General features: G+C 44.3%; 3 protein-coding genes across 4 annotated transcripts; 1 reads left to right on the top strand and 2 right to left on the bottom strand.

Annotated features, from left to right (window-relative positions):
* The first annotated feature begins 949 nt into the window (after positions 1 to 949).
* RIMS4 (regulating synaptic membrane exocytosis 4) lies at positions 950 to 62,221 on the top strand. Its single transcript, XM_020984112.2, has 6 exons — positions 950 to 1,415; positions 33,764 to 33,905; positions 47,017 to 47,129; positions 47,491 to 47,592; positions 48,527 to 48,666; positions 55,375 to 62,221. The coding sequence occupies exons 1-6, from the start codon at positions 1,319 to 1,321 to the stop codon at positions 55,591 to 55,593; spliced, it is 813 nt and encodes a 270-aa protein (XP_020839771.1). The 5' UTR covers positions 950 to 1,318; the 3' UTR covers positions 55,594 to 62,221.
* Positions 62,222 to 63,515: 1,294 nt separating this feature from the next.
* On the bottom strand, positions 63,516 to 74,704 carry KCNK15 (potassium two pore domain channel subfamily K member 15). The gene is made up of 2 exons (XM_020983742.2): positions 74,422 to 74,704; positions 63,516 to 72,106 (listed from the first exon to the last, which is right to left on the bottom strand). Exons 1-2 carry the CDS (start codon positions 74,702 to 74,704, stop codon positions 71,238 to 71,240), a joined length of 1,152 nt encoding a protein of 383 aa, XP_020839401.1. The 3' UTR covers positions 63,516 to 71,237.
* A 26,661-nt stretch (positions 74,705 to 101,365) lies between these two features.
* CCN5 (cellular communication network factor 5) lies at positions 101,366 to 117,646 on the bottom strand. Of its 2 annotated transcripts, none has more exons than XM_020984114.2 (4): positions 117,270 to 117,646; positions 110,330 to 110,546; positions 105,061 to 105,303; positions 101,366 to 103,224 (listed from the first exon to the last, which is right to left on the bottom strand). In XM_020984114.2, the coding sequence occupies exons 1-4, from the start codon at positions 117,327 to 117,329 to the stop codon at positions 103,001 to 103,003; spliced, it is 744 nt and encodes a 247-aa protein (XP_020839773.1). In that variant the 5' UTR covers positions 117,330 to 117,646; the 3' UTR covers positions 101,366 to 103,000. The 2 variants fall into 2 exon arrangements, with proteins under 2 accessions (XP_020839773.1, XP_078005972.1); XM_078149846.1 differs by having other exon boundaries at positions 101,366 to 101,608; positions 117,270 to 117,639.
* Positions 117,647 to 143,601: the final 25,955 nt, after the last annotated feature.

The following is a 143,601-nucleotide window of genomic DNA, read 5'->3' on the forward strand; positions in this document are numbered from 1 at the left end:
ACTTATTTCCTTGGGCTGTTGTAAGATGATTGTATAAAACCTCATACACAGGGAACTAGAAACTCCCAATATTTGAGTTTGAATCCAGCCTTTCTCACCCTCCGCCTGGCCCTCAAAGGAGCCAGAGCAACCCTCCTCTTCATCCACACTCCTTGATCCTCCCTCTTCATCAGGTTCCTCTTTTGGGAAAAGAGCGAAATCTATCCAGGACAATACTCCCTCAAAGGGGATAACATTTTAAAAGTGGGTTGCAAATACAAAAGAGGGGGGAGATTAAGAAGAGTGGAGATCATATGATCCAATATGACTGATTCCCTTCCCTATATACCCAGCCAGGGAATGAGTAAAGGTAGGCACACCAAGACAAAGGAGAAAGGAAAGAAAGGAATATCATAGAACTTTGGGAAGCATGATGTATGGGGAAAGAGAGTCAAAAGTCCTGAGCGTTTGGAATAAGAAGACCTGAGCTCAAACCCTGGCTCTTTTGCTTAACTACCTGTGTGACCTTGGGCAAGTTCCAATCCCTCTCCGGGCCTCAATTCCCACCCCCACCCCATGAAAATTCGAAGGTTGGATTTAAATTACAAGATCCTCAGATTCTAAATATTCTGCTCCTATAATTAGACCATGTTGAAGGCCCTTTCCAGTTGTAAGACCTCTGCTTCTCTAACCAGTACCGCCCCACTTGTCGCTCTCCATTCTCACCGTTGTCAGTGACACCTGCTCCTTGGCTTTGCGCTTCTGTCTGACTCGGAAGCTAGTCGAGCGCTGTCCAGCGTCCCTGGAGGATGGTGCCCCCAGTTTGGGACCCCGCCCGCCTCAAGCCCACTTCCCCTTTAACGTCGAGCCCCCCAATTCCCTAGCTCCTCGGGAGCCCCCTCCCTCCGCTGGCTGCTCTGATTGGCTGAGCCGATGACTTCACTCTAAAGCCCGCCCTGGGCTGGGGGAATGAAGCGCCAGTTAGGTCTGCGCCGCAGACTGGAAAACAGGCTGTCCCTCGGTTCCGCGCGCCTCACCTTGGCGCGGCCCGGCCCGGCCCGGCCCTGCCCCACTCCCTCCCATCCTATCCCATCCACTGCCAGCAGTCCAGGTGCAGCTGCCTAAGCCCAGAGTTCGGCGCAGCGCCCTGGGTGTGGGCCCTGCAGCCCAGTAGCCCGAGTCCAAGCCCGAGCCCCAGCGGCTCCTTCCCTTCTTCCTTCGGAGCCCCAGTCGAGCCGCCAAGACGCCGCGCGCGGTGCTCCGGGTCAAAAATGGGGCGGCTAAGCTGGCCAAGCCGCCGGCGGCCGAGGCGCCCGGGGCCGGTCCTCCTGGGCTCTACATGGAGCGCTCTCAGAGCCGCCTCAGCCTGTCCGCCTCCTTCGAGGCGCTCGCCATCTACTTCCCCTGCATGAACTCCTTCGACGAAGAGGACGCTGGTGAGAGCCGGGAAGAAGATAGGGAGATGGTGGGGGAGGGAGGCCCGCGGGCTGGCGGAGACTGGGTGGGGGGCTCGGGAGACAAGGGTGGAGGGGTGGGCACGGGGCGAGGCGGGAGTTGGAATTCTGGAGAGGCCTCGGTGGAGGTGAGCGAAGTGATTAAGGATGGTCCCCAGAGATGGGGCACGGAGGGCTGAGAAGATATGGACTAGAGAGAAATAAGGGGCAATAGAAACAGCATTGCTGGCCTTGACACCCGAAGTGGCCCTTGACTGAGGGCTCTGGGATACATGCCCTTCCCCACGAGATGGCCCCCGGGGCGTAGTCTGGTTTTTTAGGCAGTCCCTGAGGAGCTCTAGGAGCAGAATTCAGGGTTGAGACCTCCTGCTTGTACTCAACACGTATGTTCGGCGCCCTGCGCCAACACCGCCCCCCCCTCCAATTTCTAGGGAAGGAGCTTGCTCAAGGCCCCAAGGGCCACCCCCCCCCCCCCCCCCCCCCCGCCAATGCTTTCCTCATCAGAGCTCTTGGCCCAACAGACACTGGGGCAGAATGGGAAAGGAAGAACAGTGCAGATAGAGCTCCTTCCTTCCATCTCTCTATCAATTCCACCTGGGGAAGATCTGTGACTTAAACAGGGATCCTGACTTTGGGCTTTTTTGATCAAGGGTCGCTTCCCCAGGGGAGTGTCCCTAGGGACAAGCCTCTATATGGCTGTTTGGGGAATAGGTTGGAGTTGGCATCATCTAGCAGGCCAAAAAAAAAACACTTGAGGTGCTAGGGCCACATATTTGTTAACCCTTAACCAGAGAAAGAGTGAGAAGGGAGGGTACAGGGTCTTGGGGATATTAAGTAAGAAGAAACTCTGAGGCTTCCAGTTTGGGACCAAACAAAACAGGCAAGTCTGATGGGGTTGTGTGAGGAAGCGGATGGATTTTCTTTTGGTACTTTCTTTCATTTAAGTAAAAGATGGCTTCTAGGAAGCTATCCTCTGTGTGTGTGTGTGTGTGTGTGTGTGTGTGTGTGTGTGTGTGTGTGTGTGTGTGTGTGGTGAAAACTATCTAGTAATATTGGCTTTGGTTCCATTGCAACTATAGTTGCTAACTGGGCCAGAAAAGGGACCAAATGCAAGGACCATAGAATCCTGGATTTAGAGCTGAAAGGGACTTAAAAGACTTAAACCCTTTTCCATTTTACAGATAACCTCTCTGAAACACAGAGAGGTTAAGTAACTTGCCCAGACCCACACAGCAAGTATGGACAAATCCAGTGCTCTATGTGCTACACCATGCTGCCTCTCAAGGCTAGGAGGAGAGACAGAACCATTCTCTGAAAGTCTTCTGTGCTAAGACCAAAACCTGGTTAGCAATAGGCACTTGTGGGGAGGTAGTGGAATAATGGGTTGATCCCTATATGCTTTGGAACAGGGAAGAGGCTTATTTTGTCTGCCCTACTGGTGTAACTGGAGAGAGACAGAATAAGCAGAGAGGATTCAGAGCACCTGGATTTAAATCTCATGTCTGCTAAATACTGTCTGTGTGGTGTTGGACAAGTCATTTCTCCTTCCTGGGCCCTTCAGTTTCCTTATCTGTGAAATGAGGGGGTTGGGCTAGATGGCCTCTTAAGTTCCTTCCTGCTCTGGATCTATGATCTTATTTAAATCTGAAAGAATTTCAAGGATTCTGTGTGGAACTAGACTACCCATACTGACTGACTAGAAAAGCTGATTTGGAGGCTCGGGGGAATGGGGAATAATCCCCTGAATTGTCCCTGAAGCCAGGCTGAGGGACAAAGTCTCCCTCCTTCCCTCTCACCCTTCCCCATGTAGTTGTCTGCTCAGATGCTAACCGTTGCCATTTTGAATGATATCTCTCTCTCCCTGCCCGCCCCCATCCCCATCAGACAGGGAAGAGGGAAAGAATGCCTCCTAAGAAGATATAACAGAACTTCAGGACTAGAAGGGAATATTGACATTCATTGTTCTAAGAAGAAAGATAACTGAATGTCAGAATTGGACTTCACCCTAGGGACCATCTGTTAAGGACTGGAGAGGTGAAGTAAATCCCTTCCTTTCTCTCTCCACTCCCTACACCCATACCAATCCTTTCCCAATCTATAGCTTCACCTCAACATTCCCCTTCTTAAACAAAGAGGTCAACTCTTAGGAGACAAACCCAGCACCCTGGGGGAAGGACTTTGTGCCTCTTCTCCAACTAGGAATGGGAAGCCCCACAGTCTGATGTCATCAGGTGGGGGCAGGGTCAACAGCATGTTTCTCCAACTTGTTCCTTTTTAGGTCAGGAGTATGACAGCAAGAAATCTGACTGTGGAAAAATGACCTGGGATCTAGAAAAGTTTGGGTGGGGGGGAAGCAGCAGTTTACAAAAACCTTTGCTCAGGGCCTTACTGTTTAGTGCCTGGGCTGCAGTGGTGATGGGGGTGGGGCACAGCTTGGACCTTCCATGAGAGTGAGACCAGAGCTTCACCTGCAAAGATTTTCGATTGAAAATCGGAAGCAGAATGCTAGTTGTATGGTTCATTTCTCTTCTGGGTGAAATTTTTAAAAAACGTTTTTGGCTTTTCCTTCTCACTTCTGCTGACGATGATAACCAGTTGCATTTTGCTGGGCTAGTTTCTAAAAGAAGTTGCTTTATCTTAGGGTAAGGGCTAGACTCTACTCTCAGAATACCCTCAGTAGATCCGTAGTCTCATGGGTCTGTGACCCCTCCACCTATGCAGATCGCAGCTCCTCTCCTCTCCGATTACTCATACCTTCTTATATTATTCTCGTCCATGTCTTTTCACCATTCGTCCATAAATCCAGTGGGCTGGAGGCCTTTCTCTAGTTCTTTTAAATGTTTCCAGGGCGCAAATGTAACACTCGGGCCATCCATCTGTTTTCAGTTTAATACCTCACCTATGAATAGTACTTGTTTTCACCGTCTCTGCCTCAAATCCTCCCTGGTGGGGGAAGCAAAGCAGGGGTTATTATTATTTGATTCGAGGAAACTGAGGCCCGGAGAACGGAGGGTCACACGGTTAGGGAGCGGCGGAGCCGGGGTCGAGCCCAAACCTCCGGGCTCTCTGCCAGGGATCTTTCTCACGCTGCTTCGGAACCTTTCAGAAATGGCTTAGCGCTATCTCGCCTCTCCCTCCTCCTCTCAGAAATCCGCTACATCTCCTTCCTTCCCCCGCCGTTCCCCCTTCCTGAGAAAGAAGACTGTGTCCCTGACCGCGCTTCCGGTGAAGCGAGCCCCCTCCTCTGCCCTATGAGAGCCGCTTCTGAGTCATTGCGCAAGGAGCGGCTCCACGAAATGGATCAAACTGGAAATTGTTTCCAGGGTGAAAAAGCTTCCTTTCAGCCTGGCGGGGCTGGGCAGGGAGGCCGGGCCAGCCAGCTGGGTGTGTGTGTGCGCGCGCGCGCAAGATGCATGTGTGGCTGTGGACCCGGCGGCGGCCGTGCCGGGCGTAAGGGGCTAGGGGGAGGGGGGGCGGTCTCTTTCAATAGGTATTAGCTTTAGTTAGAACAAATGCTTGGAGTTTATTGTCACTGTCTTACCGCTAAGTTCAAACTTCATCTGTTAGTACCCGAAAAAGGTGAAGGGAACTCGGAGATGTCCTTGCGTTCTGGTCATTGCCTCAATTCTTCTTCAGCCTGGCTTCCCACTCCCATCACTAAGGAAGATCTTTTAAAGCCTCTTCAGTACCTTTGCATTAAGGGCAGCAAGGGCCCTTCTTAAGAAGCCAGCATCCGCCCTAGTATACTGAGAATCCATACGAATAGAAATGTTTCCCAGGAGACATGTCAGATGATCGGAGGCTCAAAACTGATGAAATTATAGAGTTATTAGCTTCGTTTTTTTTTTTAAATTGCTAAACTGTTGTTTGGGTGCATTGTTGTTAGGAGGTGGATATTGGAGACTTTATTGAAACATGAGTGAGGTGTAAAAAATTCATTAACAATTTTTTTTAGAAAAATCTGATGCTCCCTACACCGCCACCGCAAGGCTGCAGAAGGAAGAATACATTTTTGGTCCAGGAGTAACCCAAGAGCTAGTCTTTCATTGTGTGGAAGATGAAGCTAAATCCCAGAAAGGGGAAGTGACTTGTCCACGGTCACACAGCTGAGACATAGTTTTGCCAGGTCTAGGATAAAGAAAACTCAACAAGGTTAAGTGACTTGTCCAAGGTCACAAATAAGCCAAGACTCACACTCAGGTCCCCCAGGTTCTCATTTCCATGACTTTTCTATTTATACCTCGGCTCCTTTCAACAGTTTATAATTTGTACTGAGGTATAGCTCTTGACTGTCCTTTGAGTGACTCCTTTCCCTCTGCCGAAAGTTGTGGACTGCTTTTTGTGTTAAATTCAGTTATTCAGTATTATTTCATTCTCCTTACTGGAAGACTGTAGTGTAGGGATCCAAATCCCGCTTTAGTTGATTACAATTTTGTTGTGACCTTGGACAAGTCACTTCACTTTTTTGGGCCTCATTTCCCTCATCCATAAAATGACAAAGGGGATCTGTGTTTCTTCCGAGGTCCCTTTCATCTGTTAATCTGATAGTTTGCTGGGATTTCATGGCTGCAGCCGAGGGCACCTCTGGAAGCAGTGTATCCTGGCGATGGGGGAGGGGCGGGAAGATCCACGTGGTGATTATCCCAGCTTAAACCCTCTCCTACTGTTTCCTTCTCAATTTTCGCTGCATTTAGGGAGGTGGATCTAGGAACCCAGTTCCAGTTTGTCCAGCCCTTAAGCTTGGGTAGAAGATTGGCAGCCCATGGGGGGAATTCTGGAATGGGGTTGGCGGGAGAGAAAGATGGGAGGGGGGAGCAAAGAATGACCCCTCCCCGCCCCCTGCCCCCGAGCCAGACCTTCCGTCTTTCAGCAGGTACTTTTTCAATTTGGTCCTCCGGAGGCTACAGCCCTACCCTGGGCGGTGACGGAGGAGGCAGTGGTAGGAAACAGAGCCTAGCCTAGTAGCCATTCGGCTCTGGCCCCCGCAGCTGCAGGAGCGGCGCCAGGATGCTGTGAGCACCGAGAGGAAAGGGAAGAGGTTTCCATGGCAACAGCCCGTCAGCAACGGTCCTCTCCCAGAGGAGCCCAGGCAGTGTCTTCGGGATAGAAGTTTCCTCAGGCGCCCACAGACCAGACCAGCTCCCTTCTCTTCCTTCCCAACCCTTCCTTTTCTTCAGCCTAAAGGATGAGTTTGCGCCGGATCCGGGGTTTAGGCTACAGTTCCTGTAAAACACATGAGGTACCTCCCTCAGTCCTCACGTAGGTCACAATGCCTAGGAAGATACTGCCCAGGTCACCAACGCTCAGAGACTTGGGGAGTCAGCTTTTCAAAACCTGTCGGCAGATTTATTCTTATCACCATACTTCACATTTCTGTAGCACTTTAAGGCCACACACAATTTGCAGTATGTGTAAAATGTACATGGTGCTCTAGTTCTTCCATCTGTATCTATATGTCCTTGTACTATTTTCCTCACAGCGTTGTAGTGTAAAATTTTTGTGCTAAAAAAGAAAAAAACATATGAGGAGGGGAGAGAGAGACAGAGAGAGAGGCAGAGAGAGATAGACACAGAGATAGAGATAAAGACACTCACTCTGGAGGTAGAGGCATGTAGAGCCATGTTCCACATATCGTAAGTTCCATGAGGGCAGGGTCAAGACATCCCTTTACTCTCCCTTCCCTACCCACACTCCCAGTGGCTAGCATGGGGCACTATGACACAGACAAGCTGAGACAGAGATAGACCAATAAACTGCATGACTTCTGAGTCAGGAAAACCCGGGTTCAAATCCAGGTCTGATAAATTCTGATTATCTGACCCTAGGGCAGTCATTTCACCCCTCAGTGCCTTAGGGACAACTCCCTAAGACTATAAATTGCAGGAAAAGTGTTGATCTGTGCTGATAAAGGAAGTTCCTCAACCTGGAAGCACCTTTGTACCAATGACATCACAGGTTCGGTCTCTTAAAAAGCCTTAGTCCTAAAGAGATGTAGCACAGGAGTTATTATTCCGATTCTTACAGAGGCTGCTTCAGAGAGGTTAAGCATCTTTCCTAACGTTCCATTGCAGGTCTTCTGAATAGAAGGCCAGTGTTGCAGCTGCTGCTCTAGTCTCCTAGTTTGTGTGTAGGGTTGTGTATGATGAAGGGAAACTTAGTTATTACGAATAGTCACATTTACATTTCTATAAGCACTTTAGATATATTGTCTTCTTGGATCTTCATAACATCTGAGGAGAACCAGGAAGGGATTTTCTCCGTTTTGCAAAGGAGAGAGGTGCAGGCCAGAGAGATTGTCACTTGCCTGAGGTCATATAACTAGAAAGTAGCAGAAAAAGGATTCAAACCCAGATCTTCCACTCCCTGCCCAGTGATCTTTCTGATGCACCACACTCCCCAAATGGGTCCTCTGGGGCTCTAATCAAGGCAAGGGTAGGGATCAGAGTCAGAACGACACCACTATGGGTCCTCTTCTCTTTCACTGCCATGGTTCCAGAAGCCCCTGGGAATGCCTTCTATATCTCTCTGTTCCCCACCCCTGCCCCTCCTTCTTTGATCTTTTTCTTCCTGTCTTGGCAGAGTTTCTTTCCCAGGACTAGTGTTCCCTTCTGTCCTTGAAATATGACCTGAGACTTTTGATGGGAAACAAACTATCTTCAACCTCTGTGGAGGTGAAAAAGAGTGCAGTCCCTGCCCTTGCAAAACCCATGGTCTAAGTGTATGACTGCTCCTGGTTCCTGTTAATCCAGGGGAGGGGGTTTCTCCCATTTCATTTTCTCCCTAGGGTCAACTGAGCCCCTGCTGCCTCTCCTAAAGCCCTAGCTGTCTTCATGATAGCATAATATGGTAGGAAGGACATTGGACTTAGTGTCAGGAGATCCATTTTCCAGTCAGGGATCTAATAAGTCCATTTATTAATTGTGTGACCCTGTGACACTTTCTTTCTGTGTCCCAATTTCCTTATCTGTAAAATGAGGATAACAATAGTATAATGGAAAAAGGATCTGGAGTCAGAAGATTTGGGTTCCATTTTTTTGTTCCTCTACTTACTAAACCTGGGAAAGTCACAATTTTTCTAAACCTTTCTTTCCTTATCTGTAAAATGGGGTAAATCATGTTAATATTTAGAATACTTCACAGGGCTACTGTAAGGAAAATTTGTGAAGTATTTATGAAGTATTCCACAATATAACCCTTTTTTGGCTATTGCTTGGGAAAAACTGAGAACCCCTTTGGGACTTCTACAGCCAAAGTGAAGCAGGAAATTGGACCAATTATCCAGTTAATTCAATAAAGAATTTTAAAAAATATTTCACTTAAGTTATCCTGAAGGGATTTCCAAGTCTGATTATGTTACTGGGATAATATAGACAAAAGTACCCTTCCCCCACCCTTCCCCACCTATGCGTGCGCCCGTGCGCGCGCACACACACACACACACACACACACACACACACACACAACCAGACTCTGAGTGTTGCTTCTTTTTAAACTTTTTGATCTGAGCTCTCAGGCATTGGCTTGAACCTTGGTCTCTTTGGTAGCAATTATTAATATCTTTGATGTTCATTTTGGAGGTAGAGCCATGTTGCACAGATGGTAAGTTCTATGAAGGCAGGGGCAAACTTTCTATTGCACTCTTTACTCTCCCTTCCCTGTCCACACTCCCAGTGGGCACTATGAACACCAGGTACTTAATGAATGTTAGTTGAATAAATGTGGTTGAATTAAATGTATAGGGAAAAATTTTTTTGGGGGGAAAAGGAATAAGTCCTTGTCTAAGATAGGGAAGGCACCAGAGAATAGTATTCTGAGAGCTTCTTACAAAGGCACCTATATAGATAGAACCTTATGATATAGACTGAAGGAACCTTAGAGACCATCTAGTCCAACTTGTCTCATTTTACTGAGGCCAAGAAAGGGGAGATGAGTTACCTAAAGTCATATAGTGAATTAGTGACAGAGCCAAGGCCAGAAATCTTGGCTTCCTGACTCTCAGCCCAGAGCTCTTTCTAGGACTGCATGGCTACTCTATGTGTGACCATATTTGATCTCGCTCTTGCTGCAGCATCTACTCGACACCTGTCTAGGCAGTTTTCTTTCCTAAATCCTCTCATCTGAGTGTCTTAGATAGCTGTAGTCCTATCCAGCCACTGACTAAGCCTCTGCTGTCCCCTCTCATTTGTCTTTCCAGGGCATGTACCTCCATCTATCTATCTCCCTGGACCCATGCAGGCCAGGTTTGGGTTATATTTAAGGCTTTGCTTTTGACTTGACAACTAGGAACATTCTCTCCCCAGTCTCCCCTCCCTACCACCTCCCTCTTCCCCCCAAGCTGGGCTCTGATTCATTCGGAAACTGACAAGGCTGATGTCAGCTATATTCTTAGCCCCCAGGATTGTAACTGCATTTAGCAGCTCAGTTCATTAACAGTTTTGGAAACAGTACAGGAGTGAGATGTCCCTAAAGAGTCCTTGTGCTGGGTCCCTCATAGGGAAGGAAAGAGGTGAAGGGATGGAGGGGGTGGGGTAAAGACATGTTTAGATCCCTCATTTTATAGATAAGGAAATAAGCTTGTGTGACAAAGTCACACATTGATTAGTGGCAGTCAGGGCAAGAACTCAGGTCCTTAAATCCTGGTCTGGTCTGCTTACCAAGGTACTAAGTGCCTTCATAAAAGGGGCTCTTTGGGATGAAGAGATTCTTTTTGTGTCTGGGATGTGTTAGACAGTGATAGTCAGACCTACTCTGAAAATTGTCCTTGCTATCAGAAGCCTGAGTTTGGAAAGTCATTGAACCCTGCCTATATGATCCCAGAATCTCTAAATAATGACTATCATTACCACTTTCTTAGAAATAATTATGTTCCATTTCTATAGCACTTTGAAATAAGTGGGTTTTTTTGGGCAACAATGCAGAAAAGTGAGTAGTGCAAGTACTACCTCGCTTTACAGCTGAGAAAATTGAGGTACAGTGATGTCTGTGGTCACACTGTTAATAAGTGTCAGAGCTGATGCTTAGACTCACACTCTCAGGCTATTCAAATGATAGAATCACCTACCAGAGCTGAAAAAGACCTCAGAGGCCAACCCTATCGTTTGATACACAAGAACTCTGAGGCTCAAGGTGGTTAAATGACCTGTCCAGGGTCATACAGGTAGTAATTGTCAAAGGTGGGATTTGAACCCAGGTCTTGTAATTCCAGAGCCAGGGCTCTTTTCACTGAACTTTGAAATGGAGTCTTAGAGAACATGTAATCAAATGCTCTTATAATACAGATCAGAGAACTGGGGCTCAAAATTTGGGAGGAACTTGTCTGGTGTCATATAGCTAGTGAATAGCAGAGCCTGGTTCTTCCTACTCCAGAGCCCTCTCCAGGGAAAAGGGCTCAGCAACATCCCTTTGTGGAGAGAACGCTAACTCAATGATCTGAAGACTGAGGTTCTGGTCCCAGCTCTGCCATAAACTCCCTCTGTGACTTTCGGGCTGTCCCTTCCACTCTTGGTGCTCCAGCGTCCTCATCTATAACATGAGAAGATTCAACAAGATGGTTTCGAAGGGCTTCTCCCTACTCTAACAACACAGGAATCCATGATTCACCTAGCGTCCTAGCATTTCACACCTTGGCATAAACAATTCCCACAATTCTTTGCTTATCATTTGAGACATGTGGCCTCTAGTGGGCATTCCATAATTACTTGTTGACTGTTGACTTAATAAATGAAGCACATAAGGGATGCACAATTATAGAGATCCTTTCTCACTTTAGCATCCAAGGGTCATAGCCTTTGTCTCACATGTATTCTAGTGTCTCCTGCCTGAGAAGCACATTTTCAGAACCTTCCTTCCTCTACCATGTCTATAGAGTATTATAAGGAAGTTCCATTTCTACTTTTCCCCTTCCACAGTCATTAGCAGTTAGGGAATTTGTTTTGGAGCTAGCCAAAGGGAGGGATCTGTGATGTCCTAGCAAATTATAGGACATCCTTGCATTTCTTCCACCCTTTGTTCAGTCCATCCAGCAGGAGTCTGGTTCCTGATGTATCCTCTGTGACTAGAGGGGAAGAAGAGAGGCTTAGTATGTGAAATTCCTGGGGTAAGGATGCTGTCCATCATAGAAGTGAGAGATTTAGATAAAACTTCCTAAAGGAGATTTAGGTTGTCAGAGTTGAGAGGGTTCACAGAAAACGGAATATCAGAGCTAGATGGGACCTTAGAACAAAGAATCAATCAACAAGCATTTATTAAGCACCTACTATGTGCCAAGCTCTGGGGATACAAAGACAAAAAAGGAACAGTCCCTGTCCTCAAGGAGCTTATATTCTGTCAAAGGAGACAACTATATATTTATAGATATATTAAAAAATGTCAGAGCTGAAAGCGCCCTTAGGACATAGAATGTCATAACTAGCAGGAACCTTAAAATCATCTACTCCATCATTTTACACATGGGGAAACTGAGGCCCAGTAACTGAGGCCCTTTCCACATTACCAGAGACCCCAATCAATTACCAGTCATTTGGGGAATACCTACTGTGTGCCTCAACTCCACGGGGAACAAAAAAAACAAAGACAAGAACCTTGTCCTCAGCTGAATCTTTGAACATTCTCTCCGATCTCCACCCCTGAAGAAGCTCTTGCTCTCTTTGGAGTCTCCCAGAGATTGCTAGTTTCCGCCTGGCATTACCCTGGGAGCATGTGGGAGGATGTGTCACTAATTGGGGCCCATAATGGGAAATTAATTAGTTTGCAAAGCAAATGTCTCTGATGGAGCCTAGAGCACAGCTTGGGCTGGTTGCCTCCCAGGCCACCCTCCCCCAAACCATCTGGCCCTGGGAAGGGGATTCACTATTTGGGTCAAGGGTCCCCTCCAGACAGTCCCTAGGACTAGTCAGAAGGCTCCTGAAGGTGGAGAAGCTTCAGGGTACATATGAGTGTGTGTGTGTGTGTGTGTGTGTGTGTGTGTGTGCGCGCGCGCATGCCTGCATGTGTGTGTGTATGTGTGTGTGTGTATGAAGGATTAGAAGTTGTTGGGAGTTTGTGATTTCCCTCCTCTTGACCTGTTGAATTCCTATGAAGCTAATGCTACCTCCATTGGGAAGCCTTTCCTGATGCCCTGATTCCACTCCCCTGCCCCAAATGGTAGTGATCTGCTCCCATGGACATTGTTTTGTATATAGTACATTGTTTTGTACCATGCTAATGTATTTCTCCTCCACTGTTCTGAAGTACCTGTGTAGTTTCCTGGGTCTGTGTCTTGTCCTCCTCCTAGACACCTCCTAGTAAGGATCAGGATCCTATCTTAGCTAAAGTTTGTAATTTCCCAATGCCTAGTACAGTGATTTACAAACAGCAGACACTTAACAAATGCTTATGGATGAGTGGATGGGTAATGAACTAATTGATTAATTGCTAAGAATTTCTAAAGACACAAAATATTCTCTGAACTGTTCATAGTCCTTGGAATGAAAGAACCCCAGGGCTTAGCAACAAAAAATATCAATCAGCAAATATTTATCAAGTGCCTACTATGTGCCAGGCACTATGCTAGGTGTGCTGGGAATACAAGTACCAAGAATGAAATAATCTTTCCCCTCAAGGAGCTTATGTTCTAATGAGGGAGATAAGTGCATTTAAAAATACAGCATCAATGTAAAGTGAACAAATACAACTATATTGTTGTTATCGTTGTTGTTTCTCAGTCATTTCAGTCCTCTCTGAGTCTCTGTGACCCCATTTGAGGTTTTCTTGGTAAAGATATTGGCGTGGTCTGCCATTTCCTTCATTTTACAAATGAGGAAACTGAGGCACACAGGGTTAAGTGACTTGCCCAGGGTCATACAGCTAGTAAGTATCTGAGGCTTGATTTGAACTTAGGTCTTCTAGTAGTTAAATACCAAGAAAGCGAAAGCAGTTGAGGAAGACGAATCAACAAAGATTTCAAGCTTTTCTTCTGCTTTTGCTGTTTCCTCATTTGGAGGTACCACTACTAGCCTCGGGTACCCAGCATTTTAAGGGATCTCCCAAATGTTCAGGTTCTTCATGGAAGCCCCCTTCTATGAACTTTTTATACTGTGCCCTCTCCTTGAAAAGTCACTTGTCCTGTGGCCCATCCTTTTAACAGCTTGCCATCTGCTCTCCGAAGTGATGACAATGATTCATGTATCTGATTGCTTGCTAAGTTGTTTATAGCTGATGATAGATAGAACTTGTCTTAGAGTGCTAGGAGTTAGAGATGAAAGGAATCTTAGAAATCAAAGGATCTTGTAATTCTTTGATCACAGGTTAATAGTTAATTGAAAAGTGATAGATTTGGAGTCAGAGGACGTGGGTTCCAATCTCAGCTCTGCTATTTACTGCCTGAGTGATCTGGGGGCCAATCACAACTTGTTGAACCTCAGTTTCTTCATACATTAGATGAAAGGTTCAGAGGCATCACTATGCAACTGAAAAGGCACTGAACTTGGAGTCACAGGACCTGAGTTCGAATTTAGCCTCTTTAACTTACCTCTGTAGCCTTGGGCAAGTCATTTAATCTCTGTAGGCCTCTCTCCTCACCTATGAAAAGAAGGGTTTGAACCAGATGATGTCTAGGAAGCCTCCCAGTGCTAATCCTGTATCTAAATAACCTTTAGAGTCCCTGCCTATGATTTTATAATCTCTTTGAGTCTCAGTGCCCTCTTCTCTAAAATAGGCATACCCTATACTCTTCTAGGGATTGCACAGAATTGTGTGTGGATCAAAAGAGGCATGAATGTAAGACTTATTTAAATCAGTTACAGGTGACTGGGAAAAAGCATGAGCAAAGGTTCAGAGGAGAAAATGAAAATGTCCTGAGTATATTCAGGATTCAGGGAGGAGCTAAGAAAGGGGTAAACTTGTCTGGATAGGCTGTAGGGTGCACATTTGTGGGCAAAAACAGCCTAATCCATATATAGGGGACAAGGATAGGCTATGGTCCGGATGTCTGTGGCGGGGGGGGGGGGTGGGGTGGGGTGGTGAGAATGACACCTTTGTTTCAATATCATTCCTTTGTAACCTTGTGCATGTTACTTCATGCATTAAAAAAATCTTCACCAGACTGTCAAAGGGGGTTATGTCATGTAAGAGGTGAAGAATTCTTGTCCTAGACTTTCCTTACTGTTAGAACTGAAATGACTTGAGGAAATAGAACATGGAAGGTCAGGGCTAAATGGGGCTTTAGAACAGAGACTGTGAAAACTGAAAAAGGGGCTTAGAACAGAGACTATCAGAGGTGGAAGGAATTTTAGAACACAGACCTTAGAAGGTCAGAGCTGGGAGGCCTTAGAGATCATCTGGTCCCACCCTCTTATTTCAAAAAGGGGGGATCTGAGGCTCAGGTAACTTTCCTGTGGTGCCCCAGTGATTGATAAATCAGTTACTAGAACCCAGGCCCCTGACTCCTAGGCAATGCATTTGAATAAAGGAATGGATGGATGAATAAAGCATTTATTAAGGGCTTCCTTCATGCAACACACTTTGCAGAGAACACACCCTGCTGCCCCTTTGTCCTGAGTGCTTCCATTCAGGTCAGGTTTTACTTCCCAGTGTAGGGAGTAAGTCCATTTCTGCACCAAGAATGGCAGCTTGGGTCTGAGCTGCTGCAGGCAGAGAAAGCAGAGAATTTGTCATTAGACTTGACCGGTGGCAGTGGGGCTGGAGAGAATTGGTTTGGAGGCAGAAACAAATTATCCTCCTAGAGTCAAGGCTGGGCCAATTCCAGCTGTGTTACATTATTAAATTTGTAATCTTCATTCTAATGCTTTCCAGCACTGAATAAGAAGCAAATTTAAAATGGGAGCTTTACATTTATGGAATGGAGCTCTTTGTCAAGGTCTCTTGAAACCCTTAATTTCTCTCTAGAGGTGGATTTCTAAATCTCTCTTTTAAAAATAAAATAAAATAAAAAAGAGAAATCTTTCTTAGGTTAAAGTTGGCTTTGAAAGGGTAGAACCTATCTCTGGCCAAAATGGGGGTATTTTTCCCTTGCTTTTGGCCACATCTGGAATTGAGATGTCTTCTTCCTTCCCTAGCCCCAGACCAGATCCTAAAGGAGAGCTGAGGAATAGGAGGATGTCCCTGTAGGTTGCCACGGAAACCAAAAACCCCAAATCTGGGATCTGTTGGGAAAGAGAGGTTGGCAGCCTCTTCTCTATGACAGTGAGCCATAAGCCATCTGCCCTTCAGCAATTTGTAAATGGACATGTGCCTTCGTATCAGAACAACTAGCTCCTGGGACCCCAAGAAACAAGGCTTCAGGCTTAAATGAAAGCTATTCAAGTCAGCCTTTCTCTATCTTTTATTAGTGTGCTCCTGAATTGGTATATTTTGCTTGGGGCACACAATAATGATAAGGATGATGCTAATAATACTAATAACAATAATAAGTACTCATATTTTTGTAGATGCTACAAACATTTAGCATTTGTAAAATGCCTTCACAACCATTACCTCATTTAATCCTCACAGAAACTCTGTCAGGAAGGTAGAGCAAATGTTGCTACTCCCATTTTACAAGTGAGAAAACTGAGGCTTGGGGAGGGGAATTGACATGGAGAGCAGCGGCTGGAAGTTCGCTGAAGGAGCTCGAAGAGATAACATTAGGAGAATGCGAAGATTATGTGGACCGCGAGAGGATGGTGATGACGATCATAATGTTGGCTTATTCTTCCACACACATTGGTTTAGTAAGTCTTGAAAGGATGCCTATTATCATCTCCATTTTAGAGAGGAGGAAACTGAGTCCCATAGATGGAAAATGTCTCATCTAAGGTCTATGGTTTCTGGCAAAGTTAGGACTAGAACATGGCTCTTTGAACTTCTGGTCCAAGATCCCTCTTCCTTTACAGAGGTGCTTCTAGATCTTTCCCCCACCTTATCCCTACCAATGGGATTAATGTTTGTTTTTGAACCTCTCTAAGGTGTCTGTATGGCTCTGTCTCTCCTCTTGGCCTTGATATGTCCTTGAACCTCGAGTGTCCCAGGAAGAGCCTGTGGCCTCAGGTCCTAATCGGGTATCTCACATTTTCTCATGGTTTTGAACTGGGAGGGACCTTTGTGATGAACTAGGTCAACCCTCCCACCTTCCAGAGGAAGAGACTAAGGTGCAGAGGGGAGGCAGTGACTAGCCAACAGTCACCAAAAGTCTGGATTCACACCCAGGTCCAAATCCAATGCTCTTTTCCCTTGCTGCAGTCCTCTCAGCCTCAAATGGCTTGGCTGGATGCAGGTGTAAATCCAGAGACCATCATCTTATCCCAAGTTTGCCCAGCAACCTGACACAAGGAGATTCAGCACTATTAGAGTGCAATTCACGTTTTTCCCTGCTAGCCACAGCCTTCAAAGATTCAAAGCTCCCCAGGATTCATTCCCAGCCTGGCCCTTAATTTAAATACGAGAAGCAGAAGGCCTCCCATCACAAGGAGGGTGTCTATAGGAGCTATTTATATCCCAAGCAGCTTCTAAGGCAGCATCAGTGTGAATTTGCAAGTTGTCTCTTTTCCCAACCTGGTGACCTGGATTAATCCTTGCATCTGATGCCTTCTTCTTTCCTTTCTGTGGAATTAAACCCTCTTCAACCTTAAAGGCACAGCCTAGGTCCTTCTTTCTCTGGGAAGCCTTCCTTGACCACCCCAGCCCACAGAGATCTGCCCCCCAACCCCCACTTTCTGGAGCTCCTACAGCCCCGTTTGCAGCAATCATAGGACAGTGAATGTAACAGGCTGCCTGGTGGAGGTATGTGACCTTCAAATGAAATTCATCATGTCTTCCTGACTATACTGAGAGGAATAGTCATCTCCTAAGTCCTATGAATAGGGCTGAGCACATGATCTCCTCAGTACAGACTGATTGATTGAATGAATGAATGAAGTGAGGGAGGGAGGGAGGGAATGTGAAATTATATAACTCCAAACAACACCTCTGGGGTCCAGAACAAGAAGCATAGAGTAGGTCATTACTATCTCTATGGTCTGGTCTAATTTCCTCTGTGCTAACCTCTCTGAGAACAAGAACTAGGTCTTCATCTCTGAAGCCATCATCTTCCAGCTCAGTAACAGAAGTTACTTAGTAAAGATTTGTTGAACAGAATTGACAACATCCAAAGTCCTCAGGACTTGGGGACTGCACATAAGGCTTTCTCTGAGGGATTGGGGGGGGGATGGAGCAAATCATACTCTGAATCCCCTCTTTCCCATCCTCACTCCCCAAATCTACACATCCTTCAATTCAATTCAATAAACACTTTCTAAGCATATTCTATCTAGGGATTTGGAGTCAGAAAACCTGGATTCAAATTCTGACTCATACTTAGAATCTTACACTTACCCTTTCTGAGCAGCGTTATCCCAATTACAAAATGAGGGTGTTGGGCCAGATGATCTGAAAGATTTCTTGTAGCTCTAAATCTTATGATTCTATGGGCGGGGCACTGGGAAAATAAACTAAGACAGGATTCCGCTCCTGCCCTCATGGAGCTAATAGGCTCATACATAAGTCCCTACAATATTAGGTTGAAGAGAGGTACAAACTAAGTGTTACATGAGATCAATCAGATGACTTAGAGTCGGAAAGAACCTCAGAGGCCATCAGTACAATTCCTTCATTTTATAGATAAACTAAGGCACACAGAGGTTAAATGGCTTGCCCAAGGTCACACAGGTAGCAAATGTCTGAGGTAAGATTTGAAGACAGGCCCACTAATTCTGAAAACAGTACTCTTCCCGTGGTACCACTGACTAGTGGGGTCAAGGGAAGGATTCCTGGAGGAAGAGGCTTGTGAGATAGGCCTCAGAGGATACAGATGACTTCAGCAGGCTGGGGTGGATGGGAAAGGATTCTAGTTACAGGAGATGTCAGGAGCACAGGTGAAAAAAGAGAATGAGGGATCCATGGAATCATTAGCTTATCGAGCTGAAGGGGACCTTGGAGATGATTTAGTCCAATCTCCTCATTTGTGATTCCTTTAGGGATACTGAGTCATTCCTCTTGGATAGATCTTAGGGTGGGTGTTACTGAGCAGGGCTATATGATTTCAGAACTACGCGGGATTTTCAAGATTCTTTAAATCAACCTTTTCATTTTATTTTGTTTGGAAGGGAGCTGAGTCATTTTTTTTACCTAATTTTAGTTAGGTAATTAAGGAGAAAAGTAACAGAACAAAAAGCATAGAGTAGGTCATTACTATCTTTACTGTCTGGTTTATTTATCCCCACCCCCACCACTTGCAGCCCCAGTTTGTCCTTCTGCTTCCTTCTTCCTCCTGTCCTTCCATCCTGGTTGGGAGGGGTGGGAGAGGAGGAATATGGATTAGGAGCATGTCTAGGGGTCCCTCCTTTGAGGCATGGAAAATAATAGTTTGATTAGAATATGCAATAGCGTAAGCCTTTTTTCTAAATGGTACCAGTAGAATAAGACATACATTTTTAGACATGGCCAATGTGGAGATTTGTTTTGCTTAATTATGTTTATTTGTTGCAAGGATTTTGGTTTTTTTTCTTTTTTTCAGTGAAGGGTTGTGGGGTAGGAGATGGAAGAAAAAAATGCTTATTGAAAGAAATTAATTTTTAAAAACCTAATAAATAGTACCAATGTAGGAAAGAGCTAACCTGCAACAAACTAAAGACACAGGCCAGGAGGAAAACCAAAAGTCTTTTTTTGTTTTTACGTACATATTTTAACCTTTTATAGAGAGAGTGTGTCTAGGGACACTCCTCCAACCAAAGCCATCCCATCATTTTATAGTGGAGGAAACCGAGGTTTGGAGAAGCCAGTGACTTTCTCAACATCACACAGCTGAGACAGAGGTATGATCCAGACTCAAGAACTTTCACCCCAGCTGTGCTGCCTAGTGTGATCAGGTTAGAAAGGTGAATTCAAGTTTACCTGGAGTACCAAGCAGCCTTAGAGAGGAAGTAAAGGTCCAGAATAGCAGCATAAAATAATTCCCTGGGTGGGATGTGAAGAAGTGAGGAAGGGAATGAAAGGACAGGGACACAGTTCCACTGATATGATACAGTGTTTTGGTGATTTGGTGATTTTACAAATGGACATTAGGGGCTACTTAGAATCATGGACTAAACTCAAAGATCATCAAATCCAACCCTCTAATTTTATAAAAAAGGACATTGGTATTCAGAGAGGGGGAAATACCCAAAGTGCTTTTTTCCATTAAGCCACATAACCTTCAAGGCCTCCTTCAAGCAAAGATCCTTCTCTAACTAGCCTTCTCCCATATTGATCTTCCCCTTTTTACACTGACTATACCTAGGATAGACTGAAGTCAGACAGAAGAAAGAATTTCCTGAAAATGAGGTTTGGAAAATGCTGGAATGGATTGATGGAAAAGTGGGAGGGGTGCTACATGATCTTCCTTTCCAGGATTCTTGCAGGAGACAAGTGGGCTTCAGGGATCCTTTGTCATATAACTTTGCCTTAAGATGGCCTTGGCTCTTATCTCTGGACTTGGACCTCAGGAAGGACAACTTTGCTTATTCCCCAGCTTCCCCTTTGGTCTTCTGTATGTCTGTCAGAGTCACACCAGGCTCTCTCACCCAAAATTCAGTTCTGATGTTCTTACATTCCTCTTCTATACTCAGTAACATTATGACAAGTACAGGTTCTCCAAAACGGCTTTGAGTAACCCTAACCTTACCTTTTAGGGTAGGTTGACCCTGGAGAGAACAGTGCAGAGAGGCCCTGGACTCCAAGTAAGTCCTCTCCTGCATTAATTTCATCCTGGCTCCTAAAATTAGGCAAATGCTCTTCTTCCTGGTTCCCTGGTAGCTTGGTCTATTCACTGATTTTGTCATTTAACATTTGCTAAACACCAACCATGTATAAAGCTCTATTCTTTGCACTTGGTATACGAAGAAGAGAACACAGATCCTCCTCTCCAGGAAGTTACAGTCCAGTGTGGAGAAGGACAAGCATACAATGAAGTAAGGCACAAGGGAGAGGGAAGTATATGGAATGGAGAGGTAGATTTATGAAAAATTTGAGAGGTCTCTTTTACCTAGAGGGATAGGATATCATCAGGAAAGCCTTCATAGAGGAGGCAGCACTGGTATTGTGCCTTGAAGGAAGGGAGAAATTTCAACAGATGGAGAGGGGAACAAGTCCATTCCAAATGTGAAAGATGTTGTGAACAAAGCCCTGGGGCCAGGAGGCACAATGAGAAGGGGGGACAGAGATACAGAACATTGGTGAGTTTTAGCTTCATCTTGCTTTCCAAGACTGATTTTTTTCCCCTTCCTTTTCCTCCAAAGATAGCTGTCCCTGCTACAATCCCTCCCTTCATATTTGATTCATGTCCTTGGAGTTAAAAATAACCCAAGAGAAAAGGACAAGGACACATTGCCCTGCCCCTCTGTCATTGAGCTGGGGCTTCTCAGTGAGGGGGTGAGGGTGCTGGTGAGGGGGTAGGGATGAGGACAGGAAGGCTGAGAAGCTGATAGCTCAAAGAAATCTCCCTTCCTAACCCATGAGCAGGAGCACACCTTTCCCCAAACCCAACTCAGCTCACTTCCAAACACATCCCTTTCTCCAGAGCTAGTTCATGCGATCCACTAAGAAGAAACCAGTGAAAGGACTGGCTTGCACATCTGTTAAGGGTGAGCTCATAAAAGGCGTTATGGTGTCTAAGGCATTGAATGGCTGACCTGGATTCAAATACCACATTTATACTAGTTGCATAGCTTTTACCAAGTAATTTAAACTATCCAGGCCTCAGTTTCCCCACTTGCAAAATAGAGTACCTACCTCACGAGATTGTTGTGTCATATGAGATAAAATATACAATTTGTAAAAATGTCAGCCTTTGTTAGTGGACAAAGAAGAAGCTTTTCTTATTAGAGTTCCTAAAGTGTCATAGAATGGACCTGGAAGGGGGTTTGGAATACTGATTATTAAGGGAGAAATGGCTCTGAGAGATCACTGTTCTAACCTCCGTAATGATATAATAACATGGGCAGAATCTGAAGTTCAGAGGAAGCAAAATGACTTGCCCAAGGTCACTAGGGTGAGTTTGTGGCAGATCTGGAACCTCTGTCTCTGCTGACTTCCCCATCCCCATCCCCAAAGCACTTTCCACTCAATCATGCTGCCAAGAGAGGAGGTATTGAGGACGCTGACCAACTTGCTGTTTTCCCTCTCTGCTAAGTCAGACCAGAAGGAAGTATAAGTTTATATTTCATGAAGACAGAATCAGGTTAGATACATTAGATCTTTCAGTCAATGGACAGTGAGACTTTGGAAAGGGTCAGGAGAGAATGTTGCTGTGTGGATGTTTTTTTCCTGAAAAATCTTTATGAGGGGCAGCTAGGTGGTGCAGTGGATAGAGCACCAGCCCTGAAGTCAGGAGGACCTGAGTTCAAATCTGGCCTCAGACCAAACATTTGATACTTACTAGCTGTGTGACCCTGGGCAAGTCACTTAACCCCAATTGCCTTGGAAAAAAAAAAAGAAAAATATTTATGAGTTGCTTGGGGGTGGAAGGGAAGGTTATTGCCCTTTTGCCCAATGGATGGAAGAGGAAGATGATTTTGCCACATCCACGCTCATAATAATAACTAATACTAACTCATGTTTCTTGGGCATTTTATGGTTTAGAAAAAGCACATTCTTCTCAATAGCCCAGCGATATAGGTGGTACAAGAATTGTTCTCCTTCGTTTTTTGGCTGAAGACAGATGAAGTAACTAATCCATGGTCACATAGCTCAGACAAAAGCCAGAATATGAAACTTGGGTTTCTTACTCTAAGTCCAATGGTTCTGTCTAATATCAATCAACAAGCATTTATTAAACATCTACTAGTTGTCAGGGTTGTGCTAGGCACTGACAACATGCCACCTCTCATGCTAAAGTATCAGGAGACATACACAACATGGTGAGCAAGCCCCCCATCAAAGCTCAGCAAACAAAATGTCTGAGGGGCATGGGGTGGTCTTCCTTCTGTAGAGTGTGGAGCCTATTCAGAAAGCCCAATGGAAGGGGTGGGAAACTGCCGTTCCAAGGTGGCTTCTCTCCCAGCCTCCCCATCCAAGGGCAGCTCATCTGAGGCAATGTTGGCTCTCGATGAGCTCTGTGACTGTGAGGCCAGCTGGTTCCAGCTGGTTCTTCTTGGCTCCAGGCAGTCCTGGGAGGGAACTGACAAGAGCTTTCTTCTGTTCAGGCCAAGATGGTCACCAGGAGTAAAGCAAAGAATTGGAATCTTTCAGGGTGGGAAAGACTTGAGGCTGTGATGCAGGACCCCAGAACATGTGGACACCCAACATACACACGTGTAGCTCATTTCTCAAATGCTTCCAGTTTTACCGAGCACTTATCTCAAAACAATCCTATGGGGGAAGCAATCTAAGCTTTTGTTTTCCCCATTTTGTAGATGAGGAAATTGAGGCTCAGAAAGGCATACAGCCACTAAGTGGTGGAGCTAGGATTCAAACCCAGATCTTTCTTGATTCCAAGTCCAGTGCTTTTTCCAAGATGCCATGCTATTACTTTGTGCATGTTTATAATAGCTAGCTTTCACATAGAACTTTAAAGTTTGCAAAGCACTTAACAGTTTACCTCATTTGATTGTCCCCCAAACCTGCAAGGTAGGTGCTATTATCATCCCATTTTTTAGACGAGGAAACTGAGGATGAGAGGTGATAAGTGACTTGACCAGGGTCACATAGCTATTAAGTAGGTGAAGCAAGATTTGAACTTAGGTCTTCTTGACTCCAAGCCTAACATTCTGTCCACTATGCCTCCTAGCTACCTCAGTTTATACACACATTTGTACTCATGAACATACAATGCCCTCACAGAATTACAGAGCTGGAAGGACCCTTAAAGATTTATTTCCTTAATTTTACAAATGGGAAAGCTGAAGCCCAGAGAGCATATTGTTTAAGGCCTCAGTCTCCTTATCTGTAGAATGAGAGGACTTTGACTTCATGACTTCTAAATCGTTTTCCAATTCTCTATCTGTAAGCCTTTGAGCTAGGGTATAGAGTCCAAGTGTCCTGATACCCAGACCAGGGCTCTTTCTATTACTTATGTTCTTGTGAGCCTGGACAGCTTGTGCCTTGAGACCTTTCCAGGTCTGGGACTGAATCCACATGGTTTCTTTAGCCCAAACAGGTGATTCTTTTACAACATTCACTTCCAGTCTTTTTTCTTCTGGGCTTCAGGAAGATGTTTTGGCTGGCAGGAGTCTAGTCCTGTGCCAAAGTAGCCCCCTGCCAAACTCATTTCTATAGCACTTTACAATTTTTTCTACTCACAACAATCCTGTGAATAGAATATATATATATACACATACACACATATGTACCAAGGATTATTATTCCCATTTTACAGATAAGCAAACTGAGACTCAGAGATGTGAAATGATTTTCTGAAGGCTCCAAAGCCAGTAAAAGTCAGCACCCAGGAGGAATTACAGTCTCATTGTCCCTCTGGACATGGTCATCTGATTCATCAGGTTTTTCTCTCCAGCCTCTCTGAAATCACACTTCTACCAACCAAAAGGCTCATTTGGTCCTATGATATGCCCCTCTTCATCATCCCCATCCTCACAATAGGGTAAGATGAGGTTCCCTTTTGGTTCTATTCAGCACTGAGGACAGGGGTAAGCACCTCCCAATTGCTTGCAATAGATTCTGAACTCCTTAAAGGTCTGGAACTTGAAGGGACATTAGAAAGTAAAATGTCTGAGCTGGAAGGCAGCTTAGACATTATCTAGTCCTCCCCATCTCCCCTCCCTCCTCATTTTACAGATAAGGAAGCTGAAGCACAGAGAGAAGAAATCCCTTCTCTGCCTAAAATCACATATGAGTAAGTAATAGAGTCAGGATTCAAGTCTAGATCCTCTTACTGCAAATCCTATCTTCTTTCACCTGTACAAAGCTACTTTCCACAAGGTTAGAGACTAAACTTCCTACTGATCCATTATCCCTCCCATAGGACCCCATCTTCTGTCACTTAGGACTCTGCACACAGTGGGTGCTCATAAACAAGTAACAATTGCCTAGACTGATCCTTCCCTCATCTGTCCTATAGCATTTTGTATTATTCTTATGCACCATCCAATCCAATGTCCTAATTTTAGAAATAGGGAAACTCGGGGTCAAAGCAGCAAGGTGCTGCTTGCTTGACTTGCTCAGGATGACACAGGAGATAAGTAGAAGCTGCATAATGGAGTGGAAAGAGTCTTATCCTTAGAGGAAATAGATTTCAGTCACAATTCTGACATGTACTTGCTGCGTGATGCTCCCAAAAAAGGGATAAAGATGGATTCTGCAAACTAGAAGCCAGGGAGCTTCATTTTCATTTCTGGCAGAATATTAGAATATTTTATTAAAGGCTGGCTAATGCATGTCTAGAAAAGTGGGGATCACCAAGAGCCAATATGACTGTCAAGAATTGGTCGTTTCAGCTTAATCCTATTCACCCCCCTTTTTTTGGACAGGGTCACTAGATTGATAGATTAAGGGAATAGCGTGGACATAGTTCACCTCAAAGTATTTGAGGAAGTGTTCTTGTGGACAAGATGGAAATAAGTGGGCTAGATAATCATGTACTCAGGTAGACTTAGAACTTGTTGGATTGCTGGACACAAAGGATAGCCATTCCTGGTTTGATGTCAACTTGGAAGAAAGTCTCTAGTGAAGTGCCCCTGGCAGCTGTGGTTGGCCTTATCAGTGATGGGTAAAGGGATCTGTGGCATTTAAAAATTCCAATTTGCAGGTAGGAGCGTTAGCTAACAGACTGGATGGCAGAGGACGATCCAAAAGGATCTTGACAGACTAGAACACTGGAGTGAATTGAGTAAGTTAAATGCAAAGTTGAGTTTGACTGCTGAGGCAGCTGGGGGCACAGTGGATAGAGCACTGGGCCTGGAGTTAGCAAGACCCATCTTTGTGAGTTCAAATCTGGCCTCAGACACTTACTGCCTGTGTGACCCTGGGCAAGTCACTTAACCCTGTTTGCCTCAGTTTCCTCATCTGTAAAATGGGCTGGAGAAGGAAATGGCAAACCACTCCAATATCTTTGCCAAGAAAACCCCAAATGGGGCCATGAAGAGTCAGACACAACTGAGACAACTGAACAACAAAGAAGTTAAGTTAAAAATAAAGTCCTACACTTGGGCTCAAAATTCAGTTCCATAGAACAAGACTAGGAGGTGTGGATGTATAGGAGTTTGTCTGAAACAAAAAATCTGGAGAGTTCTGTGGACCACAAATTCAAGATGAGGCAAAAGTCTGATGTGACAGCCAACAAAAGCTTATGTGATCCTAGGGTATGTTAAAATAAGACTGGAAAGATGTTGTTGTCCTGTCCTCTACTCTGGGCAGACTAATCTCAAATATTATGCTCAGTTCTAGAGGCAGAATCATGAAGTAGATAGCCTTGAAGCCAGGAGGTTGAAGGTTGAAGTCCCATCTCCAACAGATAAAAGCTGTGAGACCCTGGTCAAGTCACTTAAGTCTCAGTTCTCTGGGCAGCTATTTAAGACTCTCTAAACAGATGCTTCAAAAAAAAAGGGGGGGGGGAGGAGTCATTCTGCAAGCTAGCAGCCAGGAGCTTCATTTTAATTTCTGGCAAAATGTTAAAATGTATTATTTTAATGGCTGGCTAGTGAATGTCTAGAAAAGTGATGATCGCGAAGAGACAATATGACTCCATCAGTGGTTGGTCATGCCAAGTTAATCCTATTCACTGTGTGTGTGTGTTCATGTGTGTCTTGGTACTCTAAATTGCAGAGAAGGTGCTGGTCAGCATTGACAGAAGGAGTTCCCTTACCCAGGAATTCCTTGTAACAATGAAATCCCAAATCTAGTCCATGTCCCTATCTAGATACCATATTTTAGGAAGGAAATTGGTACTGGACAACATCCGGAGGAGGCTAAGCAGGACGGTTGAGGGTCTCAAGCTCATGTTCTGTGAGCAAAAAATTGGGGAAAGGACTTCATCTGGAGACAATTGAGAGGTGGTGATAACTATCTTATCTTAAGTATTAGGAAGGCTGTCACTTGGAAGAAGAATTGCACTCATTTTGCCTGGCCCCAGAGGGCAGAGTTAGAATAAATGTTGTAAGTTGCAGAGATTTCTTTTTCTTGTAAGGAAAAAATTCTGAACAATTAGAGCGATCTAAAAATGGGAAGGGCGACCTCAGGAGGTAGAGGGCTCCCTGCTTCTGAAGCTCTTCAAACAAAGGCTGCATGATCATCTGTGAGACAGGATATACATTGTGGACAGTATTCTGTTTCAGGTATGGGCTGGTGGGCTCTGAAGTGTCTTCCAGCTCTGAGATACTGACCCTTAACAAGTCACTTCCTCTCTGAGTATCATTTTCATTCTCTGAAAAATGGGATGATAGCACTTGTACCAGCTACTTCATGAGGTTATTATGAAGAAAGTGCTTTTTAAACTATAAGTCACTTTGCAAATGGGAGTTGCTCACAGCTGGTGCAGTGGATGGAGTGCTGGACCTGAAGTCAGGACAGGTCAGAGTTCAAATCTGGCCTCAGATTTGACTCAGGCCCTGGGCAAGCCACTTAACCTTGGTCTGCCTTAGTTTCCTCATCTGTAAAATGAGGATAATAACAGTACCTGCCTCCCATGGTTGTTGTGAGGATCAAATGAAATATTTGTAAAGCACTCTGCAAATATTAAAGTACTTTATAAACATACTACCACCTTGTTTGACAGAGGAGGATACTGAGGCTGGAGGGTGAGGGTGGTACAGGCAGTGGTTTGCCCAAGATAACACAGGTAGAACTGGCATTTGAGCCTAAATCCTCTGACTCCAAAGCCAGGGTGCTTTCCACCACATTCTCTCCTTACAAAAATCTGCTTCACAGAAAAGTCTTCGTGGGGAAGGGAGGAATTCATAACCCATCTTCATGCATCTAATGGTTTATAGCTTGCAGAGCAGGGAGGAATCCGTACTGGAACAGCCCAAAGTAGCTATGCTCCCTTAAGTATTCAGGCCCCTGCCTACATTTCTTCTTCCAAGGCAGTCTGGGGGCGGGGAATGGTGAGGGCAGAGGTGGTTGTATACCTCAGCTGGGCAGATTGAATTGATCTGGACCCAGTGAGACCCCACGAGTACCTTGTGCTCCCTCCACCCCATTATTACATCAACTTCAATGCTTGGCCCTCTGCTCAGCCCTCAGTTAATCACCAGCCCCGATTTGGTCAATATCAATTAACTTCAGTGGAGTCAACAGCTGTGGCCAGACCCAGATTCAATTCTTGCCATTCTCAAGGGGAAAGGTCCGAAGCAACAAGGCTAAGAGGACCAGGGAGCAGGCTACATCTTACTCAGTATGCTAAAAGGCGGGTGCGGTGGAGACAACACTGATGGGACTCAGGATGTCAGGTTCTAGTCCTGAATCTGATGCAGATTGCTACGTGTGTGAGACTCTGGGCAGCTAACCTCTGTAGGCCTCAGTTTCCTCTTTTGCCAGTGAAGGAATTATCCTAGATAGGAGTTCTACTGGATAGGACCTGTCCCTCTCCAATATTCTGTGTCAACCCATGGAAATGTTAAGTTTTTGTGATTTTAAGACCATGAGGAATCTGAAATTGGGGAGTCAGGCAATGACTCTCACAAGGGGGAGGCCACTGGGATGGGGGAGAGCTGTTTCCACCCAGGCCAAAGCATACAGGGTTGGGTCAGAGCCAGTGCTGGCAGGAGCCTGGGGGAGGCGTGTGAGGGTGGGAGCAGCTGGAAATAGCAGGGACTGGGAGTGATGAGCTGGGTGGGGAGGAGAAGGGAGGCAGCAGCCTCTGAAGGTTTTGTCTCTGAGGTGCCAAGAGGCACATCGACCACAGAAAAGAGGCAGCAGGGGGCTGGTCATTTCCCTTCCTCTTCAGGCCTGAACCCAGCTCTAGTGACAGCCAGACAAAAAGGCTTAGCTTAACGTGGACAAAAGGCAGCATGATATATTGGAAAGAATTCTAGGTTTTGAGTTGGAAGGTGTATGTTGGGGTCCCAAATCTTTCCCTTCCTAACTATGTGGCCTTAGGGAAGCCACTTTGAGACTCAGTTTCCACAGCTATAAAATGGGGATAAAAATACTTCCACTGCCTACATCACAGGATTCTGCAAAATGCTAGCTATTATTATCTCATACGTTGGGATCTGGACTAGGGAGTAGGGGGATGGGCCATCTGTCTATCCAGAAGTCAATACTGTACCTAGGGACCCTGGATCTTGAGGTTCAGAGAAGTATAGCTGGGTGGGAAATGATGAAATGACCTTTCTAGATCTCAGTTTCCTTCTCTGTAAAATGAGAGGTTTAGATTAGGTAGGCTCTAAAGTTCTATGACTCTGATTTGAGCTTTGGGGGCTCCACTTTCCTTATCTATCTGGTAAAATCATGAAATTTTCCAGAACCACCCCCCACCCCAGGTCCCCTGGTACCATCTAGCTTTTGCATTCCTCTGCCTTATCAAAATCTTCTGTGCGAAAACCCCCTGATAAACTTACTCACACTCAAGTGTATGGGACTGATAAAGACTAGACACGTAACCCCTGTTTACGGGGATTTACATTGTAACAGAGAACAGAATCTTGTGCCAGAAGAATGAAGAATTAATAGGGGAATTTCAGCCATAGGTTAGAGAGGTGGGGATGGTTGTTTGGAGGCAAGGGCCTTCCCATTGGCCCCCAAATGGCCATCCATTCCACTTGTGCTCTCTTTGATGCAGAAGGCCCCATAAGCCAGTTCTACTCCACCCTCTAGGGGTCTTTAGCTGTGCCTGGTTCCTCACCCACTGTCCCTTTTGTTTGCCCCAGCATGATGCAGACATTGCAAAGGGAGAAGACAGAATGTTAGCTTCTAAGTCTCTGTAGCGTATGGTGGCCAGGCAGTAAGAGACAGTGAAAGCAAGCACTGGACTTGGGGTCAGAAGTGGCTCTTCCACCCTTGCCTGTTTATCTCAGTTTCCTCTTCTGTAGAATGATGAGGTTGTACTAGATGATTGAATCCTAAAGTCCCTTTCAATTCTAGCCATCTCTGAGGCTCCTCCTGGATCTAGGCTTCATGGGGAGCCAATTCCCTAGCTCACACTATCAAGCATAAGAGGCCGCCCCCCCCCAAGGGCAGCTATAGAAGTGCCCTCTCAGCTCCAGCTTCAAGAGTTATTTGTCATTATTCCAGTTTTCTTCTTTCTGGAAAAATGTGTCAGGCCCTGGCGGGAAGAAAGAGAGAAAGAAAGAAATCTTGCTTAGCTCTGCAAAATAGGAGGGTGCGAGGGAGTGGGGGGGGTGAGTTTTCAAAGCAAGTGTTTGACCCCTGATAAAGGCCAGCAGAGTGGGGAGGGGAGAGAGGTGGGGGGGAGGGTTGAGACTGTGTCTGAAATAGTCACTGTATTTGTCTCCATGTGTGTCTTCGTGTTTTCTTCTGGTTGTATGTATCTATAAGGCTCAGCTAGGTGATGCAGTGAATAGAGTACTGGGACTGGAATCAAGAGGATCTGAGTTCAAATCCAGTCTCAGACACTGACTAGTTGTGTGACCCTGAACAAGTCACTTAACCTCTGTTTGCCTCAGTTCTCTTATTGGCAAAATGTGGATAATAGTAGCACCTATTCCCCAGGGTTGTTGTGAGGATCAAATGAGATAATTGTAAAGTGCTTAGCAAAGTGTCTCACACATAGTAGGCACTACATTAATGTTAGTTGTTGTTGTTATCTCAATGGCTATGGAGGTATTTGTATTTCTCTGTGTATGCATGTATCTTTCTGTGTATATCTTCCGAGCTACACATCTCTACGTGGAGATATCTTTGTGTTACCGCATCTCTGCATTTGTGTCTGTTATATGGGTCTCTGGATCTATTTCTGTTCATCTTTCTGTGTCATTTCTATATGTGCTTATGTGGGTCTCTTTTTCTTTGTGTGGGGTTTCAGGTCTGTGTGATTCTATTCCTATGGACATCTGTCTCTGTCTGAGTCTGTGTATAGCTTTCTATCATGCCTGGTGGGGGGCAGAGAGGAGTTCTCTTCCTGTCTGTTTGTCTGTCTCTGGAATGGCTTCTGTCTATTTTTCTTTGTTTAGGTCAGTAGTTGTGTGTGCCTTTGTGTGCATTTTTCTCTGGGCACCTGCCCATCAGTATATATCTGTATATGTGGACATGACTGTCTCTGCGTCATTCTATCTGTATGTTTCGTTGTTCAGTCATTTTTCAGTTGTGTCTGACTCTTCGGTTTTCTTGGAAAAGATACTGGAATGGTTTGCCATTTCCTTGCCCAGCTCATTTTACAGTTCAGGAAATTGAGGCAAATGTGGTTAGATGACTTGACCAGATAATAAGTGTTTAAGGCCAGTTTTGAACTCAGGTCTTCCTGACTCCAGGCCTGGTACTCTATCCACTGTGCCACCTAGCTACCCCTGTATGTGTCTCTGTTTTATGTATGTTTGTATATGTCTATGTGTCTGTGTTTTCTGTCTGCTTGTGTGTAACTTTTTATCTGCATATAGGTACATCTGTCTCTGTGTGTATGTCTGTATGTATGTATCTTGCCATCTATGTATGTCTTTGTGTGCCTGTCAGCATGTGTGTAATTGTCTCTGCATATATCTGTGTACACTTGTACCTCAGTAACAATTGGTTTGGGGTCTGTGTGTTTATCTGTGTATCTTTGCCTGGGTTTGTCTTTTTTGCTTCTTGTCTATTTCTGGGTATATGTATCTTCATACATCTGTGAGTGAGTGTGTGTGTGTGTGTGTGTGTGTGTGTGTGTGTGTGTGTGTCTTTGTATGAGAGTGAGTCTATGAATGTGCCGGTCTGTGTTGAACTCCTCCTAGATACAGGGAGCTCACTCACTGTTTGCTGTTGTTGGACAGCTCCGATTGTTAGAAAATTCTCCTGTATTGGGGGCCAAAACTACCTTTTGGTAACTTTTCTCTTTTGTTCCTAATTTGCCCTGTGGGGACCAGTGAGAACAAGTCTGTCCCTTCTGTCCTCTGATAGCTCTTCCATTACCTGAAGACTGTGATATGTCTCCTGGACCAGCAGCAGAGACTAGTCTCTTCGATTAGTTAGTGCTTATCTAGTAGATACGGTTCTTAAGAGACAAGACAGTTACTTTTTTATTTGAAGGGCAGCTATCTGAAGCATGAGGTACTATAGGGACCTGGGGGAAGAAAGAATTGATAAAGGGTAGAGAGACACCAGAAAAAAAATTCTATGCATCTTTCCCCAGGATGTCAATGCAGAGTCTGCTTCAAATGGGGCAATAAACTGCTTATGTTTATATACTATTTTATAGTTTCAGTCAACAAGCATTTAGTAAGCACCTACTATGTGCCAGGAACTGACTGTGCTAAGAACTGGGGACACAAAGAAAGATTAAAAAAAAAAGACAGTCTCTGCATTCAAAGAACTCACAGTCTAATGAACAAGACAACATACAAACAATTATATACAAACAAGATGCTTACTAGATCAATTGGAGACAATCAACAGAAGGAAGGCCTAGAATGACTAGAATTAAAAGGGATCTGGAAAGGCTTCCTATAGAAGGTGGGATTGTAGCTGGGACTTGAAGGAAGCCAGGGAAGCCAAGCAGTGGAAACAAGGAGAGAAAGCATTCCAGGCATAGGAGACAGTCAGAGAAAATGTAGAATCTGGAAATGGAGTGTTCCCTATGGACTGGCCAGGAGGCACTGTCATTGAATTGCACACAGTATATGGGAGATGGGGTGGGGTGTAAGGAGTAAGAAAGATAGGAAAAAGGTAGGATGGGGCTAAGTTATGAGAGGCTTTACATTTAATATTTTAAAATTAGTATTTCCCCCCAATTACATGTAAAAACAATTTCTAACATTTGTTTTTTAAAATGTTGAGTTCCAAATTCTCTCCCTCCCTCTTCTTCCCCCCTCACTGAGAAGGCAAGCAATTTGACATAGCTTATATACATGGATAGTCATGCAAAATGTATTTCCATGTTAGTCATGTTGTAAAAGAAAACACAGACAAAAAAACAAGAAAAAAGGTAAAGAAAAATATGCTTCTGTCTGCATTTGGATTCCATCAGTTCTTTCTCTGGAAGTGGATATCATTTTCCATCATGAGTCCTTCAGAATTGTCTGGGATCTTTGTCTTGCTGAGAAGAGCTAGGTCTATAAAGGTCAGTCATCACACAATGTGGCTGTTACTGTGTACACTGTTCTCCTGATTCTGCTCGTTTCACCTTGCATCAGTTCATGTAAGTCTTTTATGGAAAGCTTTAAAGATCACACAGATGATTTTGTATCTGATCCTAGAGGCCAGGGGGAGCCAGTGGAATGGATGGAGTATCACCCCCATGAGGGTGACATGCTCTAACCTGCCTCATACAACCCTATGGGTTGGATAGTACAAGTATTATCATACCCATTTTATGCAGGAGGAAACTGAAGTCAAGGAGGACCAGTGATTTGGTCAATATCCCATGGCTAGTAAGTGATGGGTAGAAGACTGAATCCAACTGGATTCTTAAGGGCAGTAAAGTCTAGTAGAGTGAGTATGGGATCTAAGTCAGATGACTTGGGTTCAAATTCCACTTCTGCTGCTTATTACTTCTGTGACCTTAAGCATGTTTAACCTCTTTGGGCCTCGGGTTTTTCCTCCATGAAATAATAATAGCCAGCATTTATATAGCACTTTAAGGTTTGCAAAGTGCTTTACCTGTTTGTAAAATATGCACATATATATCTCACTTGATCCTCACAATCCTATAAGATGGGTACTATTATTATCCCCATTTTATAGATGGGGAAACTGATACTGAGAGAGGATAAGTGAAATAGCTAGTAAGTGCCTGAGGCAGGACTTGAACTTATGTCTTCCTCACTTTGAGTCTAGTACTCCATCTGAAACACACCTAGCTGCTCCTTAAGAGCTAGAATTTCTATAGCACTTTAAGTGCTCAAAGAGCCATAAATATGTTATTTTGACCCTCACAACAACCCTATGAGGTAAATGCTATTATTGTCCTCTTTTTGTAGATTTGAAAACTTGAGTCAGAGAGAGGTTAAGTGACTTGCTCAGGTCACACAGTAAGTGTCTGTGGCAGGATCTGAACTCAGGTCTTTCTAACTCCAGGTCTAGTGCTTTGTTCTCTGAGCCACCTAACTGACCCCATGAAGGAGTCTGACTAGCTGATCTCTAAAATCCCTTCTTGCTCAATATTCCATGAAACTATAATCTTAAGCTGTTCTTAGTACAATGTGCAGGTGAGAAACTAACGAGAACTTCCCAGAGTTTTCTTCTCTCCATGTGTATTTATGTCTCCCTCCCTTTTTTCTGTCTTTCACTTGCTTTCCTAGATGGAGATGGCCGGAGACTAAAAGGAGCCATCCAACGAAGCACAGAGACTGGCCTGGCCGTGGAGATGCCCAGTCGGACCTTGCGTCAAGCCAGCCATGAATCCATTGAGGACAGCATGAACAGCTATGGCTCCGAGGGCAAGTGAGTGGAAGGCTTGAAGACCAGAGACCTGGTCTTCAAAGCCCCAATCACCTTGACAAAGTTCTGTCCTAGGCGCTTTTCTTTTCTTTATATAGATTATCTCTCCTCTTCCTCCTCTTCTCCTCTCCTCTTCTCTCCTCTTCTTTTCTCTCCTCTCATTTTTCTTCTCCTCTCCTCTTTCTTTCTCTCCTCTCCTCACATTTTCTCCTCTTCTCTCCTCTCCACTCCTCTCATTCCCCCCTCTCCTCTTTCTCTCTTTTTCTGTCCCTTCTTTCCTTCTTTCTCCTCTCTCTTCCTTCTCTCCTCCTTTTCTCTTCTCCCTCTCTCCCTTCTATTTCCCATCCCCATTTCACCAGCTCATCATCTCTCTGCAGATGACTCCCAGATCTACATATATAGGTCTCATCTTTATCCTGAACTCTAGTCTCACATCACTAATTACCTGTTGGACCCTCCACTTGGAGTTTCCATAGGCATCTCAGTCAGTCAATCCAGTCAGAACTCATTCTCCTTCCCCAAACTCACCCTTCTTCTGAACTTCCTTGTTTTTCCTCAACACCTCTCACATCCATCCACTTCTTGCTAGTTGTTTGATGACTAGCATAATTCAGACCCTCATCGCTTCTCATCTAGACTGCTGCAGGAGTCTTCCGATTGGCTCTCTCTGCCTCCAGTCTCTTTTCTCTCCAGTTCATTTTCCACACAGCTGCCAAATTGATAGTCCCAAAGCCCAAGTCTGACCGTGTCGATTCAGTGTTTCCCTCTTCCCTCTTCAATAAAATGCAAATACTCCTTTTTTCAATTAAAGCCCTTCACACTCTGCCTCCAATCTATCTTTCCACACTGTTTTCACATCATACCCCCTCATGCATTATGCACTTCAACCAAATTGGCCTATCTGCCTTATACACATCTCCCACCTTTGTACCATTGCACAGGCTGTCCCTGACTCCTGGAATGCTTCCCCTCCCTCCTCTTCCTCTTGGAATCCCAACCTCCCTTTCAGGTTCAGTTCAAGTGCCACCCCCTAGGAGAGCCTTTACCTGAACCCCCATTTGTTTGGGTGTCCCCTCTTAAAATTACTTTGCATATGTTTTGCATTTATGTATTGCACATATTGTTTCATCTCAGTAGATTGTAAGTTCACTGAGAGCAAGAATTGCTTGATTTTTGTCTTTTTCTTCCTAGCACTTGCCTCAGTATCTATAGAAAGTGCTTAATAAAGCTGGCCTTATGGTGCTAGGAATGATTTTGGAGTGAGAGAAACTGGATTGGGAGTCAGAGAACCTGGGTTCAAATCCCAGCTCTACCATTTACTTAAGACATGATCCTGGCTCTGCTACCCCCTACTTCTGTGGCCTTGGGCAAGTCCTTTAACTTCTCTGGAGACTCAGTTTCTTTACCTACAAAGGGAGGGACTTACATTTGATGACCTCTAATACTCCAGGATTGAAACCAAACACTGTCTCCAAATCCAACATTTTTTCTACTTCACCGGACTCCAAGCAATTTTCAAAATGAATGTACCTTCTTCCCGAGGATTCCTGGCATGTTATTTGACCCTTTGGAGACATTTTTTTTTCCCGTTTTCTATTAACAAGTATTTATTTTTTCTCCTTTCCTCCTACCCACCCCCAATTTAAAAGGAAAATAGAAAAACAAAACTCTCAAGCAAAGACAAATTCCCACATTTTTGATGTCCCAAAATGTATGCATCCTTTTGCTTCTTGAATCTATTGCCTCTCTGCCAGGAAGTGGGCAATGCATTTCCTCTAACATCCTGTCTGGTCATCACATTGACTAGCATTCTTGAGTTTTTCCAAGTTATTTGTCTTTACAATGTTATTGTTGTTGGATAAATTGTTCTCCTGATTCTTCTGGCTTTACTTGGCTTGAGTTTCTATGGGTCTCCCCAGGTTTCTCAAAATCCATCCCTTTTATCATTTCTTATAGCACAAATGTATTTCATCATATCTATTGTTGTTCAATCATATCCAACTCTTCATGACCGCATTTAGGGTTTTCCTGGCAAAGATACTGGAGCAGTTTGCTATTTCCTTCTACAGCTAATTTTACAGATGGGAAACTGAGACAACAGGGTTAAGTGACTTGCCTAGGGTCACACAGTGTGTGAGGCTGGATTTGAACTAAGGAAGATGACTCCAGACCCGACACTCCATCCTCTGTGCCACCTAGGTGTCCCTCATTATATCCATTACATAATCATAATTCACTCAGCCATTCTCTAGTGTTTGAGGGCATTCTTAAGAGCATTATTTTGACTCTGATACCATCTTTGCAGCAGAGCAAAATCCTGGTGGTGCTTCTTCTACCCAGTACTGCAGAGGGGCTTAACCTTTTTGGTGCCATGGACCCCTTTGGCAGTCTGATAAGGTCTTTGGGCTGCTTCTCAGAATAATATTTTTAAGTAATTGAAGGAAACACTAAATTTAGGTTAGAGGTTAGGGGAAATAAAGATGTGGGTTCCCCCCCCCATCCAAATTTATGGACTCCCTGAGATCTACCCCTGGTTCCTTTGGGGGTCTAGGAGCACCAGATTAGTGAGATAGTGAGCAGAGCAGTGTTTCACAGTGGAAAGAATATTGAGTCTGGAATTAGAAGACCCAGGTTTCAATCTCACTTCTGTGACTTCCTACTTGTGTGGCCTTGAACAAGTCATTGTCCCTCTTTGGCCTCAGCTTCCTCATCTGTAAAGTAGAGGATTAGAAACTCACTTTTCCTCAGGATCATAGACTTGGAGTAGAAAGGAACCTTCAAGGTCACAAGGTAAAGATGAGGTTGTTGGAGTGGGAAACACCTACATCCCCTCCAGATCTGTATCTAGGAGCCCATGATCAGTGTGGATCAAAGACACAGACTTACCCCCCAGGACTGGGGGAGGTAGATGCAGGTGGACTATGAGGAGGTGTTAACAGGCTGCTGCTTTTACTAGTCACCTCCTCCTTGTTATTAGCAGGTGTTCTGACCTCCTGCAGATCCCAGACTGATGTCAGAGCTCCTGAACAGGAAGGAGCGCTCCGCCCTTCTCTCCCACCTCCTCTCCAAGCTCTAGGAGTGATGGCACCAGGCTGAAAATTGCTCAGCTTTGGCTTAAAAATAGACCCACAGAGGCCCATGTGGTTCTGTGGGATGGAAAGGACGGAAATGAAACATCCAGGCCCCTCCCCTGGGCTGAGGACCAGAACTTCCCAGGGCACCCAACAGCCCCAGAAGACAGCTGTGCCTGCCCAGCCCATTAGACTGCCCAGCTGTCTCAGTGGTACCCCTCTACTCACATATCAGAGGGGCACCTGACCAATGATTTCTAGTGAGTGCATGTGTGTGAACTCATTTACATGTATGTATCAGTGTACATGTTACCTGGGTGAGTACGCAGGTGAATGTTTATGTGCTTCTGTGTGTGCACATATATGTGTTTACCTGTGTGAGTACATTACTAGTGTATGTACATCTTCACAAGTATGAACATGTATGTCTATAGAGGCATAAGTGCATGACTGAGTGTGTGTGTGTATACACACACACACACACACACGTATACCTATGTATACGTATGCCTATATATATAGGTATATATACATATATATATATATACACGTATATACATATATATAAGTATACCTATGTGTGTATATATGTATGTATGTAGACATACACCTGATCTATATATGCATGTACATATACTCAAACACAAACCACACAGTGTACTTACACATAATATACATGCGTGTGCACATGTGTATGTTGTGTATACATGTTCACACATGTGTGTATGTATGAATGTAGCCAGAGTCCTACGTCCCATTAGTATGGGACTCTCTCTTCATCAGTGGAGATCAATGCCCCAGCCTGCATGAGAGACAGGGAGAAGTCAGAGAGAAGAGAAAGGAGAGTCTCTTTGGTGTCAGGGTCTCTTGTGGCTCTTCCCGCCACGTAGCACAGAGGTATCCCTGTGTGGCTCAAAGGGAGACAGAATAGATGTCTCTAGCCTCTGCTCTCCCACTCCCACCCTTCTCTAAGGGAACCATTTCCTGGTAGGAGGGAAGTGGGATGTTTGGGCCAGAATCTACAATGATGTCTACTTGTCTTCCTTAAATATTGTTAGTCCAGTGGATGTAATTTTCAGGTTCAAGCTAAATTTCTGATCTCTATTCATTAATGCAGAAAGGGATGCCCCGAGTTTTCAAGGCTTGACTTCCTTCTTACCAAATACCAATTCCACAACAAGCGTGCATAGCCCTTAGCCACGAAACCCTTTTATCCAAATTGATAGCAAAAAAAAAATCAGAGAAAGTCTACATAGGAAAACATATACCAGACCACACAGAATGAAGGAGCTCTCCCAGTGGGAGGAGGTAAATGCTCAACCAAGAGAGAGTCTCAGATTTCAGTGAAAGGGAAATTTCCCAAAGTCTCTAAGGTAGCCAGCAAGGGATGAAGACTCTCAATTCCTCTCATCCTGGCTTCTTCCCATGGTCTTGTTCTCCCTTTAGCAACCTGAAGTGGGCTTAGTATCATCCATCTTCTACCATATATATGTCTCCATATAGATATAGTTCCCTATATGTGTGTGTGACAGTTTAGCTATATGTGCGAAGCTCTACATGCGAATATGCATTCTTTAACTGGCAATAAGGGGTGGGAGGGGGCAGGGTTAATATTCTTAGAATGTAAACTCCTTAAGAACAAAAATTGTTTCTGTATTCAGTGCCTTTGCATTGCCAGCACCTTGTAATGTGCCTGGCAGTAGTGATCATTGATTGATGGGTTGATTAATTGTGTATGAATTAATTGCGTGTGCTAATGAGTGAGTGCCTATATTTGTGCACATGCTTGTATATGTTTATGCTTGACCTGTAGAATTGGATACGTACCTGATGATAGCTAGAGTTAGCATTTTTATGTGACTGTAAGGTTTGCAAAGCACTTTAGGTATATTGTCTCTTGTTTATCTTCACAACAACCATGGGAGGTAGGTATAATTATTATCCCAATTTTACAGCTGAGGAAACTGAGGCAAACAGTGGTGAAGTGACTTGCCCAGGGTCACACAACCAGCAAGTATCTAAGGCAAAATTGGAACTCAGGTCTTCCTGACTTCAGTCCTATTATTTTATTCACTACACCACCTAGCTGCATATGTATATAGGATACATGTATATAGAATGGGGTATGTTCCTCCCCTACTTTCCATTAGACAGAGTCAGGTTACATGGCTTTGATACAGAGTATGTTCAGATCACAGACACTTCTGTCCCTTGGAGAAAGAGACTCCCTTCTCTGCAGTGGCCTGGTGTCCCTGGGCAGTCTAATGCTGTCAGTCTGCACACAGGTGTGCAGCCTGATATCTGGCTCAAACATTCTTTCACTTATCTCTCCTCCAAGTCTCTTCCTTGACTCAAAGTCCAGGGCCAACAATGCCATCACTCTAGAGGTGAAAGAGCTGAGCTCTGGTCCCTTCTTCCCTTTGCCACTTCATTCCACTCCTTTTCATCCTTGGGCATCTGAGTGTTTGAGTTCTCCACCTTGGAAAGCAGCAGAGTCTGAGCTGGCAGCATGCAGCCATCTTGGCCCTGGACTGGCCAGGGCCAGGCTTTCTTGGCCCAGCCCGCTGCCTGGTTACCAAGCTCTTGAGGACTGCAGGTGTCAGGCCGGCCCCCTCCCCTCCAAGACCATCTGTTGTCTGGGGAAACAGACATACTGGAAAGGCAGGAATAGGTTTGGATGAGCAAATGTGGCAAGGAGTCCTATGCTGTGTGGGACCCCCCTGGGCAGACTTAGGAAGCAACAACAGAAAGGGGAGAATGCTGGTTTAAGAGCAGGGAAATATAAGTTTAGGCTACAGCGCAGTCACTAACTTGCTATATATCCTCAGTGAGTCAGTTACCCTTTCTTTTCTTCTTCCTCAGTTTCCTCATCTGTGAAACCAAACAAATTAGACCTGATCATTGCTAAGGTCCCTTCCAGCTCTGACCTTCTGTGTTCTAAGGTCACTTCCAGCTCTGACTGTCCATGTTCTAAGACCCTCTTCCAGCTCTCATATACTATTCTCTAGGCTTCCTTCCAGCATGTTCTAAGGTCACTTCCAGCTCTGACTGTCCATGTTCTAAGACCCTCTTCCAGCTCTCATATACTATTCTCTAGGCTTCCTTCTAGCTCTGACATTCTATGTTCTGTTACTTTAAGTGAGTGTGTGCAGGTAGACGGAATATTTTCTTTCCCCTTAACTTTACATGTGCTGCCTCTGCATGTGTGCATGTATGTGTGTATGCATGTGTGGCATATGTGTATATCTGTGCCTATGTGGACATCTAGGGGTCAAAACTGCTTGGGCTTTTTATTTACAATACATCCTTGCACATAATGAATGTTTGTTGATTGGCTTACTGATGTTCAAATCAAAGTTTGTCATAACTAGAATCAGTCACTATTAAGACCAGGGCTCTCATGAGCATCTTAGAATTATAGGATCAGAAGCTGGGATTAACTTGTAGGATCAAGTTGCCCAAGTCCCCTCTCTCGTTCTGGAGAGGAGAAGACAGAGGCTGAGAAGTAGATGGGAGGGGGAAAGGTGACTTACTTGAGGTCATTAGCCAGTGGCAAAGCTAGAATTTGCTTCCAGTTCTTTTGCTGCACAAGCCAATATTCTCATTATACTGCTTTGTTTTCCAGATTCTGGATGAAACTGAGAAAAGTTAATGCATTTGGAAAATAAAATGGAAGCTTGACAGTTTTAATGATTGAGGACACTGTGTATCCAAGAGCTAACCCAATCCCAAAAGCTAATCAATAAAACATCCGGGAGGTTCAAATAAATGAGCATAACTCATAAAATTTGAAATGCAGGAAATTTCATTTTGCAGTTGTTGTTTTTAAAGGAAAGCAAGGATTTTTGTCCAATCCTGGACTCCTACCTCCACCTTAGATAAATAAAGCAGTGTCATTAACTCCCTGGGTGACTTTAGACAAGATATTTCCTCTCTCTGAGTCTCAGTTTCCCTACTTGTACTATGAGAGGGTCAGATTAAATGGTTTCCAAGGTCGCTTCTAAATCTTATATTCTATATTATATTTCAGGCCTAGAACTTTGTGTTCTCTGGCCAGAATTCCTTCCAGATTTTGCTTCCTATTGCTTCCTATCTTCTGAAGTTCTTTCCAGGACTGGCATTCTATGTGTCCTAAGGTTCCTTCTAGCTCTGAGATTCTATGTTCTATGTTCTAGGCTCCTCCCCCAACTCTGATGTTCTTTGTTGCATGTTCTAAACTCACTTCCAGCATTAATCCATGTTATCTAATCCAACTGCTACCTTGAAAAGACTTCCTCTCATGCCTGCCTCTTAATTTCTCTGGCTTATTTCAAGCCTCAGCTCAAATCCCACCTTCTGCAAGATTTATTTCCTAGACCAGGGGTGGGGAACCTGCGGCCTCAAGGCCCCATGTGGCCTTCTAGTTCCTTGAGTGTGGCCCTTTGACTGAGTCCAACTTCGACTCCTTCAAGTCCCGAGCAGGGAATTTTGCCATCTCTTTGTGTCCCTCACGCTTTAGCACGGTGCTGACACGTAGCTTATTGACTAACTAATAGACTGCCACGTATCTGACCAATGGTAATCCAGTATCCTGCTTGCAGATCTTCAGTGAAAGGGAACTATAACCTCTGGAGGCAGGTTTCTTCAAGATTTAACATTTTCTGTTCTCTGCCCTAAGGTTCTTAGGGTATATAACTTTCTGGAGCTGCAACCCAGAGGACCTTCCTAGCAGGAGAGGCCCTGGGAAGCCAGCTGCACAATAAGAAAAAAGGCAGCAGCCTAGGCATCACAAACAATTACAGATAATTACCTCACTGTCAGTCTCACCATTGTCTCCTCCGGATCCTGCCGGGAGCTGGCAAAGAAACAGTGGGATGTTAGAGGAAACTTTTAATTTCAGGGTGTTGGAAGCCTCTCTTGGGTCCCCAAGCAGGGCGGGCAAGCTGTGTTGTGGCACCCACAGATTCATAGCAGGTTGATTCAAGAAGGGCCTTTTCCGATTGTCTGGTCCAACCTCCTCATTTTTCTTATTGGGAAAGTGTGGCTCAGAAAGAAGGAAGGGGCTTGCCTCAAGTCCCTCCCCACTTATCATAGGGTTGCACAAAAAGGTAAGTTCTCAATTGACACTAATTTAATGGAATTGAAGTAGGAATTGAAATTATATAGCAGAAAATATTTGGCTCAGGGATTAGGAAGGACTTCTAGCCCTCAACAAATCAAACTTGCCTTCTTCGTAGACTGTTCAATCTAATTCAATCCAGCAGATGATTTCTAGGCATCTACCCATATTCCTTGGCACTAGAGATGTAAAGATTTTTTTAAAATGCCCTGATCCAGGACACATGATACTGGTGCAGATAACTATGAAAAAAAAATGGAATGATATGGTGCTTAAGAGAGACACAAAGAGAGATACAAAGACCTGAGTGAGGTCTGAAGAAAGACAAATAATTTCTAGCTCCTTCCTAGAGGAAGGAGCATTTGAGCTGAACCTTGAAGGATGAGCTGTTCTTCCAAGAGGCAGGGGAATGATGACCTTTGGAGACCCCTGTCTGCTCTCCTCTTCTTAGTAACAGACATGACCTTTTCTTTTTTCCTTGAGGTAATCAGGATTAAGTGACTTGCCCAGGGTTACAAAGTTAGTAAGTGTTTGAGGCCGAATTTGAATTCAGGTCCTCCTAACTCCAGGGCTGGTGCCCTATCCACTGTACTACCTCGCTGACCCGACATGCCCTTTTCTAGTAGCAGACTAAATGTTTTTTTAAGTCCGCAGTGCCCTGATGGAGGAAAGCTCTATGCTGTAGTAGGGTGAAAGAAACAGGTAATGTCTCCTGTACATTCAGATCTCAGGTATAAAAACCAGAGTTCTGAAGTGATTTTTTTATGGTTCCTGGATTTAGAAGTGAAGAAAATGCAAACATCGACCTGAGCCAACTAAGGGCTTCATTCATTCAATGGATGTTTGTTAATAAAAGTTGTTGAATGGATGGATGTGTGAACAGATGGATAGATGTATACAAGGGTGTGTTGGTAAATGTTTAACAACTAACTTTCCAAAAAATGTATGGATGACACATTTTAAAGTTTAATCTGCATTATTAACATTTTCTCTGTCACTTTCTTAAGTCTAGACAATCAATAAAACAATAAATCAAGCCCTGATCTGTAGAGCTTGTCAATTTCATAAGAGTAAATGCTCGCAGTGTATGCTGAACACTAGTATCTTATAAGCCCATTCAAGCTGGCTATAGTACGTCCCTGGATGGGTGGATGGATGGATGGATGGATGGGTGAAAGAAAAGAAGTTCTGCTTATGTGGCAGTAAAGTGTCATAATGGGGGGGGCAGCTAGGTGGCGCAGTGGATAGAGTACCGGCCCTGAAGTCAGGAGGACCTGGGTTCAAATCCGGCCTCAGACCAAACACTTGACACTTACTAGCTGTGTGACCCTGGGCAAGTCACTTAACCCCAATTGCCTAAAAGCAAATAAATAAATAAATAAAAATTAAAAAAAAATAAAGTGTCATAATGGACAAGATGCTAAGCTTGGGGTCAGAAAGACCTGAGTCCCAGTTCTGCCTGGGACACTAGCTGTATAACCCTGAGCAAGTCACCTTAACTTCTTAGCCTCATTTTCCACATTGGTAAAATGGGGATTTTACAAACTACCTCATAAGGCTGTTATGAGGATCAAATGAGCTAATATAAGTAAAGTGCTTCCCAAACTTTACGGAGCTATATAATTGTTAGCTATTATGATGATAATGATTATCTGTGCAGCCAGGGATATCAAGTAATGGACATCTCTAAAACTCTGCCTGCATCCTTGGGCCATCAGGTGGCTACCGCTTAGCAATAGGCAATCTCCAGGCAAGTGGGGAGCAGATGGGATTCCACATGGAGCCACTTCAATGGCAATAAACTGGGCAGTGTATAGTCATAGTATCAAGGGCTGAAAGAGATCTTAGAAAGTATCTAGTTCAACCTTCTAGGTTTTACAAATGAGGAAACAGGTCCTGGAGGGGAAGGGACTTGCCGAATGTCACAGAAGAAATAAACAGCATAACTGAGATTCACATCCAGGCCCTCTAACTTCAAATCTAATGTTCTTCCCATTATCCCACACTGCTTTCAACACTTAGCTAACACAAGTCACATTTCACCTAGAAGACAGCTAGGAGACCTGAATTCAGATTCAACCTCAGACACATACTAGCTGTGTGACCCTGTGCAAGTCACTTAACTTCTTCTGTCTCAGTTTACTGAACTATAAAATGGAGATCATAATAGCACCTAACTCACAGGGTTGTGGTGTGGATTAAATGAGATAAGATTTATAAAGTGCTTAGCATAGTGCTTGGTACCATTTCCTTCCTTCCTCAGGAAGATGTCCTTAACCAGAATAGTCCTTAAGGATCCCTCCCTTCTCTCACCTCTTATAGCACCAGATGATCATTGTATTTATGATTTTTGTCCCCAAATCACAGGATTGTAGATTTAAAGTTGGAAGTGACCTTAAAGTTCATCTAGTCCAAAATCCTAATTCTACAGATGAGGAAACTGAGGCTCAAAGAAGGGAAATGACATGTCACAAAGGTAGTAATTAGCAGAGCCAGGATTTAAACTCAAGTCTTTTGGCTCCTAATCTAGATTTCTTTCTTTACTTTTTTTTAAACTATATCACTTTTTTTGCTGTCTTTTGAGGAAAGAGTAGTGAGCTGTGAATCAAGAGACCCAGGTTCTAGTTTGGACTCTGCCACCAGCTATGTGAGATCTTAATCATATGAAGAGGTCAAACTCTCTGATCAATAAAGTGCCTTCCAGGTCTGATATTCTAGGACTCAGAAATGGTGTACTCAGAGAGTCACCCACAGCCCCAGAACCGGCTCTGATCCTACTTTTTTCCCTTTGGGAACCTGTGCAGAGTTGCAATAATGTTGTGGTAAGGAAATTAGGACTCTCTGGGTTAGGGGAGCCCCTCTTGGGTGGTGTAAGACTCAGTATGACTCCCAATTCCTATCCCCCTGCAGGAGTTCCTGGTGTCTTGAGGATGGGATGGAGGTAACCGGGTATACAAGTCTCTCAAAGGAGACAGTGCCAAGATTTTAGGACTGTCCAGAGTCTTAGAAGAAGCCAACTGAAAGAGACCTTAATGGCTCCTTTTGAGATACGAGTACAGGCTGGTGGAGAGAATGACAGATGGGGCAGAGAAAGGGCCAGTGGAGAGACAGGCAGAGACATAGACTTGATTCAATTATCATCTATATATAGACACCCAGATCTATATATGCAGCCCTAATCACTTTCCTGAACTGCAGGCCAGCATTGCCAACTGCCTGATGGACAATTCTGTCTGGACATCCCATCAGAAGCTCAAATGCAATATACCCCAAACCAGAACTAATGATATTCCTCCCTAAACTAACCCTTCCTCCAAAAATTCCTATTCTGGAGAGGGCACCACCACTCTTCCAGTCACCTAGGTTGGAAAGCTCTGCGTCATTCCTAACTCTTCCCTCTCCCCAAAATAGTCAATTGGTTGCCAAGACTTGTTGATTCTGCCTTCACCACATTAGTTGAATCTGTCTTCTTGCCGCTCAGGTGGTCACTACCCTAGTTCAGGCACCTATGGGCCCTTGTCTAGACTATTGTGTTGTCTTCCTAATGGTTTCCCTGCCTCCAAGCTCTTCCCTCCAATCTGTCTTCCAGTCATACAGTCAATAAACATTTACTAATCACCTGCTAAGTGCCAGGCACTGTGCTAAGTGCTAGGGATACAAAAAAAAGGGGTAAAATATAATATAGTCCCTGCCCTCAAGAAGTTTACAGTATAATGGCCTAGCTCCATACAGATGTCAAAATAATCTTCTAAAGTATGTTGGACCTTTGCACCCTCCTCAAAAACTTTCAGTGGCTCCCCATTGCATTGAATAAAATATAAAGTGCTCAGCTTGGCATTTAAGGCCCTCCATGACCTGGCTGCCATTTAAATCTCCAGCCATATTTCATTCTATTCCTCTTCACCAACGCCCAACTCCACACCTCCTAACAGGCTTTCTCCCATGCCTCCCTCCTCAATTCTGCCTCTTCAAATCCTTCACTTTCTTCAAGGCTTGGCTCACATGTCACCTCCTGGAAATCTTTCTGGATTCCCCTGATTAACGCTTTGTTTCCCCTCCTCAGCTTATTTTATATTTACTTGTATGTGTGCATCATGTATACCCACCCCTTAGAATTGATCTGTGGAGGCAAGTCCTGTGTTTCATTTTTGTCCGGTATCCCCAGCACCTAGCAGAGTACTTTAATGCCTTGTGCATAGCAGAGAATTGGCAAGTATTTGTAGAATTGAATTGAAACTGATGGACAGAGGAAGACGGCAGAGAGGCTGAGGCTGATGAAGAAAAAGGCCAAGGTGGAGACAGAGACCATCAGAAGGTGATAGAAAGAGAACAATAGGCCAAGACCAGTGGGGAGGCAGATGCAGCGATGAAACAGCAATAGGCAGACTGACAGTAATAGACAGACAGACAAAGAGCAAATTGTAGAGGCAGAAACAAAGATTGATAGGGAGGCAAAATCTAATGAGAGAGACAGCAAGGACTGATCAAAATGCAGAAAGAAACAGCTTCTGAGACAGACAACTGGGTGTAGTTCTTGGGGATAGCAGTGTGAGCAACAGAAGTTCCAAGAAGCTATTGGTGAACCAGAAAAACTTTTTTATTAGTGGCCTAACAAGGTCAGGTGTCCCATGTGTGGGCACACCTTACAGAAGGGAGAGCAAAGCTTTTTATTCCTAGGCCTGAATCGCAGTTCCCTCCCTGTTTCCCCATTGGCTGGGTAATGCAGGGTTTACAGCCTATCCGAGTGTCTAATTTCCCCACATGAGTCTCTGCCCCTAATTACATCTCCCACTCCCCACATTTCCTTGTCAACAGCCTGCAGCTGTCAATACCCCAGCAGCTACTCATTACCCTGAGGAGTGATGTGCAGAAGCAATATTCCCAACCACATTTCCTACACAGGTCTCTAAGAGACCCTTCTGAAACCTGTTCTTTCCTCTTCCAGTCTTACCTATGGAGGTGTGTGCCTCGCATCTGACGCTCAGTTCAGTGACTTCCTGGGCAGCATGGGGCCTGCACAATTTGTGGGACGTCAGACTTTAGCCACCACATCCATGGGTGAGTGACCTTCAGACCCCAAGGAGACCCATGGGACGCCAGCCCAAGTGCCCTAAGCTCCCTCTTCCATCACCGAGTCTAGATGGTGCAGCTCCCAGGGCCTGAAACTGAATTCCTTAGCCCCCCTCAGCCTTCACTCAGTACCACTGGGAGCAATTGCCTTGTCTTCCCCAAAGTACTCCCACTAGAAGTTCTGAACTAAGGTAAAGTATGGACCTGTCTTACCCTCTGCAGGCCCTTGGTCTAGGTCTAGGACAGTGATGGCATTGTCCTCAGGGACACCCACCTGAACAGTGAGGCCTGTCCTTGGCCAAGGGAGCTCCTAAATCTATCTTTTTTTTCTGCTTTGGGGGCCTCGTAGGAGACGTGGAGATCGGGTTACAGGAGAGGAATGGACAGCTTGAAGTGGACATCATCCAAGCCCGAGGTCTAACAGCCAAGCCAGGCTCCAAGACCTTGCCAGGTAACCAGGGGGTTCATGAGAATTACTGAACCTCTCACTTGGGACCCACTAAGACTTGGTATAGGCCCTGACCAGTCTATCCTTGATTTTTTTAGATTCTAACCACCACACAGTCAAGATGTAGGTCCTTATCTCCCTGGCATGTTAGTGTCACATCCCCAGCCCAGGCCTGACCTTGACCACAACCCTGCCTTAACCATATTTCTAGTTCTTGTATCCAAACTTGAATGTCCTGAGAAAGGTAGGAGAGGAGGATAGGAAGTCCTGGTCCCTGCTTGGACACAGGGCTGTCCCAAACAAAAGCCGAAGCTGCTCATCAGCATCTTCCTCCAAGGGACGATCCCATCAAGGTCCCCCCTCCCTCCCAGCTCATTCCTCCCATTTTCCCCAGCATCACCTAAACTGTGCTTTGAATATACTTAGCTGGTGAGAGCAAAGAATGATGGGAAACCCTAGGAGCAGAGAGGAAGAGCAGTGGAGAGAACAGTGAGGAGGTATACAGGATGACTGGCTCTCATACCCTGCCCAGACATGAGGCTACCCAAGGCCATTTTCTCTGTCTTCTTACCACCCACCCTTAGGCAGACTCACACCTAGGATCATGGGATTTAGAGCTCAAAAGTACCTTAGGACATAGTATGTTAGAGCTACAAAAGAGCTTAGAAACTAATTTGTCAATACTCATCCCCGACCCCCATTTTTATATAGGAGAAAACTGAGGCCAGGGAGTATAAAAGGACTTTTACAAGGTTGTGTGAATAAGATGTAGGGAGCTGAGCCCTTATCCTCCCTTAGAACCCATCCCTGGTGGACACCTCCTCAATCCAAGATGTACAATGAGGCCTTGGCAGCCTACTTCTCAGGGCCTTCCCCCAGCCAGTGAGAGCCAGGAAACAACCCAATAAGACATTCCTGCCCTCCTGCTCTTTTCCAGCGGCCTACATCAAGGCCTACCTGCTGGAAAATGGTGTGTGCATTGCCAAGAAGAAGACCAAAGTAGCTCGGAAGTCTCTGGATCCCCTGTACAACCAGGTGCTCCTGTTCCCTGAGAGTCCTCAGGGCAAAGTATTGCAGGTGAGGATGGCTGAAGGCTGGGGGCTCAGCTTTTGTAGGATAAGGACCTGGTCTTGGATTAGGGGAGGGGTGGAGAATCTGGACTTAGGGGACATTGAGTCATGGCCTTTGGGGAAGGGGTATCTGGCCTGTGGAAGAACTGGGGACCTGGATTTTGTGGGCAGATGAGAACCTGGCACTTGGTATTTGGGGTAAGATGAGAACCTGGACTATGGGAGAAGTAGGTACCTGGTCTTTGAATGAATGGGAATTGAGCCTATATGAGGATTGGGGGCCTGGTCTTTGGAGGATGAGGACCCGGCCCTTGGTGGGATGGGGACCTGATCTTTGGTGGCATGGGGCAGGCAGGGGAGGTGGGGGAGAGGGAGAATCTGGGCTTTGGGGAAGATTGGACTCTGGTCTGTGGAGGGATGGGAAGATGACCCAGCTGGAAGAACTAAGGCTCTGGTCTTTGAGATATCAGGGCCTAAGGGGACTTAACAAAATGCTTAAATTGTGAAAGAATCTAGGAAAAATGAAATCCCTGGATCTAGGTGGGAATAATACAGAAAAATTTCATAGAGGAGGTGGAATCTCAGCCTTGTAGAGGAATACAAGGAAAACAAGGCTCTAGTCTCCCTGGCCCCCATTATACAACAAGGTGACCATTTTCCTCCCACTCTGGCATCATCCCGAGCCTGAGGCCATTGCTTATACTAAAAAAGCAGCTGACATTTCTGGGGCTCTTTCGAGGGTTACAGAGTGCTTTACATGAATGACCTTTGGTCACTACCACAGCCCTGGGAGGAGGTACCAAAGATACTATTGGTCCCACTTTAATGATGAGGAAAATGAGGTTCTGAGAGGTTAAGTAAGGCCAGCCTGTGGTCATACAGCGACCCAGGGTAGAGCTTTGATCCCAGTTTCTGTCCTGACTCCAGGTCTTTCCACTATACCACTGTTTATGATTGTTAACAAGGATGACTTATAGTGGCCAGCAACAACAAACATTTATTAAGTGACTGCTGTGTGCCAAGTCCTATGCTTAGCGCTAGAAGAAATATATAATTTACATGATAGACAGCCCCTGCCCTCAAGTTTACCATGGCTGAAAGTTTAGATTTGTGGGGGATTTTCCACAGCATTCCAAGTCCTGGGCTAAAGTTGGCAGGAATCTAGAGTTACATGGAAGAGGACAACTTGAGGTATAGTAGGGTAGTGCCAGGAAGGCCATTAATGCCAGGCAGAAGAGTCTAAATTTGACTCAGTGCAGTTGATTGAGAAAGCTGGAAATGCTCAGACACCTAGCCTCAAAGGGGAGTCCATGACAGAGAGAAAAAGGGCTGCCCAGGCTCCTGGGAAGGGCTTCTTCCACCACTGCCTAGACCAAGCGTTGGCAAACTACAACCATTCTACCAAAATTGGAAGTGAGCTGGATTTGGCCCATGGGCCATAGTTGATCAAAGCCAGGCCTGGGAAGTCTCAAATGGTCAGAGGCCCTCTAGTCCAGCTAGAACATAACCCAGGATGCCCTGATTGACATGCTTGATAAGTGGTCATCCAGCCTTAGCCTGCAGACTTCCCCGTGGGAGAGGGAAGCCACCGCCTCCTGATCCAGCCAGAACTACTCTGAGATGGCTCTGATTGTTAGGAAGCTCTAACCTGCCTCACACCTAAGTTCTCCTCTTTGTTGCTGACCATTGTTCTCGGTTCTGTCCCTTGAAGCCCAGTAGAACAGTTTCATCCCCCCCTTCTATGCAACAGTCCTCCAAATAACTTGTCAGCTCCCGAAGCCTCTTTTCCAGGCTACACGTCCCCAATTCCTTCAACTCATCCTCAAAGACATTCGCACTCAAGGTCTTCTACCATTTTGTTCACCCTCCTCTGGCTGCTCTCCAACCAATCAACATCTATCCTAAAATGGAGTATTCAGAATGGGTGAACAATACTATATGTGGCATCTGACCAGGGCAAAACACAGCAAGGACCTCCCTTGTCCTGGACACTATACTTCTCTTAATGATGACTGAGAGTAAATTAGCGTTCTGGGCCTCTTGACACATCTTAAGCTTGCAGTCCACTAAGACCATCAAATCTTTTACAGACAAACTATTGTCTAGCTGTACCTCCTCAGTCTTGTACTTATAACATTGATTTTTAATAACAGTAACAATAGCTCACATTTATATAGCACTTCAAGGTTTGAAAAACACTTTATAAATAATAACTAATTTTATCCTCAAAAAAACCCTGGGAGAGGTGTGCTATTATCCCCATTTTACAGATGAGTAAACTGAGGCAGGCAGAGATTAAGCAACGTGCTCAGGGTCACACAGCTAGTAAATGTCTGAGGTAGGATTTGAACTCAGGTTTTCCTAACTCCGCATCCAGTGTTCTATTCACTGCACCACCCAACTAATTCACATTTTAAATTCAAAGGTAGTACTATAGTCACCCATGTTATATTTCATCTTATTAACTTCTATCTATTGTTCAGTCAATAGAGTTTTTTTGAGGGGGAAAAAACTATGTCACTGAATTTATTAGCTCCTCCTCCTAGCTATAAGTCATCTACAAAATGCTTTAGCCAGCTGTTGAGAGCTGATTGTTAAATTTTCAGTGTGAACGTTTACACCTCAGAAATTGGTAAATGCTATAAATCAGGGTTTGATTTATTGTTTTGTTGGCTGTTTAGACTTAAGAAAGTGATGGAGAAAATGTTAATAATGCAAATTAAACTTAAAAGTGTGTCATACATTTATCTCCCCCCCCTCCAGAGAGCTAGTTGTTAAACATTTACCAGCATACCTTGCATCTGTAACTTTTTTATTAATAAAAATATTAAACAGCAGAGAGCCAAGCACAGACCCCTGTAGCACTTATCTGGAAACCACCTTCCTAGTTGTCATTGAACCATCAATGACCACTCCTCAATTCCTGCCATTCAGTCAGTTCTGAATCTGCTGAACTAGGCCACATCTTGTCTGCAAGAATAGCTCAAGTCTTTGCCAAATGCTTTGCTAAAACCTAGGTCAACTATGTCTACAGCATTCCCCCCACTCCAACAGTCTAGTAACCTGTTAAAAAAATGAGGTTAGTTTGACAGGACTCATCCTTGAAGTCATGCTGTTTTTTAGTGATCATGGCTTCCCTTTCTAGACATTTACTAATCACGCCTTTAATAATACATTCTAAAATATTGTCAGGAATCAAAGTCACTAGTCTATACTTTGCAAGTTCTTTTCTTTTGCCATTTTTGGGGAAAATTTTGGGACTTTGCCCTTTTCCAATCCTGAAGCATCTCCCCAGTTCTCCATAAACTTTCAAAGTTCACTGAATGACTCAGTAATTGACTGTACCTGGTCTTTCAGTACTCAGCTAGGTTGGTGACTTGAACTTGTCAGGAGAAACAAGGTGCACTCCTTCCTGTCTCCTGACTTATCTGAGGTATCACCTCCCCATTAATCACATTTTTCTGTCCTTTCCTGTCTAAAGGTCACTGTCTTTAGCAAAGAAACCAGAAGCCAATTCTCTCAATCATTCTCTCAATCATCCCTAGTCATCATTTCATCCTTCCTGTTCAGTGATCCTATCTTTTTTTGTAGAATCATATCAAAGAAATCCTCTTTCTCTCCAGTATTTAAAAAAACCCCACTCTTTGGATAAGCCTTACTTTTTTTTTTTACCTGCTTCAGTTAATTCTGTGTTTTAGATTAGACATTTTTTTACAGGACTTCTTCACACTTTTGTATTTGCCCTCTATTTACCTACCCTAGCTTCCATTTTCTCTTAATGTTCTTTAAAAATCGAAGTCAGTTGCTGATCTATGCATTAAAATGAGTCTCTTTAGATGACTGCCTTTTTTATCCTCATCAGAATTATTTTTCTTTGTGTCTTGTACATTCTGTTCTTAAGAGCTTCCCAGCCCTTTTGGGCTGACATCTCCAGTAGATTGTTAGGCTAATTTTTAGACTTCTCAATAGCCTGTCATGGAGTTCCCAAGATACAGCAGGAAATCTGTCCCCAAACTATTTGAGTTAGCATTCAAGGTCAGCAGCTAAGCCTGATATCTAGCTTCAATACTCATTCCCTTGGCCATCCCCACCCCCTAATCCATTTCCATATTTCTCTGACCATCCTCCATCTGCTTAGGAAACAACAATGGTTAAGATATCCAGAATGCTTTACATATGGGTAGTGGATAGAGAGCTGATCTTGAAACCAGGAAGATCTGGGTACAAATCTTGCCCTTGATATATACTGGCTATGTGAGCCCACGGGAAAGTCATTGAACCTCTCAGTCTGTGCTCTACCATAATTCTTTAAGGCTGTAAATGGCAGAGAAAATACTGAGTTGCATAAGTAGTGAGAATTTCTTCACTACCAGAGTGTCCTATGCCAATGAAATCACAGGGCCAGTCCCTATCTCTGTTTTACATGTGTGAATGGCTTTTTGGGGGCAACTGGGTGTCACAGAAGATAGAGAACTGGGTCTGGAGTCTGGAAGACTTGAGTTCAAATCCGGCCTCAGACACTTACTTGCTATATGACCCTGGGAAAGTTATTTAACTTTTGTTTGCCTTTTAAATTTTACTCTCTTCTCACAAAAACTTGTGGTGTTGGTAAAAAAAACCAAACAAATCAGTATGTAATCGTCCTCATTTTACAGATTAAGAAACAGAGACCTCCCCCCAAGAAACTGAATAATTTATTTAATGCCACACAGCCAAGCTTAAGTTTCCTTATATTGGAAAGAGCGCTGAAAGAGTTCCAATCTCAACTCCAAAACAAATTTACTGGATTACTTTGGCAAAGTCACATCCCCAGTCTAGAGATGCAATATCTTCATTTGCAAAATGAGAGAATTAGATTTGATGATCTCTGAGGTTCCTTCCTCTTCTAAGCTATTTTCCAGCTTTGACGGTCTGGTCTGTCCACCTCTGACAATTCTATATCTCTGATTTCTAGAGCTGAGGCTGTCAGATGCGCTGGCCCCTGCTCTAGCCATTGGACCTCATGAACTCTGCGCCCCCTTGTGGCAGGATGACACTAGTCCTGAAACTCTTTGGGCTTTCTGTTAACGAATGTGATGCCTCCAAAGAAAAAAGATTCCTGGGCTATGGTGGGAAGGCCATTGGTGACCCTCAGCAGAGGGGATGCACTTCTGTGGCCAATAGCCTCAGAGGCAAGAATTTAATTATGACATATGAAAGGAAAAGAAATAGAGGATTGAGGAGTGGAGCAGTCTTGGGTGGAGTAAAGGACAGATCTGGATTCTGTTCTTACTAGCTCTGTGACCTGGAGCAACTCTCTTCCCTTCTCTGAACCTCAGTTTTTTCGTCTGTAGAAATGGATCAGGGCAGTAGATGGCACAGTGAATAGAGCTCCAGCCTTCGAGTCAGGAAGACCTGAGTTCAAATCCAGCCTCAGACACTGGACACTTACTAGCTGTGTGCCCTTGGGCAAGTCACTTAACCCCAACTGCCTTACCAAAAAAAAAAACAGTGGATCACTTGAGGTCTCAGTGCCTTAGACAATTCTCTAAGACTATAAATTATAGAAGAGCTTCAGATCCATATGGGTAGAGGGAATTTCCTTAATGAAATTATTGATCCAGTCCCCTCCTCCCTCAAAAAAAAAAGGGTATCATAGATTTAGAGCTGGGTACCTTACAGGTCATCTCATCAACCCTCTCCTTTTACCGATGAGGAAGCTGAGGCCCAGAGAAGGTACTTAGTTTGCTTAAGGTCACATAAGTAGTAGAACAAGTCACAGTTAAGCCTGAAACCAGGTGCCTTGACTCCAAATCCAGCCCTGCCTACTGGACCACACTGCCTTACTTCTCCTCTGTGATAATACTTGAGCTACTGACTACCTCCGAGAGCTGTTTTGAGTAAAGCATTTTGAAGACCTGAAAGTGCTGTGGAAATACAGCCCTTTGAGCTCAACAGGACAAGGATTTTATCCACGTTTTACATATAAGGAAACCCAGACTTGGAAACACTGATTGACTAGAAGCTATTATTCCCCTTTTACAGTTAAAAAAGTGGAGGCTGAAGGAGAGCAAGCAACCTACCCAGTATCATGTATCCACTTGTGGCTGAGCCAGGACTCAGAGCTCAAGTCTTTTAACTGTCAGCCTAATGATAACTAAAACAGCTCACATTTCTATATCCAGACCTAAAATCTCAGAATATACAATGTCAGGACTAGGAGACACCTTACAGTTTATAAAGCACTTTTCTCATAAAAAAATCTTGAGAGAGGTCATTCAAATATTAGACCCATTTTGCAGATAAGGAAACTGAAGGCCAGTAAAGTTACTTGGATTACCTGGACTCAGATTCTACTTATCCCCTGTTTGACCTTGGTCAAGTCACTGACCTCCAAGCCTCAGTTTAGTCCTCATTGGACTTGGAGTTAGAAGACATGAGTTGGAATCTTAGCTCTGCAACTCACCAGCTGTGTGATCTTAGACAAGTCATTTCACTCCATTTCTCCCTCTATCAAATGAAGGGGTTGAATGGTCCTTCGAGTCCTTTCTACCTCTTGATAGTCTGGTTCATGTGGTGGACCTCTGGTGGGGTAAACCAGGAATGTCTGGAAGGGCTGTACCTGGGGCTCATTTCTAAAGAAGCCTGGTTATGGGTTGATTCAGAGAATGATCACCCTCCGGCCATGGGGGAGAAGGGAATCCACGCTCAATTCTGCTGTATATCTGTTCTGCAGGTGATCGTGTGGGGCAATTATGGAAGGATGGAACGCAAGCACTTCATGGGCGTGGCGAGGGTGCTTCTGGAGGAGCTGGACTTGACCACCCTGGCCGTGGGTTGGTACAAGCTCTTCCCCACATCATCCATGGTGGACCCTGCCACCGGCCCGCTACTGCGCCAGTCCTCTCAGCTGTCCCTGGAGAGCACCGTGGGGCCCTGCGGGGAGCGCTCGTAGTGGCTGAACTTGGGGAGGGGTTGCCCAGGGACTGTGCCTGGATCTGGAACTCCTGGCGCTTCAGAGGGAAGCAGACAGGGCTCCCTCCCAAGGAGGAGAGACCTACTCTGTGGGCTCCTCCCCATCCCGTTTGGCCACCTTCCCCATCCTGAGGCCTTCCCTCTCCTAGAGCAATTGGCTTTACCTTTGACTCGGTCACAGGTCCCCCAAATTTGGGAGGGGGCCTATTATTCAACCTCTCCCTTTTTTGTGTCCCCCTTGGAGCTAGTTGCCTGGAGCTGTCTCCACTATCCTAGGCCAGGGGCCTGCCTTCCCCATAGTGCCGATCCACCAGCAAGTGTCTTTCTTGTGGCACTTAGCTCCAGTGGCTGTATACTCTGCCTGCGGCCAGTTTGAGAGGAGCCCGGGGAGTTTCCAAGGAGGATGGTGGAGCCAGCCATCAGTCAAGGCCATCTGCGTCCTGGAGAGGCCCCAGGACATCAAGGCAGCCTGGAGAGGCTGCCCATCAGTCGTCAGGGGCTTCACCTCCTCTTGACTAAGTACCTCCTTCTAGGCATGTGTCCTCCTCGGCTGCCACAAATTGTTTGCACAGCTCTTTGGATGTCAGGCCCGACCCATGATGACTCAGGATGCAGATGGTGCCTCTTTTCTACAAGGAAAAGATCTCTCACCTGGGAGCTAGGATGCAAGAGGAGGCAAGGGTCTCAGTCCTGACTTAGCCACTCGTTAGCTCTGTGCAACCCTAACAAATCGCCTCCCTTCTTCGGATCTGTTTCCTCCTTTAAAAATGAGGGGTTTAGACTAGATGATCTCAAAGACGTTCCATTGCAGGAATCGAGGATGCCTTTATTTAGTGCCCACATGGGGCTGCTGCCGCCTGGCCCCTCACCTCCAGATTCTGGGGATGCTTGTCTCAGCAGCTTAGAGGCAGTGGGAGGCAACTGAGACTCTAAGGGAACTCTATCTCCCCACTCTGCCCGTGGCAGTGGACGGGTAGAGCTGGGCTGAACTTGCTAGATCTCCTAAGGTCTCTCAGCCTGTGTTGCAACAAGCCTTGCCACTCCCCAAATGGAACTGAGTGGGCTAAGCCAGGATGGCAAGGAAGGCAGAATTAGGAGAAGCTAGAGGCTGAAGTGTGGCCAAGGCATTCCATGCCAGCCATGGACTCCATGCCAGGGACCTGGGACAATCTGTTAGAAGAACCCCTCTCTGTCTGATGCCCTTGGACTCCATGGGTCATCTAGTCCAGACTGTTGCCTCTGGGCAGATGGTAATCTACCCTCTTCTTTGGGGTCTCTAGGGCCAGAGAACCTCGGTTTTACTTTTTAAAAAACACACACAAAACAACATCTGAAACAGGTGAACTGAATGCAAAAGAGTCATTTTATGTGGACTCGAGGAAAGCAAATAGAATGGATGGGAGAAAAAGAGAAAGGGTCAAACTTTTGAGGGTTTCCTTCTCTCTCTCTCTCCCTTTCCCTTTTCCCTTCCTTCCCCCTATCTCCAGCTGCATGTTGGTTTGGCTCTGTGTCTTGGGCCTCCCAGCTCACTGGCCTGATCTCTGACCCTAGCCATGGGGTAATTTCAGGCAAACTGTTGCATGCTGGGTAGGAACTCTCTTTAACGAAGCACATTCCTGCCTCCTTCCGTCTCTTCCCTTCTCTCCCCAGCACCACCTCAGTGCTGAGGCTGGTCCCTCCTCACCTCCCCCATTCCCAGCATGGAGGAGTAGTCTAGAGCAGGGCTTTTCCCTAGACCTCTCCTATTTACAAAGTCCAAGGAGGGGGAACATAAAATCCATCCTAGGTGTGTGTATGCATGGAGAGTGGGGACTGATAGACCAAATGGGCCTGACAGGGAAGGATTAGACTGAATTCTCTGTTTGACCTTCTTTTTTTCTCCCTGAGGGCCCCAGAGGCAGCCGGCCTGTCTTTTCCTCCAGAACTGTGAGGGATGAAAGGGGTCTGGGAAGGTGTTGAGAAAATCCAGCTAGTTCCAAGGCCTCTGGGTGTGGCTGCTGGGGCTGGTCCCTTGGGATTTTTTTGAGGGGGGATGGGGGTTGCTCTTCGGGCTTCTTCCCCCTCTCCCACCCAGCAAAGAGGCTTTAGCTGGGGGCACAGAATTACATAGTATTCTTCATTCTTGTTGATAATCTTTTTCTGATTACACATTTACAGAGCCCTTCTGGGCCACTGGGCTGTGTTTGGGCCCTGGTGTCTGGCCGAGGACAGACCAGTGCACTCAGGACATGGGTTCCAAACCAAGTTTTTTTTTTTTGGGGGGGGTAGGGTGGAAGGTTCAAGAAATCCTTTTAAATTGGACTAGAGGGAAGTAATGGAGGCAACTCATCCTATCGAGCCTCAGTTTCCTCTTCTGTAAAATGCAGGAGTCAGACTGGATGGTCTCTAAGTTCCCTGCCACCGAATCTCAGATCTTATGGTTCTCTCTGGTCAGTCAGGTGGGAGTAGGAAGGGAAAGCCAGTCCTAGGCTAGAGGCCTTGGGAATGAGGTTTGAGTGTAAAGCCCCATTCTCTCCATACCAAAGCCAGCAAGCTGGGCTTCCCAAACCCAGTGCTCTAAGGGTTTCTGGCTTCTCCTGGTTCAGCTCTCTAACTAGATTGAGGGAGGTAAGAGAAGGGAGAGGTAAGAGAATTTTCCAGTCCTGGGCCTTTAGGGGCAGAGGTGGAAGGGGGCTGTCTAGCCTCAGGCCTTGGGGAAGGGGCTGTCAGCACTTCCTCCTGAGTAACTTCTGGGATAGGAGTGTTATTGTAGATGCCTTCATAGGAGAGAGGGGCAAGGTCAGGAGAGGGTTGGGTGCAGTAGAAATCTGAGATTCTTGTGAAAAAAAGATTTCTTTCTCATTTGTTTATTACTCACTGTTAATAGCTGATGCCCTCTCATCCTGGGCTGGAGGTGGCCCTGGGGTCTTAAAGGTTTTGCTGGATGACTGGCCCTAGCAGGTAGGGCTTCAAGGCCAGACCAAAGACCTGGGAACAGAATGCATCTGTGGTCTCAGGACTAGCCTAGCCATGGGGAGAAGTTTCAGACAACAGCAATTCTCAAAGACACAGCTGTAAAGGGAGGCTGTGTGCTGTAGTCCCTGGTGGGAGCAGAATAATCATTGACCCCTGATACATTGAAATAGCAACTATTGGAACCAGGAGACTTCTCTTGGAACCATGTGCTCCATGTACAGATTGTGGCCATTTTTTCCAAGGAAGAAAAAAGGCTCTTGGGGCTGCCAGCAGGAAAGGTGTCCTGAGGCTGCCACTGGGCCAAGCCCTTCCCTGGAGCCCCAGATGTTCTCCCACCCCCAGGCTGAGAAGGGGCAGAAGCAGAGGAGACTTTTGTGAAGGGGATTCCTAGGGGGTAGCGAGGTGGTCTCCTCGCTTTCCCCTCCAGACCTTGGTGTTGGTGAAGAGGACTTGGCCAATTTCTCCTCCCTCCTGTCTCCTACAAAGGCCAGTTTTGTGAAAGAGACTGGGTACGAAGCAATAATCCATCCAGAGGTGGGGTGGGGGCCATGGCCTCAGGACCCCCTCCTCCCGCTGCTTTTCTTGTTCCTTCTGTGAAATAACTGGCCTCCTGGCGGGGTCTTGAGTCCTTATCTCCTGTCCCCCCATTCCCACTATTAATGGTCCATTCCTGTCAGTGTGTCCTGAGTGTGTTCTGTGCTGGGGTGTATGTAGGGGTGGGGTGGGGTAGTAAACTTTTTGTTAAACTGTAGCTTTGGGAGAGACTCTGTATGAACTTGGCTCCTACTTGGGACCCAAGGTGGTTCTGGCTGCCACCCACCTGTCATGTCCTGTCTGTCTATCCTTCTGATGCTTGGCAGTAGGAAGAGACTGGTCCCCTAGGGTGGGATGAACTCTGTCCCCACAAAGCTGGGCACACTTCTCCCAGTTGTCTGGGCCAGGCCCCAAGAGGGGAATAAATAGAATGTGGCTTCTCTACATTAAAGAGAATAATACTAGTAATAATAATAATAAATAATAATAGTTGACATTTCTATAGCACTTTCTAATTTACAAAAGCGCTTTACATCCATTATCTCATCTGATCTTCATAACCCTGTGAGGTAGGTAGTGCAAGTAATATGATCCCAGTTTTACGGATGAGGAAACTGAGACTCAGAAAGACAACATGAGAAATCAGGTCATCCTACTAAGTGGTAGAGCAGAGATGACACTTTTTGAGCTTAGCAAGGAGGCCAAGTCAGAGCCCCTGGGTGTGATGGCATCTCCAGGTCTTTTTCCCCACCCCCCCTTAATCTGCAGACCTGCTGGGGCCCCCAGGAAGCCAGGCTGCGAGTTACTTGAGCTCCATCTTGTCTCCTAGGGTTGCTGATGGGTTTTCCTGAGGTGGAGACTGGGATCTCTGGCCAAAAGGAATCAGGCATGAGAATCTTCTCAGGCTAAAAAGAGAACACCAATTGGAGCTACTCATTTGGAGTGAGCTCCTATGCCCAGGAGTTACCTCCAAATGAGCCTGCAGAGGACAGGAGAAGGTACCTGCAGTTGGGTCTGGAAATATTAAACTTTCCTCACATTTGTACAGCACTTTAAACTTTTCAAAGCAATTTCCCATTTATTCTCATGTGATCCTTAACCGTATGTTAGGAATTATCTCCATTTTTATTAAGAAGAAAACTGAGTCCCAGAGAGATTAAAGCAAATCAATGCTATATAAGCGAATCATGTCAGAGCAAGGACAAGGACGAGGGTCTTATGCATCATACAAATTGAGCAGATGCTCTGTTGAGCTAAGGCCTGGGGGAAGCATCCAAGCATAGGCAATAAGGATTTCTGCATATTAAAGGCCAGGCCAAAGCAGCTACCCCCCAAGCCATGCTGTTAGGATTCATTGTTGGGATTTGAATTTAGTCAGAAAACCTACAGGCGCTCTAAGGATCTTAAAGCTCTAGGTCCATGACCCTGTGTGACCTGGGTTTGAATATCAGCTGTGTTACTTATTACCTATATGACCTTGGGCAATCACTTTAACCTCTTTGGGTCTCAGTTTCTCCATTTGTAAAATTAGCAGGTTGGACTAGGTGATCCCTTCAAGCTCCAAATCCCATGATCCCCCAAGTCAAGACTGTGCAGGGCTCTGTGAAATTGCATCCAAGTCCCTTGGTCTGGTGGCAGCACCACCTGTACCCCCTGGGGGTGCCAGCATTTGGGCATGTTGACCATTTTCATTTCGCCCATGCTGGAAGGCCGCTAGGTAGTTGCTTGGCCGGCTCCTTTTGCCCCCACAGGCCCCATAGTAACAGAAGTGTGGGAAAAAATCCATTCAGCACCAATAGGTGTTGGGTGGGTTTGAACCAGCTCACACTGAGTGGGGCACACTGGTGTACAGGTAAGTAGCCCAGATCAAAAGCCTGGCGTCTTCCCTGAAGCATCTCACAGGGAGACTCCATCACCTTGCTGGATCAGGTTCAAGTGGCTCCCAGTGAAGCTCTGTTCAGCCCATCTGAGGGATCTGACGTAGTTCACTCACTGGCACTGGGGCCAGATCACCCCTCCTGCCCTGTGGAGCTGACCCCTCAGGTATGAGGGGGCTGTCTAAGCCAGGCAGGTTAAGGCCAGCAGGATGTCTCCAAGTGAGCTGGAAGAGGCGAGCATCTGAATGAATGAACCCTGAATCAGCAGGGTCATCAAGAGTGCTGGGAGCTGGAGTACCAGAGTTTTGATTTCAGCTTTGCCACTTAACCTGGGTGACCTTGTGCAAGTTACTTAACAACTTTGGGCCTCAGTTTCCTCATCTGTAAAAATGGGTTGGACTAGATGGACTCAAAGGTTCCACTCAGCTCAATTAGATTCTATAGATACCAGCCCCCATCATAGCACCATTTCAGGGGCTCCTCACTTTAAACAAACATCTAGGCTTATGAATAATTTGTATTGATGAAAAATGAATTATCTCTTGGCTTCAAAATTTTAATCAAATCAATTTTTTCCTGGTGATCACACTCATCCTATAGCTGAGGAAACCAAGGGCCAGAGAAAGGGCCTGACTTACCCATGGTCATACAAGTTAGTGGCAGAGCTGGGGCTCAAACCCAGGTCCCCTGACAAATTAAGAAATGAATCTGCCCCTCATGTGAAGAAGTCTTCACTGGTTCAGCTCACTGTTGAGATCCTTGAAATAATGATCTTTTGGATGCAATTCCATTTGCAAAGCTCTTTTACATGCTCTCTGCAGAAGCACAGTTGTTGCATAAAGCAAGGTCCACCTGCATTTATTTATTGAGTCTGACGCTGTGCTACCCTTCCCCATGTCCCTGCCCCCCACTTCCTGGCAGCCCACTGGCTCCTGACACACTTCCTTGGAACCCTAAGGAAGCTTTGTTGCCAATCTGTGGATGCCTGGGTCCCTAAGTTGGAAGATTTTCAGCAGATGGAGTAACCCACCCCCTCACCACGTCTCCACTCTACTCCCTGGGAGCAGGGGGGCCCTTGGTCATGGGGTGGGAAGGACCTGCTGGGAAGTTTTTCTGTCAGGTAGATCTGGGCCACATGGCAAGGGTTTCAGAATGGGGCCCAGGCCCCTGGGTTGGAGTGTCTTACGTTGAGCTCATGTAAATCATGTTGAAAATTAAAAACACATTTTTGTTTTTTTCTAAGTGAGTCTGCTTATTGATTTACATCTCTTCCGCTTGGCCCTATGGTCACAGCTGTCCATCCCCCTTCACCCCCACTACATGTTTCCTGGGGAGCATCTTTGATTCAGACTGGCCCTGGGGAGATACCCTCTGCCTAGGAAGCCTAGGACAAGGTGAACCCGGTGAGAATCCTTTGGGTCTTAGTCCCCAGTAAGCCCAGAAGTCTCAGGGGAAGCCCTGGAGAGTATCTAATGAGAGGAAAATGGACAGGATGTCTGAAGACCTGGGTTCAAGGATTAGCTCTGTTACTCACTAGCTCTGTGATCCTGGGTAAATGACATCACTTCTCTGGTTTTCAGTGTCCCTTTCCATAAAATGAGGTGACTGGATGAACCTCAAAAGTCCCTTCCAGATTTAACAGCCTCTGGCACTCAGGCATCCTGGGTCAGGCCTGAGTCAGATCTAGAACTCTGAAGAAAACTGTTAGGGTGTGTGTATGTGTGTGTGTGTGTGTGTGTGTGTGTGTGTGTGTGTGTGTGGTTACACAACTATGGTTTCTGGTGACATCACCACTGGACTGGTTTGGGGGTGTTGCTCAGCAACCAGTGACCACCGTATCAGTATCCTCAATGTCACCTAGCAACAGGACCTCAAGCCAGTCCCCAGAACTAGTCATAGGAGTAAAAGGGCCTCCTAGCCCTTCCAGCTTGATTCTCTAAAATAAACCCCAGCTACTTCTTTCCATGGGTCACTATGTCTGGAAGCTATTCTAGCACCAGACCTATAGAAAGTTAAAACTGAAAAGGATTTGGAGACTAGTCCAGCCACCCTTTTTCCAGAGAAGGAAAGTGAGGACCAGAGGGGAAGGAATTTGCCAAGGTCACCCAGTGAATCTCTCCTGATTCTCAGTCCAATCCACATTGTGCCACTCCTACTAGGAATGAAGACACAGCATCAATTAGAGGTGTCAGAGGTGTCAAAAGGTCAAGGCCCTGTCTCTCATCTCTTATGCTGTGACCACGGGCTGATTTATCACAGGGCTATACACCAGGAGTACTGGCCAATGCCCTGTGGCAGACACCAGCCTTCAGGGCTGGGGACTTTTCAAACAAAAAATCCTCATTGCTCTTAAGAGCCCAGAAATCTTTGCACCCACCATGCATTCCATTCTCAGTTTACTCCCATGAGGTGTTGGGTGACTGTTATCATGCTCATTTTACATAGGGGAAACTGAGGCCCATACAGGGATCCCACAGAACCTTAGAGGAAGAGGTGGGCCAGAACCTAAGTACTCCTGGCTCCCTATACAGAGTGCTTGCTACCAAATCCTTGGCACGAGGCAGAAGTGTGCTATGATCTCTGGAGAGAAAGAAGGTATATCCAGGGATTCTTACCTCCCCCCAACCCAAGATAGATGTATGTGTTGGGAACTTGGAAAATAATAATTGCTCACACATTTGTATGATACTTTGGAGTTTACAAAGTACTTAACACATTCTCATCTGAACCTCATAATAATCCTGTGAGGTCAGCAGGGCGGGGCATAATCCTCTCCATTTTGCAGCCCAGGAAGCAGAGGATCAGCAAATTCAAGTCACTTGCCCAAGGTTACTAAGCAGTACAGTCCAAAGTCGAATCCAGCAGGCTTCATCCCAGGATTCTCCCAGCGGCCCCGCCGAGATTAAAGAAGGCAGCTCAAGCCCTTCCCGGACCACAGCATCACAATCACCCTGGACCCTAAAAGCCACTCAGCCTCTCTGGAATTCAGCAATGGCCTGGCCTGGCCCAGCTCAGAGCCCAGTGTAATGTGCATGAGTGCTCCTAAGCCTGAGGCAGGCGGGTCTGTATCACCAAGGATTTCATCCCTCCTTCTCTGTCTTCCCTGGAGCCATGCTCCCACAGCTAATCCCTCAAGTGCTTACTGAGGTCTTGTTTAAGAAGCATAAAAGATAGTACCATAGAAATCATCTAGTCCAACCTTCTCATTTTACAACTGGAGAAACTGAGGCTCAGACTCGCCCAAGGTCACAAAGCTAGAAAGTGGCAAAGCTGGGATTCCAACCCAGGCCTTCTGTCTCACCTCAGAGCCCTTTTAGTCCAATGTATATGTGAATGAGAATGAACCTTCCACCATATACCAGATGAATGGTCATACTGCCTCTGTTGGAAACCTCCAATATAAGGAAATCCCCTCCCTACCCAAGCAGCCCCTTTCACCTTTAGATAGATCTTCTTGCTAGGAACCATGTTCTGCCATCATGCCTAAATCTGCCTCTTTGTACTATCTTTTGCTCTTGGTTCTGCCTTCTGAGGCCAAGAACAAGAAGACAGTCTTTCAAACGCTTGAAGATAGCTATCCTTTCCTACCTAAATCTTCTCTCCTTTAGACTAAACATCAACAATTCCTTCAACTTCTCTTCACATGGCATATGATGTGTTAACCTCACAAATCACCAGTGAAAATGATAGGACCAGATGGAGTACTGGCCCTGAAGACAGGAGGACCTGAGTTCAAATCCTGCCTCAGACCAAACACGTGACACTTACTTGCTGTGTGACCCTAGGCAAGTCACTTAATCTCAATTGCCTTAAAAAAAAAGAAAAGAAAAGAAAAGAAAACTATAGGACCTACTACTATTCTGGAGACCTTTTCAAAGAGGCCAGAATCACAGAATTTAAAATACTAAAGGGACCTCAGCAGCCATCTAGTTCAAGACAAATATGAAAGGAATCTTCATGGTAACATACCCAACAAATGGCCATGTATGCTTTGCTTGAAGCCCTCCATGAAGAGGTTGCCATCTCCTCTCAAGGCAGCCCCTTCCGCTTTTGGACAGCTCTAATGGTGGAAAAGGATTTTTTGATATTAGGCCTAAATTTGTGTTTTTGCCATTTTCACCCACTGCTCTTTCCCCCCCATTTTGAAATTTTAATGCTGTCACACAAGTTATTGTCTAGGAAGTCACAATAATGGTGAGTGGAAGTACGGGATGGAGCCAACATGGCGGAGTGAAAGCAGTGACTTGCTTGAGCTCTCCCCCAAAGCCCTCCAAATACCTATATAAAAAATGGCTCTAAACAAATTCTAGAGCAGCAGAACTCACAAAAAGACAGAGTGAAACAAATTTCCAGACCAAGACAATGTGGATATTTGATTGGAAAGGTCTATTGCTCTGGGCTGGGAGAGGAATGCAGTTTAGTGTGGGTCTGTAGGCAAAGACCAGGCCTCAGAGGATTAAATCATGGGCAGCTATGGCAGTTTCCAGACTTCTCAACCCACAAATGCCAAAGACAACTTAGAAAGTCAGTAGGAAAGGTCTGTGACTGAGGTGAGAGAGCAGCTCAGTCCCAGCCCCAGTCCCAGTGCAGTAGCTGCTTCTGGAGCTGTCAGCCCACAGATGGAGGGGGGATTGTAGGGATCTCTTTGCTGTTGTGGGTGCAAGATTCTCCTGCTTTGCCCATGTTTGGATCTGGGTCAGAATTCTGGGTGGTGGTCCTGGGGTGAGGAGGAGCACTGTCATGGTGGAGCTTATAGTGAGGGAATCCTCCTCACAGTTCCAAGGCAGAAAAGAGTACTTGTGGTCACTCATAGATGAGAGGACAGGCCAGGAAAGGAGTAAACATCTCGCCCTTGATTGAACCACCTTAGAAGAACTGAAAATTTACAGGTCCCTATAAGTATCTCTGAAAACAGCTGCACAAAACCCCCAAAGCTTGGAACAGTACATTCTCCACACTGGAAGCAGAACCCTACCTTAACAAAGAGTTTAAAATTCAAGTAACTAGCTGGGAACATGAGCAAACTGCATAAAAAAAAGTTAGACCATAGAATCTTTTTTTGGTAACAAAGAAGATCAAAACATACAACTAGAAGAAGACAACAAAGTCAAAGCTCCTATATCCAAAGCCTCCAAGAAAAATATGAATCAGTCCCAGGCCATGGAAGACCTCAAAAGGGATTTTGAGAAGGAAGTAAGAGAAGCAGAGGAAAAATTGGGAAGAGAAATGAGAGTGATGGAAGAAAATCATGAAAAACAAGTCAACAGCTTGCTAAAGGAGACCCCCAAAAAATACTGAAGAAAATAACACCGTAAAAAAATAGCCTAACTCAAATGACAAAAGTGGTCCAAAAAGCCAATGAGGAGAAGAATGCCTTAAAAAGCAGAACTGGCCAAATGGAAAGGAAGTCCAAAAGTGGCACTGAAGAAAATACTTCCTTAAAAATTAGAATGGAGCAAATGGAAGCTAGTGACTTTATGAGAAATCAGGACATTGTAAAAACAAAACCAAAAGAATGAAAAAATAGAAGACAATGTGAAATATCTCATTGGAAAAACAACTGACCTAGAAAATAGATCCAGGAGAGATAATTTAAAAATTATTGGACTATCTGAAAGCCATGATCAAGGGAAGGGTATTCAGAATGCATGCTATCTTGGGGTAGGGGGAGGGATGAGATGGGGAGAAAATCTGGAACTCAAAATCTTGTGGAAGTGAATGTTGAAAAACTAAAAATAAATTAATAAATAAAATAAAATAAAATTTAAAGATTTAAAAATAAAAAAAATAATGATGAGTGGAACAATATGGAAGTCCATTAAAATGGCCTTTCCATTACTTTTAATTGTGACCTCTGGAGCCAAACAGAACTAGTCAACCTGAATTTGAAGCAACCCTTCAAATACCTGAAGACACCTATCACATCCCCCCTGAATCTTTTCTCCGCACTAAATATCCCCAGTTCCTTTGACTGAAAGCCCAATTTACTAAGATTCCAAGGCTCTTTGCAGAGGAGGTGATTAATAAATATTCATCACCCTAAGTGATAACATGGAGGAGGCCTCCCTCATGTATCCTTCACAAGTCATGAATAGGCCTGGTCCTCAAGGAGCCCATAACCTAAAGCAGTAGGATTGGGAAAGGTCCAGCTGGGGACAGCCATCAGTTACAATGGAGGAGTAAAACTCTAAGCTTGTTGCTATTTAGTCATTTCAGTCACGTCTGCCTCTTTATGACTCCTTTTGGGGCTCTCTTGGCAAAGATACTGGAGTGGTTCGCCATTTTCTTCTCCAGCTCATTTTACAGATGAGGAAACTGAGGTAAACAGGGTAAAGTGATTTGCCCAGGTCACACAGCTAATAAGTGTGTGAGGCCAGCTTTGAACTCAGGAAGATGAGTCTTTATCTTCCTGACTCCAGGCCTGGTACTCTATCCACTGAGTCACCTAGCTGCCCTGAACTCTAAGGTGCTAGCTATAAAATGTCAAAGGAACTTGAAGGAAAGATGATCAAGGAGTGCCACAGGGAAAAGGTGAGACTTGAATAATTGTGAAAGGGAGAGAAAGATGGATGACATTCCCCTCCCCCCACCTCTCTCCCAACACCGCACTTGAACATGTCTCCAACTTAAACTAATGTTTCCAAACAAAACCTTGTTCTACACAGTGTAATGAATAGGTGGAAGGAGGCCTGATTGGCAATCAAGAGACCTTATTTTAGCCCTGGCTCTGCCTCTAACTTGCCACATGATTTCAGGCAAATCATTCCCCTCTCTAGGCTTTGGTTTTCTTAGCTGTAAAATGGTAGGGTTAGGGTAGGGACAGGTCGTGGACTGCATAGTCTGTAGAAGCCCTTCCTGCTCAAACATTTTTATGTCCTAAGGTCTGATCAGGATCTCATATTCTAAGAGATGACAGTCTGGGAGCACCAGATCAGGATTATAGCTGGAAGGACTGTGTTTTCAGTTTTTGGCTCAAGGGGGCTGAGACAGAATATCAGCACCCCAACCCCACCTGCTTTGGGGCCAGGGATCCACCCCCTGGATCAAATATCAAATCCTCTGTTTGGCTTTTCATGCCCTTCATGATCTGGCCCCTCCTACCTCTCCTGTCTTCTTATACCTTACTCACCTCCAGGTTGTCTTTGATCCTGTGACACTGATCTTGCTTTTCCTTGCCTGTGAGATTTTATCTCTTGACTCCATGATTTCCCTGACTCCAACTCTTGCTTCCTTCAAGTCTCAGCTAAAATCCCACCTTCTGCACAAAGCTTTTTCTTGGCTCCCCCTAAAGCTAGTGCCTTCTCTCTGAGATTCCCTCAAAGTTATCCTGTACATGTCTTGTTTGTTCAAAGTGGTTTGCATGTTGTCTCTCCCATTGAGCTCCCAGTGAGCTCCATGAGGTCAGGTATTATTAATGTCTCTTTTTGTATCCCCAGTTCTTCAGCACAATGCTGAGTACATAGGAGGTGATTAATAAATGCTTGTTGCCTGGCAAGCCCTAAGGGATAACATGGGGGAGGCCAGGCAAACCTCCCTGGTGTCTCCTTCACAGGTTATGAATAAGCCCCCAAATACCCTGCTCTCTCCTCTATAAATCACAAAGCATAAAGGGAGTTCCCCAGTAGGATTCTCGTCAGTCAGACCAATGTGGTTTTCCTCAAGGACATTAGGAACTAAAGCCCCCAGACACTATGTGGTGAGCAGTATAACGAAATTTTAGAGGTGGACTCAATCTTAGGGACCATCTACCCGCATTGTACAGAAGCAGAAACAGAAGCCCAGCCAGGGAAAGTACTTACCCAAGGTCACACAGCAAGTTAGAGACAAAGCCAGTCCAAAAACTTAGGCTCCTTGCCTGATTCCCAGCCTAGTGCTTTTTCCATGACATAATACTTTAATTTTTAGGGCCCCTCTCTCCATGTCTAGCCTCTGGCATAGTCCACATACTCTCTGAAGGGCCCTAGCCAAAGTCAAATCCATTTCTTCTATGTCTAGCGCACTTCCCCTCCATCCCCAGTTAGGTTCGCCCACCATTCATTCAAGTCCTACTTCTCTAACGCATGATCTATTCTTTGGCACACAAGGCTAGCCTTGGCCTCTTGTCTATGCCAGCAGAGCTCCTTTGCAGCAACAGTGGGAGCTGAGCTTTAGATGTGGCAAACAGAGTCAGAAAATATCATCTCTAGAAACTTTCAATCCAAGGAGAAATTAAAACAGTTCAGGAATCTGAGAAGAGCAGAGCCCCGGACTAAGCAAAGGACAAGATCTCAGAAGCCTCACCTGCACCCACATTCCCTGTCAGCCCTCCCAAGGGCCATGGATCAGTGACATAATCACCAGATGGCAGGCTCCCTGCCACACTAAATCTGAGATATATCCACCCCTTTCCCTGCCAGCTAACCAGCCACCCACTCACCGTCAATCCAAATACTTTGGCTCCCCCTTCTCTCTACCCCCAAATCCTCCTCCAAACCTCCTTACTGGCTCCCCAGGCCCCAGATGAATGTATAATGATGAGACTACTCTCTTCCATCTGTACAAAGCTCTCCGGTTTACAAAGAACTTATTTTTTGGGGGGGAGGGCCTATGCAATGGGATTAAGTGACTTGCCTGGGGTCACACAGCTAGTAAGTGTTAAATGCCTGAGGCCGAATTTGAACTCAAGTCCTCCTGAATCCAGGGCTGGTAGTCTATCCACTGTGCCACCTAGCTGGCCCCAAAGAATTTATATATCCGTGATTCTGTCACTGGATCTTCACAATGGCCCAATGAGGTCTGTAGGGAAGGCTTTACTATCTTCACTTTAGTAAAGGTGAGGAAAATGAAACAAAGAAGGGAGATGTGACTTCCAGGTGTTATCTCCATTTTTGTAGATGTTCAAAGAAATGGAGGCTCAATGACAGTACTTGATTTACCTAAAGTGAGAAAGCATCTAAGATTTCTGATTCCTTAATAATCCTTCAGTCTTTGTGCTGAAATTGATCTCAGAAGCTAATAGTCTTAAAAGCTTGTTTTACTGAAGGAGAAACTGACTCTAAGAAAGGGAAAGTACCTTATCCAAGATCAAGGGAGCATGGGACCAGAAGCCAGAACTAGAACCTGCCTCTTTTTCTATACTATTTGTACTACTACCACTAACTTCAGTGTAGTTAATTGGTGTCTAAAATAAAATCTCCTAGTTGTTAGTGCTATTTCCCTCCTAAAATTGTAATTACCTGTTTACCTGTTGTATCTCCAAGTAAAATATAAGCTCCCTGAAGGCAAGGACAGGTTTCTTTTCTTTTTTTTTTTTTTTGGTGAGGCGATTAGGGTTAAGTGACTTGCCCAGGGTCACACAGCTAGTAAGTGTTGAGTGTCTGAAGGTGGATTTGAACTCTGACTCTCCTGACTCCAAGGCTAGAGCTCTATTCACTGTGCCACCTAGCTGCCCCCAGGACAGTTTTCAATTCTTTCACTTTACACCTAGCACAATGCATCCCACACAGCCGATGCTTAATAAGCATTTGTTGAATTGAATTGGGATTTGATATGCTATTGGCAAGATCCCCAGCTACTTTCTCACAGAGATGACTGAGCAGATAGCCTAGCAAATAGTCATCAGGGAGAATGAAGAGGCAGGTGCAGCTGAGGATGGGCTAGTTAAAAAAAAAAAGTGGGTGGTGACTTTTGAAATATCACAGAATGAATTACTAGGTATAGTACATACAATATTAGAACCAAACTGCACCTTAGTTAGCATGATATTGTAGAAAGAACACTGAATTTAGAGTGAGAAGATCAATTCAAAAAAATTTAGTGAATGTTAAAGTAGATATTTTTAAAATGTGTTTTGCATAACTTCACATGTATAATTGATATTATATTGCTTTCCTTCTCAATGGGTGGGGGAGGGAGAGACTTTAACTCAAAATTTTTTTTAAAATGTTAAAATAAATTAATTAAATATATGTTAGAGTGAGAAGATCCAGATCTGAATCCTTGCTAGGCTACTGAACACCTGTGTAACCGGAGGCAAGTCCTTTAAGCTCTATATGCCTCAGTTTCCTCACTTATAAAATAAGGGCATTCTACTTGATCACCTCTGAGGTCTCTTCTAGTTCTAAATATGTCTTGCCATCTTAGTACAACCCCCTCATTTTTATAGACGAGGTAACAAGTTCAGGGAAGAGCATGACGCCCTAGGGCACACACACTGAGTAAGCCTGCCAAAGCACTTCTCCTGCCTCCAAATACGGGCGTTCTTTTCAACACCCACAGCTCAGATAGACTTCCGACGGCTCGGAACCCGGCCCACAGCACTGCCTGAGGACGTGGTGCTCCCAGGAGGCGAGAAGCCGAGGTTATACCTGGCACCCAGGGCCAACTGGTCGATCCGATAGGAAATGGAACTGCAATAGACTGGGTTGGAATGACAGCTCGGCGGAGGAGTCTCGGGATGGCTCTGGGACACATGCTGACGGGGTGGAGAAGCCGCCGCAGTGGAAGGTCGGATCAGCTTCAACCGCCTGCAGCTCCGAGCCCCGAGGCAAGGGAAGGGGGTGGGATCTGGAGAAGGCAAAGTGCTGCAGCGGGCGACCTCCTGTGTAGGTCTCAAGGGGTCTCCGGGTTGCACCCGACGCAGCGAGGCCCGACCCTCGGCATCTAGTCGCTCGTCCTCGGCGTTGAGGGTGAGGAAGCGCAGGACCACGAGGTTGAGAAAGGCGCCTATGACGGTCAGGCCCAACAGGATATAGAGGAAGCTGAAGGCTACATAGGGTGGCCGCTTGTGCAGCGCCTCGTCACGCTGCAGCGCCACGAAGTCGCCGAAGCCGATGGTAGTGAGCGTGATAAAGCAGTAGTAGTAGGCGTGGAAGAAGGTCCAGCCTTCGAAGTGGGAGAAGGCCGCGGCGCCCATGGCCAACGTGCCCACGCACGATAGCAGCCCCACCACCACCATGTTCTCTGTTGACACCTGAGTCCTCCGAAGTCCCGCGCAGCGCTTCAGACGCTGCAGCAACCGTCGGACCAGCACATTCATGCGCTCGCCCAGGCTCTGGAACGTGACCAGTGTCAGAGGGATGCCCAGGATGGCATAGAACATGCAGAAAATCTTACCCGCGTCGGTGCCCGGTGCTGTGTGGCCGTACCCTGCACAAGTAAAAAAGAAATGGGAGAATGACTAGGGGTTAGGGGTAGATAGGAGTGTCAGGAGAGGAAGAAGAGGTGAGGAGAGGGGGAAAACCTAGACAAGAGGTGATACCTGGAGAAACTGGAGGGAAGAGCAAATATGAGGAAGGGAAAGGAGGGCATGGTGATGGAGGCCCAGGTGCCCCCCCCCATGAGGCCTTGAGTGGCTGTATTGAAAAACGAACTGGTTTTGGAGCCAGGCGCAATCAGACCCTTTCACTAACTAATAGTATGCCTTCAGGCAAGTCATCTCATTTTCCTCATCCATAAAACAAAAGGTGGGCTAAATGAGGTCTCTTCTACCTCAAAAATCCAGTTTTCCAATCCTCTTCCCCGACTAAAAGTGCTGTCTCCCACCCCAAACTGTCCTAGAACACCTGTCTGACCTATCCCTTCTTTTCCCCTTTAAATTTGTGTAGCCACTGTATTAGATCAAAAGCTCAAGGGCCTGCCGTCTTTCCTTTATATCTCCAACATAACCAAGGGCCCTGAGCGAAGTGGGAACTTAATACATTTTGATTGCATTAAATTAGGAAGCGGGTAGACCTTGACAGGGACACAGGGTGGATTGAGCTGGGGAGTGTTTAATATAGCAGATATAAGCATACATTGAGCAGCTAAGGATGGGCAATAGTTGAGAATGGAAAGAAAACATTTTTCTAGTGTCACTGGTGCTTCCTCATAAATAAGTTGACTATTCACAGTTCTGGTCTCTGTAGATATCCTTCCCACCCCATTCCCACTCCATGCAGCCCTCATCCTATGGAGAATAAAACAAAATCTGTGAACACTCATTCCTTCAAGGCTCCCTTGGCCTGGATAGTTGACTCTCATGGTTCCCAAGGGGGCAGAGTCCTAGGAAAGGCCAGAGGCCAGCAGGATCATTAGCAAATGCCCAGTGTCCACCCTGAGCTAAGACAGAACATTCCCCCATTTCACCTGGGCCACTCCCCATCTATCTCTTTTCTAAGACCCTGGCTAGGACCTATTATGTGACAGGCCTAGACACACACACACACACACACACACACACACACACACACACACCCCACCCCTAAGATCTCAGGGTCTCAAGTATTTAGGGCACAGCAGAACCTGGGTACTTAGGAGGTGTTGATAAGCCATTAAAGAGCCAATATCCACGACCAAGGTGAGGGAGAGAGGGTCACAGGGCATGGAATGGACAGGCAAAGTTAACTTGGAACGAAGTCTTAGGTGGAAAAAACTCTGAAGTTAGAATTAGAAAACCTTATTTGATTCACATTCCAGTTTTTGCTGCTTTGCATAAAAAAGAAGTTATTTCTCCTTTTTGAATCTCAGTTTCCTCGTTTGTAAAAATAGGAGTTTGGACCAGATTGTCTTCTCCAGTTCTGTTATCCTATTATTCTGCCCTGCATTTCAGTAACAAGTTTTTAGAGTCCAAATCCTCAGAAAGATTTCTGCACTCAGGGAGACAGACTAGCACGGTGCATCTGAGGGCTGAAGGTGGGAGAAGGCTCAGAAAGGAAGAGGAAAGGCAGTAGTTGTCTTCTCTGTACTGGCTGAAGTCCAAAGTGAGACCCCAGGCTCCCTTAAAAGGAAACTTTCTCCAAGCAATAGATTGGTGAGGGAGGCAAGAAGAGACAGAGCTTCCAGGGCTGAAAGTATACGAGAGGAGAGGCGCCTAGCCCTCCTACTGGACTCTAAAGAAAGTCTTCCACCTCCCACCACTCCTACTCCACCCAAGCCATCTTTTCCGGTCACTACCGAGTGACTGGGTCTTCATCCTGGGCTGAGTTGGGCTTCCCTGGTCTGCATGGCAATGAAGTTATTACAAAGGTGCCCAGTCTTAGCCCAATAAAAGGAAAGAAGCTAAGGGACAAGGCAGCAGCAAGCCGATTAAGCGAAGAGTGTAAGGGTCCGGAACTTCCCCCCTTCAAAAACAAAACAAAAAACCAGCCCACTCATACAGGAGCGTATTTAGCACTGATGGGAAACTTGGTGTTCATTTAGTGTAATTCCTTCATAAATAAGGAGAAGGAAATAGATTCAGACAGGAAAAGCCTAGTTTGAGGATACACATCTGGCGAGCGGTAGAGTCAGTATTCGAACCCGGGGGTTCGGACTCATAGCTAAACCAATAGTTTCAGACACTCGGTCTTCCAACGCCCCTCCTCCCGTTCCACTCCTACTCCATCGGCTTTGGGCTGGGGCACAGAGGTGGGGGCGCCGGGCTCCTGAGGGGAAGGAGAGGGAGGCCAGGCCTCCTAGCAGGGACTGCGGGGCTGTGCGCTCACCGATGGTGGTAATGACCGTGATGGCGAAGTAGAAGGAGCCGGCGAACTTCCACTGGCGGCCGGCACGGTGCGGCTCTGCCTGCAGCACCAGGCGCTCCAGCTCGCGGTAGTCCTCGGGCGAGAAGCGATATTTCCTGCGAAACTCGCTGCGCTTCTGCTCCAAGAGCCGCTTCCGGGCGCTCTCCGTCTCCGACTCGAGCGCGTCGAACACCGCGGCACCCACCAGCAGATAGGAGAAGGTGCAGAGGATGAGCGACGCGGTACGCACGTTCTGCCTCTTCATGGTGAGCTAAGACTCGGGCCGGGCCAGAAGTGGGGGTCGTCTCACAAGAGCAGCCTCATAGCTTGGGGGGCGGAGGCTCTCCGTCTCCTCACAATCTCACCGCCACCTCTAGTCACCCCTGGACTTTGATCAAGTAGCCGGGCTACGCGACGGATCCCCGACTCTAGCCTGCCGCCCAGCGGTCCGTAGTTCTCTGCCCCAGCCCTCCAAGCCTCAGAGTCCATCCACAGTCCGAACCTCGACGGCTGCGCTAAAGCGCAGAGGTTAGCACAGCTCCTGGTCCTTCTCGGTGCCCGAGTCAGCTGGAGTACCTCCTCTACTGCTGCAGCTACCTCCGAGGCGGGGCTGTTCCTGGGTCTGCGTTCTACTGGCTATTCCGCCAGCTGCTCGCTCCTCCCCTCTCCAGCTGCTCCTAGACCCATTTAGCTGGAGATCGTACGATGTAGAAGAGCTTGAAGGGACTTTAGAGCCCAACCCCCTCATTTTTAGAGAGAAGGAAAGACGCCTAGAAGAGGAGTGGGTGGGAAGGGGCTTGTCCAATGACACATAGAAAGATCAGGACTAGAACTCAGGTCCCCTGACAGTCATTCGGTTGTGGGCGTGAGGGGTGGTAGCCTTTCCTTAGAGACATTAGAAAGTTAAGCTCGGAGAGCCAGAGATGGGGAGCTAAGTCAGGCGTCTCAGCGCCTTTCAGGGCTCACTGGACTGACCCGTAGGGGATGGGCACCCCCTAGCTAGACTGCCTAGCTAAGGAAAGGCTGAGTTGATATCTTCACTGGGGGTAGCCGGCGGAATGGGGGAGAGGGTGGTTTCACTTGTGTCAATCATCACTCTCATCTCCCCACAAGTCTGTCTGTTTTCAGCTCCTTAAGGTCATCACCTTGGAACTAATTCTTCCTTAAACGGAGACATCTGGCAAGCGAGTACTCATTCTCCCACCTGCTAAGACCCTCTAACTTTCTCCTGGCCTGGACCATATATGGTTCCTATGCCAGCTCCAGCGTGTAGAGAAGGAAGAAGAGCAACCCAAAACAATCCCTTCCACTTTTGCCCTTGATCCCATTCCCTCTTTGCTCCTCTAACAGCTTACTCTGAGCCTCGCCCCACCCCCACCCCCACCCCCTTTAATCTCTCATCTACCGGCTCCCTGTTGCTGCTTACAAACATGTACAAATCCCCAACGTCCTTAAAAACTTCACTTGATTCTACTGTTTCTTCAAGCTATTGCATATTATTCGATTAGCCAAGACAGCCAAACTTATAGCTATCTACACTCCTTGCTTCTGTTTCCTCTCCTCTCTCACTTCACAACCCTTCGCAACCTGGCACCATACTTCATCAGTCATCTGAAGCTGTTCTCTCCGAGGTTACCAGCGTTCTTTTGATTGCCAAATCCAAATGGCAATCTTCTCAGTCCTCATCCTTCTTGACCTCTCTGCACAATTTACTGCTGACCACCCCCTGCGGGATTCTCTTTCCTCTGGGTCTTCCTAACATCTCTACACTGCTCTCTGTCGTTTCTCCAAACCTTCCTAGCCACTCTTTGTTGAATCATCACCCATATTTCATTCACCTGGTAGGTACAAATATACCTTCTCTTGCCTATGGACACTTTCTCTCACAGAGATGCATGCCCTCCAAACCCCTTTTCCAGTTCTCCTATATGTTTTGTCTTCCTCATTGGAATGTAAGTTCCTTGAGTTCAGGGGATTTGTCTTGCTTGCATTTGTATCCCCAATATTTAGCACTGTGCCTGGAAAGTAATAAATGTTTAATAAATGCTTTGTCTTTCTATTTAAATGTCTATCTGTCTATCTATCTCTCTTGCTGATATCAAGAGCTTCCATAAACTATGACCAAAGGAATCTAAAACTATGTATATCCTTTGATCCAGCAATACCACTACTAGGTCTGTATCCCAAAGAGATTATAAAAAAGGGAAAAGGAGCCACATACGCAAAGATATTTTTAGCAGCTCTTTTTGCAGTGGCAAAGAATTGCAAATTGAGGAGATGTCCATCAGTTGTGGAATGGCTGAACAAATTGTGTTATATGAATGTAATGGAATACTATTATTTTATAAGAAATGATGAGCAGGCAGATTTCAGAAAAACCTGGATTTACATGAACTGATGCTAAGTGAAGTGAGCAGAACCAGGGGAACATTGTACACAGTAACAGCAACATTGTGAGATGACCAGCTTTGATAGACTTAGCTTTTCTCAGCAATACAAGGATCTAAGACAATTCCAAAAGAATCATGGTGGAAAATGCTATCCACATTCAGAGAAAGAACTGTGGAGTCTGAATGCAGATCGAAGCATACTATTTACTCTTTTTTTCTTTCTTGTGGTTTTTCCCCTTTTGTTCTGATTCTTCTTTCCCAACATGGCTAACGTGGAAATATATTTACTATGATTATGTATGTATAGCCTATATCACATTGCATGCCATCTTGGGGAGGGGGAAGGAGAAAAATTTGGAACTCAAAATTTTACAAAAGTGAATGTTGAGGGGCAGCTAGGTGGCGCAGCAGATAGAGCTTCAGCCTTGGAGTCAGGAGGACCTGAGTTCAAATATGACCTCAGACATTGACACTTACTAGCTGTGTGACCCTCGGCAAGTCACTTAACCCCAAACTGCCTCACTAAAAAGCAAAAAAAAAAAGAGAGAGAGAGAGAGAGAGAGGAGAGAGAGAGAGAGAGAGAGAGAGAGAGAGAAGAGAGAGAGAGAGAGAGAGAGAGAAAGAAGAAAAAAAGTGAATGTTGAAAACTAAAAATAAATAAATAAGTTTTTAAAAAAGAGCTTCCAAAGACCAATTGTCATCTCTAAGCATAATTCCCAGAGATAATGAGATAATGTATGTAAAATGATTTGCAATCCTTAAAGCTTTAAGGCTTACAAATCACCAACTACCTATTAGACATTTCTAATAGGTTATTAGTCAGTCAACAAACATTTTTAAGTACTTACCAGACACTGTCCTTTAAACATCTTAATGACATATCCAAAACAGAATTTATTATTTTTCCTCAAAAACCTTCCCCTACTCTTAACTTCCCTGTTTCTGTTGAGAGCAGTACTGTCCTTCCACTCACCCATCCTTCACTCTCCCTCACCTCTCATAGCCAATCAATTGTCAAATCTTATCAATTCAATGTCTTATTTTTTTTTCAGTTGATGAAAATCTGCCTCCCATCTATATCCAAATTGAGAAATAAAGAAAAACAAAACCTTTATTACAAACGTTGATAATTAAAGCAAATTCCTACATTGGCTATGTCCAATTGTGTGTGTGTGTGTATATGTGTGTGTGTGTGTGTGTGTGTGTGTGTGTGTGTGTGTGTGTGTGCCTCAATCTGCACTCTATCAGGAGTTGGGTAGCATGTTTCTGTTTATCGTGGTTGACCACTGTGTTGATCAGAGCTCCTAAATTGTCTATAATATTGTTGTATAAATCATCATTCTAGTTCTGCTCACTTCACTCTGCATCTCTTCATACAAGTCTTCCCAGGTTTCTCCGAAACCATCACCTTCATTTTTTCTTACAGCACAATAGTGTTCCATTGCATTCTAATACCATACTTTGTTCAGTCATTTTCCTATCAAATGGAAAATGGCTGAACAAATTCTGGTTTCTAATTCTTTGCTACCAAAAAAAGAGCTGCTATAAATTTGTAATACATATGGGTGTTTTCTTAGATCTCTTTGGGGGTACACATGTAGGAGTGGTATTGCTGGGTCAAAGGGCATGCCCAGTTTAATCAATTTTTGGACATAGTTCCAAATTGTTTTCCAAACTGGCTGGACCAGTTCACAGCTCCACCAACTTTGCATTAATATACCAGTTCTGTCTTGCGTCCATCTCTTTTCAATATTCACACCACAACCACCCTCACTTCTGTTCTCACCACTTCTTACTTGAATGATTGGTCTCCTTACCTTGAGCTCCTCCTGTCTCCACATCATCCTCTGTCAAGTTACTAAAATGATATTGCTATAGCAGAGGTCTAACAATATCAGTCACCTGCTCAAGAAGCTCCAGTGGCTTCCAATTATCCCTTTAAAAATAATATTTTATTTCCCCAATTTTTAATGTTTTTTAAAAACAATTTTTAACATTAAAAAAAAGTTTGGAGTTCCAAATTCTATTCCTCCCTCCCTCCTTCTCTTCCCTCTTTCTTCCCTGAAATGGTAAGCACCAATTATCTCTTGAATAAAATACAAACTCCTTTATCTGACATTCAAAACTCTTCTGATCTGGCTTCAGCCTCCTGTGTATGTATTCTGGATTCTAGATGAGCTGGCCTACCTGCCTTTCCTCATATAGGCCTCTCTATCTCTCATCCCTGTGTCTTTGCACAGGCTGTCTCCTAATCCCTATAACACATTTCTTAAATCGCTTGCCTTCTCAAGGGGTGGGGGGGAGAGAGAAGGGAGGGAGAGAATTTGGAACTCAAATTTTTTAAAAAACCAATGTTAAATTTTTTGGTTTATATGGAATTGAGAAAAAATTAAATGTTACAAAAAGAAAGAGAGAGAGAGAGAGAGAGAGAGAGAGAGAGAGAGAGAGAGAGAGAGAGAGAGAGAGAGAGAGAGAGAGAAGAAAGAAAGAAAGAAAGAAGAAAGAAAGAAAGAAAGAAAGAAAGAAAGAAAGAGAAAAAAGACACCTTTGCCTAGTGGAATGCTTAAGCTCTTTCAAGGCTTAGCCTAAGTGCCACAAGACTATTGTGATCACTACATTTGTGTTTGGTTCCCTCCCCTATTTCTTTCTTGTAGACAATTGAAGTGATTTGCCCAGAGTCACTCAGCTAGTGTGTGAGGTTGGATTTGAACTCAAGTTCTCCTGTCTCCAGGGCCAGTGTTCCCTCCACTGTGCCGTCTAGCTGCCCCTTCCTCCTCTATTTCTATGAATTTACTTTCCATATATTTTGCATTTATCTATCTGTGTTCATGTTACTTCCCCTTTCCCAATAAAATGTAATCTCCTTGAGGGCAGGCACTGTCTTTTTCTTATCTGTGTCCTCAGTGCCTAGTGTAGTGGCTGAAACAAAATACATTTAATAAATACTTGCTAAATGAATGATGCCAAAATCATTGGATTTCTTCTGGTTTAAGGCTGGAAAGGGTCTTAAAAATTAAGTTGTCCACCTTCTCCTTTACAAATGAGGAAACTGAGTCTCAAAGAGGGGAAGTGACTTGCCCTAAGTCACATGGCTAGTATGTGGCACAGCTGTGATTGGAACTCAGGTCTTCAGACTCTAACTCCAGGGTTAGAAGAGACATCATGGGGTGCCTAGGCTAATCTGATCCTCAGCACAAACTCCATTTACAATATCCTAATAAATGGTGATCTGCCCTTTTCTGGATGGGTTCCAGGATGAAAAGCTCCTTGCCTCCCGAAGTAAACCCTTAGAGCTCCCTTAGGGAAGCTCTAATTGTTACATAGCTGTTCCTTGCATTACCCAAGGCTTTTCCTGCAACTTCTCCAGGCTTTTTTCTTTTTGCAATATCATCGAGTCAGAATCTTCAACATCCCCACCCCACCCCTCCCTTCTGAGAAGCCCAGCCAGGTTGGGATGCCCAGGCTGGAAAAGTTGCTGAGCCCCGGCTCAGGCTCTGGGCTCCTGGTTAGGAAATATTCAGAGCTTAAGAAAAACTGGAAGGTCCCTGTTGATATTTAGTGATGTGAGTGGGAGACAGAAGCTCCAGTTAAGAAGGCATTTAGTCTGGGTGTGCACATTATCCATGCATAGTAGATATCATATGGTAAAGGGAAAGAAGAAAGGTCTCTTCTAGAGCCAAATGGTGTAGTGTCCATACAACTCAAACTCACCTGGGCAAGTTACACGTTCTGGGATTCTGCTGTTATTATTCAGTCATTTTTGGTCATATCTAATTTTTTTGTGACCCCATTTGGGGTTTTCTTGGCAAAGATACTCAAGTGGTCTGCCATTTCCTTCTGCAGCTCATTTTACAGATGAGGAAACTGAGGCAAACAGGGTTAAGTGACTAGCCCAGGGTTGCACAGCAGTAAGTGGCTGAGGCCAGATTTGAACTTAGGAAGGTGAGTCTTGCTAACTCCAGGCCTGGCACTCTGACCACTATGGTGTCACCTAGCTGCCCTCTGAGATTCTAAACAGGCCTAAATAGATGTAAACCATAAGGCTTAGAATGGGGAGGGGAGACTTCCATAGCTGGCTTCCATAGCTGCTCTCCCACCAGAATGTGGCAAAGAAACAACATTAGATTTTAAATAAAAGACCTGGGTCTGGGTCACATTCTACCACATACCTCCCTTGTATTCTTAGGTAAGTCATTTAACTGCTTTGGGCCTCAGTTTCCCCATCTGTAAAATGAAGAAGTCAGACTAAATGGCTTCTAAGGTCCCTGTGAGCTATACAAACTTAAGATTCCTTACTTTTTCAGTGGTTTCTCCCACAAAAATCTTCTTCCTTCCCTCCAATTCTGCCATCCTCCCCCGATAAGGATGGCAACAGCTAAGTAGCCACTTATAGGAATGAGTTAGTGGACCCCCTCTCCTGCCCCTGTGCTCAGCCGGGAGCTAAGAGGGATTTAGCGGGAGGCAGTCAGGTTGGGTCAGGCTGCTTGCTGACTTTGCCTTACATTTGGCATTTTATGCTCAGCAACTCTATTTTAAGCCTGAGAAGTGTGGGGTGTTTTTTTTTTTTTTCTCAGCTTGGAAAAATTTCAGCTGAGCAGCCGCCAGGCCTCAAGCTCCTTGCAATACTTAGAGAGTCCCCCCTCCCTCTCCCAACTTTCTCAATCTTCTCCCACCACTTCCCTCCCACAGGGTCCCTGAGACAAAACCAGGGAGGTAGGGAGAGTGGAGGGTTCCATCATGCCTTGGTCCCTGGATCACCAGCCCTGTGAGGTAGTATGGGACCTCCAGTCTACCGTTTCTGGAGCCACAAATCTATATAGCTCATGTCTATAACCATCCCTCACACATATGCAGTAAGTACCTACTCCTTTCCAAAGCTGCTTCGAATCCATTATCTCATTTGAAAGGCAGCTTGGGATAGTAGATAAAGCACTGGGCTTGGAGTCAGGAAGCTCTAAGTGTAAATCCTGCCTCAGACACTTAATAGCTGTGTGACTCTGAAAAAGTCACTTAACCTCTGGGCCTCAGTTACCTTATCCTTAAAATGGAGTTGAACTTGATGACGTGTAAGGTCCCTTCCAGGGGGAATCTATGATCATGTGATTCTCATGGCAGCCTTAGAAGGGAAAGAGTGGGGCAAGATTTGTAATCTCCATTTTACAGATGGGGAAAACAAACCAGAGAAGTGCTGATGTGTCTAAGGTCATATAGCTAACTTAGTGTTGTAAGACATTTCAATTTGATGATGATGATGATGGTGATGATGGTTTCCCAAATGTCCTGACTTCTTGCTCCATTGGCATCGAGAGAGCTAGGTAGGTATAGTGACTAGGTCTAGTGTAGTAACATCAGGAGGACCTAAATTTAAAACCTTCCTCAGATGTTTACTAGCTATGTAGTCTTGGGCAAGTCTTTTAACCTCTGAGCCTGTGTTCTTATCTGTAAAATGGGGATAACAACAGGACCTACCTTGCAAGGTTGTGAGAATCAAATGAGGTAACATATGCAAAGTGTTTTGAAACAAATGAAATACAATATAAATGTTAGCTATTGACTATTAGTATCTCACTTGCCCAGAGACCTCTAAACAGGAGTCATAGGAGAAAAGAATGCTGGACTGAGAGTCATGAGACTTGAATTCAAGTCTGAGCTTTAATATGTACTAGCTATGTGACTTTGGATATATTATTTCACTTCTCTGCCTAAAATCTTCATCTTAACAATGGAAATAATCATTCTTGCCCATTGTGGTATGTGAAGAGCTTACAAAGTGTTATAGAAATGTGAGCCTAGGGGCAGGTAGGTGGTGCAGTGGATAGAGCTCCAACTTTGGAGTCAGGAGGACCTGAATTCAAATCCAACACTTGACACTTAGTAGCTCTGTGACCTTGGGTAAGTCACTTAACCCTGATTGCCTAGCTAAAAAAAAAAAAAGGAAGAAAGAAAGAAAGAAAAAAGAAATGTGAGCCTCTATTATCTTGAAAGACTTCAAAAATCAGAGTGTGCATCAATATGAGTGTGCCCTTTCCTAACGTAGATTGCAACTCTTCCCTGCCTTAACAGATGATTCTGTGAGTTTCTGTGGCCATCTCTCAGTACTGGGCTTTCATACTGAATTAGGCTTGTGCTTAGGTCCACTGAGGTTTTACTACCTCGATGGCAGGAAGTTTAAAATATGTTCCTGGTGAAAGGGGAAAGTGAGAAGGGAAGAAGGGCAGCTATGAGCAGACAGCACCCTTTCCTTCCCACTCTAGCTCTGCCTGAAGGCTCCTGGAAAAACCAGAAGCTGTCTGAGGGGAGGGGGTTACCCTCTGCTTTCTCTGGCATAGCCTGGTGAGAGGCCTGGCCAGAAGCTTCAGTGACACAGCTGGGTTCCCACCAATCCTCTTGTTTATTCAAAATAACTCAAACTGAACTGTCCAGGGAGCTGCCTATCCCAAGTGGCTAAGGAGTGATAAGGCACTAATGAGATGCAGAACTAGGGCCACTGTTGGGTTATTTCTCCTTAGCTATGCATTTATTTTGGCTTCAAACTGAAATGTCCCAGTTCACAGTTTTCCTCCCCAGGCAAATCCTTTGGAGGGAGGGCATGTGACTAGTGCTGAGATGAAGACAATTGGGACCAAGGTGACCAGGGTGACTCCTACAGGATCGATCCTAAGAACATAATGTTAGCGCTGGAAGGGACCTCAAAGGCCCCGTCTGCACCCTTCACTTTACATAGAGGAAATGCAGAAGAAGGAAACTAGTTGAGTGACTTGTGCAAGGTCATATGAGTAGTAAGTAGCAAAGCTGAATTCAGGCTTTTGTTCTTTATAAAGAACAAAATTAGTTCCTTTAAACATTGACCATTCAGTACTCCATATTCTGATGGAAAGTGAGAACTGGTGCTTACCTGTAAAATGGAGTTAATACATACTTGTGGCCCCTACCTCCCAGGTTCTCCTCTCCCTGTTGGGATTACTTTGCATAACTTTACTTATCCACATGCAAATTATAGCTTTTCAATAAAATGTAAGCTTCTTAAAGGACCATTTCATTTTTGTCTTTGTATCTTGAACTCAGTACAATATTTTGGCACATAGTAGATGCTTAATAAATGTTGGCTGAATTGAACTGAATTAAATTGAAAGGAGGGAAGGAAGGAAAGAAACATTTATTAAGCACTTACTGTGTGCTAGGCACTGTGCTAAGGGCTTAAACAAATAACTCATTTGATCCTTGGTGCTATTAGCGCCATTTTACAGTTGAAGAAACTGAGACAGGCCAAGGTTAATTGACTTGCCCAGGGTCACACAGCTGGCAAGTGTCTTAGGCTGGATTTGAATTCAAGTCTCCCTGACTCCACATCTAGGACTCTATCCATCATGCTACCTACCTGCCCTAAATTATAAAACCCTAAAGAAATGTCAGCTGCCATAATGTAACATGACTGTTACATTTTTCATTAAAACAGCGGTGACAAGGAAATGAGGTCCAAGGCATACTGGGAAAGCCTGAGGCCATGTGGGGTAGAGGGGACGAACTCTGACTTGGTTGGGTCTTTCTGACCCTGAATGAGTCAGGTGATCCCTCTAGCCAGCTGCTGGTTAGCATGGATCCAAGATTGTTTTCTGTTCTAGGATCTGTCCCAGTTTGACATCTTTTCTCTTGGCTACTTTGCTTTGAGGCATCAATATGGTTTTATGCTCTCTGCTTATACTAGAAAATCAATAATATATTGAAAGGCTGTTTGAAAGCACTCAGGACCTGGAGTGGGGAAACTTGGATCCCCTCCCCCCTCCCCCCCCCAGCCTCTGTTCTGATGTTCTCCTGTCTCTTCCATCGCCAGACCCTATGATCTTGTTTCTAAACCTGTATTAGCACCTCGTGTTATATTGGGCCTCTGCAAGGAGCTGAAACAGCTCCACCTCCTGCTTCGTCTCATTTGTTCTCATAAAACCATGTCTATGAATGAAGAATGACTGAAGATATGTGGAGGAAAACATTATGTGGAAGACCTTCTTCCAGTTATGAGAGGGGAGACTAAAACTGCCAAGAGGCATGTGTCTAGACAAAAAAAATGTCTTCTATGATGGCCTCCAATGCTGATGCTGCTGAGGCTGAAAAAAATAGCATTTTTACAGTGTTTTTAAGGTTTACAAAGCACTTTACAAATACTGCCTTCATTTTATCTTCACCACTTATGGTATTATTAACCCCACTTTACAGTTGAGGAAACTGAGGCAGAGAAATTTAAGTGTCTTGCCCAGGGTCACACAGCTGGAAAATGTCTGAAGCTAGATTTAAACTCAGGTCTTCCTGACTCTGTGCTTCAGAACTAAATGTCCCAGTTCACAGTTTTGAGTTATTTTGAATAAACACAATATTGATGGGACTCCAGCTGAGCCATTGAAGCTTCTGGCCAGGCCTTTCACCAGGCTATGCCAGAGAAAGCAGAGGATAACCCCCTCCCCTCAGACTCCAGTACTCTATCCACTGTAAGAATCAGTTTTCTTTAATGCATCTCTCTTGCTCTTGTGAATATCTCATCCCTGAGTTTATAGGAAGAAGGAGGAAGAGGAAGAGGAAAAAAAGGAGGAGGAGGAAGAGGAGGAGGAGAAGAAGATGAAGGAGGAGAAGAAGAAGAAGAAGAAGAAGAAGAAGAAGAAGAAGAAGAAGAGGAGGAGGAGGAGGAGGAGGAAAAAGAAGAAGAGCTTACATTTATGTAAAGCATTGTGATAGCAAATTTATTATCTCAGAAGCAGCTAGGTGGTACAGCGGATAGAGCATTGGCCCTAATGTCAGGAGGATCTGAGTTCAAATGTGGCCTCAGACATTTACTATCCCTATGATACTGGGCAAGTCATGTCACCCCAACTCTCACCCCAAAAATACATTTATTATCTCACTTGATCCTCAAACACCCTGGTAGAAAATGTAGTACTTCTAGTACGTCATGCTTCTATCCCCATTTTCAGATGGACACACAGAGCGTCATAGATCTAGGGCTGGAAGGGACCTCAGAGGTCATCTAGGCCAGCCTCCCTCATTTTGCAGATAAAGAAACTGAGGTGTAAGTAGACGAAGTGACTTGTATAAGGTCGTGCAGGTTGTAAAAGTAAGAAGAAGGATTTGAACCCCAGGTCTCTTTCCACCATAGCTTTGAATACAGAAGAGAGGTGAGGCTCAAAGAACAGAAATGTCTTCTATAAGGTTACATGGTTCATCTAAATCCTTCTTGAAACCATTAACTATATATTTTGAACCTTTGCCTCTTTTTTTCCATGGGGGTAAGGGCACAGAGATCAATTCCTGGGTTTACTCCATGATACATGAAATAGGACTGCCTTTTGTTCTGAAAACTATCTCTTTCAGACTTGAAAGGAGGCGTCTCGGTATAGTATTTGAGTAATAATAGTAACAGCCCCATTTTGATGCATCCTATGGTTATCATTTTCTCTTTTCAGTGAGTAATAACACCTGAACTTCCCAAGGGCTGGTGTTATTACTCCCATTTTCAGATGAGAAAATGAGATCTAGAGAAAAAAGATTTGTCCAGGGTCTCACAGCCAAGTAAGACTATAAGACCAGGCTTCCTGATTTCAAGCACAGTGCTTTCCACCTCATCAGCTGTCCCTATTAAAATGAGAAAATCCATAGGATTGTTTCTCCTCTCTGTCCTTCTTGATTTTATACCCTTCGATCCTATCTCTTCTTGGTCTCTGTTTGCAGCCTGAAGAGGCCTAATTCATCTTCATCAGAAACAACACTTCATTGACTTTTACAAAATGGACAATGATTCATTTGACTGCCCCTGAGCGAGGCCTACCTTGATTCTAGCTCTGGGTGTATTTGTCATTACATTATCATAGAGAGGCTCAGGAGTTTCCCAGGTACCCATCTTTAGTTGTATGTTTACTACCCATAAAACAGACACTACAGGACGCCACCATGTCTCCACCCTGGGGTCAGTCTGAGATAGCCATGGCATAGAAAGGTCCATGCCAGTTGGAAGCCCTCCTGTAATTTGAGCAAGAACCACAAGGCTGCATTATACTTGCATGGATTTGTGGTCTTCCTAGGAGGCCAATCCAGATCACAGCTTCTCCATGCTTTCTTATCCTACGTTGTTCTTGTCCATGTTTTCCCATAAATCCACAAAAAGGGATCTACCCAATGTGCTAGAGGCCTCAAACCATTCCTACTTTGCCATGTTGTTGATGATGTTATTTTCTATGAGCCATCTCTGGGACTCATTATACAATGTGCTATGAGAATTATGTCAGAGCTGGAGGGGGCCTTGGAATGTAGAGCACACAATGTCAAAGCTAGAAGAGACCTTAGGATAGAGACTGCTCAAGGGAGACAGGGTAGTGAATTTAGAGCCAGAGAATCTGGGTTCATATCCTAGTTCTAGTTACTACCTATGGGGCATTAGGCAAGTTACTTAACTCCCCAGTGCCCTAATTTCCCCATCTATAAAAATGAGGGGGATGAACTCGGTGGTCTCCAAGATGCCATCCAGTTCTAAATCTATGATTCTATGACCTTAGAGTTCATTTAGGCCAGCTTCCTCTTTTTTTTTAGAGGGGGATGCTGAGGCTAAGAGAGGGAACGTGATAGCGCACTATTCTTGGCAAGTCTGTGACTTAAACACAAGACTCCTGACTCCTGAGGGCTCTTTCGACTCTAGCATACCTGATTCTCTTATGAAACTCTCTTCTACCCTAGCCAGACCACAGCTGGTGCATGTACTATAGTACTTTTGTGTGTGTGTATAATGGATTCTGATGGATTCGTGATTTCATCTATGGGATGAAATTCATTGCTGAAATCCAATCCCTCCCTTGCTAAAGATCAAAGTCTTGCTACACTTTCTCATCCTGTCCAGCCCTACTCCAAGTTTTCTGCAAATATTGCAGAGAGACAGTATAGTCTAATATACAGTAAGCAAGCCTTCAAGCCAGGAGAACTTCAGTTCAAGTCCTTCCTCTGAAATAGTAGTGGCTTGATGGCCCTAAACACTTTACTTAACCACTCAGTGATCTAAGCAACTTTCTAAGACTACCAGGCAGATGCTGGCCTGCCTGGTAGAGACGAAGTTAATTCCTTCATCTAGGAATTTCTGACATTTATGAAGTCTCTAACCTTATTTTGTTATTGTTCAGTCTTTTTCAGTCCTCTGCAACTCTTTGTGATCCCCATTTGGGGCTTTTTGGGCAAAGATAATGGAGTGGTTTGCCACTTCCTTCCTCAGACCATTTTACAGATAAGGAAACTGAGGCAAACAGGGTTAAGTGATTTGCCCAGAGTCACACAACTAGTACATGTCTGAGGCCAGATTTGAACTCCAGAAGATGAGTCTTCCTGACTCCAGGCCCAGCACTCTATCTATTGCATCACCTAGCTGCCCCCTTAACCTTATTAGAGGACTTTTTTCTTTCTTTTTTTTTTTTCCACAACCTGGGGTTGCTTTCTGGTGCTCTCTCATGCCACCACATGTCCTGACCACCTTCCATCATACATGTCCCCACTGGTGTGTTCTATGCCAATTCTCCTGCTTATGCATTACCCTCCTTCTGGCCACCATGTCTTTCCATTGCCCTTTCAGTTATCTGTAACCCTAACTTACATTGACCTCGCTATTCCCTCCCATCCCACAGTCTTCATTTTCTCTTCTAGACTCGAAAGGGCACCTCCAGTCCTACTGTCTGAGACTGAGTACAGGTCCTTGTTAACAGTAATCGAAGCTGAAATTTCCATAGGGCTTTAAAGTTTACAAAGCCTTCAATGGGGTCAGTTAACACTGGCCCCAATTTGCTGATAAGGTAAAATGACTTGCCTCAGGTCACATAACTAATAAATGTGGAAACTAGACAGTACCAGTCACCAGAGATTTAGCACGGATTAGACCATAGGTTCCTTGAGGGCCCCAGCCATGTTTTGTCCTTCTCCGTGTTCTCTTACACGTTGTCTTGTTGTTGTTCAGTGATGTTCAACTCTGCCTGATCCCATTTGGGGGTTTTCTTGGTACTGAAGTGGTTTGCCATTTCCTCCTCCAACTCATTTTACAGATAAGGAAACTGAGGCAAACAGGGTAAAGTGACTTGCCCAAGGTCACACAGCCAGTAAGTGTCTGAGGCCATATTTGAACTCAGATCTTCTTGACTCCAGGTCCTTTACTCTATCCACAAGAGATTTTAATTGTGTGCCATGCATGCACATCCTAAGGTCAGCATTTTAGGAGACAGAAGGGTACAGTCTGTACTGATGGACTATTTGAGAATTTAATCTATCTGAGAATTCAAAATCTAACATAACTATTTCCACATACGGTGAAATTGCCAGCTGTGAATATTATTAGGACATACTAAAGATAGGCTAGAGAATGTTGTTGTGTCAACAAGTATTTATTAAGCACCTACTGTGTGCCGGATACTGTGCTAAGCCTGGAGGATACAAAGAAATAGCCACCGATCTCAAGGGGCTCAAAGTCTGAGAGGGAAATTATGCAAATAACTATGTACAAGCAAAATGTACACAGGCTCAATTGGAGCTGATCTCAAGAGGATTATCCATTGTTATGTCCAAAGAAGAGCAAACACAATGATAAGGGCCTTGAGCCTGTGTCATGTAAGGACTGGTTGAAGGAAGTTAGATCATGAAAGAGAAAACTCATAGGAAACAAGCACTGGAAGGGAGCTGTTAGGCTTTGCTTGTTTTTCGTTGGCCCAGAGGACAGAACCTGGAGCAATGGAGGGCTGGACGTTGTTACAAAGAGACAAACGTGGGTTTGATATAAAGAAAAGCATCCCAACAGTTAGGGCTGTTCAAAAGAGACCTGGGTTGTCTTGGGAGGTTAATGGGACCTTTAAGCAGAGTTGACCTCTTGTTCGTAGTACTCGACCGAGGATTGCTTTGGGGGCAGAGTTTGGAAGAGATGGCACTGAGATCCCTTCCAGCTCTAAGATTCTGTGATTCTGTGCTTCCACCAGATGAGCAAGTCTACCTGTGCAAGCCTAGAACCTTAGAAGTCCAAACCTGGCCGGAGTCTCAGAATTCTTTTAATCCCCCTCCCCACACTCGAAGTAGGAAGCTCCTCTCCAGCCTGTGAGACAAATGGTCAGCCAGTCTCCATATTAATCTTTCTGCACATAGCCCCTCTCTCCCACTGCCTATTCAGGCTTCTTATACCTTGTACCCCATCATGTAACAGGCAATCCAGTATGCCATCCTCTTCTCTGTTTTTCACATAAGACTCCATCTCCTGACTCCTGATGTTTTCCCTGGCTGTCCCTGGTGCCTGGAATTCTTCCCCTCCTCACCTCTATCTCCTGATTTTCTTGGCTTTCTTCAAGTCCCAGCTACAATCCTACCATCTACAGGAAGCCTTTCCTGACCTTCTTAATGCTAGTACCTTCCCTCTGCTGATTATTTCCAATTTATCCTGGATGTAGCTTGTTCGTACATAGCTATTTAAATGTGATCTCCCTGATTATGTTGTGAGTTCCTTGTCAATAGGGACTGTCTTTTACCTTTCTTTGTATCCCTAGCACTTGTCCTGTGTGAGTTCTCCATAAAATAGTCTTTTAGGCAAATGTATGTTTGGCATTTGAACAATATGGCCAGCCCATCTTAGTTGCACTCTCTGCAGTAGAGTCTAAATGCTTAGCAGTTTAGTTCGAGAAAGGACCTCAGTGTCTGGTATCTTATCCTGCCAGATGATCTTCAGAATCTTCCTAAGACCATTCAAATGGAAGCAATTCAGTTTTCTGGCATGGCACTGGTATACTGTCCAGGTTTCACAGGCATACAACAATGAGGTCAGCACAACGGCCCTGTAGACCTTCAATTTGGTAGTCAGTCTACTACTTCTTCTGTCCCACACTTTCCTTCGGAGTCTCCAAACACTGAGCTAGCTCTGGCAATGAGTGTGTCAACCTCATTATCAATATGTACATCCCTAGAAAGTATGCTACTATGGTGGTCAGAAGAAGCAATGCAAGGACACTCTCAAGGTCTCTCTTAAGAACTTTGGAATTGATTGTGTCACGTGGGAGACACTGGCACAGGACTGCCCAGCATGGTGTGCCCACATTAGAGAAGGTGCTATGTTCTATGAGCAAAGCAGAATTAAAGTATCTAAAAGGAAATGCAAGATATGCAAATTTAGAGAATCCACCCCAAATATCCACATGGACTACTTGTGCCCAACCTGTAGTAGAGCGTCCCCAGCTCATATGGGTCTGATCAGCCACAGTGGGACATGCTGTAACTTGACTCTAACATAGTGATGTCCTCTTGGTCCTCTTCAAGAATGAAGGACAGCAACCGACCAATGCCCAGCACTTAGCACAGTACCTGGCACATAGTAGGTGCTTAATAAATGTATATTGACTGACTGACTAATAGGGGAATCATTACCTACCAAGCCATCCCATTCTGTTGTTGGACAGCTCTGAAAAACAGCTGGCTGTACCCTAATGTGTTCAGCCTAGTTCTAGAAATTAAGATAATGGCAATTCCAAGTATGGAAGCATCTCTCTCAGGGCCATGTGATGAGTCTGTGACCACATCCCAGATGAGCCTCCTCCTTAGCTGTGACCTCTGGAAGGACAACACGCACAGGCTGCTCAAAGCAAATCTGGAATCTCCAATGCTCCAACAGTTCCCTTCATGCCCTGGTCACAGGCTGTTAGTTTTAATGGATGTTTTATTGACTTACTCCTCAGTCACCTGGCAGCTGAGGGAGGAGAAGTAATCACAAGTTCACATAGCTACACCATTTTCCTCACGACAACCCTGGAAGGTGTTGACAGTACGAGTATTATTCTTAAGAGGGAGGAAACCAAGGCTTTAAGAAGTGATTAGATAGGTTTCAGGAAACTGAGAGCTCTTGACTCTAAGCCTGCTGCTCTTTCCATTCTAGAATTCTACCTTTTTACTAGCATAATAGATAGACAACCACACAGATGGCAGACTTGGGTTCTAGTCATGGCTATTGATATATACTAGTGTATCACTTTGGGTAAAACCCTTAGCCTTATTGGGCTTTATTTACTTCAGTTTCAAAATGGGCTATAAAACCTTACTTGCAACCCCAGGGTAGGACATGGAGAAGATGTATGTGGATGAGAGGTAGGGATATACAGTGAACACTGGGTCTAGAGTCAGAGTTCTTTCTTTGGTATTTGCTAGCTGTGTGACCTAAAGTCCTTTCCAGCTCTGACATTCTGGGATTCAGTAAAGTCACTTTAGCCTCTGAGTCTCACATTTCCTCATTTGTCAAGCGGAGATAATAATACCTTATTCTATCTATCTCACAAGATTGTCACAAGGAACAAATAAAATAAAGCAGGTAATGTACTTTGTAAATCCCCAAGTATTATACATAATGTTCCAAAAGCTTTAATGGATTAAAACTGCACTAAGAGTTTTGGAATGCTCTGTATATATGCCAGTTATTATTATTGACATGCTTACCCCACAACAGCCCCTGAGTGACATGCTAGCTTGGCTGGGAGCTGGAGGCTGGGGCCAAAAAGAGCCAAGGAGACAGGAGGCCCTGAGTGAGAAATATTTGGAAATTGAAGTTTTAAGATGAGGGGTAGGGTTGATCAGCTGGGGCAAAGCTGGGAAGGTACCTAGAGGGGTACCCCCCCCAGAGGATGGTCCCCCTTCTGGCCCATGTCTCTCCACTTCAGTGGGGATGTATGGGACCAGGGTCTACACTACTCTGCGAAGTCACCAAAGGTTGAGTTCTCCACCTGGTCAGAATTCTCTGCTTTGGACCCTAGGATGGGGAGTATTGGTATCCCAGGGCTTTCTCTCCACTGGACAGTAGTAGCAGCAAGATTATTTTTAGCTACTACTCATGCACTACATGGCAACAGGCCTTGGAGCTCAGATGTAGGCTGGCCAATCCCCTTCTGGGAGCTCAAGCTAGAAGAAAGGCCTCGTACACATCTCATTGTACTTTGATCCTTTCTACCTCCTGCCTCTCTACCCTACTGCCTGCTCAGGATGGTGAGACAATGCCTGAATGAAGCCAGTGACAGTGACCATAACTGCAAACCATCTCTTTAGGAAGGGTAGAGAGCAGGAGGGAGTGGCCAAGGCCTCCTGGGCCGTGGCTTACAGAGACAGCCATCCAGGGGCTTGGACACAAGGCTCAGGGGCCCCCACCCTGGGGCCCTTCTCCCCTTCCCCACGAGGCCACTGTCAGAGCCTTAGATCAACTTACAGAGAAGGGATGAAAGGCTGCACTTTATTCTGGTGTCCATGGGGAGGCAGCAGGGCATAGGAGGAGGAGCCCGGTCTCAAATCCCAGCTCTGCTGCTGCTGCAAACTCCCTGTGTGACCTTGGGCAAGTTACCACCCCTCCCTCTCTGGACCTCCATTTCCTCATCTGCAAAAGAAGGAGACTTAACTAGATCATCTCTAAAATCCCTTCTAGTTCTAAATCCTGAGATTTCTTAGTTCTAATGTTATCTACCATATTCCATGGTTTCAGCTCTAGTTATTTCTATAGTTGAGTTCCTTGCTGCAAATGCAAAGCAAGACCACTAAGGGGAGACCTCATTTCATATTTGATTTTGACTAAGGCAAATTAAATCAGGTTTTTTTTTTTTCCCCCTCTGGAGCTCGGTAGTACCCATCAGCTGGGACAAAACAGCAAAGGTGGAGAAAGGAAAGGAAATCCTTTCTTCATTTGTTTCCATAAAGGTAAAATGCTAATGGTTGAATAAAGTTCATCAGGCAGCGTTCAGTTGGGGAATGGCTAAACCAGCTTTGATCCATGAATGTAATGGAATATTACTATACCCTAAGAGATAATAAATACGAAGAATTAAGAGGAGCATGGGAAGAATTGTGTGAATTGATGAACTGAAATAAATAGAATGAGGAAAACAATATAAACAATGATGATGAGCAGCTGGGTGGCACAGTGGATAGTGTGCCAGGCCTGAAGTCAGGAAGTCTCATTTTCCTGAGTTCAAATCTGGCCTCAGACACTTATTTTCTAGATGTGTGATACTGCACAAGACCTGTTTGCCTCAGTTTCCTCATCTGTAAAATGAGCTGGAGAAGGAAATGGCAAACCGCTCCAGTGTCTTTGCCAAAAAAACCTCAAATAGGGTCATGAAGAATAGGATGCAAATGAAAAGCCATTACACAAACAACAATGTAAATGAACAATAAAACAATCAAAACTCAATATTATGAAATTATCGAGACCCTGCTTGATTCCCAGAGAAAAGATATGAGAAGCTATAGGACAGTGCATAAAAGAGTCAGATTTTTAAATGTTTGTTAGTTTTGCTTTTTCTTCATCTTTTTTATTCTGTTATAAAGGATGGCTCTCAGAGAGAGGAAGAAAGACTATATTGGGGAATGTCAATGACGTAAAAATAAGACAAGAAAAATAAAGTCCATCAGATTAGCTGAGAATGAGGCAAAGGTGCGCTTGAACCAACTCCTACCTGAGCTGATTGTTAAATTTCCAGTGAGAGCATTTACACCTCAAGGCTTGATTTATTGTCTTGTTGACTCTCTTTACTCAAGAAAGTGATGGAGGAAATGTTAATAATGCAGATTAAATTTAAAAGTGTGTTGGGAATACTCCTCTCCTTCCCCACCCCCACCCCAAGCTGGTTGTTAAATATTTACCAGCACACCAGTGGTGGAAGGGTTCATAATTTGTCGGGTTCTATGTAGGGAGGGGAGTTCCCTGAATATCTGAGGGCAGCACTGCACTGGGGATCGGGGTTACAAAACAATATGAAGATGCCTGCAATTCCAGAAACACATCGGGACAGGGATGCGTTGCAACACTGTTTAAAACTATGTCCTAAACTACTTTTGTCACTTATTCTCTGTAACAGGAACATGGCATTTAGGGGGAGGAGTGAAAACTACCTGGAATTTGGATTTTTTATATCTATGTTTTACTTCCCTCAGTGAGGGAAAGCCCCAGAGAGCACCAACACCTCATATACCTCCATGTTCCAGGGCACCGTAACTTCTCGGCTAAGAGTTTTCTCTGAAAGGAAAGAAGGAAATAAGCAGTTATCGAGTGCTACTAAGTGTCCAGCGCCTTGATAAGCACTGTGATGCAAATGTAAGGAAAAAACTCCCTGAGGGAGCTTACATTCTAATGAAGGATTGTTGTTGTCCTTTGTCTTTTGTTCCTGAAGAGGACCCTGAAGTCAGGAAGGTGATGGCATAACTTGAAAGTGAATTGGATTTAAGTGAGGGCGGACTGTGCAAAGTCAGCAGCCTCACTATCTCCTTGGGAACTGTCTGTGGCTAGATACAGATCAGGAGGACTGGAGATGGCCCCAGATGACTCTAACGAAGGAAAACAATACATAAAAGGAAGCTGGGGTCGAGATGCAGATATCCAGCAGAAGGGGCGTGATTTTGAAATCCAGACAATCAGGAACAGGATAGAGAAAAAAAAAAGGGAAGGCAGGGAAATCTGGCCCCTTCACAAAATGTAAGCACCCAGAGAAACTTACCAATGGGAGAAAAGGGAGGGCTTTGCCGATGGATTTTCTAGGATGAGCAGGCTACTAGGATGGTAGGATGTTCCAGAGTGAGCAGGTCCCAAGTGCTAAGGGAAGTTCTAGGATGAAATAATAGTAGAAGTATGATTTTGAAGTCCAGAAAGTCAGGGAAAGAACTAGGAGGAGAATAAAGACAGGTGAGCCAGGATTCTTCACAAAAGAATTCTTCCCCAGGAGGAACTCACCAAGGAGAAGGGAAGAGGAGATGAAGGCCTTTCCTCTGGGAAATATCTGAATAATAGCTTATGTTGAGTTCTCCACAGAGTTGAGTAAAACAGTCTGACAGAAACATTCCAGCTTTCATTTGCTTCCTCACTTTATTCCTGGCCTTCTGGGTTTCAGAATCATGCCCCCCCTCACTAAGTACCTTCATGCTTCTTCTGACATTTTTCAACTCCCTTTTATTTTTGTTGTTGTTCAGTCGTTTCTGACTCTTCATGACTCCATCTGAGGCTTTTTGGACAAAGATACGGGAGTAGTTTGCCATTTCCCTCTCCAGCTCATTTTATGGATGAGGAAACTGAGGCAAACAGAGGTAAGTGAACTTGCCCAGGGTCACAGAACTAGTAAACATCTGAGACCAAAGTTGAATTCAGGAAGACTGTCTCCTGGACTTCAGGCTCAGCGCTCTATCCACTCTGACACCTAGTTGCCCCGGGGCCTGGTATAGATTAGGACAGAAAATGGAATAGAGGCCTGGGCTAGTTGAGGCAAGAGTCTACCTATCTGAGATGAGAAGTACAAATCCTCCAACAGGGAAGAGTCCAAGTTGCTGATTGGGAGGAGATAAAGTATGTTGGGGGCAGAGAAAGCATGGTGTGGCACAAGCTAGAATCAAGAACTCTCAACACTCCTCCAGAAAGTTGGAGTTCAGACACTCCCAACACTCAAACTGAACAGTTTCCCTGGCAATGGATTCCCTTCCCAGACTCTCCAAGGCTGAGGCCAGGAACCCTCCTCTTAGGAGAGGCGAGTGCATTCAGCTCCTATGTGCCCTGTGCCAAGGCAGTCATTAGGAGCTCCTGAGTGGTTGTGAGGGTTGTTGCCTCTAGCCTCATCCTTGAATCCAGGTCTGAGGTCAGTTTGCTCTTGAGCAAGTGGAATGGATGAAAAGAGAGAAGGGTCGAAAGGGTCTGCAGATAGGCGCCCTTATATGCCAGCACTGAAGGGATGACGCCTAACACAATGTGATCCTCCAACAGTGGGAACCAACCAATTCCTCACCCTGCCATAGTCTCACCCAGAAATCACCAGCCATAGTAAATACCATACTCAGGAGGAAGCATGGGCCACATCTGCATTCTACATAAAAAGTTCTCAAAAGTCCCCAACAAAGGCTAATCTCCCTATAAACTCATCAAGTTAATCAGTTAATCTCTGATCAGCCTCTCACACTTGTATCTCTTATGACTCTTTGATACTTTATATTAGAGAACCTTTTGATTTTTCCCTCCCTTGCCTTAGCCCAACACCCACCAGATGGCTGGAACCAGTCATTTCCACTGGGCTGATGGTGGGAAGCTCATGGTCTTCCCTTCTCCCACCCCAGTGGGCCAGTGGACAACAGGAAGAAAGACCAGTAGCACCAGAAGGGAGCCAGGAACTTTTTTCTTTTCCAACCAACTCACTGTTCCACAGTTCAATGTCTACCAGATACAAGACAGCTCGATGCTCATTCCTATTTCTCTAGTTCTGTCAGAGATATCCCAGAGCTCCACTGAGCACTAACTCTTGAACTCATTATTTTTTGGGAGAAAAACACCTGCCCTGCCATTATACCCCAAGATTCTTGGGACCTCTACCCTGCTTCCTGTCACTTCCCCTGCCTATATACTCTCTGGCCTTGCCATTGGCCATGAAATGCATAAGACCATGAACCCTCATTTATGTGTTGTCTCCCCCAACACATAGTAAGTGCTTAACAAATGCATTTCTATTCCATTCCATTTATATCTCTAGTTCTCACTTGTCTTCTGAATATCAGACCTATGGCATTTCCAGCTGTATAGAGGACAGCTCCAACATCCTACAAGTTCCTCAAACACTTCATGTCCAGAGTTGAGCTACTCATCTTCCCTGCTTTGGATTTCACCATTTTTGTCTTGTGTCACTCACTCTACTACGTCTAACATTTGACTTGTCATTGCCTGTAAGTCTTTTACATTTCTATCCCATCATTTCTATTCCTACTACCACTACCCAAGTAAGGATTACCTGCACTATTACAGTAGGTCTTCCCAACTCTCCTCCACCCCCAAACCATCCTTCATAGCACTACCAGAAGAGTTTTTCTTATACACAGATTTGCTCATGTTTTCCATGTGCTCAAAGAATTTCATTGACTCCAGGGTATGAAGGAAGCAGCTCAAATTGACTCAGGAGGCAGGTTCACTAGGAACTCTGCCTGCCTGCTTCTATTGGTGTTACAATAAACCTTGTCATTTGATTGAGGAGAAATAATTGGCTCAGGAGACTTTAATGTTAAGATTTTAGTCTGAGCATTTATATGTTGGAAATCAGCTAACACTATAATCAGGGCATATTTTATCCCTTTGTGGGTTTTCTAGATGCCGGGTAGACAGTGGCTTGGCCCTCAAGGTAAGAATAGTTTTTACATTTTAAAATACAATTACACTTTATTTAAAAGTATTTGAAAGCACAGCCATAGCCTGCTGACCCCTGGTCTAAACTTGAGAATGTGATGGAGAAAGTGTTAACAATGCCTATTAAATTTAAGTGTGTCATTCATACTCTTTTTATTTCATAGCTAGTTATTAAGCATTTAGCAGCACACAACTAAGGGCTCCCTATTGCCTACCTTTAATCATCCCCTGGGCTAGGCAGAGCACTTAGTCACGAGTGTTAGTATCTCTACTTTATAGAAGAAAAGACTAAGGTTCTAACGATTCAGTGACTTGGAGTCAGAGGACCAGTGACCAAATTCTATTTAACCTCAAAGGGCAGAACTGGCAGGAATGATTTGACATTACAGAAAAGTAAGGCTTGATGTTAGATTTTTTAAAAATCCCCAGCAATTAAAGCTATCCCAAAGTAGAATGGCTGCCTTCAATGGTCATGGGCTCCTCTCCACTTGTAGTCTTAGAGTCAAGGCTGGATAACTACTTGTCTGGTATATTGTAAAGGGGATTCCTGTTCAGGTACAAGTTGGACCATATATCTTCCAAGATCCGTTCCAACTTTGAGACTCCACCTACCTCCTGTGTGACCTTGGGCAAGTTTCCTCACTGGCCTGAAACTTAGATCCTTCTCTGCAAAATGATTGTTGCTGACCGGATGAGTTCTGCAGTCTCTTTCAGCTTGGAACCCTCTGATCCTCCGGCTTAGCCAAGGTCATAGGACAAGTATTTACTGTGCCCTGACTTTAACCCAAGTTTCCTAATTCGCAAGGCAGTACTCTTACCATTACACCAGGCTGACTCTCGGCAAGGCTTACTACCCTTGATTCTGTAACCCTCACTCTTATTTCAACTGGGCGTCCTCCTTCTGAAACCTCATGGGAACTGGGGTGATTAGTCGTATTCAGGAGAAGGGGTTGGCTTCTTCCACTGGGATGTAGAACACACCAAGCCAAGAAGAAAAAGCCTGCCCAGAAATATATTTTCTTTGTTCGAATCTCCTCCCCCACAAAACTCCCCAGCCCTCACCACACCCTAAGTAAGAGGAACCTAGGCTGCCAGTCTTCCACTGAACTCCCATTTGATCCAATGATTTTGTATACCTCTACTGCATGTGTTACATTCTACTTTGTATTTGGTTGTATGTGCAGTGAAGCAGCATGGCAGAATGGTTAGAGCTGGCCTTGGAGCCAGGAATACCTGACTTCAGGTCCTGCCTCTAACTCATACTGGCTATGTAGCCCAAGTTACAACCTTGTAGTGCTCTAGACAACACCTATGACTATAAATTTTAGAGAAGGTGTTGACCTGCATTGGTAGAGGGAGTTTCCTCATCTGGGATGCCCCTATGCCAACAAAATCTTGGGTCTAGTCCTTTTCCCTATATGTGTTCGTATTCAGTTTTCCTATTAGATTGTAAGCTCCTTGAGGGCAGGGACTGGATCTTACTTATCTTTGAATCTCTTCTAATGCTTAGCAAAGGCCATTGATGGGGCACTATGGTATAGTACAAGCACAGAACTTGGAATCTGGAGACTTGGGCTGATAAGTCAGATACAGAACTGAAAGGGACCTTAGACATCTAACTTCTTCATTTTTTTTCAGCTCAGTCATGTTTCAGTTGTGTCTGACTCTTCATGACCCCATTTGGAGTTTTCTTGGCAAAGATACTGGAGTGGTTTGCCATTTCCTTCTCCAGTTCATTCTACAGATAAGGAAACTGAGGCAAACAGGGTTAAGTCTAGGATCATACAGCTAGTAAGTGTCTGAGGCCAAATTTGAACTCAGGAAGATGAGTCCTGACTCCAGACCCGGCACTCTATGCACTATGGCACCACCTAGCTGTCCAGCCTCCTCATTTTACAGACGAGGAAACTGAAGCCCAAAGCAGTTAAGTGACTTGGCTAAGATACTAAGTGGCAGAGCCAGATTCAAACCCAGGTTGCCTGACTCCAAAACCCTGCATTCTTCCTGCTCTCATGCTGCCTCTACATTCAATCCTGGCTCTGCCAGTTACTGACTGTGGGACCTTGAGCAAGTTACTTACTCTCTCAAAATCTATTTCCTATCCTGTAAAATGGGGATAATAATCCCTATACACCTTTTCTCCAACTGTTGTTACAAGAAAAGTGCTTTGGAAATCTTGAAACAGCAGAGCAGCAATTCTCAAAGTGAGGTACAGGATCCCTGATGATCCCCAAAACCCTTTCAGGGAATTCTCAAGGTCAAATTAATTTTCATCATAATACTAAGATATTTCAATTTCTAACATGGTAAATATTGATAGACACAAAACACATAAACAAAAGCTCTTTGAGGGGTGCTTGATTACTTTTAAGTGTGTAAAGGAGTCCTGAAACCAAAAAATTTGAGAAATAGAAGCTATCATTATGTGAGGGCTTATAGCTCAGGGCAGGCGATTAATGAGATCGGAAGAGGGCATCTTGGGTCATCTAGTCCAATCCCCTCATTTATCTAGAGTTTTGGGTATGGAAATGATTTGTCTAAGGTTATACAGGTATTAAGTAGCTGAGCCAGGACCTAAACCTAAATCCCTTGACACTAAATCCAGCAATTTTTCTACCACATGTTTAAAGAATGCATGAACAAGATGTCAGAAATTTCTGCTGGTCGTATGTGTAGGTTATCCCAAGAGGAGGGGGAAACCTGCTGACCTCTTTGGCACACTCTTGTTATTGCCAGATAATTCATCTCCTCTGTTTTTTTTTCTTTCTTTTCATTTTTTCTTCCTTCCTTCCTTTTTTTTTTTTTTTGACTGGACCTATGATTGCATTGGTATAGACAACTCCCAGATGAGGAAACTTCCTCCATCAATACAAGTCCGAACCTTACAGTGTCTGAGTTGCTCAGGACACTTAGAGGCTGAGTGATTTGCTCAGAATCATAGAGCCAGGAGGGTTCAGAGGTGGACCTTGAACTCAGATCTGACTCCAAAGTTGACTCTAGCCAGTACAACTTGACACCTCCATTCCACAGCATGATATGATTGGCAACCCTTTATGCTGCCATCTTAGAATCTTGGCATCATGGGCCTTTAGATTGTTAGGCAACTAGGTGGCATAGAGGATAGCATATGCTGGACTTGGTATGAGAAAGACCTGAGATTTTCAGTATTTCCCCCATTAAAAAAAACCCCACAATCTCCCACCAAAATTTAACCAGAAGTATCCTTATTCACATTCTTTAAGGCCTGGTATGTGACTTTGCTCAGGCATAGTTTGATTTCTGGGAATGTGGAGTCTTCTATATTTGCCTTAAATTTATCCCCATCCCTCGTGTCCTCTTCCCCCGGGACACCAAAGGCAAGGGTCATCATAGACACCAGGAGTTTCCACAAAAGTGCTTTAATAGACTCAGAAATACACTGAACAAGCATATCTCTACGGGTAAAAAGACAGGAACACCATTGGCACTGCTTTCTTCATGCATTGTACGTGACTCCCGGTGGGGCTATGGATCCTAGAGGTCACTTTCATGGCAGCCTTGGGAGCCCAGCATGATGTGCGGGCTTGGCACATTGAACCCTGGACCTCCTAAGGGCCTTCTCTGGGACTGCCAACCATGTCTCCACCTACATTAGAAGTAGATTACTGGAGTTAGAGGGGACCTTAGAGGTTATTGATCTTGTTTCCTCATTTTACAGAGGGAAACTGAGGGTCCATAAGAAAAAGGGACTGTACCAAAGACATACAGAGCCAGGAACCCTGAGTTATGGATACCTGATTCAATTCCACACTGTTCTTGTCCTATTTAAAGTGCTAGCACTCCCCAGAGAACCTTGAGATTCATCCCTATCCTCCATTGTCTTCTAGGGTATGCTCAGTAGAGGATGTATGGAGGCTTATTCTTGCTTGGGGATTCTGGGACTTTGTACACATGTTCAGTCTTGGACAAATAGGAAACTAAAGTTGTTTATATATATATATTTTTAAGAAGAACAGTCTATTCAATTCCAAAGGACTCATGTTGGAAAGTGCTTCCATATCCAGAGAAAGAATTAATGGACTCTGAATGCAGATCAAAGCATGCTATTCTTCACTTTTTTTTTTGGTTTTGGTTTTGGTTTTTGTTTTTGTTTTTTTTGGTCTGTGTCTTCTTTTACAACATGACTAACATGGAAATATGGTTTTGCGTGATTGCACATGTATAACCAACCTATATCAAATTGTTTGTTGTCTCAGGGAGGGGGAAAGGGAGAGGAGCAAAAGAATTTGGAACTCAAAAAATTTGTTAAATGTATATTAAAATTTTTCTTTACATGTAATTGGGAAAAATTAAGTATTTTTAAAAATAAAAAAGAAACACAAAAAATAAAGTGACACATAAATGTAAAAGAAAACAGAACAGTCTATCAATTAAATAGCTCTTTGTTACAGACCTCAGTTTCCTCTTCTGTAAAATGAAAGAGTTGCACTAGATTGGAAATTCTTAATCTTTTTTTGTGTCATAGATCCCTTTGGTGGTCTGATGAAGCCTGTAAACCATTTCTCAGATTAACAGTGTTTTTAAAAAAATTCCTAGTAGAGGGAAACACTACATTTTAGATGTTAGTGAAAGTAAATAAGCAATTTTTTCCATCTAAGTTCACAGACCCTTTGATGTCTATCCCATGATCCCAGGTTAGGGACTCCTGAACTAAATGATCTCTAAGATCCCTTTCCTAAACTCTGTGATCCTAAGGTGACTTGTGTCTGCATCTCTGTACTGAGTCTTGGCTGGTTAGGATATCTGGGAGAAGCTAAAAATCTAGAATTCTAGAGGCCTGTAGGTAGAGATGAGCCTTATTAGCGCCTCCTTTGAAGGGGATCAGTCTCCTTCAAAGGAAGGTATTGGAGCAATAGGTCAGAGCAGCCTGATGGAGGCTTCAGTAGGAGATGACGGCAGTCAGTCTCCAAGCCTAGCAAGTTGGTATCTCTTTTGCCCCAGAAACTTTATCCACAAGCATAGACAGGAACACCTCCCCTTAAGAGGCACCAATGACACTGTGGTAGGGTCCTCTTAAAGGAGGACAGGCCCTGAGTAGGCATAGACGATGCTGCATCTCCAGCCGGCAGTGTGGATTCTGATTGGTCACCCGAGTGGCCACACCCAGCCCACAGGTGGCAGAACAGGGGCCCCACAATGTGCTCCATTCCTGGCAGGCAAATCGAGGGGACAATGGTACTGGAGGTCCCAGGAACCGGGGCACTGAACAGGAAGAAAGCATGAGACATTGCATCAGCAATTTCTTAGAAACTCAACTTTAGTCTCAGTCAGAGCCAGGACCGGGCATAGAGGGCCAGCTAGGGCGCACCATCCAGCACAATGAGAGACATATGGATGTGCCTCTACAGCACCAGAACAATCTCCATCTCTGTGGGCTGTAGGGATTGATTTGGGATTAAGTCAAATTGCTTGTGTTGTAGCATATTATACTAAAGGCTCAACACCTCCAATGACCAGTAACACACGTGGAGAAATTTTCATACCTGATGAAGCCTCACAAATGCTTTGTCCCAGCTCTGCTACCAGGCCCTTCCTGTCCCTCTATGTTCCAAACAGGGATGTGGCAAGACTTTTAGGAGAGTATAAGATTGTGGGGAGTTATAGAGAATTACACTAGTTCATTCTCTGCCTTCTTGCCTCTTGCCTCTCTCCTCCATGGAACCATCCTTTGCCTGGTCTGTCATAATGGTTTCAGAACAAGACTCCCCCACCCCTCTCCAGTCACTCCCCCTCCAACCTTTCCTTCATATAATGCCAGATATCTTCCTTACACATAGATCTTTTTAATTTTTTTCTATTACTCCCCTGCTCAGAAACTTTCATTAGCTCCCTGTGGCCCACTAGGTAAAATTCAAACTTAATCTAACATTCAAGGCCTTTCCAAATCAGCCCTGCCTTTTCAACCTTATTTTCACTATATCCCTCTGTGTAATCCACACTCCAGTCAGAATAGACGAGTTGACATCCCCTCCACACATGTTCCACTCTTTCCCAACTCTGTGTACATGGTACAATGGATAGACTTGTGGTTCAGTTGACTTGAGTTCAAATCTCACCTCAGATACTTACTGGCTGTGTGACCCTGGGCAAGGTACATACCTCTCTAGCCTCAGTTTCCTCATCTATAAAATGAGGGATTTGGATGTGACCTCTAATAGTCTCTTCCAACTATAAATCTATGATCTTTGCTGATCTTGTCTCCTGTGCCTGAAGTGTCTCCCTTTCCCCTCTGCTTATTGAAACATTGAAAGCCCAATTCAAATGCTAATTTTCCATCTGGAAATTTTCCCTGATCCTCCTCTTTCCCTTTCTCTTACTGCCCCACCCTATAGGTAACAGCTTTTTCCTTCTCAGACATCACATACAGCCTTCCTCAAATTACTATGTAATTAATTATCTGTATACATGTGTGATCCCCCAGAAGAATGTAAGCTCCTTGAGGGCAGGAATATCTATATTTTTGTGAATATCTACCTAGCACAGTGTCTGGCACATGCTATGCAAAGGAAAGGTGTTTGGGGTTGGACTGAATGGAATAGAATTGAACGATTTCTAAGTCCTTTCCAACTCTAAATCCTACAATTATGTAAATCACTTGACCATTTTGGGTCTTGGTATGATCAGTTGTAAACTGGGAGAAGTCACACTTGTATTCTCATCCTCATATCACAGACTGCTGTGGGGGAAGTATTTTGTAAACCCTAATGTGCTGAGAATTCTTACTATTGTAGTCATCATCATCATCACCATCATCATCTAAAGTTTTTCTCTTTCCCAGCACCTAGCCACTAAGCTTTGTACACTGTAGGTGCTTAATAAAACCACAGTGGAAGCTATAACAAAGCAAAAGGAAGGGAGCCTTGGTGTTACTGCTCCACACCTTCCTGTATGAGCCAAGACACTGGGAAAGTTGGGGGGGAGGAGAAAGTGGAGGGCAAGGAATGTGGTGTGGAAGTGGAACGTGGGCACCAGGGGATGCTGTTAGACTTGGCTGGCCCCTTGGTTTTGGCCAGGGCTGGCCTGGCTTTGATACATTACCTGTTGCTGGGCCAGGTTGGACTGCCTGGTCACAGATCCATTCTTGGCAGCACTTTCCGGGGACATCAACTCGTTTAGGGTGGGGACAGTCCCAGCTGGGCAGCCGCACATCCTCGCTGCAAAGGGGAGTGCAAGTGAACCCCCCATCTGAGCAGTGGCATTGGAACTTGCAACTTGGCTGAAAGGTCTCCCCATCACGGTAGGTCCTCCCATTCACCTCGCAGCTGCCGTCATCTTCTGGAACTGTGAAGGGAAAAATCAAGATCCCAACACCCACTCGGTCACTCATATAGATTTAAAGGAACAGTCCATCAAACCCATACAGCATAACCAACAATTGTGCCCCTGTGTAGTAATAGGCAGTCCTGACTGTAGTGGTAGCCAGCAGAGTAGCCAACGTGGGACCTTATTAATTTTGGTTTTGTTGTTTAGTCATTCACTTGTGTTTGATTCTTCATGACCCTTTTTGTTTTCTGTTTTGTTTTGTTCTTGGCAGAGATACTGGACTGGCTTGCCATTTCCTTCTCTGGCTCATTTTACAGGTGAGGAACTGAGGCAAATAGGATTATGTGACTTGCTTGGGGTCACACAGCTAATAAATATCTGAGGCCATGTTTGAACTCTAGGCCCAATGCTGTATCCACTGTGCCACCTAGCTGCCCAGTAAGTGTCCGAGCCAGGATTTAAACCCATGTCCTCTGACTAGAACGCAGTACACCTTACCATCCTGCCTCTCATAATTGAGGACTTCATGCTGACTTGTTCTAGACTTGTTTCAGATGCATATGATTTGTCTTCCCACCTAGTCTATGACCTCCTTGAGGGAAGGGACTTTGTCTTTTGTATCTTTAGATCATTGGAACTGGAGCTGAGAGAGAAGTTAGAGATCAAGGACTAACCCTGTCATCTTACAGATAAATGAATTGAGGCCCAGAGACATTAAATATGTATCCAAAGTCACACAAGTAGTGACAAATTTGAGATTTGTCCCCCCCAGAAGTCACTTTGGGCTGGAACTGATGATGGTGAAAGGAGAATTCCCCAACAGGAGAAAAAACCGAGTCAGCTTGAGATCCGGCCCTCAGGGAATCTGCCACTAAAATGGGAAGAGTCAGAAAGTGAGAAGAGGGGAATATGAGTGGGGGGTAGCTGAAATGAACAAATACAGGATTTGACTTCAATTTCAGGGGTTTTTTCACCCTACTACTTTGCTTGTTTCCCTCCCATTGTAGAAAACAGGTTGCAAGTGCTAAATAAAGACTTGTTAGAAAAGCAAATTTGAGCAGATTTAAATGAGGGAGTCTGGCTCCCAGTCTTTCCTTCAGAGATCAAGGGGGTGGGTAGGAGCATACACTGTCCCCCTGCCACCATGCCCACTTGCTGTCTCCCAAAGGTAAGAGGTCAGTTCAGGCTCCAAACCCTCTGCAACTTTGGGCTGATGCCATGTGGACACCCGTTTCCTAGAAACCAAGGAGTAGCTGGCTGCCACCTTAATCTCTTGCTCCAGACAGGCTGGGGTAGGAATCTCTGGAGACCTCCTGTCTCCTTGTCGGTAAGATTGTCTTGTAAACAGTAGCATCTGTTTAGGAAAATCAGTTGTGGAGGAAACAGTGGGGGTGGGGGAGAGCTTTAATCTTTGCTGCTTTTCCTGATACCTTTTGTGACAGCTGTCAGGGAGCTCACTCCTCCCATGCCTGAGTTGGGCAGGGACCAGACCTGAAGGCCCAAGGGCTTCCTGTCTTCCTGATACCCAACATACTCCCAAGAAGGCCAGAGAATGAATGTGCATGTGTGTGATTTTGAACACATATGAGTGTGGCACGAGAGCACATTGACAGAGAAAACCCTTCTTTTAGGTCCCTTGCCTCATTAGAAAGAAAATAGTACTAGGAGTTAGAAGAACAGGATCTGAACCCAGCTCTTCCGTTAATTTGCTCTGTGGCTTTGGGCAAATCACTTCCCACTCTAAGCTTCAGGTTCCAAGTCCATCAAATCTACATCATGAGAGGTACCATCAGTTGATGTAGTATCAGGAAGCAGCACAAAGAGCTGACCCCCTAAACTTCTCCAAACAGATCTAGAAAATTTTGTATCAGACCAAATTCTGTTAAGAAAATCCAAGAAAAAGTCACAAGGAGTCATTTGTTCCCCCAGCCCAGGTCATCACAGAGAAGTCTGTGGACAGTGGGGACAGGGCCTGGCTAGGAATGCCACACAGAGAACACAGGGAAGGCCCAAGGAGTGGCTGTGTGCCAGGCAAGAAGAGGTTCTAGACTCATATCTGGGCATCCCCAGACCCATACTAGGGTACCTCAACAGGAACAGGGGTTATTTGTCACCCACTATCCAGGCTGGATGACAAACGTAGGGCAGAGTCAAGAAGAAGAACTTGGACTCAGGCTGGGATTCCCAGGCAAGAAGCTGTTGCAGGTGCTAGAAAGTGTGAGGAGAAGAGAAAGTTCAGAAGCAAGTAGCAGTGGTGTGGCCCAGACCCCAGGCAAAGAATAGGGTCTCAGTTCCAGTTTCTAGCCCAGTCTGAAGCCTATAAAGTAGTAATGATCAAAGTGGGAGCTGGAGTTCCATGATACTGAATGAGCAAAGCTTTCCATCTGGCTGCAATGTACTCTTGCTCAGACCCAAACTCAAGTCAGGAGCTTGCAGAGTTTAGACAAGGGTGACAGCAATCAGACTTTGCCCTGGATCAGACTCCTCTGAGAGCACTGAAAGCTATAAGGTCCCCATGAGTTGTCCCTGAGAGCCTTGAATTATACAATACTCAATATACCAAGAAAGTAGCAACAGAAAAAGCCCAGACCTTCCCTCTAGAAGTGTAGCAGAGCCTAGGCCATAAGTCAAATCTGCTATCAAGAAGTAGGCTGGAAGAATGAGCACAATAAAATAAAATAACTGTTATAGTGCTTAAGAGAAGAGAATGACTCCAAAACACATGCAAGAAAAGAGTAAAAGAAAAATATAGTTTGAGCCCAGATTCAACTAGAATTCCTGGAAGAGATGAACCAGAGGTTTTTTTAGGAAAAAAAAAGTTTTAAATGTTTTTATAAATAAAATGAAAGAGCTAGAGGAAAATGTTGGAAAAGAAATGAGGGGTATTATAGGAAGAATTGCAAACAGAATTAACCACTTGGCACTTATTTACCTTGCCCAAGTGACAAACTCCCTGAAAATTAAAATGGACTGAATAGAAGCCAATGGCTTTATGAGCTAACAGGAAGTATTAAAACAAAGTCAAAAGAGTGAAAAGTAGAACAAAATGTAAGATATTTCATAGCCAAAAAAATAAACCCACCTGACTTGAAAAACAGATCAAGAAGAAAAAAAGAATTATTACCCTACCTACACACCATGACAAAAAAAAAAGAGCCTAGACATCATATTGCAAAAAAAAAAATCTTAAAAGAAACTTCCCAAATCTTTTAGAACTAGAGGGCAAAATGAAATTGAAAGAATCTATTGGTCAGCTCCTGAAAGAAACCCCAAAATGAAAACTCTTAGGAACTTTATAGCCCAAATCCAGAGTTTTCAGGTCAAAGAAAAAATACTACAAGCAGCCAGAAAGAAAGAATTCACGTACATAGAAACCACAGTCAGGATCACACCATAAAGCAGCTGAAAGCTCAGAATACAATATTTCAGAAGGAAAAGGATATGGGCTTATAGCAAGAATAACTTATCCAGAAAGCTAAGTATAATGGGAAAACATGAATTGTCAATGAAATAAAGTATTTACAAGCATTCCTGATGAAAAGACCAGAGTTACGAAGAATCTTTGAAGTTCAAACACAGGAGTTAAGAGAAACAGAAAAAGGTAAACATGAATAAGCCATCAAAAGGTACTACATAAGGAAAAATTGCTTATATTCAAATATGGGGAAATGATACATACATTCCCTCTGAACCCCATTATCATCTGGGCTCTTAGAGGAAGTCTAATTAGACAAGGCCTGAGTGATTGTCTTATGCCTTGATGATCTTAAGAGAAGAATGGAAAGAAGGGAAGAGGAATATAGTAGGTTGGGGGGAAGGGAAAGGAAAGTTAGGAAAAACTCTCTCAAGCAATCAAGATGCAAGAATAAATATTTATGCAGACAAGGAGTGGGTGAGAAGAGTGGCTGACACTTGAAACTCACTCTTATTTGGTCTGGTCAAAGGAGGGAATAATACAGGTGGAGAAAGAGAGAGGGAGGAGAGTTGAGTACAGAAATACATTTCAAGGACACTGAAAAGAGGTTACATGATTCGTCTACAAAATGAGATTAAACTAGATGGCCCCTGAGGTCCTTTCCAATTCTAAACTATGATATTTTGATACCCTTCCATCTCTACAAGTCTGTCATCTGACATCCTTTCTATCTCTAAAAATGATTTAAATTTTTACTTCAAGTTACTTGATTCTCAGCAAACCTAGACCAGTTTCCGAGGTAGGTAGGTGCTAGAGGGACTGGCTGGTTGTGGAATCCCTTATAACTCTTTATTATAAACTATTTCCTTATAACTGCATATGAGGATAATCTCCTAATTAGCATATGAGTTTACTTTATACAGATGAGCTGTTGACTTCTTTTCTGTCCCAATTTCTTTGTCACTGCCTGAAATCCCCTTCCCCCCCCTCCCCCTTGCCCATATGCCTGGTCAGATCTTATTCATCCTTCATGGCCCACCTCAAGCTCTACCTCCTCCAGAAACCCTTCCTTGGCCACCCTCAATCCACAGTGATGTCTCCCTCTTCTGGCCTCCTCAAGAAGGCTTCTAACAGAAGCCTGGTTTAATGAGGAAATCATACAACTTGGAGTTGAAGAGTGCTAGGTTTGAATCTTGGCTCTGACACTTTTTGGCTGTGTGAACATGGACAGATCAGTTTCCTTCACTTTCTATCTTTATGTGATGATGGAGTTGAACTACATGATCTCTAAATTTTCATCCAGGTCTATCATTCTATATCCTATGATCTTAGGACCCTTCTAGGTCTAACGCCGTAAGATTTTTTGGCTGAGATCTCCCTCTGTCTCCTGTGATTTCAGTTCAGGCAACCCTAGCCCAGACACTACCCAGGAAATGACTCCAAAGGCCAAGACCAAGGCAGTTTGTGCTGTATCAGAGGGAGTCTGGACAACTTCCAAATGTCCCCAGTGCCTCTACTCTCAGAGGAAGGAAGTTCATTTGTTGAGGACTGGCCCTAGAGGGACCGCCAATCCTTTATACCTAGCCTGTCTCCCACCCTCACCCCCTCTAGGCTCACAGACATGCTTACAGTTGCAGGTGCCTCTCCTGTCCCCCAGGGTGGCACTGTAGTTGCATACCAGCCCCTGGCTCTGGTCACAGATGTTGAGTTGGTCACAGGGCTCTCCCAGCCTCCGAGCACACACCCTGCAGCAGCCACAGCCATCCAGGACCAGGGGTGCCCCAGGAGGGCAGCGTGGGGGTAACCAGGGGCAGGTACATGGCATCCGGCATAGCTGGGCACACACCTATAAAGACAAAGAGCTTGGTCACTTGGTTTCAGGAAAGGAGCATCAGGAAAACTGATCAATGGTGGTAATTCCCCTTTCTACAGTCTCCTGAGATAGCTTTAGTATAAAGTGTCCTGGATTAGAAATCAGATGACCCAAATTTAGGTCCTGGTTCTGCCACTGACTGTCTGCGAGACCCTCATCAAGTCCTCCTCTGTGTGTGTGTGTCTGTTTCTGTCTCTGTCTCTCTCTACCTCTGCCTCTCTCTCTGTTTCTATCTCTGTGTGTGTGTGTGTGTTTCTGTCAATGCCTCTCTCTCTGTTTCTATCTCTATGTGTGTGTGTGTGTGTGTCTCTGTCAATGCCTCTCTGTTTCTGCCTCTCTGTCTCTGTCTCTCTCTGTCTCTCTGTCTCTCTCTGTTTTAGCCTCAGTTTTCTCTTATATAAAATAGGGAGACTAATCTGCCCTGTCTTTCCTCCCAATGTTGTAAGGACGAAATGAAATGAGAACTACGAAAGTATTTGGGAAGCATAGCAGTAGAAAGGTGGTAATCAAAGGGATGTAATTCGTAATTGGCCAAAAGAATACTGACCTGAAATGCTATGTACCTGTGTGAGTGGAGAAAGAATTTCAAAGATACAGGTTTTAGAGAGAAGTAAATTCAGACTTTTGAGTGGCAGATAGAGACCTCCCTTGGAGAAGCCAATGTGGGAAGCTGGCCCCCAACACGTCCCTTGACTTCCAGCATTTGCAACACTAGAGCAGATTCCCCTTGGTGAGAGTATTGTCTCTCCTTGACAGCTAAGATTTTATCTCACTCTCAGCTGAGGAGCTCTTTTATTTTTGTGCCTTCTTTGGTCTATTTTAATCTGAATAACTTCTCTAATTTCCATTTACTGCTTACTTTGATAAAGATGTGTACTGGCTATTTATAATGATCTCTTGTGCAGCCAACATTTGGTGGAAGGGAGCTAAGCTGGCAAGAGTGAACTAAGCATTACTGTCCCCTTAAGAGCACTCAGTGAAAGTGGCATTCGTCCCGAAGCCCACAAAGTATTCTAACCTCAGACTATTTGAGGTATGGTGGTTAGTCACAATTCTAGCCCAATAGCCTTGTTGGAGATAGGTGAGGGAAGGAGCAAGAGCCTAGCCATAGTTCTCCTCCTACACCCCACAAAGACAAAAAATGAAGTCCCCTTTGGAGAAAGACAGGCTAGATCTCAGATGAGATCTCTATCCATGCCACATGCGAGCTGAGCCATCTATATATTTAGAAAATAATCGACAGCTACCTTATGAGGATATTGAATTGAATTTAGAAATGGAATAGACCTTAGAGACCATGTAGTCCAACCCAATAATTTTATCTATGAACAAATTGAGGGGAAGTAACTTATTCAAGGTCACATAGGGCTATTTAGTGGTAGAACAAGGATTCAATTAAAGTCAATTTAACATATGACTGTCCAATAATAGTCCAATCCTTGTGAACATGCCCAGCATGATCTGGCTGATGCAATCCTTCACATGGTCTTTGGAGCATGCAGAGGTATTCTATGACTGTTTTTGACCACTTACTGTATGCCAAAGTGGAGCCTCTAATTGGTTACTGAATCAGAGCTGGGTGTGCAAACAAAAACATTAACCAGTCAAACTGACCTCTCTCTTGCCTGGCAGTGACCCAGTCAGATTGTGGTAAGCCTCCTGGTGGGGAGGGAGGTGGTTACAGTGGAAGCAGTGGCTTCCTAAGGATGGCTGCCTATCTCTCTACCTGGGCAAACATGTGGGTATGAACGTGGTGCCTCTGTCTCTTTGCCTCTTTGTAAATGTTTTTTTCTACTTGTAGGTGGATGAGTGATGGAGATACAACAGACCAGGCAGAACTAGATCCAGTCCAGGAACTGGTATGCATCAAAATTTTCTGGTAGCCCACTGAGCCTAGTAAATGATGACCTGTAGGCACATGGCCCAGTAGTTACTTAGTACTGGTAGCAGAGACACCAGTTTCCATAAGTGAAGGAGTGACATTCATCCTTTTCTATGCTTCATTCAGAAGTAAACTTGATAGGGCAAATGCTTTGTAGCAAAGACTTTAAGTCTGAGGCTATTCTCCCTAGGGACTAAGGTAGTATAGGAAAGAAGGTCCCCTTGGTCAGGGAAATGTGTTTGTATTTCTGATTTTGTTATATCTTCTCAGTAAATATTATTTTGTAAAAGCTAATTAATGTTACTGGTTATATAATGTTGGGTTGTTAATCAGTGGTACCTATGATACTGATATATTAAGCAGCACTGGTGATTGATACTATGGGTACCACACAGGAATGGAGGCTTAAATTGATGGCTTTAGGGAAACCCTCATAAGGTCTTAAGGGTACTTCTAGAACCCTCAGGGAGAAAGCTAGGCAGCCTTCCAACAACTGAATTTGTCAGTTGGAGTAGGAGTTGGGAAATTGATCTGTAAAATCTTACATGGTTACAGAGTCACTTATTATGTTCAAAAAATTGGAAATTCAAAGAAGAAAAACCTCACAGTCTATCTATAAGGAGCTAGGTTTACAATTGTTGATTTATTTATCTTTAAATTTTATTTAATTTTTAAAATTATATAATTTATCTATTAATTGATTATCTACAATTAGCTAAGTCTTCTGACTCTTAGCCCAGGTCTCTTTTTTCTGTATCAGTCTGACTTCTACGAATGATTGACATAAAGCATATCTAGACATAACAAAAAACACCAATGGCCCAGTACTAAATTAGGCAATAGTCTGAGACTTGGAGTTGAGGAAAACCTGAGTTTGAATGCTTCCTACAACACTTGTGTTACCTAGGCAAGTCATTTAACCTCTGTGCCTCAGTTTCCTCATCCACTAAATGGAGATAATAACCTACTTCAAACAAAACATCTTTTTGTAAACCTTAAAGCACTATATAAGTATTAGCCAATATTATTAGCCCATCTTCTTCATTTTACAGATGAGGTTCACAAGTTCATACAGAGAGTAAGTGGTAGAGCTGGGATTCAAGCCCAGGGTTTCTGACTCCAAATCCAGCACTCTTTCCCAATTTACCACAGTCCTTCAGCATTATATAAACAACAGAGCTTAGCACCTTATTAGCAAGTATGACCGGTTAAAATCTATCAGATGTTGGACTCAGGTGAGCACCTTCTCCATGCTGCCTCCCACCCAGTAGCAGGTTCCTGATGGGGTCCTAGGAGCCATGTTTCCAGTGTAGGAGGCAAAATCTCCCTCCTCCCCATACATACATGCACGTATTCATACATACGTCCTCAACAGAAGGTTTATCTCCTGGTATTTACCCTAGATGGGAAAATGCTAAGTCATTGTTCTGATAATTATCTACAATACTTAATGCAGTTCCTAGGAACTCAGAATCCTGGAGCTAGAAGGTACTTAAGGGCATCTGGTCCAACCTATAACTACAATGGAATCCTTCTACAACCCTCCCCTAAAGTGGTCACCCAGCTTCTGGCTGAACGCCTTCAGTGATGACAAATCAGTAACGCATCTACGCCATTGGTCAGTGGCTGTTCTGGGCAGCTGCTGTCAGGATGGGATGGACAGGTTGCTCAGCCACTCACAGTACAGCAGCTCATTAACTGATGGGCAGCTACTGACTTGGCAGGGTGCTCCTTACTGCCTTCTTTTCAACTGAAGTACTACCCAGCTCTTTCTAGGGCAGCAAGCTCAATAGAAGTCTGACTCTCAGAGCTGCAGCTTCAACTCTGAGGCCATTTGTCACCTCCAGGCAGGAGATAAGGAAAGTCTGGGCTTTTCTCTCCTTTCTTGCTCCAAAGCTCCTTCCCTAAGGAAGTCATTGTGTGTAGCATTCAGGTGATATGTCCATTCAGTCAGTTCCACCTCCCATACTCCTTTGGGAATCCTATATACATACATATACATATACATACACTTATGCATATACACATATATTATACATACTGTATCTATATATACATATATGTGTATATATATATGTATTGTATACATATATACATGCACATGCACATACACATACACATACACATACACATATACATATACATATACATATACATATACATATACATATACATATACATATACATATACATATACATATACATATACATATACATATACATATACATATACATATACATATACATATAGAAGGCTTGGACAAAGGTAGGACTGTATTCTGCACCCTATAGACAAGTTCATAGTTTTGCTGGCCTCCCCATAAGCAATTGAGCTATTCAATCCTTTTATTCTTTCTAGAATAGGGAATGTCTATTACGTACCTGAAAGTTTTACCCTTTGTTTTTCAAAATCTCTTGTCTTTTCAGAACTTCAGCTCTCTCCAGTGTCTCACCAGGGTACGCCATTTTAGACTAATGAAGTCCCAGAGACCTGCTCCACCCCCGTCCTCATGCTGAGCTAAATTCCTCATAAGGCTAATGATTGGAAATGGCTCCATTCCCTTCTGGAAGAATCCTGGTATAGTGGAAGACAGGGTGAATTTAGAGAATCTAGGTTCAAATCCCTCCCAGTGTAATCGTGGACAAGTTACATGTTCAGCTCTCCAAGCATCAGTCTCCTCATCTGTAAAATGGACTAAATGATCTCTAATCTATGATCTTGTGATCTTCCCTAAGGCAGCCTGATGCCACATGTGAAAGGAGCATTGAATTTAGAGTCCGAAGACCTAGGTCTGAACCTCAGCTCTGTGTAGGACCTCAAAAGGTATGATCTTAGACAAGTCATTCCTCTCTCTGTGTACTTCAATATCCTTTGATGAGCTATAAGTCCTACGAGCAAAACTGGGACTCAGATTTAAGTCTTTTGACTTCCAGAATAGATAGAATTTGGAAAAGAAAAAAAAGGAAGGAACAGAAGAAAAGAAAAGGAACAGAACATGAGCTTAGGGGTAGAATAACCTGTACATGCAGACCTTAAGCATTTAATAGCTGTGTGACCTTGAGCAAGCTACTTCTACTCTCTGGACCTTACTTTACTTATCTGTAACTATCAAAAAAAAAAAACCAAAACCCTTCCAGCTGCAACACTTAATCTCTCTGTGCCTAAGGTTCCTTACATGTAAAACAAGAAGGGTGGACTCAGTGGCCTCCAAGGTCTCTTCCAGCTCTAAATCATTGATCCTATGATCAAGGCTATCCAAGAGCTTATGACCTTTTTCCTCCCCCTAGACTCAGTCCTTCTGGACCCAGGCCTCTCACTTCCCCACCCTTCCCTATACCCTTTTCCCCTGCCCCCAATTTAGGAGTCCACAACCTGTCTGAAAGAATCTAATTTTTCTCTCAGAAGATTGTTGTGGTTTTAAATGTTCGTGATGACTAAATCCTTTGCTCACAGTATGGGCTTCTAGCCAGATTCCTGGGAGAGGGAGAAGTGATGGGGGCGGGGGTAGTGCAGGGGTAGAGGATTTTTTTTTCTGGTTGCTGTTTTTCATTTTAATCTTCCTGATTCCTCTTTTTCACCCTAGAAATTTTCTTCCTGTGGTGGATCCCAGTCCTTCCCTACCACCTACCCTCCCCCTCCTAAGCAGGCTTCCCTGGCCATCAGTTTCTCTCCCGGCCTCCAGTATGTTTGGAACTGATGTGCCCTGTCCCCAACAGGATTCTTTAATTGCTTCTTTCTAGAGGCAAGTGACCAAGAAGCAACAAGATAAGGAAATGCATAGGAAAAGGGGACTCTTAGCCCTCCTGCCTCTGGTCTCCCTGTCTTTTCATTGCATGAGATAGAAAGAAAGGAAGGAAGGAAGGAAGGAAGGAAGGAAGGAAGGAAGGAAGGAAGGAAGAAAAAGATAAGAAGATAAAATAAATTAATGGCTGGAAGGAGGGAGAGAGGAGAGAGAAAGAGAGAGGAGAGAAAAGGAGAAGAAAGAAAGGAAGGAGGGAGGGAAGGAAAGAAGAAAGAAGCAAAGAAGGAAAGAAGAAGGGAAGGAAGGAAAAGAAAGCAGAAGACAGAGAGAGAGAAAGAGGAGAGGGATGGGGTGGGGAGGCAAGGTCAATCACTGCAGTCTGAAGCCATCCACCCGCTTATGAGATGAGCCCTGGGCACCATTCAGAAGTACAGGGCACTCAAGAGTGGTTTTTGCCTTAGATTCCTACAGCCTGAAAAGTAAAGTGAGTGGGTCAGGTTTCCAACGAGCATGAAATTGCAGTGATATCATGGGCTTGTAGTGTGTCAAACTCGGGAGATGCCAGGAACGAGGAGCCGAGGAATTCCGGAGGGACAGAGCGATGGCAGCTCTGAGGAGTCGGCAGCCCGAAGTCAGCGCCCACGCAGTACTACCCAGCCCAGGCTGGTCCAGATCTACTCTCGGCTGCCTTCATGAATGTGCCATGATTTTCAGGAGCAGCGCTGAAATTCCCTGCCTGCCTCCTGACACCTCGCTCCTCCTAGAAGGCAGCGCAGGGAGTCCCGAGGGCAGCCTTACCACTGGTGTGCTACCAAGCCCAGCCATTCATTGGCTCTCTCGGAGATGTTGGGGAGGAAGGCATCATTCTTATTCCCCAGACCTCAGGGTGAAAGGGCAGAGCCAGAGCTCAGGGATGGAGACAGAACTGAGGGCATGCAGAGGCAGGCAGCTTTGTGGGGCTCGGGGTGACGGGGGGATGTGGAGAGAAGCAGATGTGGTAAGTCTTTGCCCCTCTTTTTTAACTCTCAAACGAGAGAGCTTGGCTACAGTGAGGTGTGGCAATTCCCTTACCTCAAACAGGAGGCAGAGGAGAGAGAGTGCGAGCAGTGGCATCTCCCGTGGAGTCCTCATGCTGCTCCCGGCTCTCTGGCTTCACCATAGCACTCCCCTCGCAGCTGGAAGGCAAGGCAGCAGAGTGTGTTTTGTGTGTGTGTGTGTGTGTGTGTGTGTGTGTGTGTGTGTGTGTGTGTGCCGCAGCCCGCCGTGGCTCCAGTCCAGTCCTGTGGGTCTTATACTCCAAGGGCTCTGATGTCACTCATAGAGTGAAACACAAACACGAGTAGGTTTGGACGGGGCTCAGCATTCTTTCCTCCCCACATTCCGGCTGACATTTTCATTCACCTCAAGGTGAGGCCGCATAACCCATTGAGAAGGCAGAGCGGAGTCTGGAGCTGGGATGACTGGAGCCCTGAGACTAAAAGCTGCCAGCTAGCAGCTGTCTCCAGCTACTCTCCACCCTTCAAGCCAGCAACCCCTCCCTAGGGAAGTCTGCTTTTCCTATCTGGGCATTTGAAAGCCCACAGGATCACCCCCTCCCTAGGCTGTCAGAAACACCTAAGGCAGGGACATCTCATTTTACTTCAGAGAGAAACTATATATTAACATGCAAAACGATTTTTTGAAAAATCACAGTGGGACCATGGGAAAAGCTATTCAATGCATCTTAGTCTCCCCATCTGTAAAATGGGGGAATAGGAATTCAAAGATTTCCAAGGTATCTTCTATCTCTTCTATTCAATTCATTCATTCAACCAACATTTATTAGGGCTAGCAAAGGAAATGGCAAAACCACTCCAGTAACTTTGCCGAGAAAACCCCAAATGGAGTCATGAAGAGTAGGATATGACTGAAATGACTGAAGAACAGAGCAACTGCCTAGCACTGTTTTAGATGAACAGGTACACAGAAAAGCAAATACAAAATGTATACTGAATAAATACAGTGTGATATGGTGAGGGAGTGGGGAAGGCCAGCAGATTAACAACTGGGACAGCGGAATCAGGACAGGTGAACTTCCTTCAGGAGATGGTAGTTGAACTAAGCCTTGAAGGGAATTAGAAGCTTGCAAAAGATAGGGGTGAAGAGTGAAAGCATTCCAGGCGTGGCGGAGAACCTGAGAAAAAGCATCAGACCCCTTCCAGCTCTGATACTCTATATCATAAGGTCCCGTCCAGCACTGGCATTTTATGTCCAATATTCTAAGATTCCCTGTAGCTCTAACATATTATGTTACAAGGTCCCTCCCAGCTCTAACATTCTATCATCCTGTAAGTCTGTGATGAATTTGCTTTCTCCTATCCTAGGTCAACACTCTCAGCATCAGCCAGTGTTCCCTGGTGGGGAGTTTTTAAAGCAGCCCAGAGTCATGGGATCAGAGCAAAACATCCCCTGGATTTGGCTCATTCCCCTTAGCTACCCCAGCCAGAGTGCTGAAGTCTCTTTCTCTGGACCTGCTTCAAAGGTCTTGTGAATACAACACATTCTCAGTTATCTAGTCCATGTTGGCTCAGGTGTGAATGGTAAATGGACAGCCCCATTCCCTCCTATCTTGCTACTTCATAGCTTCTTATCTTGGTTACCAGTGAAGGAGTGGGGCAAGTTAAACTCTCATCAGCCTCTTGGGATTTCTGTTGAGAAACTGTCCTGGAAGGCTTAGTGTTGGCCCAAACATGACTGGAATTCAGTTGTAAGCAACTGAATGAGACCATGGCCCAGGCTTCTGCCTTCCTGAATTCTTCTTGGTGCCTAACAGGCAACAAAGATTCTGTGAGGGTTGTTTACCAAGCTTATTACCTTTCTTCGAGCAAGTCCCTTTCTCCTTCTGGGACTCAGTTTCCTAATCTGTAATATGAGGGCATTGGACTAGATGATCTCTAAGGCCCTGTGATTCTATGATCACATTCAGGAGAAAAGCCTGAGACTGATGCTATCAATTCATGATATAAGCCTTTGCTTTACATGCTACTGGGGAAACTGAAATACAGAGAGCTCAGAGGTTGCCCAAATCATTTAGAAAAAAAAAATAGGGGCAGCAAGGAGGTGCAGTGGATAGCTCACGGCTCTGGATTCAGGAGGACCTGAGTTCGAATCTGGCCTCAGACAAATAACACTTACTAGCTCTGTGACCTTGGGCAAGTCACTTAACCCCATTGCCCAGCCAAAAAGAAAAAGAAAAAGAAAGAAAAAAATAGAAAGTAGGAGCCCTAGATTTTTAGATCCCTATCCCCCTCTCCCAATAGTACACAACTATCCTTATATGGAAGAGAAATAATCTGTGATGTAGTAGGGGATACTTCTTAAGGAAGAATTAGCCAACCACAAACAAAACATTAAAAGATTTTAGATCTGGAAGGATAATAAGATCATAGATTTAGAGCCAGAAGGAAACTTAGCCCATAGAAGTTGGGGACCTGCCTAAGGTCACACTGGTAATAAGTAGCAGAGACATACTCAAACCCAGATCCTCTGACAACCACTCCAGTACCAAGGGCAACTGGGAGAGAGAGAGAGAAAGAGAGAGACAGAGACAGAGAGAGACTTACTCAGGGTCACATGGTGGTAGTGGACAGAGCACTGGCCCTGGAATCAGAAGCAACTGAGTTCAAATCTGGTGTCAGATACTTACTAGCCATGTGACCCTGGGCAAGTCACTTAACCCCAATTGCCTCAATAAATAAATGAATGAATGAACAGAGAGATAGAGAGATAGAAGATCACAAGGTGGAAGATCTGGCATTCAAACCCATTTTACCTAACTGGGCTGAAGCAATATGCTTAAAATTATTGCCAAGTATAATCTGGCCAGTAATTGGCTATAATCAAAATCAAGCCCAAACCATCATTTTCTAAGGAAGAAGGATATTACCTTATATTCCTTTTCCTTCATTCTTGTATTTCTTGTTCTTATCATGTTCAAACTTTTCATCATGTAACGTGCATATTTCAATTCAGGGTTTGGTTTTTTGTGTGTGTTTTTTGCAGGTAAGTTAGGGCTCCTTTTCTTTTTTTAACATATGTTTTTAAAACTTTGGGTTACAAATTTTCTCCCTCCCTCCTTCCCCACCCACCCTCAGTGAAAAGGCAAGCATCTCAATATAGGTTATAGATGTGTAGATATGCAAAACACTTCCACAGTAGTCCTGTTGTGAAAAACTAAGTATATTTCCCTTCATTCCAACCTACCCCCCATTTATTCTATTCTCTCTTTTGACCCTGTCCCTCCTCAGAAGCGTTTGCTTCTGATTATCCCCTCCCCTACTCTGCCCTCCCCTCTATCAACTCCCTGCTGTCTTGTTCACTTCCACTCTTATTTTCCTGTAGGGCAAGATGGATTTCCATACTCCATTGTGTATGTTATTCCCTCCTTAAGCCAAATCCTATGAGAATAAGATTCACTCATTCCCTCTCACCTTCCCCCATTTCCCCTCCACTGTAAAAGCCTTTTCTTGTCTGTTTCATGTGAGATAATTTACCCCATTCTACTCTCCCTTTCTCCTTCTCTCAGTATAATCCTCTCTCACCCCTTAATTTTATTTTCCAGATATCACTCCTTCATCTTCAACTCACCCTATGCCATCTATCTATCTATCTATCTATCTATCTATCTATCTATCTATCTATCTATCTATCCATACATAGAATTTTTTCCCTCCCACTACCCTACTACTGACAAAGAACTCATGAGTTACAAATATCATCTTTCCCTGCAGCAATGTAAACAGTTCAACCTTAAAAAGGTTCTTATGATTTCTCTTTCCCATTTACCTCTTCCATGTTTCACTTGAGCCTTGTATTTGAAAGTAAAATTTTCCATTCAGCTCTGGTCTTTCCCTCATTTCCCTATTTCACTGAATGACCATTTTTTTACCCTGAAGAATTATACTCAGTTTTGCTGGGTAGGCGATTCTTGGTTGTAATCCTATCTCCTTTGCCCTCTGGAATATCATACTCCGTGCCCTCTGGTCACTTAATGTAGGAGCTGCTAAATCTTGTGTTATCCTGATTGTGTTTCCACAATACTTGAATTGTTTCTTTCCGGCTGCCTGCAATATTTTCTCCTTGACGTGGGAATTCTGGAATTTGGATACAATATTCCTAGCAGTTTTCTTTTGGGTATCTCTTTCAGGAGGTGATTGGTAGATTCTTTCATCAATTCTATTTTAAAATAGCTGCCTGTCAGATTTCAGAAAAACCTGGAAAGACTTACATGAACTGATGCTGAGTGAAGTGAGTAGAAACAGGAGAACATTGTACAGAGTAACAGCAACATTGTGTGATGACTGACTTTGATAGACTTAGCTCTTCTCAGCAGTACAATGATGTAAGACAGTTCCAAAAGACTCATGATGGAAAATGCTATCCACATCCAGAGAAAGAACTGTGGAGTCTGAATGCAGAGCAAAGCATATTATTTTCCCTTTGTTGTTGTTTTTTTTTCTTTCTCATGGTTTTTTTCCCCCTTTTGTTCTGATTCTTTTTTCTCAACACGACTAATGTGGAAATATGTTTAATGTGATTATACATGTATAACCTATATCAGATTGCTTGCCATCTTGGGGAGGGGGAAGGGAGGGAGGGAGAAAAAATTTGGAACTCAAAACCTTATAAAAGTGAATGTTGAAAACTAAAAAATTAATTAGTTCATTAAAGTAAAATAGCCGCCTGCACCCACATGTTCTACTTTTTATTCTGACATAACACAAATCCCAAGAGTATCTTCAATCTATTTGGAGAGCACTGATGGGATCTTTCTGTCTCTTCTTGCTCTTTGATCAATCCAATAGTTGAAGGAACTGGAGATGTTTAGCTAGGAGAAGACTTAGAGAAGACATGATAGCCATCATCAGATCTCTGATCTATCAGGTGCAAGAAAGATCAGATTTGTTCTGCTTAGCCTCAGAGGGCAGAACTAGGACCAAAGAGGGAAGTTACGGGGAGGGACAGATTTTAGCTCAGTAGGAAGAACTTGGCAGTGAGATCTGTCCAATAGCAGAACGAGGTACTTTGAGAAGTAGTGAGTCATCCCTTTAATGGAAGTCAACATGTAAATAGCAAGACTTATTGAGTGTTTACTATGTGGCAAGCATTGTGCTAAGTGCTGGAAATATAAATACAAGTAAAAAGAAAAACAATGCCTGAAGTGCCTTGCATTCTTTTTTGTTTGTTTTTGTTTTTTCCTAGGCAATGGGATTAAGTGAATTGCCCAGGGTCACACAGCTAATAAGTGTCAAGTGTCTGAGGCCGAATTTGAACTCAGGTCCTCCTGACTCCAAGGCTAGAGCTCTATCCACTGCTCTACCTAGCTGCCCTTGGAGTGCTTACATTCTAATAGGGAAAGACAATATATAAAAAAGATCTGAAAAGAGGGTGGGGATGGGCAGAAGATGTCTAGAGAGTCAGGAGTATAGCCTGGAGAAAAGTGGGCTTTCTCCTTAAAATGGAGGTACAGGTAGGAATCAACCAATCAGAGGAAAAGGCCACAGGGAGAGAGAAGAATGAAGTATTGACTCTGAGACCATGGAATTTGTTCTGCTGTGCAACCCACACTGTATTTAACTATGACACGAATAGCCCCAAATCTCTAGGTGGCCTGGGAGCAGGAAAGCTTAGTCTGGTCCTAGAGGTGCCTGAGAGGTGTGTATGGGGAGCACTAGAAGCTCTTGGGCAGGAAGAATCCTTTGGTGGCTTTGATAGGGCTGGCAGGGAAGCCTGAAGTCTGCAAACAGTGTGACCTTGGTCACTCTGCTCAGAGAAGGGGAGGAAAGAATTGTGTGGTTTGTTGTATGTCCTTCATTCTCAAAGAGGACCAGGACATCAGGGAGGTGATACTATGATATGTGAGTGGGATTGGGTTTGAGCGAGGGAAGGCTGTGCAAAGTCACTAGCCTCGATTTCTCCTCCTGAGCCATCTGGGTCCAGTGGCCAGATATAGATCAGGACAATTGAAGATGGCCCAGGATGCAGTGAGGGATCTTGGTGAAGGCACCCCCCTCCTCCTGCTGTCCTCCACAGGACTGACTGCTGGTGCAGCTCAAATGTGAGGACTTATCAAGTGAGTTTCCTTGAAGTGTTCAGCTTGGTGGTTGGTGCAGCCATACTGACCCACTACTCACTGTTCCTCACACGTGATACCTAGAATTATAGAATCATAGATTTAGAGCTGGAAGAGACTTTAGAGATCATCAAGTCAAACATATTCATTTTACAGATGAGGACACTGAGGCCCAGACTAGTTAATTAATTGGCCAAAGATCAAGCATAGGAGGCAGAATTTGAACTCAGGTTCTCCTGACTCCAAGCCCAGTGCTTCATCGCCTGGGTCATCTGGCTTAATCCTCCATCTTCGTACCTTTGCACTGACTGTCCTCGCTCTCTGGGATGCTATCCCTCCTCACTTTTACCTCTTGAAATTTCTGGCTTCCTTCAAGCCTGAGTTCAAGCTCCACCTTTCATACAAGGTCTTTTTTAGAGGCTCACCAGCTGCTAGACCCTTGTCTTCCAAGACTGTCTTTCATCTACTTTGTATGTATTTTGTATATACTTATTTAAGTACATGTTGTCTCCTCCAATACAGTGTAAGTTCCTTGAGGGCAGCAACTTTTGTCTTTGTATCCATCCCCAGGAGCATGTGTACAGTGCCTGGCACATAGTAGGAGCTTAATAAATGCTTATTGATTGATTTATGGGGCTATAGGTCAGTAAACATTTGATAAAGAGCCCAACATGTACATGCCCGTTGGCATCTTATTAAAAGGACAAAAGAAAACTACTGATCAAATTTGGGCAACTTGAGGCTGCCCCCAAGATGCTTTGATTAACCAGGACTCACTGTAGAAAGGATGCCATGTAAGTAAGATTGCTCTTGACACCTTTTTGCTAGAATCTTTCTTTTGGAGGTGAGTGAGGGGAAAATTTCTCCTTCCCCTATATCTGAACCATTAAGGTTACCTTGGGGAAAAGCACATGGAAACTGTAACTGCTTGTCGACAAATCACAAGAAGAGAGTTCCCAAGAACACACTTTCTTGGCCAGAGAGATGCAGCTGCTGGTAGAGTGATGGAGAATCCTGGAGAAACACAGGGGAGCTAGATGCAGTTGCCTGTAGCTTTCTTGCCATGTAGCACAAGGAAAGCTCTTCAGAGTGGACTCTCTCAGCCCAAGGGATGGAGGTGTGAGGAGGTGGAATATCATAGAGTAGCACAGAGAAGCTGTGTGTGCTTGTCTGTGTGGCCCAAGAGGGGAGTCCAAAGACAATGTTCAATTCAATTCCTGAATCCTTGCCTCCTGAGGAGGCAAGGGAGGGAGGGAATTTTCCAGTAGTATGAGTTCATAATATAGCCTTCTAGTAGAGAGAGAATTCCTTAATCAGCACAAACTTTGGGGTTGCCTTGAGATAACCCCAAGTTCAAGAATTCAAAGATCTGACCTTCTTGAGAGAGAAAAAGAATTCCTATGTCTCTTGGAGATAGAAGAAAGGTCTGGCTCCAGCAGCTGGGAAGTAATAATAAGGCATGTAAAGCCACAGCAGGTGAGCAGAAGATATGTACTTTGCACCTCCATATTACCATGTGTTACTTAGACAAAGTGGATGGCATTTCCAGGAGCCCCATAGTTTGTTTACCCTCTAACAGAATGGTGCTGCAAGTCTGGGGTAGAGGAAGGGGAGGGGAGGGTTGTGCAGAATGATGGAGGATCCTGTGAAAGACAGGGATTTTACTGGAGAGTCACAGTTTTGCCACATTGGACATCCCAATATAATTTCTTTCAAAAAGCGGTGGGGAGGAAGGGAGGGACAAAGGGGGGAAGGGGGGAGGGGAAACATGGCTTGTGTGCTACTGTGAATGTTTTTTGTGTTTTCTGTATCTTTTATGGTTTCCTGTTAGTCTTTTTATCTTCTACATTTTCTGTGGGGGGTGAAATAAAAGAAATTCTCTCTACATGATATACATTTGTTACCTTAAGTGTTTATATGAGAACTGAAGACTCACATTTGTAAAAACCTAGATATGAGCTATTCACAAACTGTACTAATAGATTTTCCAGAGTATGTGCTAGATGGGGCAATAGGGAGCCAAAGAGAATGTTACCCTTTTGGGGAGGGCCCCAACATCTGACCTGGTACATTAGATGAGAGAGGGACATGGATTGCGATTTATTGGATATCTGTTATTAATATTTCAGGAAAATGGGTTCATTGGCTATTTCCTAGGTTATAGAAACATAGATTTTTTTGGAGGGGGGAGGGTAGGCAATCAGGGTTAAGTGACTTGCCATGGTTACATAGCTAGTAAACATCAGAGGCTGGATTTGAACTCAAGTCCTCCTGACTCCAGGGCCAGTTCTATTCACTGTGCCACCTAGCTGCCCCTAGAAACATAGATTTGGAGCTAGAAAATACCATAAATATCATCAAGTCTCAAGTCCAACTTCTTCATTTTATAGATGAGGAAACTGAGGCCCAAAGAGGTACAATGATTAACCCATGACCCAAGCAGGGATTAAAATCCAGTTTCCCTGATCCTAGTCTGAGGCTCAATCCACTAAATAACACAATGATCTAAGAAAAATTGAGTTGTTGGGGCAGCTAGATGGCACAGTGGATAGAGTACCAGCCCTGAAGTCAGGAGGACCTGAGTTCAAATCCGGCCTCAGACCAAACACTTGACACTTACTAGCTGTCTAACCTTGGGCAAGTCACTTAACCCCAATTGCCCCCCCCCAAAAAAAGAAGAAGAAGAAAGAAGAAGAAGAGAAGAAGAAGAAGAAGAAGAAGAAGAAGAAGTGAAAATTGAATTGCCCCCACGGGCAGGAAAAAATGCATGGTGAATATAAGTAGGCATAGCATATGCACAAGAATTTTTAACACATCCTCAAGACAGCATGGAAAGGGTGCTGGATTTGGAGTCAGAAGATGTGGGTACAAAGTCTGCCTCTGCCACTTACTAATTTGTGACCCTAGACAATTATATAACTTCCCTGGGCCTCACTTTCCTCAACTGTAAAATGAGGAGATTGGATTATAATGAGCTCAAGAGTCCCACCTCCTATAAATCTATGATTCTATGACATGTTTAGCTCTAAAAGAAAATGGGTTGCTCACATAGCAAAAGCGAGAGACAACAGATGGGTGGGGATCCCAAGTGTTAACATTAACAAAACCAAATGAAGGGTTTGAGTTATTAGATAGATCTTCTATGGATGATTTGTGGAAAGATTCAGACAAGAATTCCACAGGGAGAGGTTGCAATCTATAACTAGAGGGAGTATACACCCTGAGGAAATTATGAATCCATCAGTGCTTAAGTATCCTGGATGACAAGTGACTGAGAAGCCCCTACAAAGTGAAATGCATAGTAGACTGTTTTATTGGACTGAAGTGAATGGAGAGAGAAGACCACATGAATCCAGAACAAAGGCACTGGTCTAGAGAGGGTGACCCCATGAAGAAATGACCCTTCCTGTACTGTGAAGTGGAAATTATATTTGAGCATGATTGTTGTAGGAAGGCATTTGTCAGCTCCAAAGAGATTTTTGTGGTTAAAGAGGAGATCTATGATACAGCCCCCTGGGTGGCACCTTGTTAATTTAGGATGGTTGAGTAAGCACATGTCAGGGAAAATGGTAGAAAAGTTGAAGAGGGACGTCATATTTAAATAAGAGGAGTGAGGAGTTGGGTTGAGAGGAGGCAAAGGGAAGCTATTAAGGGTCTTTCTCTTGAGGCAAAGTAGCACATGTGCCATGTGGCAAGGGCCAGGCTGAGATGGTTGTTGGCCAGGAGTCAGTCAGATGAATAATATCTTGGAATGGGATTTCTATCCCAAGATGTGACATCACCTCATTCTTCTTTCTTTTTCAGTTGAGGTCAGATAAAAATTGTACAGGTATATGTCACCTTCCTGTTACTATTCCTTTATATTCAGTGTCCTACAGGGTCTTGTACAGGTAGATAAAGAACTATTTTTTATAGTTGAGCGAAAGTTTTTGGACCTAAAATCATCCTCTATGGGCTCACTGAAAGGATTCTCAATCCGGTTCCAGTAACAGACAGGACAATAGGAGGATAGGCATCTCATACTGTTCCCAAGTGATTCCGATCTCCTCAGCCAGGTCCCTGTAGTTTGAAACCTTTTCATTCCAAGAAGCTTTGAATGTATGAGTTTTGGGGGTAGTGAAATCTATTTAAAATGTCAGTTCTTAAGTTTTTATGACTCAGTGTTTGATCTGAGCAGTTGTAGGCAGCAGATCAAGCTGTGATAATGGTCTAATTCTAGTACAGTCTATTGGTTGGATTCTCTAGGCGGTTTTTAGGTCTGTGTGCCATGAGGATTTATGGTCTGTAAATTCATGGAAGATGACAAGCAGAATTCTGATTTATAATTCTAGCCAAGGAGACGTCCCCTTAGGTATTCAGTAGGTGCTAAACTCTTTCCTCTCTACCTAATAGTATTTTATTTTTTCCAATTACATATAAAGATAATTTTCAGCATTCACTTTTATAAGATTTTGAGTTCCAAATTTTTTTTTCTCCCTCTATCCCTCCTCACCCCCTTCCCAAGATGCCAATTAATCTGATATAGGATGCTAAACTCTTAAAGCCTAAATGATGCTATGCACAGTCCTTGTGTAATCTTCATTGATCAATCACAGAACTGGCCTCATAAAGTTAGCCTTTCTCTAGTTTCTCATGGCAATGATTTGGTCCTGAAGTGCCATCCTAGACACTTTCATTTCTATAAACAAGTCACCATGACAACTGTTTATTTGATGCCTTTTTATAAACATACTGATGACTGAGGTCATGTGAATGTTACCCAAGGAGAAGCTTTGGATTCTGCTCTGTCACTTCATAGGCTCCATCCAGAGGTAAGCCATATTCAGTTACAATTAACAAATCCAATGGTGTACACCTGTTATCAGTCTATACTGTTACACAGTGAAGTCACGTCTGCTTTTTCTGAGATTATTTTGGCAGATTTTTTTTATCCATTTCTCAGGTATCTAAGAATGTCTATCAGTTCTTTTTCCACTTTTGGATAAGGAAGTTGTGGATTCTTATTTTTCATTTATTAATATTGCTTGAACTTTACTTTATATGACCAAAGATTGTTTGCATCCTGAATGTCATCCTGACTTCAATAACTCTCTAGGAATACTAGAGGTGGCTTCAAGGAATTTTGGGTTCCTCCAGGTCATTGTTTCGGGTGCCCATACCCAGGTTGTTTTGGTTCCACCCAAACTTGGGGTTTTGCGTTCCCTTGTATTTTGGCTTTGCCCAAATTTTACTAAATATTCGTACTTACTGGTATCCATACTCTTATACACATGTATATATGCATAAAACACAATCATATATATGTATATGTGTATAAATATACATATGTGTGTGTATGTGTCAGTGCACACATGTATATTGGGGCAGCTTGTTCAACAATCACTTTACTTGATAATAAGCTACTCCTTATTTTTGTGTTTGACCTTCATCCTCGAAGAGGACCATGACATCAGGGAGATGATGACATGACTTGCAATTGACTTACCACAGTGGATAGAGCGATGGGCCTGGAATCAGGAAGACCTGAGTTCAAATCCAGCCTTGGATAGTAACTGTAGGACCTATCTGCCTCAGTTTTCCAATGATAGCACTTGCCTTGTAAAGTTGTCGTGAGAATCAAATGAAAGAAAATATTTATAAAGCATATATCTACTGTGTGCCTGGCACACAGTAGGAGCTTAATAAATCTTTCTTTCCTTTCCTTCCCTTTCCTTTCTTACTCTCTTATGTCAAACTGACCATCATGATAGTTCAAGTAGGCCCACTCCGTAACACCAATCCTGTCTATTTTTTAGTCATAGGAGCAGTTTGATCATCCTGGCTAAGGTGTCACCCCAATCACTGGTACTGCCAAACCGTCCCTGGTTGATGTTTCAGGACTCCTGTCAGGCTTTCATAGCTATTGTAACAGCCTCAGGGCTCACAAAGTTGCTGTTGTACATTCCCTTATTTTACTATTCTTTCTCCTACACTCTCCTACTCCATGGATTGGGCTTTGAGGGGGTTGTCATTATTTTCATTAACAGAGGCAGCTAGGTAACAGTGGATTCAATATTAGGCTTAGAGACAGGAGACCGGAGTTCAAACCCAGTGTTGGATCCTTACTAGTTATGTGACACTAAACAGGTCATTTAACCTCTATCTCCCTCAACTATAAAAAAGGGATAATAGCATCTACCACCCAGAGCTGTTGTGAAGAGCAAATGAAATAACATTTGTAAAGCATTCGGCACAGTGCCTGGCATAGAGCAGGTACTTTATAAATCCTTGTTTCCTCTTTTTTTTTTCATCTTATACTTGATGGATTTAAGTTCTAGAACAGGTCACTGTCCTGCTATTTTTCTTTTATACAACGTTTAGAAGACTGTTGCAAAGGTGGATAAGATGATTCCTCTTCGTAACTGAATGAAAGTTTTGGGATATAAATTCATCTCCTGAGTGCTCATAAAAACCCTTTTTGGGGCAATTCCAGTAAGCCAACAGGTTAATAGGGAAGATGTGTACTTCATCTTCATATGGTTTTGATTTTTTCTGTTAAGTCTTTACATTTTGAGAACCTTTTACTCTACATAGGTGGAAAATTATGAATATTTGACATAATACCATCTATTGGAAATATAGCTCTTAAATTTTAAGAGGAAGGGTGCCAATGTTATGTCTGGGTAATTGTGGGCAATAGTTTAGTCTGTGATCATGCTCTGGTTCCAGTGGTTTATTGGTTCAATTCTCAAGGATGTTTTAGGGTTTGTATTTTTAGTATGGGAATTCCTGATAATTTGTTATTATTTTTATTAGAATTAATAGTAATATATATTTCTATAGGACTTAAAAGCAAACAAAATATTTTCTCTACAAAATCTCTGTGACATGGATAGTGCAAATATTATTATCCTCATCTTACAGAAATTTTGTGGAAACTAAAGGTCCCAGAAAAGATGTGACTTGCTTAAATTTACACAGCTAAGAGCAGACAAGACTCCAACCAAGGGCTTTTGACTCCATGTACAATATTCCTTCCATTATACTATGATAACTTATCTTCCTAACATTTAATTAAATTTGATAAATATTTATTAAGCATTTACTATTTGTAAGGCACCATGCTTGATGCTGGTGTGACCTGAAGCTCAGAATTCATTTGCATAAGACTCTCCTCATTGGTGGAGACTGCTTAGCTGATGTTCCATGCCTACATGAAGGGAGGAGAGAGATCCTGGTCCTCTGGTTTCCAGTTTCAAAAAAGAAGATATATGCTTCCAGATTCTCTTCAGATTCCTGAATGGAGAGAAAGACGCTAGGAAGAAACCAAGATCATGTTCCTATCCCCAGCTTGTTATGCTGGAGACTTCGAGGAATTTCCCTCCCAGGTGAGATCAGGAAATCTTGCTTAGTTGGGCTGAGGTATCTTACTCCTACTGAAAGAGCTCATTTACTTGGTATTTTCTGGTATATTTTCATCTGTATAACTTCTTTAAAAAAATTTTTTTTGTGATATTTTGAGTTCCAAGCTGTCTCCTTCTCTCTCTCCCAATCCCATACTAGAGAAGACCAACATTTGACATATATACATATATATAATATGTATATATATTTGTGTGTGTGTGTGTATGAAACCACACAATACATACTTCCATTTTCAGTTTGAGGGGGATAGCATCTTCCTTCCTAGGTCCTTTGTAGTTGATTTGAATATTCATATTACTCAGAATAGCTTAGTCATTTACAGTCACTCTTTGAACAACATTGTTGTTACTATATACAACATTCATTTCACTCTTCATTATCTCATGCAAGTCTTTCTATGTTTTTCTAAAATCAACCTGCTCAAATGACAAGCAGCTGATTTCAGAAAAACCTGAAAAGGCTTACACGAACTGATACAAAGTGAAGTGAACAGAACCAGGAGAACATTATGCGCTGTAACAGCAATATGGTATGATAATCAACTATGAATGACTTAGCTATTCTCAGCAATACAATGATCCAAGATAATTCTAAAGGACTCATCATGAAAAATTATATCCACCTCCAGAGAAAGAAATGAGAGTCTGATTACAGATCAAAGAATACTATTTTATTTTATTTTATTTTTTTAATTTTTTTTTCCATATGCTTTTGAGTTGAAAATTTTTTCCCCTTTTTTCTCCCCCCTCCACCCTCCCCAAGATGGCGCACAATCTGACATAGGCTTTACATTTACATACCCATTAAACATATTTTCACATTAGTGAAGTTGTAAGTAAAAATTGAAACCAATAGGAGGAACCATCAGAAAGATGAAACAAAATTCAACTTAAGGTAAAATTAAGTGAGAGCGATTCGACTTCCATAGTTCTTTCTTTGGATGTGGACAGCATTTTCCATCCTGAGGCCTCTGGAGATGTCTTAGATCCTCGTAATGCTGAGAAGGGTTCAGTTTAACATTCTTAGTCATTGCATAACGTGGCTGCTATTGTATACAAAGTCCTCTTGGTTCTGCTCACTTCACTCAGCATCAGACCATATAAGTCTTCCCAGGTTTTTCTGAAGTCAGCCTGTTCATCATTTCTTATAGAACAATAGCATTCCATTACATTCATATACCACAACTTGCTCAGCCATTCCCCAATTGATGGGCATCCTCTCAATTTCCAATTCTTTGCCACCACAAAAAGAGCTGCTATGAATATTTTTGTACATGTGGGTCCTTTTCCCATTTGTTTGATCTCTTTGGGATATAGCCCTAGAAGTGCTATAGCTGGATCAAAGGGTATGCACATTTTTGTAGCCCTTTGGGCATAGTTCCAGATAAAGAATACTATTTTTAACCTTCTTTTTTTCATGTTTTTTTCTTTTGGTTTGTATCTTCTTTCATGACATGCCCTAATATGGAAATATGTTTTGCATGAGTGCGCATGTACAACCTATATCAAATTGCTTACCATCTCAAGAAGAAGGGGGAGGAGAAAATGTGAAACTCAAAGTTTTAAATAATGAATGCTAAAAATTGTCTCTAAATGTAATTGGGGGGGAATAAAATATTATTTAAAAATTAAATCAACCCACTCATCATTTCTCATATCACAGTAGTATTCCATCAAAATCAAGTAACACAATTTATTCAGACATTTCCCAATTGATGGGCATCCTCTCAATTTCCAATTCTTTGCCGCCACAAAGAAAGCTGCTATAAGTATTTTAGAACATATAGGTCCTTTTCCTTTTTTCCTGTTCACCTTGGGAAACAGACTTAAGAGTGGTATTGCTGGGTCAAAGGGTATATACAGTTTTATAACTCTTTGGGCATAATTCCAGATTACTCTCTGAAATGGTTGAATCAGTTCACAGTTTCACCAACAATGAATTAGTGTCCCAATTTTTCCATATCCCCTCCAACATTTGTCATTTTCCACTTCTATTATTTTAGCCAGTTTGATAGGTGTGAGATAGACGTATCTCATGTGTAACTTCTCTGATTCATGTTTACTATCGGTTTGAATAAACAATATGTTTGCTGTTTACTAGATATGTTCATCATGGAACTGGCCTTTGATGGGGAGGGAGCCAAGCCTTGAGGCACTCCTTCCTGTGTAAGAGGTAGCAATCAGGAACTCAGCTTGAACATAAAAATTGTACAGACTTGTAATGTTTCAGGGGAAGATAGATATAATTCTAGCCTTGTACTCTTTCTCTGAGGAGAATAGAGTGGTCAGCCTCTGCCCCCAACCTCCTGCTTCCCCTGCTGGCAAGAAACAAAGTCTCCTTAGAGAAAGGTCGGTGGCAGAGGCTCTAGCCACATCTAGACAGACCCATGAGAACACACAAAACCTACAAGGACAATCACATAGAGACACACACACACACATACACACACATCGCTATATTGGCCATACAAAGGTAGTTATGACATAGGCTCTGCTCTCAAATAGTTTACAATCAAATTGTGGGCAGTGGGGAGAGGGCACGTTCACGTGCATCAATAAGTATTATACAAGAGAGAATGAGGAAAGGGTAAGACTAATTTCCAAGGAAAATACTATGAAAAGTATGAAGAAGGAGAGATAACTCTCAGCTCAGGATTAGGAGAGAAAGGGGAACCAAGGAAGGCTTCACGGAGAAGGTGACAACTACATCAAGCCTTGAAGAAAGAGACTACAAGAGATGGAGATAGGGGTCAGCAGGGAGTCCTTCCGGGCTTGGGAAGTGACATTAGCAAAGACATGGAGATGGGATAATGGAGAACAAGCACAGGTGACAGAGAATTATACAGGTGGACTAGAATATGTGAAGAGGAATCATGTGAGATAAGGCTGAAGGGGTACATTGGAGGCAGAGTGTAGAGAGCTCTGAATGCCAACATCAGTCACTTAGGCAATAGGGAACCACAGAACGGAGAGTGACATTACTGTAGTGGTGCATTAGGAAGATTACTTAAGTCATGGTGTGAAAGACAAATTTGAGAAGAGGTAAAGTATAGGCAGGAAGACCTGCCAGTTAGGGGAATCTTCTAACAGTCTAGGCGAGAAAAAATAAGGTCCTGAAACAGAGTGGTGTCCATGGAAATGGAGGGGTTGGGCGGGAGCGGGAGATATCGATCGTAGAGGTAGAAGCAATAAGATTTGGCATGGGTGGCACAGGAGAGGAAGAATCAATGACGACTCCATGATGGTGTCATTGCAGGACATAGAAAAGTTCAGAGAAGTACCAGGACTAAAAGAAAAGAAGATGAATCTCTTTTTAGGCGTGCATTTGAAGTTTCAAAGGGTCATCCCGGTGGATGTCCAGCAGTCAGCTGGAAATATTGGGACTACAATTCTGGGGAGATCTTAGGGTGGCCCTTTAGGCAAATCTGACCTCTGCCTTCAGGAGAGCTGTTAAGGGAAGAGTGGCATCTAGCCTGGGGCTAGATTGGTTGTAGTAGGGTGGGGGAGGGGAGACAAAAGGCATCACACTCAACAATGTGAGGGACTGGGAAAGAATAAGTATAGAGCAGGAGAAGAAGACCCTAGGTAGAAGGGATTCTTCCCAGTCTCCTTGCTTGCTTCCTGGAGCCTCTGCGTGGCATTCTGAGTAACAGGAGGGAGCAAAAAGGGCCACTGGGTACCCGTGGAAAGTAAAGAGCACAGGAAGGGAAGTGTGAAATGTGAGGCGTTAGAGAAAATCCTTACAATTTTGCTAAAGGCTGGCCCCATCACGGAAGAGACAAGAGAAGCTGCTTCCCATTACCCGATAAGCAGATACCTTTTCTCTCTCTCCTGGCTGAATCCCTTCACTTGTATTGCCCTCCCTCCTGAAGTTAATTTTCCTATTTTTATATTCATTTTCTATGTACATGTTATATCCCCACTCCCAAATAGAATATAAAATCCTTAAGGACAGATGTTGTTTTGTTTTTGTCTTTGTATTCCCAAGGTCTGACACAGGGCCTGGCATGTGGTAGGCACTTAACAAATGCTTACTGAATAAATGAATGTTTTCTCTGGGCAGGTAGGTGGTGCAGTAGATAGAGCACTGGCCCTGAAGTCAGGAGGGCCTGAGTTCAAATCCAGCCTCTAGACCACATACTTGACACTCTAGCTCTGTGACCCTGGGCAAGTCACTTAACTCCAACTGCCTAAAAATTTAAAAAAAAAATGGAACATAAATGAATGTTTTCTCCTTCCTTTGTTTTTTCTTTTTTCCTGATCTCTCATGCCTTCAATTCCCAGAGGTACCTTTAGTCTCATGAGAGTCACACGATAGTTACTTCCCTCCTTCTAGTCCTAGCCATCCTTTCTCCTCCACTATTAAAGCAGGATGCAATAGAGAGAAGTCTAAGCAAAGACCCAGGAGACCTGAGTCTGACTCCCAATTCTACTAATAACTAGCTTGTAACTTTAGACAAGACACTACCCCCTCACCATTATAAAACAGAGATGATGGGCTAAGTGATCTTGAAAGTCTATCTCAGATCTTACATTCTATGCTTTGTATTCTCAGGGACATCCTAGAGCTAACATTTGATGGTCTCTAAATTGGAATGTACTAATTCCCTGGCTCTTAGGGATCAACAGAAGTTCAGGAGTCATTGACGGCCCCACAGAGACCTGGTCTCTTCCCCTGCAGTTTTCCCCTGGCCTTTACCTCCCTTCCTATGTCTAAATTCCCTGCGTTGCTGATGCCAGAGCTCAGGAAACAGTCCCCTGGCACCCAAATCTAACAGGCCTCTGCAATGACCTCCCCAGAGGAAGTTTCATTGCTTGAAACATTTAAAAATTGGCCCTGGGCTGAGATTGGGAGAACACACCACAGGAAACAGGATAGTCCTGGCCAAAGGGCCTGGATGAGGTGGGTCTTTGAACACATCCCCTATGTGGGCTGCTGACCGGCAGCCATACACGCATCTGAGTCCCCATGCCAGGGAGAGGTTGGTGTTTCCAGCTGTGCTGCATTTCTCTCTGCCTCTGGCCAGCTATTCTTTGCACGAGTAGAGCATTAATGCAAGAACTGTGCCAATGATGTGGCCGTGTGTGTGTGTGTGTGTGTGTGTGTGTGTGTGGTGGGGGAAGAGGTAGCAGAAAGGGTGAATCTGGTGGAGAACCACTCTAGAACTGGAAGCTTTGAAAAGTGCTTCACTGATCTATTTAGGAACCTCAGTTACTCTCACGGTGTGAGGGAAAAGGGGCTGGCGTGAGAGAGGCAAGACTGGTTTACTGTGTGACCTTGGGCAGACCACTTTCCTTCTCTGAGATTCCTTTTCCTATCTGTAAAATGAGAGCGATTCAAACAGATGAACTCTATAGTCCCTTTGAGTTCAGGCATTTTAAGTTCCCATGATTAGTATCTAATGATCTTCCATTGCCAATCACTATGTATCTCAGCCAGTCTTTTTTGTCTCGATCTGTCCTACCACCCTCAGAATCCACCCATCTGCTACCTCCTCCTTGGGCTCAGGCTTGAAGAGCTTAGGAACCATTAACCATGTCACTGAAGGCATAGACTGGACTTTCTGGAGGGCAGAGGGCACCTCTCTTCTTTATATGAATGAGCTGTCTTCTATGCCACTACTCCACCTCAAATGAATTCATCTAGCTTCAAGGATTCCTAATTATGACTCTGAATACAAGTGACGATTTCCCTAGCTAGTGGTTGTGAGCTCTGGCTGGTTCATCTGAAGCTGGGGGAGTAGGTGAAGTCTTGCAAATATGAAGGGCTTTAGTCAGGGTGATGTGGTTGAAAAAGCCCTGGGTTTTGAGTAAGAAGCCCTAAGGTCCAAATCCTAGTTCTGCTCTTCTCATCTTCGTGTTGCTATTTCATGATGTGTTGTGGCAGAACCATCTCAAAAATTCAGGCTCAGACCGCCTCTAATCCAAGTATAGGCATTTGAGATTGACGCCTCTCACGAAGTAGGCTAAGTTCCAAGAGGAACCAGCAACTTTAGCAAAAGCAAGACAGATTTTTATAGGGTAAAGATGTAATTACGTAACAGAAATTATGAATATTAAAAAGGCAGGAGGGGTTTGTTAAGGGATTAGGTAATAAGGGAGGGGTCCCAGCCTCGGTAGAACTGTGCATGCAATTAGCCATGATGTACACAGAAAAACCCATGGGGGGGAGATGTAATGTATGATAATACTATAATAAACCTCTCTACATCATAAGTTCACCTAAAAGATATCTTTTGCTATTATTGCATAGGTGCCTACTTAGGGAAAATCCCTTCTATTGTTTTGGGGTCCATATCCTGCTCAGGCATCATGATGGTACTGCTTTCTGATTGGCTGAGTATTGTGGTCTTGTCTGAAACTAGATGGGTATTGTTATGGTTGAATGCATGGACAAATCTGCTATTTCATTGAGAAATATGAGGAATGGGTCTGGGGGCAGTGGCTAGCTAGAGGCAATAGCTGGGATCACATCACACGGATGTGCCTGCTGTTCTGTGAGAAATATGAGTTCATGGACACCTGTTGTTCTAGTGAGCGGTGAGGCCTATGTGAGGAAGTTAGGATATTGGGCAGTGGCTATATTGAGTCTAGGGGCCTGTGGTGTGGTTACAGCCAGATCGTGTGGTTAAATCAGGACATGCCTCCCACTCAGTGGGGCCCATAAGGAAGTTAGAATATTGGGGCTGGGGTCAGCTTTATTAGGATTCCATCACTCAGGCAAAGCAAAAAATAGGTGATCAGGCAATCAGGATAGATGAGTGAGCCCAAGGGTAATCATGGCGCTCTTTCTACTGAGCTAAGCAAAGGTTCATCAGGAGAGAATCAGGAAGAAAGGGGGAATATGTATGTGTAGGAGTTCAAAGTTGGGGTGTTCAAGAGGGAGGCTAACCAGAGCAGGCAGGTCCAGTATGGCAGCAAGTAAAGTAGGCGAATAGAAGGAGCAGTTCAACTCAACAAACATTTATGAAACCCCTACTGTGTGCAAGGTACTGGCTGCTATGGAGATAGTTTGCTTTCTCTTTTGCCTCTTTGCCAGTGGTACCATCTTGGATGTCAAGAGAATAGACATTGTTTCAGAATTTGTATTTCTGTTCCTAGCACCTAGCACATTGCCTGCACATATAATGTGCAAGCATTAATAAATAAATGCTTATTCATTGACTGATTGACCCTGTGATATTCCAGCCTCCTCCTACTAGAACTCTGATCCTGGGACTTGGTCTCTGATCTTTCACCTTAACCTACCCAGTCCTGGGTCTACCATGACATTTCCCAAACATCTCCAAGCCATGTCACTACATATCCTCTGCTATGCATAGTTCCTTCCTCTCGCCCCTCAAGAAGCATCCCTCTATTAGAGCATAAGTATGTTAAGGACACTTGGTCTTTCTTGCTTGTATTTATATTCCCAGTGTTTAGCACAGTCCCTGGTACATAGTAAGTGCTTAATAACTGTTTCCTCATTCATTCATTCCATCAGGTCATTCCTTCTGATTCATGCTGTTGCAACTGTGAGCTGGAGGCAGCTGGCACCATCACCTCTCAGCCTAGAAACCTAAGAGGAAGAAGGAGGGTGGTGTACATGTCAAGTCCAACAGAGCCAAAGAACTGGAATGTTATGGGAGCATCCCAGGATTCCCAGGATCCCAAGAATGGGAGGGGGAGGAAGGGGAGAGGGAAGAGGGGAGGAGAAAAAAGAAAGGGGAGGAAGAACCCAAACCAGAAACCCACAGGGAGACTGTATCTGACTGGTGTCATTTCCTGGAGTCATCCTGTTCATGTAGAAGAAGGATTAGATTTGGTCCCCGGGTTTGCAGATAGTAGAAGCTATAGCTTTCCAGATCTCCTCTCTGATTAAAGAACACTCTCATAATCATTAGCATCGTCCATAATGGATGAGCTGTCTTGAATGGTTGTAAGCTTCCTACCTCTGCAAGTCTTCAAGTGGAGGCTGGTTGTCCATTCATAGAAGAGATTTAAGTCTCAGGCAGGGTTGGATCTAATCACCTCGGAGGGTCCTTCCAACTCCAAGATGGCATGATTCCCTCATAGCCCTTCAATCCACCTGTCTCCCTAGGACAGGGGTGAATTCAACTTGGATTCAGTCAAAGGGCCTCACTTGAGGACCTAGAGGGCCATATGTGGCCCCAAGGCTGGAGGTTCCCCACCCCTACCCTAGTGTTGCAGTTTTGGGTGCTGGGAACCCTGAAATATAAGGGTACAGGGGGGAATCTGCTTCAAAAGAGTTCAACCACTCAAGTCTTTTTTCAGTCAAATTGCAAGGTTTATTTGTAACACCAGCATGGTGGGCAGATTCCTTGGAGTATTGTAACACCCATAGGAGCAGGCAGAGTTCCTAGTGAATCTGCAACTTAATGGGGGGTGAGATTGATGCTTTTATACAGAGAAAGGGAAAAGGGGTCAGTGAAAAAATCTTGATGCGATTAAGGAGTGGTAAGCAGTCTGGGGTGGGCCAGGTACAGAGACAATGAAAAGAGTCAAGTGGTGGGAGAACCATAGTGAAAGGGCTGGGATAGGCCAGGTGCCTTGGGTGAAATGCCAGGGACTAGGTTGCTGAAATATATGGGAAAATTCAGGGTCCAGGTCCCATCACCCCATCACTCAGACTTGTAAGTCTTTAAGGTACCAGAAAGGTTTCTGACCACCACCTGAGCAAGGAGGTTCAGTGCACTGAGTTTGGAGTTAATGAACCTGGATTCCATCTGGTTCTACAACTTACTTAAATATGGACTTGGATAATGATGGGGATGGGATCTGGGCACCAAAAAGGAAAAGCCCTGGACTTTCCCAGGTCACCCAGGTTCCTGGCATTTGCCTGAGGCAATCAGCCCTTCTCAGTTAATTGACTGCCCTTTCATTGTCTGCACCAGGCCCCATCCTAGTCCTCCACTCCTTGATCCTATCTAGATCTCAGTCTCCCGTGGCCAAGTGCTCTAGGTCGCTGGCTTCACCTGGCATTCTGTTACCTCACAGTCACCCCAGCTTACTGACCACTCCCATCAAGATCCTCACTAGACCCCTTCTCCCAGACCCCTTATCCAGTCACCCCAAACTACTTGGCCACTCCTAGATCCCTCCCAGTTTTTCTGTATATAAGATCTGTTCTTGTCTCCGTTAAGGTGCTCAGATTCTTAAAATCTGGCCAATGGCTGAGATTCAATCTGGCCCATGGCTCAGAATCAATCTAGCCCACTTGTCAATATGAGCATCACAAATGTTCAGATTTCTTAGAAGTCTGGCCAATATGGTGGATCCTTAATGAGAGGAATGCTGAAATAGTGAAGCCCCCTCAGTGTAGGATAAAAGCTGACCCCACCCTATATTTCTCAGAAGCTGCCTCACTGAGAAAGCAGAGTGTCACGAGTAGATCAGGTGACAGAACCACATCCTGTTCACCCAGATTCTATCCCTCCTCAGGCCCCCTCCCTAGTTGTTGAAGCAAACCATTCCTTGTTTTGAGCCCTTTTTGTCCTTGGTGCTAGGGAGAAGTTTCATCGCTTAGACTGTGAGCTCTGAAGTCCAGCCAGTGGGAAGAAGAGGCAGTGGGTGGGCAGGAGTTTCCTCCATTAGGGTCTATATAAACTTGCTTTGAGTTATACCACACACACACTCCCTTGCTGGCGCCATCTTAAGCGACACAGGGTGTGTCCTTTCTCATGAGAAAGCAATAAAACTTGTTTTTGCCTTTCTTAAGAAAAGTCTCTGATTATTACAAGGGGGTTCATAAAAAACACCCCACATACTTAATAAACCTTGTCTTTGGCTAAAAGAAGGCTTGGGTCAAATTCATTCAGGCAGGACCCACACATCACTATTTTGGGGTCCCAGCACCCCTAAACCCCTAAAAATCAACAATAAGACATTTAACTGCTCTGGGCCTCAGTTTCCTCATTTATAAAATAAGGACATTGAACCATGTTATCTTTTCTTTTCTTTTTTTTTTTGAGAGAAATGTTCAAGGTGTATTAGGGTATCACATTCATCTCAATGTTGAGTCATACAGAAACAAGACCAGTAACATTCAGCTTTTCTGAAAACCTGGGCTAAGGTCAATGGTCTACCTTCTTGCTAAAAACTCTTTTCTCTTCTTCAGTTCCTCACACATCAAAATGCTGCTTGGTGAAGCTTCCTGCTGTGGCTTGAGCTCAAAACACTTTTAGAGCTGATTTTGCAAACTTTAAGAAAAATTATTACTGGGACCACAGATTAGGAAAGGTGACTTCCTTTATCAGGTAATTTAAAAATACAAACACCAAAGAGAGCCAGATGTGGTTAGCTGATTTCCCTGGAGTGCCTCTTCAAGAGATGGAAGCTGAGAACACTATGGATGGGGGAGGTGTGGTGACAATTCTTAAACAAGAGCCCCCTCCCACTCCCCTACCCATCCTGGGCGGTTGGCAAAGACAGCCTGAGGCTTCTGGTCTTAGTTTTTCCAAATGAAGAAGGGGCTCTTTTGCAAAAGAATGAAGATTTAGGGGAGCTCCTTGATAAACAATTTTAAATGATCCTTCCTCTAGTATAACTCAGTTTAATTCCATTCACATATTGGTTTAAGTTACCAAGTTACACTTTTTCCAAAGCAAAGACACTCATTCTGCCACCCAGAAAGAGCAAATAGTCTTATGGATAGAGAGATGGTAAGCCTCAGGAAACTCTAAGTTAGAGGTTGGTAAGGGGGAAAGTATGCATGGATCTATTTTAATTCTTTATTCCATAAAGATTTTTAAAATTCCTTTCACAAAGATCAAAGAAGAAACCTCTGAGAGTGCCTAACATTAGCCAAGGTATTCTGAGACACACAATTATTTAAGGATGTTTCATCTTGTAGGAGAAAATTATTTTATTTCCTTGCTTTATTTAAATAAGATACCGGCCCATCTAACCCCCATCCCCCCCAAAAAAAACCCCAAAACCAAAAACAGAAATCTTACCTGTTGTAAAAACTTGGCCCACTATACCTTAGTTAAGTCCTGGTACAGGCCAGGCTGGACCACGTCCCTGCCTGATTCGAGTCAGGTTGTGAAGAGTAGAATCACTTGTATTGTTCCTAGTCTTCATCATATCCCCTGAAACCAGGGGAAAGTAGCTCTTTTTCTCGTCGTTTGAGCAGTAAAAGCCTCAGGAACATAATCAAGACACATTGCCAGCCTCTGTTTAGCCCGACCCATGGTTTGAGACATTCATACAAGTAATTTAAAAGGCAATTTGGGCAGTATTCAAAGCCCATTGAGCAAGTCAAAAAAATTGTGACTTCACAATACAAATTTGGCCTGAATGACAAATGTGTAAGTTGGGGTAGGAAGTTACAGAAACACCCCCTACTTCTCAGCTTACAACACAGCCAACATTTAGTGGCCGGGGTCCAAGCACAATGAGGCTAACTCTAAGTCCTTAAGTCCTGCTGTACAGACCTATGACCATCAACTAACAGGCAGCCCCCTCCAGGCCCCCACCCTCCAAGGTTACAAAGAAGGGATGAGGGCAGAGAAGGCAGAACCCAAGCTTGGCAGCTGACTGAGACCAGGCCTGTTGACCTTGCCTATGAAAAGTCAAGGGGTGTCATCATACTTCTCTCCCAAAGCAGTGGAGTCCAGAGTAGTAAACATTCTCTCCAATTATAAGCCTGTGACAATTCCTAAACAACAGTCACACACACACACACACACACACACACACACACACACACACACACACACATACACACAGCCTGAGGCTCCTGGTCTCAGCTTTTCCAAATGAAGAAGGGACTCCCAGTAAAGCTTGTCTCCCAATAGGTGTGGGTCAAGGGCAGTTCCCTCTAAATGAAAACTCAGACCTTTGGAGATCTGTCTCCTTATTACTGAGATTTAGTGCATGACTCAGGAAACACTGGAGAGCCAAGTTCCCAAAACCATCAGAGATATCTTGCCAGAGAAGTTTCAAGAGCCAGTCTAAGATCATAAGCATTAACCAAACCATAATCACAGAACTTCAGAGCTGTAAGGGACCTTGGGGGTCATCTAGTCTGAGCCCCTGATTTTATAGGGGAGAAAGGCCAATGGCCAGAGAAACCAGGGGAATTTTCCCAAGGCCTCACGTTTATGTCCTGGAGGTTATACAGTCGGGGAAACTTAAACGAGAAACGAATCTCTTAAACACAAGATCAAAAATACCAGAAACAAAGCCCTTATGATCCCCAGTGGTCATGCCATAGGGAAGAATCACATCTCTAACTGCCCCAGAGAGTAGAATCAAGTGATAAAATCATGCAGAAAACTTGTGAGGAAGATAAATAGAAGAAAGTTATTCCCCAAGCTAGGCCAGAAATTGCTGGACTGACAAAGGAAGAAAGTAGTGAGGCAGAAGGCCATCTCTGACAGTGGGAGAGCAGCGGGTGGGGCAGGAGACAGAGGAATATTCACTTCTGTTCATGCACAGGCCACACAGATTAGGCTAGAGAAGAGCCAGGTAAACTATACCAGGAATCTGGCAAATGAGCCCAGTAGCTTGGGAATTATGCTCACCCCAACCTCCCCACCTCAGTTACTGCCTGGTCACACTATCCTGCCTCTGGAGCCATCCTTCTGACTCCCAGAAAAGGGGCAGAGCGGCAACTTGGTTGAAGACAGTTTCCCTGAGATGGAGGTCTGGAGGGGCAGACAAGGCCTTTGGGGAGAAAGGCAGGAACAAGCAGCCTGTTCCCAGGTGGGCACCAGGGGCAGCACCTGGAGGAGTCACACTGTTTGCCCAAAGGCTCAAAGACTCTCTTGGGGAAACAGTTTTCCAATAATTTGGACGGTTTTTATAAATAAAGATGAGACACTTGTTTGATGTACAAATTAAGCTCTACATTTAACATAACCCCCTAGTCCCTGAAGTCAGACCC

The sequence above is a fragment of the Phascolarctos cinereus genome, unplaced genomic scaffold (assembly GCF_003287225.1).
Source record: "Phascolarctos cinereus isolate Bilbo 61053 unplaced genomic scaffold, phaCin_HiC Scaffold_2;HRSCAF=192, whole genome shotgun sequence".
Taxonomy (NCBI): domain Eukaryota; kingdom Metazoa; phylum Chordata; class Mammalia; order Diprotodontia; family Phascolarctidae; genus Phascolarctos; species Phascolarctos cinereus.

What these genes read in the sequence shown, in the direction of transcription:
- RIMS4 (XM_020984112.2), top strand. Translation starts at nt 1,319, where the DNA reads ATGGAGCGCTCTCAGAGCCGCCTCAGCCTGTCCGCCTCCTTCGAGGCG. An exon ending in TTTAGCCACCACATCCATGG is followed by an intron (nt 47,130 to 47,490) that starts GTGAGTGACCTT and finishes GGGGCCTCGTAG; the next exon opens with GAGACGTGGAGATCGGGTTA. An exon ending in CTCAGGGCAAAGTATTGCAG is followed by an intron (nt 48,667 to 55,374) that starts GTGAGGATGGCT and finishes TCTGTTCTGCAG; the next exon opens with GTGATCGTGTGGGGCAATTA.
- CCN5 (XM_020984114.2), bottom strand. Translation starts at nt 117,329, where the DNA reads ATGAGGACTCCACGGGAGATGCCACTGCTCGCACTCTCTCTCCTCTGC. An exon ending in CAGGAGAGGCACCTGCAACT is followed by an intron (nt 105,304 to 110,329) that starts GTAAGCATGTCT and finishes TTCCCTTCACAG; the next exon opens with TTCCAGAAGATGACGGCAGC. An exon ending in CCAACCTGGCCCAGCAACAG is followed by an intron (nt 103,225 to 105,060) that starts GTAATGTATCAA and finishes CTTCCTGTTCAG; the next exon opens with TGCCCCGGTTCCTGGGACCT.
- KCNK15 (XM_020983742.2), bottom strand. Translation starts at nt 74,704, where the DNA reads ATGAAGAGGCAGAACGTGCGTACCGCGTCGCTCATCCTCTGCACCTTC. An exon ending in CACGGTCATTACCACCATCG is followed by an intron (nt 72,107 to 74,421) that starts GTGAGCGCACAG and finishes TTACTTGTGCAG; the next exon opens with GGTACGGCCACACAGCACCG.